At 36.4% G+C, this 121896-nt stretch overlaps 9 protein-coding genes and 1 long non-coding RNA gene across 23 annotated transcripts in view; 5 read left to right on the top strand and 5 right to left on the bottom strand.

Annotated features, from left to right (window-relative positions):
* Window positions 1-237: 237 nt before the first annotated feature.
* Window positions 238-4606, top strand: cmtr2 (cap methyltransferase 2). 3 transcript variants are annotated; one of them, XM_051900405.1, is made up of 3 exons: window positions 238-516; window positions 1788-1806; window positions 1941-4606. In XM_051900405.1, exon 3 carries the CDS (start codon window positions 1981-1983, stop codon window positions 4216-4218), a length of 2238 nt encoding a protein of 745 aa, XP_051756365.1. In that variant the 5' UTR covers window positions 238-516; window positions 1788-1806; window positions 1941-1980; the 3' UTR covers window positions 4219-4606. The 3 variants fall into 3 exon arrangements, with proteins under 3 accessions (XP_051756365.1, XP_051756364.1, XP_051756363.1); XM_051900404.1 differs by lacking the exon at window positions 1788-1806 and having other exon boundaries at window positions 239-520; XM_051900403.1 differs by lacking the exon at window positions 1788-1806 and having other exon boundaries at window positions 241-516.
* An 11294-nt stretch (window positions 4607-15900) lies between these two features.
* On the top strand, window positions 15901-27356 carry calb2b (calbindin 2b). The gene is made up of 11 exons (XM_051900430.1): window positions 15901-16136; window positions 18045-18121; window positions 18438-18527; window positions 22436-22516; window positions 23269-23325; window positions 23405-23482; window positions 23558-23613; window positions 23696-23735; window positions 25666-25719; window positions 26041-26112; window positions 26763-27356. The coding sequence occupies exons 1-11, from the start codon at window positions 16043-16045 to the stop codon at window positions 26877-26879; spliced, it is 816 nt and encodes a 271-aa protein (XP_051756390.1). The 5' UTR covers window positions 15901-16042; the 3' UTR covers window positions 26880-27356.
* Window positions 27357-30238: 2882 nt separating this feature from the next.
* On the bottom strand, window positions 30239-48682 carry gba2 (glucosidase, beta (bile acid) 2). Of its 3 annotated transcripts, none has more exons than XM_051900401.1 (18): window positions 48428-48682; window positions 48168-48340; window positions 46550-46800; window positions 44204-44295; window positions 44014-44129; window positions 43112-43330; window positions 42353-42592; window positions 41551-41807; window positions 37425-37550; window positions 36607-36791; window positions 35695-35799; window positions 35434-35541; window positions 35060-35211; window positions 34834-34940; window positions 34523-34665; window positions 34165-34280; window positions 31066-31257; window positions 30239-30978 (listed from the first exon to the last, which is right to left on the bottom strand). In XM_051900401.1, the coding sequence occupies exons 3-18, from the start codon at window positions 46738-46740 to the stop codon at window positions 30760-30762; spliced, it is 2568 nt and encodes an 855-aa protein (XP_051756361.1). In that variant the 5' UTR covers window positions 46741-46800; window positions 48168-48340; window positions 48428-48682; the 3' UTR covers window positions 30239-30759. The 3 variants fall into 3 exon arrangements, with proteins under 3 accessions (XP_051756361.1, XP_051756362.1, XP_051756359.1); XM_051900402.1 differs by having other exon boundaries at window positions 48168-48302; XM_051900399.1 differs by having other exon boundaries at window positions 48168-48682.
* A 341-nt stretch (window positions 48683-49023) lies between these two features.
* On the top strand, window positions 49024-54595 carry rgp1 (GP1 homolog, RAB6A GEF complex partner 1). 2 transcript variants are annotated; one of them, XM_051900421.1, is made up of 9 exons: window positions 49024-49577; window positions 49892-50007; window positions 50168-50301; window positions 50736-50819; window positions 51122-51271; window positions 51768-51914; window positions 52058-52185; window positions 53600-53777; window positions 54033-54595. In XM_051900421.1, the coding sequence occupies exons 2-9, from the start codon at window positions 49892-49894 to the stop codon at window positions 54254-54256; spliced, it is 1161 nt and encodes a 386-aa protein (XP_051756381.1). In that variant the 5' UTR covers window positions 49024-49577; the 3' UTR covers window positions 54257-54595. The 2 variants fall into 2 exon arrangements, with proteins under 2 accessions (XP_051756381.1, XP_051756380.1); XM_051900420.1 differs by having other exon boundaries at window positions 49034-49385.
* Window positions 54596-55350: 755 nt separating this feature from the next.
* On the bottom strand, window positions 55351-61229 carry LOC127516102 (uncharacterized). Its single transcript, XR_007930933.1, has 4 exons — window positions 59462-61229; window positions 55953-56338; window positions 55716-55824; window positions 55351-55431 (listed from the first exon to the last, which is right to left on the bottom strand). It is a non-coding gene; the product is annotated as an uncharacterized LOC127516102 (long non-coding RNA).
* A 1284-nt stretch (window positions 61230-62513) lies between these two features.
* Window positions 62514-81683, top strand: pik3c3 (phosphatidylinositol 3-kinase, catalytic subunit type 3). 2 transcript variants are annotated; one of them, XM_051900397.1, is made up of 25 exons: window positions 62514-62942; window positions 66509-66697; window positions 66948-67091; window positions 68009-68138; window positions 70073-70159; window positions 70296-70391; window positions 70995-71066; window positions 71234-71338; window positions 71419-71511; window positions 71952-72137; window positions 74441-74583; window positions 76004-76082; window positions 76191-76258; window positions 76388-76493; window positions 77072-77188; window positions 77285-77416; window positions 77493-77621; window positions 77800-77869; window positions 77959-78023; window positions 79622-79706; window positions 79813-79887; window positions 79974-80142; window positions 80233-80323; window positions 80423-80548; window positions 81432-81683. In XM_051900397.1, the coding sequence occupies exons 1-25, from the start codon at window positions 62878-62880 to the stop codon at window positions 81444-81446; spliced, it is 2637 nt and encodes an 878-aa protein (XP_051756357.1). In that variant the 5' UTR covers window positions 62514-62877; the 3' UTR covers window positions 81447-81683. The 2 variants fall into 2 exon arrangements, with proteins under 2 accessions (XP_051756357.1, XP_051756358.1); XM_051900398.1 differs by lacking the exon at window positions 62514-62942 and adding an exon at window positions 66165-66183.
* A 280-nt stretch (window positions 81684-81963) lies between these two features.
* Window positions 81964-90848, bottom strand: si:dkeyp-75h12.7 (uncharacterized). Of its 5 annotated transcripts, none has more exons than XM_051900416.1 (8): window positions 90722-90848; window positions 90517-90589; window positions 90275-90395; window positions 89650-89810; window positions 87912-88117; window positions 87662-87824; window positions 85980-86089; window positions 81964-84250 (listed from the first exon to the last, which is right to left on the bottom strand). In XM_051900416.1, exons 2-8 carry the CDS (start codon window positions 90572-90574, stop codon window positions 83747-83749), a joined length of 1323 nt encoding a protein of 440 aa, XP_051756376.1. In that variant the 5' UTR covers window positions 90575-90589; window positions 90722-90848; the 3' UTR covers window positions 81964-83746. The 5 variants fall into 5 exon arrangements, with proteins under 5 accessions (XP_051756376.1, XP_051756375.1, XP_051756377.1 ...); XM_051900415.1 differs by having other exon boundaries at window positions 90736-90848; XM_051900417.1 differs by having other exon boundaries at window positions 87912-89810; window positions 90736-90848.
* Window positions 90849-91935: 1087 nt separating this feature from the next.
* On the bottom strand, window positions 91936-108792 carry tesk1b (testis associated actin remodelling kinase 1b). Its single transcript, XM_051900698.1, has 11 exons — window positions 108604-108792; window positions 107837-108279; window positions 101720-101841; window positions 100416-100464; window positions 99012-99158; window positions 98730-98812; window positions 96038-96128; window positions 95382-95465; window positions 94724-94810; window positions 93870-93972; window positions 91936-93310 (listed from the first exon to the last, which is right to left on the bottom strand). Exons 2-11 carry the CDS (start codon window positions 108035-108037, stop codon window positions 92259-92261), a joined length of 2019 nt encoding a protein of 672 aa, XP_051756658.1. The 5' UTR covers window positions 108038-108279; window positions 108604-108792; the 3' UTR covers window positions 91936-92258.
* Window positions 108793-110615: 1823 nt separating this feature from the next.
* On the bottom strand, window positions 110616-117165 carry btr09 (bloodthirsty-related gene family, member 9). The gene is given in 10 exon segments (XM_051900934.1): window positions 110616-111461; window positions 111463-111787; window positions 111942-111968; window positions 112169-112298; window positions 112376-112609; window positions 113106-113201; window positions 113464-113486; window positions 113489-114004; window positions 114156-114217; window positions 117005-117165. Coding segments are annotated over 10 exon segments (1674 nt in total). The 5' UTR covers window positions 117061-117165; the 3' UTR covers window positions 110616-111256.
* A 912-nt stretch (window positions 117166-118077) lies between these two features.
* The window catches only part of faah2b (fatty acid amide hydrolase 2b), a 7678-nt gene continuing 3859 nt past the window's right edge, over window positions 118078-121896 (top strand). For 2 of the 4 annotated variants that reach the window (XM_051900682.1, XM_051900683.1), the window contains exons 1-8: window positions 118078-118293; window positions 119335-119417; window positions 119508-119644; window positions 120340-120549; window positions 120774-120893; window positions 121265-121400; window positions 121496-121613; window positions 121776-121895. In XM_051900682.1, the coding sequence (XP_051756642.1) occupies window positions 118090-118293; window positions 119335-119417; window positions 119508-119644; window positions 120340-120549; window positions 120774-120893; window positions 121265-121400; window positions 121496-121613; window positions 121776-121895 (1128 nt within the window). In that variant the 5' untranslated portion in view covers window positions 118078-118089. The other 2 variants (XR_007930955.1, XM_051900684.1) reach the window with 2 other exon arrangements.

Here is a 121896-nt window from a genome sequence, read left to right as displayed (position 1 = left end):
AGGGTTGTGTTTAGGGTTTGGGGATAGAATATAAGGTTTGTATAGTATTAAAATCAGTATATCTATGGAAAGTCCCCATAAAACTTAAAACCCAATGTGTGTGTGTGTGTGTGTGTGTGTGTGTGTGTGTGTGTGTGTGTGTGTGTGTGTGTGTGTGTGTGTGTGTGTGTGTGTGTGTGTGAAATGCAGTAATAGAGCAGATCAGTAGCCAGCTTATTAGACAGCGACAGCTAGATGAGAACAGTCAATGTTAGTTATGTCATTTCTCACTATAGTCGCTGTACAGAGAGAGAGAGAGAGAGAGAGAGAGAGTATAAATGTAAGAACATATCAGAACAGGCAAGCAAAACAATAACAATTCAATTTCAACATCTCAATTTAGCCTTAACAATTAATTGAAATACAAAGTGTCTCTTGCTAAGAGTCACTCCCCCTCCTGTCACAACCGAGCTTGTAAGCGAGTGTTACACTGCATAATACTGAGCCATGCACGAGGAAGCGAGAAACCGTACTGAGGTCGGTAAGCACAAGCAGATCTCTCATTCTGTTAGTTTCTTGACATCGAATTCTGGTAAACGTTAATGAAAAAAAGCAAAATCATAGTATCAATTTCGTTTCCAGTTCAATTTAGCAGGCCGTAATCGACACATCGGATTTTCCTGCCAATCTTCCCTAAACTAGCCACAACAACAGTCCCATATCAGTGATTGCGTTCATCTGTCAGCTCTGTTAGAGATTCGGTTGATATTAAGCAGCGGTTAATAAAGTAACATGGTAACCCACTATGATTAAACTATAATTTTTGAACGAAGCTTTTATTTACATTTCTAAGATACTGTAGCCTCGTTAGCTTGTTTGCTAGCTAGCCAGACAGTGAGATACAATCCACGATCCTTAGAAATATATGAAAACACGGGGGTTTTAGGCAGTTTTTTCCCTAATGTGTCATGGACATATGTTTGGTGGTCTATAAAAACACAGAGCAAATCATAAGCTTTTCTTAATGCAAGGAAATTGCATCACTGGAAATAAATGGGTAGTTGACATTCAATACTTTTGGGAAGTTGTGAGACAGGATATACTCCACCTTAAAAAAAGAGTATGCGATATATGTGCAATTTTTTACTAATGTTAAAATACATTTGTCACAATGCAGGATCATTAAAATGAACCAGTGAAGGCAGAAGGATGTTTTAAAACGGTGACAAACTTATAAGAATGGTTGACCAGTCACAGGACCTAACTTTACATTTTCAGATAATTCAGTATAAACCCTAAAAAAGTACCCAAATATCAATTTAATAAAGGACTGTAATAAAACGTTATTCTAGATATAACATGGTAAAACAACATAATTATTCAGTGAATCTCAAGTAATTTTGAAGGAGCATATTCTAGAGATATGTTGTTTGACCCTTTGCCTGTGGGGTTTGCATTGACACGTGCACTTTATAAATAAATAAATGTGAGCATGCATGCAGAATAGCAATTGTGAGTCTCACTGTTGTATAAGGCTTAGGATTGCTAGTAGGAACTCACTAGAAACATTTCAGAAGTTTAATACCTACTAGTGTTACAATTAAAGGGATATTTAACCCAAAAATAAAAATTCTGTCATTTTACTCATGTCATTCCAACCGTGTACAGTTTTTTTTTTCTTCTGTGGAACATAAAAGAAATGTTTCAGTGTTTTTTTTTTTTTTTTTTGTCCATGTAATTGTAACCAAACTATTTTACCATTGACTTCAAAGATTTTTCAAAATATGTTCTTTTTTTGTGTACCACAGAAGAAAGACAATCAAACAGGTTTGAAACAACATGAAGATGAGTAAATAAATGATGACATTTTTGATTGAGCTATCCCTTTAAAGTATTCATTTTCTGCCATATTATACTGCTAATGTAGAAAAATCTTGATTAATTGTTTTTGTCTTTTCCAGTTTTGTGAGTGATTGATGTCACCGAACATAGGTTTGAAAGATGAACCGGGGCCGGGGAGTGAGAAAAAGAACGGCACCAGAAAAATCAAATGCCTTTGAAACTTGTGACGAGGAGATATGTGCGGAGGTTCACCATCTCTTCAACAAGGTCAGAGGTTATGTTCCCCCTGCTGGAGGAGAATGGAAATTGCCTGACCCAAGTGTGGTGCTCTGTGATCCTCATGCAAGTCACCCACGTTTGCAGGCTCTGAAACGATCACTAAATGAAGTGAAGAATCAACTCAGCGATAAAGACCTGTCAGTATGGCACCAGCATACTTGTTTCACCAACCGAGCAGGCACCGTAACAGCCCACCTTCGCTCCACAACCAACGCAGAGCTGTGCACGCAGGCTTGGGCCAAGTTCTATGAGATCCTTGGCACTTTTAAACTTCTTCCTGACAATGCCTTGAAGAGTGGCGAATTGAACTCCATACATTTGTGTGAAGCCCCTGGTGCCTTCATATCAGCTCTGAATCACTTCCTTAAGACGAGTGGCCTGCACTGCGACTGGAGCTGGATTGCGAACACACTAAATCCATACTACGAAGCCAACGGGCGTGGTTGCACTATTACAGATGACAGACTTATCTCACACACTCTGCCTTGGTGGTTCTTTGGATCTGACAACACAGGCGACATAATGCTTCAGAAGCATTTGCTGGAACTGCCCAGATTTGTGAGCAACATGCGCTGTGTTGATTTGGTTACAGCAGATGGAAGCTTTGACTGTCAGGGAGACCCAGGAGAGCAGGAGAGATTAGTTGCTCCGCTACAATATTGCGAAGTTGTTTGTGCGCTGCTGCTGTTAGGAACCGGAGGCTCATTTGTTCTGAAGATGTTCACACTATTTGAACACTCATCTGTCTGTCTTCTGTATCTCCTTGCATGCTGCTTCCGTTCCGTAAACGTCTTCAAGCCAGGCACAAGCAAGTCTGGAAATTCAGAACTGTATATAGTGTGCTTGGACTATCAGGCCAAAGAACAAATTCGACCATTGCTCTCAAAGTTAATCCGTAATTACGGGCCAGACTTGTCATCCACAGTTGCGCTCTTTCCCCGCCGCTGCATTCCAGACTCATTTCTAAGTCAGCATGAAGAGATATGTACTTTTTTCCATGCATTGCAAGTTAACACAATCCAGGAGAACCTCAAGCTTTCTGTAGACATGAGCGTAGAACAGCGCAGGCGATTGGAGCAGCTCAGGGAATATGCAGCAGAGTTTTATACAAAACGTTTCAACGTTCACTACCTTCCTCGGAAAAGCTGGGTTTGCCGTGGTGGTGTGGCCAGATGGGTAAAACACTGTGAGAGGAAGCAAATGGGCTCTTTCAATCAGCGCAAAGAGATGGAACTTCAGGGATGGAAGCAGCGCCTTGCTCAAGGAAATTATGGGGCATTAATAGAGAAGCATCTTGCGGGAACAGAAGGATGTGAGATTGTACTTAGTGGCCCATTGGATGAGTGCAATTTGGGAACCTGGTTTGCCCTTGAGGGAGCTGCCCTGCCCAAAGTCTGCAGTTCCACCTTCTGTGATCAAGAAATGCTAGACTTCCTGAATGAAGCTCTGGAAGAGAACCTGAGGGTCAAGGCGGTGAATCATTCAGACAGAGCTGTGCCAATATGCAACTCCTGCAGGACTGACTCCCCTGTAAGCATCTTATCTGAGATTTGCAGCCATCCTGATGTGACATCTTGTTTAGTGCTGAGAAGCCAGTCTTGGTGTGATGGCACACTTGTAGGTGTTAAATTCCAGCCAGAGTTTCTGCAAGGACCCTCCTGTTGTGAGGTACAGGATTCCACGTTACACGACGGGCAACCAGACTATCAACTTGAGCTTCTGAATGCTGTGCTTTATGCTCTGCAGAACCAGCGTCTTGGGTCAGCCCTTGTGATTCCCTTATGTTCAGCCTTAACCCGCTTCACCTCTGGCCTAGTTTTTACACTCCACCTGTGCTTTCGTTACATCACATTCCGTTGCTTGTCTGGTTGGCCTCATGCTGCTCTTGTGTGTATGGGTTTCTCTCCACCTTCAGCCCTACCCCAGCTGCTGGACTTTCTCCGGGACGTGATGAAGAACATGAAGAAAGTTAAACTTGAGCTGGGGAGGCAGGTTCTGCAGTTTGTACCTTTAGAGGAACTTCTCAGAGGGGAATTGCCTCGTTTCCTGTCTTCCTTCAATACTGCTGTCATCCGACAGCAGCTGCATGTGCTCATGCAGGTTGAATACAGCACATAATGCTAGCCCTATGTGGCTATATCCTCTGGGAGAACTTTTCGGTTAGACTATTTTTGAGTATAATCATGCCTCAGTTTACTTCAATTGAAGCCATAGCTTCAGTTTGTACCAGTGCCACAGTGCACATTTAGGATATATTGGGTATATTGGAGCACAGAATATATTGTTTTGTATATTTATAGTGGGGAAAATCTTTCTTTAAACTCTAATGTGCTGCATATGACTAAGAATTTTTCTTGGATATATTTATATAACAGCATATTTCAACGTGTTTATTTTAATATTTATGTTTCATTGCCTATTTTTTTTTTAAATGGTTGAAATTATATGAGTTGCCTTGATCAATTTCTCTGTCCTGGCTGATTTATTAAAACATTTCTTTAATGGACATATATGGAGTGTTTTTATGAAATTATCTAGTTGTTGAGCAACAAACAGACCCCCAGTTTCACAGACAAGGCTTAAGCCTAGACTAAAATGCATTATTGAGCTGTTTCAACTAGGCCCGTCACGATGACTACTTTTTGTTGTGTGATATATTGTTCCAGAAATAATTGCGATAAACAATATTATTGTCATTTTAAGACCATTTTATACCACTGAATATATAATCATAATATAACAGCATAATAATGCAAGTAGGCCTACACACTTTCAAATGACAACAGCCATTTACTTCTTTAGATCATGGAAATGAAGGATCAAAAAATGTAATGTCCTAAATAAAAAACTTGAATAAATGGTAAATATTTCATAAAAAAGTGCAAAGTAACAAGTAAAAGGCACTATGGAGATTTTCCATTTACAGATTTTTCCCTGACCTTCTTTTCTCAGTAAAGTAAGGGTGCACTATTGCTGGAAACAGAAACCCTACTTAGCAGTCAGATGTCCGTATGAACAAAGACATTTATATTTGCACCGGAACAGTGGATTGCCGCTTTGAAATTGAGAGCATTCACACATGTTCTTCCAAACTGTCTGTAGTTGTCAGGAAAACACTAAAACGCCTCAAATAACGCCTTTTTTCACCTGTCGATGACTGCTCTGTGTAGGAACTGCAGATGACAGCATGATTGGCAAAATGTTGGTGACATTCATCATCATGTAAACATAATGGGCTATATATTGTGTCACCAAAAATTATTGAGGTCATGTACATATATTGCGCTATAAGTCGATATATTGATTATTGCGACAGGCCTAGTTTTAACTGAAAGTTTTCTTAAAATATGTCAGCGCCAGTAATGTTTTTTTCTAAGCCATGTTTATAAAAGCTACTTAAATGTCCTAATTGAACTAAAGTCTAATCCTGGCTTAATCCAAGCCCTGTCTGTGGAACCAGGCCAGAAACTGTTATCAAAATGTAAGGTCAAATGGCACTGTATGCACATATTGTGTCACGTATATACACTCCTGGGCAAAAGGAAAAAAAGGCCAAGCCCAGAATGGCTAAACACTATTCATTTTCTTAACCACAAATTATTGGTCAGGAATTTTGCAAAATTTAAGCAAATGCACTACTTAAAAAGCCATTGCTGTCTCAGAAATGCATCAAAGACAGAATTAAGTTTTTTGGAGGAATATGGGAAGTTGTCTGGAGTGATAAATCACAATGAAACACAAGATGTATGGTGATGCTCCAGAGCGGTGTCTTTGAAAATCTGCTGAGAAGTATAATAATAAATGCATCTCTACCACAGTGAAACATGGAGGAAGAGGTGACTGCAGAATGGCTTGCTTCCCACAGTTGAAAAGCTGTTATCTAAAGAGGAATGATCAGATATTATTTTCCAACAAGACAATCCTCCTGCCCAAACTGCAAAGACAACCAAGAAGTGGCTTGAGAACAAGCCCATCAGGCTAATGTTTTGGCCGAGTCAGAGTCCAGATTTGAACTTTATAGTGAATATTTGGTCTCACATTGAACTTAAACTAACTGGGAGACATTTTTCAACTGCTCATGAACTGTTTGAAGGCACCAACATTGAGTGGAACAACACTGACTTTTCTTCCTGTAAAAAGCTGTCTGTAAGTTTACCTGAACGGCTTGAATGTTTAAAGAAATCAAAGGGGAAGGCTATTCCATGCTAAGTTACTTCATTCACAGTATTTATGCAATTCTTGCTAATTTCCTGACCAGTAATTTGTAATTAAAATGGTTAAAAGACCGCTAAATATTTTACCATTTTTGGCTTAGCCCATGAGTGTATGGTTGAGTACATCATATACATTTGGCACTTGTGTGTAATTGTATTCATTAACACTATGCTGAAACTGTAAACTAGTCTTTAATCTTTTGCATTGAACAGCATTGTTTTCAAACAAAAGTGTGTTTAGGAATTAATTAAGTTACATTATAGCTGTAGTAACTGTAATAACATTATAGCTGTTATAATAATGCAACTCAATTTCCTTATTTTGCCTTGCATTTTCTTCTATTGCATATATTATTTTTTAAAGAAACAAATTAACAAAAGAAATTGTAAAGAAAACATTTGATGAAAAATATACTGTAGATATTTCTAGCAATTGCTAAACTTAAAAAAATGACATTAAAAAATAGTAATTGGGGGTGCCGGTGAAAATGTTGGAAGGTAAAAAAAAAAAAAATATATATATATATATATATATATTGGCCCAAATAAGCCAGCAAGAAAAAAATGACCACAATGGGACAAAATTGGAAGAAGTAAATGACCTGATACATACAAAGAAGACTGGTGCTTACAAATACAGTACAGTACGTAAGTAGAAATAATTTAACTGCAGGGTCATATTGTTACAGTGTTCATTGCTTTATTGAGAACATTAATTTTTAAGAGTATAGTGGGGTCCAAAAATTTGTATCCTCTCCTAGTTTCCCAGTGTTGAATGTTGTTCTTTATACGTATAATATCAAAAAATAAGTATTGCTCTGGCCAACCCAATTTTTGGTATGCATTTGCTCCTTTTCCTTAATAAATATTGTGACTATTTCAGTGTTCACCACTTAAGTCTAAGTAAACAGGTTTTGACATAATAGTCAAGTGTGACCCAGTGGCTATGTTATCTGAGTTATACATTTTTTATGTTGATGTGGTTCCAGCTGAGTGACCCAACAAAAGACAGTGAACAACCTATGGCCATTTTTCTGTCCAGAAATGTGTTTATGGAAATGTCTACAAATATGTGGAGAAGTGCCATCTTATGTCTTGTGAAGGTAAATGTTTCTACACATATCTGACAAGTTCTCTTATCACGCCCACATATTGTTTTCTCATTTCTTGGATGTGAAGAACTCCTTTCTATCCACTGTGATTATTTTTAGCATGGATGGATTTCTGCACAGCAAGAGTGAGAGTTCTGTACTCGCATCTGCATCTGATCTGCAGCTTTCTGCTAATCTCCAAACACTATCCTCATCCAACCATTTCATTCAGTTTCTATCAAAACCAATACACACGCAAAACAAATAGTGAAAAACAGCAGGTTGAAATGCAGAAGCTTAAAAAAGTCTTCCTTTCTTTTTTTTTTTTTTTGGTCAGAAGCTCATCTTAACAGTTCAACAACCATTTTCCCAGGGGCAACCATTTTTTTCTTAAAATCTATAAAATATTAATTAAAAAAATTATTTAATAAATAAATAAATAAATAAATAAACCAGTCTAAATAGTTTGTGCAAAATAAAAATTAAAAAATGCCCAAAACTCTAAAACCAGAAAAAACAGAAAAAAACAGATCACCACTAAATAAAGCTAAATAAACTAAACACCACTAAATAAAGTCCCCATGAAATCGAAATTAAAGTTTTTTTAGCTTTTAGTATGAATATGTTAGCCTTAAGGTTATAAATAAGCTGGTGTGTTCCAAAACAATGACAAAATTCTCATTTAGGAGATATAAGCATTCAAAACTTAGTCTCTCACTTCCGCTAAAATGGATCACGGATTTTCATGATATCACCGCAGACTTCAGCTTCTCATCAAATCTTCTGTCCAATCAAATGCTCTCTAGAATCTAAAGGCCCCGCCCCTCCTACACTATTAACAGAAGCTGAAGCTGCGCTTGAAAATTTGTTCACACATTTAATAGTTTCTATATAGTGCACTAGAGGATAAGGAACGATTCAGACAGTGTAAATATGCTTTCCATTGACGCGAATGAAGTCCATTTTCGCGTTAGTGTCACGTGAACCGCTGCAGCATGAGCACAGTCTGCTCCGGTCCAGAGACACGGTAGCACAAAGCAGATCATAAGCACAGACTACAAAACGTTCGGACACATTTGAATTTTACAAACAATATATTTTAAAGCAATATGAAGGAGATTTGGGGGAGAAACAGTTAGAAATTATTAGGAAAATTGGGCTTTACGAGCTCAACAGCTCTGGTCGAGCTGTGATCTAGGCGAAACGCTATTGGCTATTTTGAAAAAAGGCTTCTAGATATAACCCGCCCTGTCTTCCAGTTTCATTGGAAATTACGTCAACACAGTGAATAAAGCTTCAGTTGGCCTTTAAGCTTGTTTTGTCAGCCTGTACATGGCTACTGTTAAAGCCCTGATCACACTCATTAACATGTATAGGATGGGCCGCATGAGCATTCTGATGTAGTAAGAGTTACATTGATGAATACAAACACACATACTAGAGTAAATTTTGCACACTTTGCAGAACTGCAGCGGCCACCTGCTGTGAAGGCCTTTAATGGTTTATAAACCATCAGGACTATGAACAGATTCATAGTTGGAGTGGGATTTCCATGGATGTTCCTTCAGCCTCATTACAGTCTGCTGGCAACTATCAGCTTAACTTTTTCTATGAATGCACATTTTCCTGAAAGAATTCGGTAATATAGGAATATACTGCTTAAAGTGAAGTGACACACATTTGCACATGCGTAAACATTATGTCGCTAATAGCTGCACTGCATATGAGATTATTCACAATAATATCTCTCACTGAAATCTTGACATATGCATACATTCAGTAATCCAGTGCTTTTGAAGCCTCTTTTTTAATGTCACTCTCTTCTAATCTCTAGAGGAATGAAATGCATTATGAGTAAAACATTAAACTGATCTGTCAGGGGAAACCTCCATAACTCTGTGGTCTCAGCACTGAGTTAGCAATGCATGCCAAGACGTGATATATTAAAGAAAGTGCTTTATTTTGTGGAGTGTTTCAATAATTAATGCAAAATTTCTTATAGGATGCTGGTTCTGTTTGCAGAGCTGCTTCTGTTGAATGGTGAGATCAAAGTCAGTCATGTTTAACTTTTCTCTTCCATCATTCCTACAGTATATTTGTTATCACACACACATTTTCCAGACAGTATAAATATATTCACCATCTCTACCACTGTCTCTGTGTGCGCATGTTCTGTTCCTGAGAAAAACTGGCCAGTGTGAGTGAGGACGCATCCATTACTATTAGTACTTCAGCCTGAGCACTCTTGAATGGCAGATACACAGAATTTTTGTTTAGTCAGCCCACATGACCCATTCAGATAAATTACTAAATTGAACCTTTTCTTTTTAAGCTTTGTTATTTAAAAAAGGACTAAATCTTTTACTTAAGAACTGTTTTCTATCTCTCTTTTCTGTCTCTATCTTATCAATCAAACATGTATCGCCTATTACACTATTAAAAAAAGGTTCTAGGTTCTCTGCTTTTACTGTGGGTGCTGTGGAGGATGAACGCAACATTCACTCTGTACCTACCACGCCAGAGTCTCCAGCCATCATTGCCGCCACACCATTGTTCCCTGTTGTCATGAATGTCACATTTGAAGACATCCAGGCATTTCAAGGCTATCAGAGGCTGATCTCCAATTTGGCGGACCCACAGCTGATCTCAGCAAGAGCAGCTGGCATTCTAAGGCCTGTGTCCTTAAATCTATCTACTGCAGCGCTGCCTGTTTCTGAGACTGCCGTTATCCTCAGTGCTGCCTGTTATAGCCGTGGCCATTTGGCCACATTGCTCTCCAGTCCATGAGTCTGCTTCAGAACCAGCTTCAGCCAAGGAGTCCCCTCCAGAGCCCCCTTTAGCCTATGAGTCCACTTCAGAGCCCACTCCTGCCCCATTTACAGGAAAAAGGGATGCTCTTTGAAAAAAAGGTTCAATGCTCATTTGACCAAGATGGAGGAGGTCTCCCTCATGATATTTTTTCTGTGTGAGGGGTGGGGGGCTATCTGAGCCGTTCAGCTCGATCATGCCACTATGGGACCCTAGTTGGACTCTAGGATTTTATATCAACCTGGCATTGCAGCTGAGCAGGTCTGTTTTTACTGTGGGTGCTGTGGAGGATGAACGCGACATTCACGCTGTACCTACCATGCCAGAGTCTCCAGCCGTCATGGCCGCCACACCAGAGTCTCCTGCCAACATGGACGCCATACTAGTGTTTCCTGTTGTTATGAATGTGGCATTTGAAGACATCCAGGCGTTTCAAGGCTGATCTCCAACTTGGCGGACCCACAGCTGATCTCAGCAACTGCATTCTAAGCAGCTGGCATTCTAAGGCCTGTGCCCTTAAATCTGTCTACTGCAGTGCTGCCTGTTTCTGAGACTGCCGTTATCCTCAGTGCTGCCTGTTATAGCCGTGGCCATTTTGTGTGTTTGGGCCGCACATTGCTCTCCAGTCCATGAGTCTGTTCCAGAACCAGCTTCAAATATATTGTATAGCACTATGTGAAGCGACCTTGAGCTATGCAAAGGCGCTATATAAATAAAACTTCTTCTTCTTCTTCTTTTTCAGGAGTCCCCTCCAGAGCCCCCTTTAGCCCATGAGTCCACTTCAGAGCCCACCCCTGCGCCAGAGCTCAGCCATGTGTCGGTTCCAGCCTGTGAACTTCCTGTCTGTCTTGATATGACCACAGAGGTTGTCCCTGAGTTTCTTGTCTGCCCTGTTGCGACCTCGGAGGTCGTCCCCGAGTTTCCTGTCTACACTGACACAACTCAGAGGTCTTTTTGGAACTGCCTGTCTGCATCAACATGACCACAGAGGTCATTTCTGAACTGCCTGTCTGCACTGATGTGACCACGAAGGTCACCCCTGAACATCCTGTTCTCCTGGACAGGACCATGGAGATCACTCTTGAACTTCCTGACAGCCCTGCTTTGGCCAAGGCAGATTTTGAATGCCCCACTGTCTCTGTTTGGCCTCTGGGGCCATCACTAATCTGTCTGAGCTCTCTGTTGTAGTTCTGCCACCCTTGCCAGATCCACAGTGGTGGTCTCTAGCCCTGTCTGCACAGATGTGGTGGTCTTCTGTTCCACCATGGAGGTCTTCAGTCCAGTCTACGCCACTGTGGTTTTCTTCTGGTCTGCTGCGGGGGTCTTTAGTTCCATTTACGCTGCTGTAGTGGTCTTTGTCCGTCGTGGAAGTCTTCAGACTAGTCTGTGCTGCTGTGGTGGTCTTCTGCTTCGCCATGGGGATCTTCGTCCCGTCAGCGCCACCCTGGCTGCCTGTCCAGCCTGTGCCACTCCGGCCACCTGCTCAGCCTGCTTCGACCTGGCTTCCCAATCTGCCTCAGTCTCCAGTCCTGCTCCCACCTCATGGGCCAGGCCCTCCGTCCCTCCCCCTGTTCCGCCTCCTCTCCACTTCCCTCCTGGCTCCTTAAAGGGGGGGGGCTCTGTCATGATCCCAGCCTGTGTTCTCCAGGTCTTATGTGGACTTATTTCCTGTTCTGTGCCATGTTTTGTAGTCCTTTGTAGTTTTTCTTGTTGATTAGTTTCTGATTGTTCCCAGGTGTTTCTTGTTTGCCAATCACCCCTTGTGTACAGTTGTGGTCAGAATTATTGGCACCCTTGGTAAATATGATCAAAGATGACTGCAAAAATAAATCTGGATTGTTTATCCTTTTGATCTTTAATTCATAAAATTAGCAAAAATCTAACCTTTCATTGAATGAAAAGAATTGAAAGTGGGGGGGAAATCACATTATGAAATAAATGTTTTTCTTCAAGTCAAGTCAAGTCACCTTTATTTATATAGCGCTTTTTACAATGTAGATTGTGTCAAAGCAGCTTTACATTGATAACTGGTACATTATTTGGCTGCACAGCAGCTCTTAAAAGAATAGTGTCAATGCAGGCAGATCAAAGCACTGTTGAATATCAAATTCAAAACACATTGGCCACAATTATTGGCACCCTTTTATTCAATACTTTTTGCAACCTCCCTTTGCCAAGATAACAGCTCTGAGTCTTTACCTATAATGCCTGATGAGTTTGGAGAACACCTGACAAGAGATCAGAGACCATTCCTTCATGCAGAATCTCTCCAGATCCTTCAGATTCCCAGCTCCATGTTGGTGCTTCTTCTCTTCAGTTCACTCCACTCATTTTCTATAGTGTTCAGGTCAGGGGACTGGGATGGACATGGCAGAATCTTCATTTTGTGCTCAGTGACACATTTTTGTGTTGGTTTTGATGTTTGATTTGGATCATTGTCCTGATGGAAGATCCAACCACGGCCCGTTATTGGATTTCTAGCAGAAGCGGTCAGGTTTTGATTTTTTATCTGTTGGTATTTGATAGAATCCATGATACCATGTATATGAACAAGATGTCCAGGACCTCCAGTGGAAAAATAGGCCCACAACATTAAAGATCCAGCAGTATATTTAACCGTGGGCATGGGGTACTTTTTATCCATGTGTGCACCAAACCCATCTGGTGGGTTTGCTGCCAAAAAGCTATTTTTTTAGTTTCATCTGACCATAGAAGCCGGTCCCGTTTGAAGTTCCAGTCATGTCTGACAACAGAATATGCTGGAGATTGTTTCTGGATGAGAGCAGAGGATTTTTCTTGAAACCCTCCCGAACAACTTGTGGGGATGTAGGTGCTGTTTGATAATTTTTTTTAGGCTTTCTGAAACTCAAGACTCAACTAATCTCTGCAGTTCTCCAGCTGTGATCCCTGGAGAGTCTTTGGCCACTCAAACTTTCCTCCTCACCGTGCATTAGGACGATTTAGACACACATCCCCTTCCAGGCAGATTTACAACATCTTTAGTTGATTGGAACTTCTTAATTATTGCCCTGATAGTGGAAATGGGGATTTTCAATGCTTTAGCTGTTTTCTTACAGCCACTTTCTATTTTGTGAAGCTCAACAATCTTTTGCTGCACATCAGAACTATATTCTTTGGTTTTACTGATTGTGATGAATGATTAAGGGAATTTGGCCTTTGTGATTCCTCATGTTTATACTCCTGTGGAACAGGAAGTCATGGCTGGACAATTTCATGTTCATGATCACCCTGGTGTGCTAAAAAAATGTAAATATGAATGGGAATATACTTCAGAGATATTTTTATCATAAAAAATTCTAGGGGTGCCAATAGTTGTCCTTCCATGGATGTTATGTGTGTGCTTGTTGTCAGTTTTGTTTTGCCTTCCTTGCCTGTGTCTGGATTTATCCGTTTTGTCTGGATTTACTTTTATTATGTTTGTTTGAATAAATGTTTGCTGCTCTTAGATCCTATCTCATTCTTCTGAAACAGCCACCGTTATAGAACCATTTAAGGTTCTATACACAACCTTTTCTTCTAAGAGTGGAGGTCATCCTGGGGTCTTTGAAGCACCATTATATAGGTGTTTTCTAAAAAGCATCAGGCTGTAGAAGACTTTTTGGAACCTTTATTTTTAAGAGTATATGAGTGACTGGATCCATGCATGCACAGTAGGTGACTTTCCCTGTGTGTCTTAGCTCTGCTGAGTGTGAAAATTATGATGGTATTGCAGCAGGGGGTGCTTTAATGTTGGTGACATCATGCTCATCACAGACCACATGAATATGGCACGGCTTATTCTTGACTTTGGAGAGGATCAAGCACATATGTGTATGCTGCATGTGTTCTAGCCAAAATACTGCATAGCCATAAAAATGTATTATCCTTTACATCAGATGAACAACATTCTACATATGTGGGTACATTTTGCAGATGGCATTGTATGTCTGATTATAGGGAAATTCCCTTTGCTGAGCTCTAACACTGGATATGTGCCAATCTGTTCCATCAGATCATGTTTTGTGGTGGCAGAAGGACAGTCATCACTGTCACTTAGTTAGATTATGGGAAATCTGGTTGTGTACAGCACTGTTTTTATGTTTTTTTTTTTTGGCTAAAGTAAGAACTGCACCTGATCATCATTTGTATGCAGAAAATGTTATTTATGTTAGATAGGCCTATTTATTTTTGGCTTTTTTTACGCGAATCCACCTAACATTGTGTAGTATGCTATTCTGAGAATGTTGAACTGTTAATTTTATTCACTAAAGATATATGCACTACAGTCCAAAAATTTTGGGTTATTAAGATTTTTTTTTTTTAAGAAAGTACTTTTCTTTTCTTTTTTTAGCAAGGATGGAATAAAATACGAATCTTGAAGAAAATGTATCACCATTTCACACAAAAATATTAAAGCAGCACAACTGTTTTCAACATTGACAGTAATACATTTATTTTCAAGTTTTTTGAGCACTTAATCAGTGTAATGATTATTGAAGGATCATGTGACACTGAAGACTGGAGTAATGATGACTGCTGAAAATTCAGCTTTGTCATCACAGAAATGAATAACATATTAAAATGTATTTAAATAGAATATTTTGGATCAAATAAATGCAGCTTTGGGGAGCATTCCAAAACATAAAAAAATCATACCACCCCCTAACATCTTAATGATACATAGTATCAGAACACGTTAACATCTTTTTCTTTTACTTAATCTCTGCCAACCTTCTTACTGCCCTTTTTTAATCTCTTAAATGCTTCTTCTCTCATTCTCTCTCTTGCAGTAAGTGCAGTTTCAAGGGGCTTGCCAGCATATCCTTCTATAAGTGTCTCCCATCACCAGTCATGTCATACAGGATTACAACTGACTTTTTTAAAGGTAATAATGAAAAGGTGCTGGAGAACATTCACCAACTTAGCCAGGACCTGCAGAGATATTTAAGCATCCATCAGTCCAAACTGCTGAGACAAGCTTGTGATTGGTGAGTAAATGATGCCAATTTATTTAGTTTATGCAATCTCTGACAGATTACTGTCCACGTTTTTACAGTTTCTCCCATATGTCTCCCTATCATTTTGTAATCCCAGTGCTCCCCCCAAACTAATTCTGTTTCTGTCTCATTTTCTCTCTTTTTTATAAATAGACGGATGCGTTCAGTGGTTAAAATGTTGGAAAAGGGGGGAGGCAAGGAATGAAAATCCCACAGCTGTTGTGTATAGATTTGTATAGATTCTAACATCATTGTAATGCTGCTAAACGTATCTATCTATCTATCTATCTATCTATCAAGATGTGATTTGGACAAGCATAAAAATGAACAATGTCTTTTCAAGTTCTGTTAAATAGTAGGCTACATTTATATAGACACGTGTGAATATTAGCCTTTACATTAACTGACTGACTGTAAATTTTATAAATAAAGCCTTCCATATCTTTCTAAGCGACTCCAGGCAATGTTGGTCACTGTCAATATACTTTATAAAAACTTTGATGCTATTTTCTGCTCGTGGAAGCGTACGAGCGCGTAGGTTTTTAATTAATTTCCATAATCCTGCTGTGATGCTTCTCAGAGTAACGTTATATATCTGAATGAAATCTGCTGAAGCTGTTTTTAAACGCGCTATATACTGCCGCCCTTTGGTGAGTGTGTGAACTGCACGCTTCAACAGTGGCGGTGGGGGTTTAAAAAGGCTGTCTCTGTCGGGTTACTTTCAGTGACTCGCATAGGGGTAGAGGAGTGTTTCAAAGACAGGACATTTGTTTCTTTGAAGAAGAAGAAGAAAAAAATATAACCTAAGGGAGAGAAAAACTATAGCCAGGATATGGCGAATAAAGCACCAGAGCCCCTTTCTCTGCACCTGGCGGAACTCACTGCCACCCAGTTTCTCGACATCTGGAATAAATTCGATGCTGACGGTGAGTATAACGTCCCGGGACGAAAAGCTTTATTAATTTAGTCGTACATCGGAAGCTATTACTTATCTACCTTGAATTATGTAGGCTATGTGCATTTTACTTAGCTGTCTAAAATTAATTAAAATTATATATTAAACTTACAAACTTATATATATACTGTAGATTTTATGTTAAAATACAAAAGCAAATAATAATGATAATTAAAAAATAATAATCTAATCTAATAGTAAACTTCGGGCTATGATTTTGAGAGTCCCTGAGTGTACGCAGTTTTTTTAAGTGATGGAGAAATAAAAATACTATCTGATGTATTCTTGTCAAACAAAGTATTAAACCTTTTTAAAAAATATTGGTTTGATTAAAACACTAGCGTTTTCGACATATTTCTTTGTGCTACCGCACATATATGTAGACTACGTTTTTATTTTTATTTTAGTTTCCAAGACTTATAAGAAAGTAATTCGAGTTACACGTTTAAAAATGAAAAAGTTAAAGTAGCCTATTTGAGCAGCGAGAGCAGTGTTGCCACTTCCGCTTATTACGCTCAGCTTATTGAGTCGCTTTTGAATATTAATAGACAGTCGCAGTCTGAGATTTTCTAGGGGGATTCTTATTTCTAGAATATAATTTCATGTTTTGCTTTCCCCACACAAAGTAATGTTTTAGGATACTTTTGGTCAGAACCGGTCGGGATCTGGCAACACGGGTCTAGCGGAACGAACGCTAACTCAAGTTGAATCCTCATGCAATGTGCAATGCAGTTTTACGCACAGGCGTATTCTTGAATAATTCAGGGAAATTGAAAAGCGCCAGTGGGATGATTGCCTGCTATCGCCCTGTTAACTTCTTTCAGCGCTAGGCACGCGCTTTCGCAGCTCAGTAAATTATGCCCCACAGGCATTGTTGGCATTATTGATTTCGCTCTGGAATGGAATCTTTCCTTCCAATTGATTTGTGTGTCAGCGTTTGAGAGAATTCGAAGATGGAAAGTGATGGGGGGTGGGGGGTGGGGGGGGGGGCAGCCTAAGATGCTTTGCTCTTTTTAGCTAGTTTAAGTCTGCTCTTCATCTGGTCAACATGACAAAGATGGCACTCAGTTGGATTAGCTGGTCAGCCAGTTGGTTTTCAAGTATGACCTGCTGAAATGTACAACAGATCAGCATAACCAGTCTGGGAGGCCAGCTAAGACCAGCAAACCATCTTTGACTGTTTTAGGCTTGGCAGGGATATATCCATCTATATACATATATCCATCTTGTTACAGACTTTCACTAGATGTTTCTACTATTCTACTATCAACCCTGCTGAAAAGAACAGCTTAACCAACCAAAGCTAGTTTCGTCTTAGCTGTTTTAAGATGGTCTATCTGCCAGACCATCTAAAAAAAAAAAGAAGTGTCTAGACCAGAACTCTCTAAAAGCAGCAAACAGATCCACCTGGCCAGGGTGGAAGGCCCACCAAGACCAGCAAATGATCTTAGGCTGTTTTTAGAGAAGTCAAGTAGCTGAAATCTACACATTGGAAATAGCTATTCTTTAGCATCCATTATCATTAAATTGTTAATGATAAAATAAGTTAAATCAAACTAGATAAATAAAAAAAATGACTAGACTGAGAAACGGCAAACTGTGTATAAGATACAAGAAATTTCCCTGTAAAAAGCAGACATTGGTTTCTAAGGAAAATATGGACAAAATCCCTTTGTAGCTCAATGAATTTATCTATAATCTGTCCTTCAGCAGTTTAAATCAACTAGACAAGAACTGATTATAAGACCCTCATTTCATTTATAAAGAGAAACGGATTGTTAGACAATCAGACAATGTGAGTCGAACCGCATCTGTGTGTCTTAGATGTTCAGTTTAAAATCATAATTAAATAAATGAACTTAAGTTCATTTTCTTCTAGGGAATGGCTGCATTGAAGGGAAGGAACTGGAACATTTCATTCGTGAGCTCGAGATAGCGCGGAAAAGTGCAAGTGCGGTGAGTCACGTGTTATGTGTGTGTTCGTTAATTATGGTAAAAACATCAGATGCAGTTGTACTTGATAAGTGGTGATCTGAATGTCACATACAGTTATTAAGAACTACAGAATGAGATGCCTAGATTAATCTAGCCTAATGCACATGCCATCTGGCTGATATTTTCTAATGTCAATACACTTTCTGCATGGCATGTTTTAAAGATTTTTCTGCTATAGTTCTCTTGGAACATTTGAAAACAAACTGGGCTTCATTGAAAAAGAAACGGTACTGTTTTACATGTCAGACATGTTTGGTTTGGTTTGGTTTGTTTTCAGGATCCTTCAAATGCTTCGTTCAAAGACAGGATGAAAGAGTTTATGCTGAAATTCGATGAGAACGGTGATGGGAAGATTGAGATGTCAGAGGTAAATTCCCACCCTTTTTCACTACTAAAGTAGACCACAGCAATGGTTTGAAGCTCTGAAGTGAGACCGTTCCGCAGAACCACCGTCTGAGATTAATGGAACACCAGGAGGAAATATAAAGAGGACAATGAGGGCAGATTAGGGGCTTGAAGGAGGGCAGAAGGTGGCATCTATCGAGGGGATGATGGAATGATTAAGGGAGGGGCAGTGAGATGAACGAGTGGAGGGAGAGATGGATGAGGGGGAGGGAGAGGATGGGGGGCGACGTCCATCATGATGTCGGCACAAGTGAATGGATAAAATGATTTATGTTGGAAGAAAAACCTCACTAATCCAGTCACAGAGACCACCATATGAACTCCTTCTTTTCTCCAATTAATGTCAGCTTGCTTCCGTTATGAAGCTATTAAGTTTGTTTGGCTTGTTGCTTTTGAATGTTTTTAGTGGTTACATTTCTTTCTCTTGACCTATTTCTTGGTCCTATATAGCTTAGTGGAGGTAAATGGTTTTGAAAGGATGAGAAGAGAATCTCCATGCACCAGATTAAAGCTGAGTTAGTAGAGACCATGCAGTTAATGCAGAAGGGATGTGGTTACAGTACTGTATATTCAAATGATCTGCATCATGTAAATCTCACTGTATTAGAAATTGCAAATGACTATGAACAAAATCCTTCTAGTGTGGTCCATATACATGGTAGGATAGCTCACCAAGGTTTGGATGTTTGTTCTCTGTTTTTCCACTCACACATCGGACAGTTTTTCGGTTTTCAATCTGGTACACAATCTCAAACATACCACTTTATCTTGAAAGCTGGCAGTATTTCAGCAGCTCATTCAGACCCTTTTTCAAAGCTTGTATGAGTCAATGATCTGTTCTTCTGTGTGCAGCGTGTGAGTCTAAGCTGGAACCTCAGATTAGCCATGTTGGGATCGTTGTATCTGTCATCTTCTGATTTCCTGCTTTTTGGGTTTTTCTGCTTGACTTTGTCAGTGAGATATAAGTATTTTGAAGTTATCTTTTGAAGTTAGTAGCTGTTTTTTCATTCTTGCTGGTATGAACAATAATACTTTATGGTAGTATCTTTTAGCAGAGAAACGTAAATCAACAGAAATAGAGATGTTAACTTTTTACAATAAGCTAATTTATTATACTGAATAGCAGAAAACAGAATAGGTAAGTAAAAACATTTGTAATGTTACAAAAGATTACTATTTAAAAAAAATGCTGTTATTTTAAACTTTCTATTCATCAAAGAATTCTGAAAAGAAAGCAGCACGGTTTTTCAAAATATTAAGCAGCACAACTGTTTACAACATTGATAATAATAAGAAATGTTTCTTGAGCACCAAATCAAAATATTAGAACGACACTGAAAACTGGAATAATGGCTGCTGAAAATTCAGCTTTGATTCATCTTACCAGCGCGCACACACACACACACACACACACACACACACACACACACACACACACAATCTATATATGTTTCACATATAGAATAACCATTAGATGATCATAAAACTATATTTGTCCTATATGCAGTAATACTATCCACATCCTTCAGTCAAACAAATCATTACTTGGATTGTAAGGCTTAAAAAGTACTTTTCGCTTTTTATAGACAAAGGGCGATCCTCTAGGCCCAGGTTTGTGTGTCAGAGCACTCAGAGGTGGAACTTGTCATAGACTGATGCTTTTAGAGCTTTACTTACTGTTCGGTTCGGTATGGTTTTGTGTCCCTTCAGTAATTCAGGATTGATGAGCTCCTCTGTTGAGGCTGGAAAAGATAACCAAGAGCATGAAATGGTCTCTCATCCCTGTCCAGCTCTTGCAGGCACTCTCTTCCTAAGTCAGGGAGAGAGGCTTTATACACAGGCATCAACTCAAACAGCAGCACTTGGTTGATCGTGTAGCAAAAAGGCTGCTTTGGATAAGAGCTTTGTGCTCCACTGTGCGGCTGTCCATGGTGCTGAAATCCCTTTCAATGGAATTATAGACTGGAGTCTAAATGTATTGGTTAAGAAAAGAAAACATTTAATTTTAAAGGGTTAGTTCACCCAAAAATGAAAATTCTGTTATTAATTACTCACCCTCATGTCGTTCCACACCTGTAAGACCTTCAGTCATCTTTGGAACACAAATTAAGATATTTTTGATGAAATCCGAGAGGTATATGACTCATCCATAGACAGCAATCTAACCACCACTTTCAAGGTCCAGAAAGGTACTAAAGACATTAAAAAAGTCGACGTGACTGCAGTGGTTCAACCTTAATGTTATGAAGTGACGAGAATACTTTTTGTGCGCAAAAACAAAACAAAAATAACGACTTCAGTTGGCGCAGTGAACGCACTGCAGAGCTTCCGTGTTTACGTCCGAACGCTGACTCAAGCTCTGCAATGCGTTCACTGCGCCAACTGTGAAACAGATTGACAGGGAAGAGGAAAAATTGTGACTGTGGTCATTAAACGATGCTCAAATGGTACTAAGGACCCCAAAGTGTGCCAAGAAAACATCCCCCACCACCACCAGTCTGAACCGTCGATACAATGCAGGATGGATCCATACTTTCATGTTGTTTATGCCAAATTCTGAGCCTACCATCTGACTGTCGCAGGCTCGCAGCAGACTCTTCAGACTAGGCAACATATTTCTAATCTTCTTTCGTCCAATTTTGGTGAGCCTGTGCAAATTGTAGCCTTAGTTTCTTGTTCTCAGCTGACAGGAGTGGCACCCGGTGTGGTCTTCTGCTGTAATGGTTGTAACGAGTGGTTATTTGAGGTACTGTTGCCTTTATATCAGCCTGAACCAGTCTGGCCATTCTCCTCTAATCTCTGGCACCAACAAGGCATTTTCAGCAACAGAACTGCCGCTCACTGGATATTTTCTTTTTTTCTGACAATTCTCTGTATACCTAGAGATGGTTGTGCATGAAAATCCCAGTCGTCTGGCACCAACAATCCTGCCACGTTCAAAGTCACTTAAATCAACTTTCTTCTCCATTCCGATGCACAGTTTGAACTTTAGCAGATCGTCTTGACCATGTCTACATGCCTAAATGCATTGAGTTGCTGCCCTGCTATGTGATTGGCTGATTAGATATTTGTGTTAATGAGCAGTTGAACAGGTGTACCTAATAAAGTGGCCAGTGAGTGTGTGTGTATATATATATATGTATATATATATATATATATATACAGTACTGTGCAAAATCTTAGGCTACCACCAGCTTTGTTGTTTTAATGACCATCCATATTTTTCAGTCTCTTTATTATGATACAAACAGAAAATACAGCAAATATGTACACAAAATGTAAAAAAAAAAAAAAAAAAATCTGAACAAAATGGCTTCCTTAAGCAAAAATCTGTATTTAGTGTGACTTCCTGGACTTTCAGTTTCTCAAAGAAGAAATTCTGAGAAACTTCTCATCATATTTTGAAAGTTTTCTTGGCCTTCCAGCCCTTTTCTATTCCATTTAGGTTTAAGAGAGCCAGGTTCCTGCTATTGCTCAAGTGTAAGGGGGAGGTCACTAAATACTCCCCACTTTAGCCTATAAAAGCTGTTTTTTTTCCTGATTTTTTTTTATACTGCATTCAAATTTACTGTATTTTCTAGTTATATTCTAATAAAGAGACTGAGAAATAATTACAGATGGCCATTATATCATTGCTAAAACAACATCTAATGGTGGCCTAAGACTTTTGCACAGTACTGTATATATATATATATATATATATATTTTTTTATTTTTTTTTTTATTATTAAATGTCGGTATCTTTTCAAGTGAACACTATTTTACTTTTTCTTTTGATAATTAAAAGTGATTAGATGTTTTTTTAAAACCAGTGATGATATTATGATGAATAATGATTTGATGACATCTTTCTCGCTTTATCTTTTACAGCTGGCCCAGATCCTGCCAACAGAGGAAAATTTTCTATTGTGCTTCAGACAGTTTGTGGGATCCAGTGCAGAGTTTATGGCAGTATGTAACACACAAAAACACACAATGATTATTTTGTTGCCATAACTTATAGATATCGTGATCTGTTGAGATTTAAAGTGAAATTAATCTCTACTCACTGTGCATATAAGTAATCTAACCAACATCATTATCAACTTCTACATTAGTTTTGAGATTCATTATTTTCAAAAAAATATTGTTTTATTGTAAACATGTCATATCTTTGAATAGCTAAGGCGCTTTTGTGGTGCTCTCTGTGTGAAACAGAGAGAGAGACAGAAAACTATTTGCTGTAGGTTATCCATTATGAATGGACTGCAATACATAAAAGAACAGAGTGTGTATGTGTGAGTAACTGGGTTAATGGAGGTTCATTTGTACAACATGGTGATTTTGTAAATAATACAAAACATGTTCGTTCTGAAGAACATCTGAGTTGTAGAAGAGTAAAGATGAGTTCAGAAGTGTGGACACAATGAAGGCATTTTGCTAGCATTACAAAGGAATACATACATGTGCAATAATGCACACATGCTGGTAAATCAGGGCAGGTGGGCATTCTTCCACATTAGATCAGCTCGCCAGTAATCCCAGTGTAATTCCCAAATACCAAATTCACTGGTTTAATCAAGACAAGAATGACATAATCACGTACAAATCTGAACATTTTTGATTGAAACCCTGTCCGTTTCACCTTTGCAGGGCAAAGAATCTGTACATATGTGTGGGAAGTGTGGAGGTATCTGATTTAATGCTATTGCTTCATTTTTCAGGCTTGGAGAAAATATGATACTGACCGTAGCGGATACATCGAATCCAATGAACTGAAGGTATAACTCAATAGGTCACACAGAACTTCCTATTGCTATGATAGATCCATTACTAAATAAAATCATTTCTTTGCCCTAGGGCTTTCTCTCAGATCTGTTGAAGAAAGCAAACAGACATTACGATGACAAGAAACTGAATGAGTATACACAGACCATAGTGAGTAGACACACACAATTCACACTTATACACAACACACACAACTGCTCTTTAATTTATGCTTTTTTCCTGAAGCTTAAAATGTTTGACCTGAATGGTGATGGGAAACTGGGATTGTCCGAGATGGCTAGGTGAGAAGGCCTCAGAGTGAGTTGCATATTAATGCAATATTGTTTAAATGATATAATATTGTATGTTATATTTTGTCTTCAGACTGCTTCCTGTGCAAGAGAATTTTCTGCTCAAGTTTCAGGTAAGATCAAGCAGTCTTCATAATGTCAGATTAGACGGCAGAGTACAAATATAGTGTTTCTGCAGCTCAAACAGAAGAGCATGGTATTAGCAACACCAACATCATGGGTTTGCTTCCCAGGGAATGTATAATGTAAACCTTAAATGCAATGTATTTTTTTTTCTTTTGATTAAGTGTCTGCCAAATGATTAAACCTTATTTAAATATAAGTATGAGCAGGGGTGTCCAACCATAGGCGTAATTTACGGGTGGGACGTGTCCCCAACACTTTTTGCCAGGGTCGATATTGTCCTACCACTTTTTGAAATTTCACGGCACGGATATATACTAATACAAAAGAAACATCTCTAGTTGATTAGCAGTTCGTTCGTTTATGTTAAATAAGAGGCGATCTGGCGCTGGGATGTGTTGTTTTTGAAATCATGTTGAGTGCTCGTTGCCACTATTATCAGTGGCACAACAGTGTTCTCTTGACGCTCGTGCACACTGCGCAGTGTTCACACAACAGATGAGCGCTTTAAACTATCACTCAACGCTGTTGCGGAGACTCTCTATTCGTTCTTGTGAAATCACAAAACCAAATGCACATAAATGTGTCCCTCCCTGCTTTTGATATACAATCACTGATGAACATCTTTGGTTTTAACAAGAAAGAAGAAAAAGGCTATACGAGGGCGGATTAAAACCCAGATCTTCTGGCACGCATAAAAAAAATTCTACTATTAGCCCATTAGGACTAACGAATACTTAACGCGGATCTATATATTTATTCACTAAAGTAAATACTCTTGAGACTAACAATATATTGTATTATTGTAGATGTACAGATGAAACTGTCACATTAAACATGAATTCATTGTGCATTTATTAGGCAGGTTAGAATAAACCACACACACACACACACACACACACACACAAACACAAACTGGCAGTTGTAAGCAGTTACAGTAGAATGGCAGTAGCATACGGTTAGAGCTGAAAAAGCTTAGATTTGCAATATGGCAAGAGTTTTTTTTTTAGATCAATGCTGAAATCACGTAGAAAACATGCATGATTACAGGCGAATGTATTGGGTACATACTTTTGTGTGTGTGTGTGTGTGTGTTCCTACTGTATGTGTATTTATAGGTTTTGTCTGTCTGTGTGTGCGTGTGTGTGTGTGAACCTGACGGCAGATTGGTAACTGATTTCTGCCACACAGATCATGGTTTGATAGGGATTACTTCAATCCTACTGTAGTTACGATAATCTCCATAGATTATTCTTGAACCTGGAGATGTACTGATCTGGCCCAGTCCCCCCACATTCACTGGACGCTCTCTCTCTCTCTTTATTTTTCCCTCTCTCTTGTTTTCCTCAACAACACTGAAAATATGTTAAGGCAGGAATAACTGGTCCATGTTTAGCCTCATTGCATTATCAGGGTCAAAATATGGTGACAAACATGTCCTCTGCCTTTTCAGTCATGAGAAAGATTTTAAATATTCATGAAGGGTATCATTCTATAGACAAACTGTAAGTTGAAGACTGATTTAATACATAGAATAAACAGCGATGCAATTCAGATATGAATTGAATATTAGTGGAATACCATCGAGATAAACAATTCTGTATTACACAAAGCCATTTTCTAAATGACTTTTGTGTGCTATATCTGGCCTGATTGCATCACATTATTATTTTATATTGGCACGTTTATGAATGGTATGCATTCATTTTTTTTGTTTAAGTAGGAATGATGCTAAGTGTTGCTGCACTGTTCTGTTATAATCCAAAGGATTTGGAGGATTATTTTCTAGTTATGAGAATTCAGGACTTCAAAATCAAATATAAAGGCAAATTGATATTACACTACAGTAAAAAACCTCCATTTTACACACACATACATTGAGGATAAACTAATGTCTGTTTTTTTCCTCTTCATCACCAGAACTTCAAACTATCTGCTGAAGAATTTGAAGTAATCTTCACCTTTTATGACAAGGTCAGATAATGTGTATATGTATATTTCTCATGTTTATGTCTATGTTAATTTGTCTTGTGTTGTGGGTTACTAATCCACACATGACCATATACACAAAAAATGAGACTTTAGCACAACTATTTCGACAACAAAGCATAATTACCTCATCCCCCCCCCTAAATAGCACATATACACAGTGGAGACGTTTATTTGATGTGTATGTTTTCATCTGGAAGATGTAGTTTTTTGAGCATTTGCTCTATCTGCAATACATCTAGAACATGTTCCATCAGATATTGAATGGGCTATAAACAGTTTCTCTCCTTTTTTTTTCTTTAACAGGATGGAAATGGTTACATTGATGAACATGAACTGGATGCACTGCTGAGAGACCTTTATCAAAAACATAAAATGGTAACTTAGTGTTGGATGGGAATTTAGCACTCTATTACACCTTTTAATTGAAATTTTGGCACAAAAGCTGCATCTGAAGTGGCATATATACCACAAAAAAAGTGCATTTACACAGAATTTAATGCTGCAGAATGGAAAAATGGTCATCAAAGCTATATGAAATTGATGTTTTAAAATATCAAATTACGAATATAGATGGATAGAAATGTACTGTATACACTACTGGTCAAAAGTTTTTGGTTGATTGGTTGTAAAAGAATTTAATAATATTTCACAAGGACGCATTAAATTGATCAAAAGTGACAGTTAAGACATTTATAATGTTCCAAAAGATTTCAAATAAAGGCTGCTCTTTTGAACTTTCTGTTTATCAAAGAATCCTGAAAAAAGTATTATGGTTTCCATAAAAATATTAAGTAGCACAACTGTTTTTTATTGATAATAAATAAGAAATGTTTCTTGAGCACCCAATCAATTCAGTTCAATTCACATTTATTTGTATAGCGCTTTTCACAATACATATCATCAAAGCAGCTTTACAGAGAATGCATGTCAGCATTACAACAAAATTAGGGCTGCACTGGTGCTGCATTTCAGCAACAATATGACTGGTCTGAATACTTATGATGTCTATGTGTGTCCTCATTTAGGTTGTTGACCCTCAAAGTCTGGCTAGCTCAAAGAGGAGCATCATGGCATTGTCTGACGGAGGAAAGCTGTTCCGCACAGAGCTGGAGATTGTGTTATGCAAGGATCCGTCAGTGTGAACTCTGAGCTCTTAACTCTCACTTCTTCCTCTGTATCTTCACCCACCCCAATCTAGCCAAAACAGGTGCATGTGGTGGCTCTGTTCCACCTCTTATCCTGTCAAAGTTAATCAGCATCCACAACGTACCCCTCTCTCCGTGGCATGCCTTTCCCAAAGATATGGCTTCTCGATGTGTGCATCTCTTGCTTGTCTTTTTTATGTCAAAACATAATTCTGACATTCTTGTGGTAATAATGGATATTTGGTCTTTGGTCTTATTCTCCTGCTTGTACCAAATCTTTAATTCGGTTTGTTACTTCATATGTGCAGTCTGCTCTTTGTCTCTGTTTCCTCTATTCCTCCCTCTTTTTTTCTCTTTCCAATCTCCCCCATATCTCCTTTTTTTTGTTCCTAGCAGACTGTAGACTGTTCTGTTTTGCCAACACTGCTAAAAGAATTATTGAAATAAAGATCAGATAAGACATTTTACCTTCAATACTGTCCCTCTTTCTCTGCTCTAAAGCATCTGTCCTGCTCTTTCTTTACATATAGGACCATTTTCCATATTTGCAGGCTATATTTCCACCATTAATGCCTCAAATTTAATTACAGCTTAAGTTTCTGTTATGGAAGCAGATAATGGTAATAATGGGCACCTATTAACGTAGTTTGGATGTGCCAGCTACTCAGGCGCACTGTGATCTCATTTTTCATTTAGATAAATCCAAAAGCAGCTAACTTATCTTTGTGGGCCTGCAAGTAAAGGCACACATCCGCATCTTCAAGCCAAAGCGAGCGCAGGAGCACAATGAAGTGTTTAGAGCTTATCTTTTTCATTTTCATGGTACGAATGTTCTTTGTGCTTCATTAATCTCTGATACAGGATAGAATAGGAAAAGGACTGTGGTGATGCAGACAGTTTTCTTGGCTTCAGTTTCACCCTGAATATTCTCCATTTTTATGCTTGTCTTTTTGGGATGACATATATTTTATTAAGGACTATTTTTGTATTATATTACTATTTATTTTCTAACCTTCGTTTTCTCAGAGTTACGAACAAACATAATTCCAGTAACGATAACAGAGCTTTCATTCAAAATTACCTTAACTTCTGTTCTTAAAACGTTAAAGGTTTAGTCCACTTTCAAATAAATATTTCCTGATAATTTACTCACCCCCATGTCATCCAAGATGTCCATGTCCTTCTTTCTTTACTCGAAAAGAAATTAAGGTTTTTGATGAAAACATTCCAAGATTATAATCCTTATAGTGGACTTCAACTGGCCCCAAACGGTTGAAGGTCAAAATTACAGTTTCAGTGCAGCTTCAAAGGGCTTTAAATGATACTAGACGAGGAATATGGGTCTTATCTAGTGAAACGATCTGTCATTTTCTAAAAAAAAAAAAAAAAAAAAAAAAAAAATTCACATTTTAACCATAGACGCTCGTCTTGAACTAGCCCTCTTCTTCTTCTTTATTAGAATTCCGGCAGTGTAGACGCTGCTAAGTGTATTACTGCCCCCCACAGGTCAAGATTTGAACTAATTGTAATACACGTGATTGTCATCTACAATATGCTAGTGCAGGTATATTACAATTAGTTCAAACTTTGACCTGTCGGGGGCAGTAATACACGAAGAAGAAGAAGAGAGCTAGTTCAAGACGAGCGTCTATGGTTAAAACGTATATATATATATATATATATATATATTTTTTTTTTTTTTTTTTTTTTTTTTTGAAAATGACGATCGTTTCGCTAGATAAGACCCTTGTTCCTCGTCTGGTATCATTTAAAGCCCTTTGAAGCTGCACTGAAACTGTAATTTTGACCTTCAACAGTTTGGGGCCATTTGAAGTCCACTATAAGGAGAATAATCCTGGAATGTTTTCATCAAAAACCTTAATTTCTTTTCGACTGAAGAAAGAAGGACATGACATCTTGGATGACACTGGGGTGAGTAAATTATCAGGAAATTTTTATTTGAAAGTGGACTAATCCTTTAACACAACATTAACGTCAACATCGTTTTTCTGAAACGTTTTAGTTGGTTCATCTAATTTTTTAAAAATGTTATTCCTTGTTTCGGAATGTTTAGAAATAAATCAAAAGTAGCTAACATTCCCATTATGTTTGAAAAATTATAAAATGGAATGTTCCTTTAACGTTCGCATAACAACAACAAAAAAAAACGTTTAAAAAACTGTTTTGAACGTTCAGTTAACAATCAAAAATAACGTTTTCACATCAAAACATAATGTTAGATATTTTTGTTAACTGGGAATCTATCTATTAAATAGATGTAGATGCTAAAAGACGGCGTTTTCAAACCGCCAGTGTGATAATATTGTTTCGTGTTTACTGTTTTGTGAAATTTGTGATAGTTGCTCTACCTCTGACTAGCCGTGTGGTACAGTAGCTTGCGCAGTCTGGGAGGGCCATCAATTAATTATCAGCACTCTCATATATTTTTTAACAAGAGTGTTTAAAATAAGACCTAGCTCTGTGTGCCACATCTCACACACACACAGAACAGCGAGTGCACTTTAGACGCCTCTCTAGCACTCCAGAGCGATAGAGCACTCAAAACTGAAGGAGTGCACCAGAGATCTCCGTCTGTACAAACTGATGGAAACAGATTGGAAGGCTCAAGATAGACCTCTAGCGGTGGCTGATACCTAAACACTAGCATTGGCGCTTTTTACACTGGTGTAATGAAGGCAATTATATTATGTCATGATCGTGATCGTTTTCATGCTGTTTTACACGCTGTATTATAATCCTAAATTTATTTCTATGCTGTTTACTACATATATTGTTGTTAGATACACGCTACAGGAATCATTAAATGGATTGTACTCTAAGAATTATGGCCTGGGTTCCCAATCTAGACATTACATTTGTGATAACTCAAGGAATCATAATTTAAAAAGGCATACTGTATGACCAGACCTACAGCTCGATTCCTTTGACCAATATTACAAGCTTTCACAACAAGCTAGGAGTCTGAATTGTTTTTTATTTTAAAACACAGAACAGAAAAGTTATTTTACATTGTAATAATATTGCCGTTTTAAATATTTTTGATCAAATAAATGCAGCCTTGAAAATCATTAAAAGAATCTTACCGACCCCAAACTTTTGAATAGTAATGTGCATTGCTGTGGCTTCCCTAAAAGGTCACAAAGGTCAAATTCACTTCCATTTAGTGATTTAAATCACACACTAAAGCCAGGCTTGCCTCTTGTGATTCTCAGGGTTTTGAGTTTGATTTTTAACATTGGCCAGGTCAATTTCCTTATCACCAGAACTTTGAAATACTGCAGAGAAAATAAATGCCTAATGATGCATGTGAGGAAAAAATGAATCTGATGGCAGTAAACATTCATTCCAATTTACTCAATTATATATCTCTTACAATTATGTAGAATAATGTACAGTACTGACTCGGATAGATGATTTATGACACGTACAATGACAGCTATTTAAAAAAAAACAGCAGTCCTTTTTTCAAGCATTCCTATAACAGAAATTAAAACAAAGTGAAAATAATATAGAATCATACTCTAACTACTTGATTCAATGACCCTACACACTATATCATAATGAACAGCATGTCAGTTCACTGAGACTAGGCCTTTACACTTCCATTTGTAAAACTATAATTTGCAGCTGCTAATGGAAGGACTGTGGTAAAGCTTATACACATTTTCTGTGGAAAAGTCAGTTTTACAAAAAAATGGAAATTATGTTCTGTGTGAATCAACAACACGATTACGTTACATCCAAAACTCTTTTACAGTCTTTTAAAGTTCAAAATGCAAGGATTAAGAGGACACTACTGTATATTATGGAGGCTCGACAGTGCAAGTTCCCTTCAACAGATTTTTAAGGCTCCAGCTCAGTCCTGTCCCACATCTTCATCAGTGGTTTTGTTGTGGTTTGGTCGATTGTTCAGTGCAAGCTGCATTGCCCAGATGCTCAGAGGTCTCATATAAGCGAGAGAGCGGTAGATGCCTTTCTCACAATACGCTTCGGGAGTCTGGAAGGCCATTCCCATTCGCTCCCATACAGCACGATAACAGCCTTCTGCAGTGCGCAGTCCCTCTTCCACCAGGCCCTGGGAGATACCGAGAGATTTATTAGGAGATAACTGAAAGTTTTGCTTAATCTGAAACCTGATGATATGACTTGAGGTTTGACCTACCTCATGTATCATTGTAGCTGCCAATCCGTACACTACTCCCACCCACACCTCATCCGATTGGACACTGGAACGATCAGGCACACCCTCTGGCCTCATCCCATTCACTGCACCCATCTGTCCGTCTGCAAAGCTCATGACATTGAGGTCAAACACAGACTTCAATGCACTACAGATTTTCTCCTTGGGAAAAACCTGCACAGAGAAATGGATGTAAAACACAATCCATGTTACGTATTTTCCATCCAGGACAATCAATCTTCCTCTACAACACATGTGAGTGACCCATGCTAAACTGATCAGTGTTTTGGTAACAATTTACAATTAGGTTTAATTCATTACTGTTAGGTATCAATAAGAATGAACAATTTTTCTACAGCAATTATTAATCTTTTTATTTCTTTACATAGATTTTTAAACATTTCAAGTTGTATAAATTAACATTAAAGGATTAGTTTACTTCACTTTCAAATGAAAATTAGCCCAAGATTTACTCACCCTCAAGCCATCCTAGGTGTATATGACTTTCTTCTTTCTGATGAACATAATCAGAGAAATATTAATAAATATCCTGACGCATCCAAGCTTTATACTGGCAGTGAGCGGTATCAGTGAGTATGAGCTGAAGAAAGTGCTTCCATCCACATCCATCCATCATAAACGTGTACTCCACATGGGGGGTTAATAAAGGCCTTCTGAAGTGAAGCGATGCATTTGTGTAAAACAAATATCCATATTTAACAAATTATGAAGTAAAATATCTAGCTTCCGCCAGACCGCCTTCCGTATTCTACTTACGAAGAGAGTATAAAACTCTTGCAGTTCAAAAAGCTTATGCTACGTCAGTTCCGTTTTTTCCGTAATTTGAATACGGAAGGCGGTCTGGTGGAAGCTAGATGTTTTACTTCATAACTTGTTAAATATGGATTTTTTTTTTACACAAACGCATCGCTTGGATTCAGAACATCAGAACCCCCCGGGAGCCATGTGGAGTATGTTTATGATGGATGGATGTGGATGGAAGCACATTCTTCAGCTCATACTCGTTGATCCCGTTCACTGCCATTATAAAGCTCGGCTGCGTCAGGATATTTATTAATATATCTCCGATTGTGTTCATCAGAAAGAAGAAAGCCATATACACCTAGGATGGCTTGAGGGTGAGTAAAGCTTGGGGTAATTTTCATTTGAAAGTGAACTAATCCTTTAATGTATTATGAACGACTATGAATTAACAACGAACAATAGTATAATTTGTATAATATAAATAAATTTACACATAAATATACACATAGCTGCATCCCAATTCAGAGGCTACATCATTCGAAGGCTGAATGTGTCACAGCAGCGCGACAAAGGCTGTTCCATTTCGAAGGTTCCTACAAATGCAGTAGAACGAGTGGATCCTTCACAGCCTAGCTTATCCCAAGATTCATTGCACGCCGGTGACGACAGGATTTTTTTTTTTAAAGAAAATGCGAGATTACACTTTTAAAATGTAAGTATTGGGTTTTAACTTACTCAAATATCTAACTAAACAAAGGTAAAATAATAATAAAAAAAAAACTTTAAAGCTTCAAATTAAAGGTTCAAATGTTGACATATTTTACTAAGATGCAATTTTTATACAGTTTATACTCTTTATTATGTACATAAATGGACCAAGGAGAACATAAGCCTTTTAAGTCAGAGTCCTTTGAAGGATGAAGCATTTGAATTGGGACACAGCTCTTCTGTTCATCAGAGAATCCTGAAAAATAACTGTATCTCTGTTTTCACAGTTCAGTAAACAGCACAACTATTTTCAACTGTGATGATCATAGCATTAATGTATGTTTTTTGAGCACCAAATCAGCATATTAATAATTTAATGATTTCTGAAGGATCATAATGGCTGCTGAAAATTCATCTTTGTCATCACAGGAATAAATTACATTTTAAAATATATTAAAATAAATACTTCTTTAAATTGTAATAATATTTTACAATATTACTGTTTTACTCAATTTTTGATCAAATAAATGCAGCCTTGGTGAGCATAACAGACTTCTTATGTGTAAACTGTTGTTTATATTTAAAGTTGCAGTCCGTTTTTTTTTTGGTTAAAAATTATCCAAAATCAATTTTTGAGCAAGTACAAAACCAGCCAGTTTTCAAAACTATCTCCTTATCTTAGCCCAATTCACAATGGTAAGCTTGTAATAATGTTTTCTAATTCAGGTGGTACTGGTGGGTTTCCGCGGGAAATTCAAGCATGCAGTTGTTCGACTTTGCGTCATTAAATCACGCCTGTTTACATAAAGAACGAGTCCCAGCTAGTAGGCTATGTTGCATGTGAGGATGCTGCAGGTGGCGGATCAATTATAGCCTTTTCTCACAGCAGCTGGAATAATTAAACTTATCATTTTGATAGCAGATTGTATGGTATGACAAATTGAAAATCAGAGAATTGACTGTACAGAAACTAAAATCTACAGGTAACGCTAATACACACTAAATACACGTATTCACGCAATGCTGATGTTGTTAACATTAACAATTTGAACAAAGTATAACAATAATAATAATTTGCAAGGTTTGATGTAATATGAGCTAAGCGATCGTTAGATTTAATCACCATTTGTAGCGCGATTTATTGTAATGCTTTTTATCTCAGTTTGTCAGAACAAGTGGCAGATTTGTTCCTTGTTCAGACTTTGTCATACTTCCAAGACTACAATCTGTGATTCTGAAGTACCTGTACAGTATCCACCGGTGCGGTGCCAGCCACACACTCTCCTCAAAACATTAGATTTATTCGCTCTGAGGAGCCGTGCCGATTTACACCCCACGTATAATGATAATTCTGCAAATAACTGCAATTGCAGGTTCCGAACAGAGATGGCGACAAAGAGGCAAAACTTATGGACTGCAGCTTTAAATATAAATCAAAATTGTTGTTTATTGTTAGCACATGGCACCTAATGCATTTAAGTTAAGTCATTGAACCGTATTTTAAAGATTATTATTTCTTATGGTAATGAAATCATACAAAATTATTTTTAAATGAAAATGAAGTGGTAAAAATACAAACAAATGTTTGCAAATCTTTCTCAGGCTGACCTGGTAGTCATCGTCCCCAAGTCCAGATGCCCTGAGGAACCATTGGCCTGCACACTGGTCTGACATTACACTGTTGGACAGATTCTGTCCACTGCTGTCATAATTGTAGTATTTGCCTATTAGAGAAAGAAAAAAAAAAAAACATTCCACAAGGGGGGGAAATGAAATAAATGTTGTTGGAAGACTACATTTTTTACTCCAAGTCGTCTTCTCTTCCCAAATGATACCTCAGTATAGAAACAAATCTAATGGAAGACTGAACATCCACCCAAGAGTATATAAAAAGCATGAGCATAGTTTTTAATACAAATGGAAAATTATAGTTAGTTTAAATAGCACTGTGTATGTTTACACTCACCATTCCACAGGAGTTTGTCAAAGGCTGCACTTCCTCTCTCCAAAATATCTCTGTAGCGCTGATAAACAGACTCGCAATTCAGCACACGTGCCATTTTACACATCATGCACACTGACGCCAGCCACAAACCGCCACAGTATGCACTGGAAAAGCAGAAACACGGGTTACTTGAGCTGCTACACAGGATATTACAAAACTTATGTCATGATACAGTTTTTTTAAAAATATAATTTAAAAATAAAAATCATATAGTTTAAATATTCTGAGAAATTTCATTTTTATAAAATCAAATAAACATCCTGAGCACCAACCTGGGTCCTGTCACCTTCCATCCATCATATGTCTGGTCTGCATAGCCAGAATTTTCTATCAGCCCATCACCATCCTTATCAAACTTCAACTCTGTTTCCATGACTGTCTGAATAAGCCAGAATATCAGATGTTAAAACACTTAGCGCTTGATAAGTGCCTCTACATTCACATATACAGAAAATATGATGCTATACTAACTACTAAAATATAACACAAACAACTCACCTGGCATATAGGCCACATGTCCTTCAGATACTGCTCATCCTGGGTCAGGTGATAGTCTCGGAACACCTGAAGCACAAACTTCAAGTTCAGATCCTTCCAGTCGGCTGTATCGTAGATTAAGTAAGCATTGACACGAACCCATGGCTCATCATCTGTTTAAAATCAAAGAGTAGGTTTTAATTAAGATACAATAGCTACAATGAGACACTCAAATGTTTCTCATAATTAAACATGAAGCTAAATACCTAATTTTTTCCCACAAAGAAAAAATGAGGTTCAAGATGATGACAATTTTAATTTTAGGTGAATTATTTTTCTGTTTTTGCCACATGCAGCATGTGTGAATTCATGGTATCCTATTATGCACAACTCACCAGGTTCTCCAATGTCGTGAGGTACAACGCCCCGGGTCTTGACTGGGGAGTATCGGCCGTCCATTAGATTTAACCTCTCTGTAGGGTCATGCTGAACGACACTACCAGCTGAATAAAAGAGAGAGAGATTTAAACAAACAGAAAATGCAAAACAGAATGGGAGAGTATCAACAAATTAATTTAAAACTCAAAAAGTAGGTTATTACTAATGAATTTGAATACTGTCATCAATGTTGTCAGAAAAATCGAAGCTTATCTCACCAATATCATACTGCAGACTCAGAGCCAGCTTGGGCCAAAGCATGATGAGAGCGAATGAAGCATAGAAGTGCACATCATACGTGTTATACATCCTGTACTCCTGACCTGGGACCAGACAGTGAGAAACACACAAATGATTACACTGATTTAAACTTAGTGTACAATGAACTGATATCTAAAGTATGAAAATTCATCTGATTAGAACCAGTGTTGTAATAATTATCTATGACTAAAACTAAACATTATTCGGTATTTGAAATAAAGCTGAAATTAAATTAAAAAAAAGTATAAATATTAGACGGAAAAACTAATGAAAATTAGAAATATCGTCTTGGCAACTAACAAATAAGTTTAAGTTCAAGCATTAAATTACTAAAACTAAAACTGAAATAAAAATATATTAAAGCTATATAGAAATATAAAAAAATTATAAATAAAAAACTAATAAAAATGACAAAAGCACATAACAAAATGACTAAGACTAAAACTAAAATATATTAAAGCTATGTAGGAATATAATACTATTGAAAACTAATAAAAATGACAAATGCACAACAAAATGACTGACTAAAACTGAAATAATAAATTAAAGCTATATAGAAATATAAAAATACTTATAAAAAAATTAATAAAAATGACAAAAGCACATAACAAAATGACTAAGACTAAAAAAAATTAAATTGAAAATATCAAATTCAAAACATGAATAAATAATACAATAGTATATAAAATAAAACTAAAATAACACTAATTAGAACCTAGCAGCCAACAGATTTACTCTCATTAATGCTAGTAATCAATTTCATGACGATTTTTGGTTTCTAAAATAATGTCATAAACCTGTTCTCAACAAATCTTGAGCTTAGTTTGCATATTAAGGTAATGTTAAATGTTACAGCCCTACTGTCGTACCCTCTAGGTAAGCGAATCGGCCGTACTCCTTGACAACTTCAGGTTGGGCTGAAAGCCCCCCGTCCTCAGGACGAAGCCCACCGCTGATATCAGCGTCCTCTGGAAGCTCGACCCACACAGTTCCACCATCCACAACAAAGTAGAGCTCATTAAACAGAGCAGATTTATACCAAGACGGAACAGACCTAGAAGAACACAGTGTTTAAGTCTACCGGTGACTGATAGATTTTAATAATATGAAACACAAATTAATCCTGAAATAAATTTCACACAATATTTAGTAAATATAGAAAATGTGCTTTGTCCAATGACAAGTCTGTCAGTAAATTTTAAAACTGCCACGACAAAGAGTTATGCCAAGCTGGCATGGAGTTCGCTGATAGCGCTAATCTCAAAATGGCCAAATATCAAAAATTAATCAGCCTTGCAACTGAAAAGAATAGCTGCCTTATGTTGAAACAAAGGTGGACACTCAGAATTAGTATGCTGCATGTGACTGGGGCAATACCACTCATTAAAAAAAAAAAAAAAAAAAAACACAATTCATTCTATATGAAGTGCACTCAACAGTGTGAAGGGGACCGGTGAAACAAAAGAGTAATATGCATAAAATGGCATATAAGAGTTGCTCTTGTCTATGCACATAACGGACAAATAGTAGTGAATTCAATTTACAAGAAAGATGACTGCTTGCTTACACAGTCCTTTGTAAATAATAAGAGTCACACAAACCAGCCGTGAACTTGATTAACTGACAGGGCACACTGTTACGCCATCAAGCTTAAAATTTTTCATGGGGAAATGACATTTCTTTTTACCCATCCTGTAGAATCGGCCTCTGCCACTCATCAATGCTCTCCTCCCATTTACAGTAGTGTGTGAGCGCGTAGTGAGACAGAGATGAGGCAGCGTCTCCTTTAGTGCCATAATAACGCGTGTATCTCCTGAAACGAACACCATACACACCCTGTTATTATTTCATAGCATCAAAGGGTATGATTTCATCATCTCAAAATTATATATTGCATAAACAAAATGAAGCATAATTCTAGGACCATTAAGATCTTCATATAACATTTAAGCACATTATTCCCAATTCCCATTATTTTTGTAATGCAATGAAGTCTCATTCTCATTAACTTAATGCAAACAAAAGTAATGACATATTTTTTAATTTGTAGTATTTATGCATCATTTTTTCGTAGTTCTCCAAGATTAAACAAATCATCAGTGCTGCTATTATATGAATTTGTATGGAGCACAAACTGTGACCCTTCAGAAGTTTCCTGATGTTTTTTGAGCTCAATTTATTCTGAGCCTCTTCCGTTCACAAAGCGCATAATATTACAGCCACACCACTTCCTTTTTAAAAATCTCTTGAAATCGCTTGACAAGTGCTGTTTCCTTTTAAAACATGAAGCATGGACGAGACATATCAAAGTGTTTGTGCCTTGATTTAAGACATTAGTTCTTTTTAAGCCCTTGGTTATTTCATCAATATTTTTTCTCAGTTAAGAGAACAACTGTAAATCATTAATGCACTCGGTCTACATTAAGGGTTATACTGGGACATACAGACATTTATTTGAAATAGAATGTTTTTGTAACAATGTAGAAGTCTTTACTGTCACTTTTGATCAATTTAATGCATCCTTGATGAATAAAAGTATAAAAAAAAAAAAAAAAAAAAAAAAAAAAAACTTACCTACCCCAAATTATTGACTTTTGAATAGTAGTGTACATGGTTTTTTTAATCATATCATAGGGTCTTTAAATGCAATATTAAAAAAAAGCTTTGAGCTGATAGTCCATATTTCTGTTGTTAAACATTCTTGTGCTTAATAAAAATCAAATACCATTTCTGTGACACCCAATTTACACACACACTAAAAAACAGAAACACATCAAGTCTGTCCAAGGTAACCTGATCTAAAATGTATACAAAGAGAATGAAAGAAAGATTAGAGAGCAGATAAAAGAACAAACAAAAGCAAGTTTTGTGTCACCATATTTTTGAAACGCGAAAAACAGAAGTTTGAATATAATGCACTTTTTTTTTAATCATTAAAATATTTATACATCATGGTCTAATTCATCTGGATTCTCTGAACTGAAATAATTTCCCCCTGCACAACTTAATGCTGTTTGCATTAAAAATTTACAGTTGTTCACTTCTCGGAAAACAGGCTAAAAATTTTGATGACTAATGGTGCTCTACACAATTTTTTGTCCAATCAAATGCTCTCTAGAATGAGAATCTCCCTCCCACTGATAATCAACCAGCAAGTAGCAAATCATGGATCATGACAGTGATGTATACATGGGTGATTCTCACGAAAACTTGGTTTTAAAACTTTCAAACATGAAAATTAAAAAATGCTTTAATTAGCTATTTTTTTCCGGACATTAGAAACAAAGTCTGGAGTATTTGTGAACATTAATGTAAAAACATTTACTTACAATTTAAGACCTTTTTGAACACAATTTCCAAAACAAGTCCTAAAAAATCTGATTACCGCAACAGTCTGAAAACATTAACACTGTTAGAAAAGCAAATACATTTTCACATTTTTAAAAATGGATTATCAACAGTCATGGGCAGTTACTTGAAATTCTGAAATAATATTTATTTTTAAACAGTTTTCTTTATTTTGATTGATTTCTCTCATTACCACAACACATTCCACAATTTACCACCTATTTTTTTATTTTTCAATGAAACCTGACATATTTTCAAAATGATGTGGCAAACCTGAAAGAACATATTGTATATATTCTGCACATGCATTTAAAAGCAAATTACTATTTTTCCATTTATTAAACAAATATTAAATAAACACCTGTTGCGGTAATGATACATAGGTTACGGAAATGAGGTTGCTGATTTCGGTAATAAGTATACTAAAAATGAGGTATCGTTTAAAAATATAAACATTAATGTAGAAAAGAAATTAGATAATATTGGCACGATTATGGATTTAAGTTCAATCAGTTTGATTTTGCAGTGCTTCAAAAATATAGGCTTGCATAGGCTAAAAACTGAGAACACATGCATTTAGCAATACAACATGCACCACCCATTTACCAGATTAGTAATAAGAAGTCTTTGACAATTACAAAAACAATATATATATTTTTTTTTATAGTTATATTGATTGGGTCAAAAACAATGGCAATGTGGTCTGGGATAGCTAAAGTGTGTGTGTTTTTTATGGCTACTGAAAAAGTTGGTTCTTGTAAAGGTTATGTCTAAGCATGAACATCTAATTTTTCAAGTTTTTCCCCGGATAGTTTAGCCCTAAAAGGATGGTTCACACCAAGAAAAGGTCTATAAAGTAATAAGTCATGTTTTTTGTTTTTTTAGCATTTTTAAATTTATATATTTCTTTATAAATGAACTCCTTCCAAATAACCCTAACCATTCTATAATGATTCATTTTTCCTAATTAGAACTTAAAATTTGTATATTCATTATATTGCACATTATTCTATTAGAGACTTAATGGCGTACTGACTCTGTGTGTGTGTGTGTGTGTGTGTGTGTGTGTGTGTGTGCGCGCGCATTTTTGTGATTTATGAGGACAAAAATTTGTATAATGACATGGGTATTACACTGGAATTGCGATGTTAACATGAAATATGAGGACATTTAAATTTAAATAGCTTTAAAAACATACTAAACAATGTTTTATTAAAAATGCAGAATGTTTTCTGTGTCTCTACCACTACATTATGAGCTGTCTTCATAAATCAAATGGCAAAATAAACATATAATGTCTTATTAAAAATGTAAAATGGCCAAAAGTATTCTGTGAGAGTTGTTTTTAGAGGTTAGGGGATAGAAAATGTGAGCTTAGTATACAAAATATTACGCCTGTGGAAAGTGTTCATAATGACAGATGTGCCAACATGTGTGTGAACATCCACATTTGTGTAGACTTCCCGACACTGTAGATTTCTTATTTTTTTGTAAACCTTTTCTCTGAAATTTGTCACCCTAGCCTTTGCTAAAGTTTTCCAACAGCTAGTAAATATTATTTAACTTAACTCATAATATATATTTAAAAATAGCCTGTATAATAAAATTCTCATTACCGAAACAGAAGTTCTCTCTACCGCAACTGGCCTTAAATTGTTGCGGTAAGTGAGAATGGTGTTGCGGAGGATGAGGTACATTGGCATATTTTGCAAATCCAGAGAAGCCATGATGATTGAGCCTACTTTTTATTCAATGTACATAATTAGACATGAAGTACATTTTTCAGAGAAAATTGTTAATTTATAGTTTTTCTAAATGAGGAAAATTTCCTGTTACGGTAATGATAATCAAAATGTCGTGTACATGGTCTGACAAGAGTTTTTTTTAACTTTTAACTGGATTAATATAAAGAGATCTGACTACCTGGTAGCTATCTTTAAGGTTCTGGCACATATGTTGCTTAATTCAAAATCAAGGTTTATTTAAAATTATGTCTGTGTGTGTAAATAGTTCTTTAAAAATGTTGCGGAGGATGAGAACATCAGTGATGGACACTTCATTTTTCCGCTATTTTTTCATTATTATTATAAAATAATATTTTTTTCTGTCATTTGAAAACATCTATTAAAACATTTATATATAATTGTTTTTAGAATATTTTCATTTTTTTTTATGTTTCAATTACAATGTTACATACATTCAGATCTACCTGGATGCATTTCGGTAATGAGAATTTCAACAGAAAATGCAGTAAAATACAAAAATACTTCATTCCTATGTTGAAATTACTCTTTGTTCAGTGTAGAGAATGATATTGTCTTTATTATGATGTTTTTATATATTACTAAAATGCATGTTTAATATATTTAAAATCATTAGTGCCGTGGTGTTTTAATGGTTTCGTGAGAATGACCCATAATAGCTCCAAGAAAGGAAGAGATTATCATTTGTTCATATATATATACCTGACATATATTCTCTCTCTGGAGCCAAATGTGATTTTAGGCATATCCCAGGCCAAACTGAACTCCACACTGTTGCGATTGTTAGCAGGCACCGAGCAGCTAACAGCCAGGGCTGCCGCCACTTCCTCCCCTTTCTGTGTGGGTGTGCTGGAGTCCTTAGGCGAGTCGAGCCGTCCATCGGTCATGAGGTCACTCCACAGAGCACTACAGGTTCCCTTTGGGCTAAACGCTGTCTGGTGACTGATCTCTCGGTCAGACTAAAATAAAGTGAAACTTTAAATAATGAGGGGAAGCACAACAACAGTCTCAAAACCTAGTGAGCTACCTAGCTAGATTTTAAAGGAGAACTCACCCAAAAATTTTAATTCTGTCATAATTTAAAGTTATTACAAACCTGTATGTCTTCAGTGGAACATAAAATATAGTTTGAAGAATGTTTAATATATAAAATGACAGTCAATGGGGTCCAAAACAACAGTGGACTCCACTGACTTTCAAAAACAGATATATTAATCAGAAAAAAAAGAGATATTTTTCAAAATATATATTTTTTGTGTGTTTCACAGCAGAATGAAATGCAATCAACAGTAATCAACAGTTTAAGCTGTCTTTAAGATGTCTTTCACATTTATAATACTCTTATTTACACAGGAAAACAGGAGCTCACACAGTACAGCGAGCTGATGGTGGAACCTGTTTGACATACTTCTTTTGTCTGTGCACTCCTCATAACAGAGGAGTTGTTTTCCTGCATTTACTACAAGCAAAACCTGGTGCTTCTAGATTTACACTGATGCATTACCTTTTCTCTTGCAGCTATACACAGAGTGTAAGGGTTGACAGGCGTCTGGTGATGTAGTAAAACCCCAGACACAGATTCTCCCTCTTTTTCAAGGTGAAATGGTTCATTCCAGTGGCCCCCACTCTTATCGTCTTCAAGGCCTGACCCATTAACCATCGTGAACATGATGGAAACATCAAGAGCGTAGTCATTCTTATTCTCAATGTCCCACACAAACACAGCCACAGGAAGACTGGAGTCCTGAGAAAGACAAAAAGAGATTAGTTTTGAAGCAGCAAATTTGGTAGATTAAAATTTGAAAACAAAACACACACAAACACAATTTTTATGTATGTATTTCACATTATTACTGAAAAAGAAATTCGTTTTGAAACAGAAAATTTCAGTTACTACGATATATATAAAAAATATGATTTAATATATTTTAAAATTAAACTTATTCCTGTGATGGCAAAGCTGAATTTTCAGCAGACATTACTCCAATCTTTAGTGTCACATGACCTTTCAGAAATATTTTCTAATATGCTGATTTGGTGCTCAAGATTTTTTTTTATTACTATCAATGTTGAAAACAGTTGTGCTGCTTAATATTTTGTGGAAAGTGTGATACATTTGTTTCAGGATTCTTTGATGAACAGAAAAGAACAGCATTTATTTAAAACAGAAATTTTTTGTAGCATAATAAATGTTTTTATTGTCAGTTTTAATAAGCCGTTGTTGAATAAGTGTGTGTGTGTGTGTGTACAATGTGCTTGTCACCTTGTAGTCATGAGGGATGACAGGTGACACCTGCCTGCAAGTGAGAGTGACGTTCTGGCCAGGCAGGTGGTAGACGGTCCAGGCTCGTGGGTACAGGGCATGGTAAAAGGCGTATTCACCACAATAACCCCAGTTCCAACCATGAAGAGTCGAGGGTCGCTCTGTAGACAACACTTGCTGGTATACTGTCTGACCCCCCCTGCGCAGACATACTGTAAACTAGGAGATAAAGACAGTTAAAACAGACTTAAAATGTGCAAAGGAGAGATCTGAACACCTGCATATATAAACCACACACACTTGCCCATAATTATGTTTTACATTCCAACAGACTAATTGAGTTACTCATTTTTCAGAGTCATAATGAATACTAAATACTAGTTAATACACCTATATTTACACATACATGGGGTCGGTAAGATTTTTTAAATGTTTTTGAAAAAAAGTCTCTTATGCTCAGCAAGGCTGCATTTATTTGATCAAAAATACAGTAAAAAAAACTAACAAAAAAAACTAAAAAACTTAATATTGTGAAATATTATAAATACTGTGTAATTTATTCCTGTCATGGTCAGCTTATTTTTCAGCTGCCATTGCTCCAGTCTTCAATGTCACGTGATTCTTCAGAAATCATTCTTATAAGGTTATTTGATGATCAAGAAACATTTATTATTATCAATGCTGAAAACAGTTGAGCAGCTCAATATTGATGTGGAAACCACCATGGCACATTTTTTCATGATTCTTTGATGAATAGAAAGTACAAAACAGAACAGCATTTATTTGAAATAAACTAATTTATTATAAAAATAAAAATAAAATAAAAATCTTACTGACCTTAAACATTTGAATGGTAGTATGGCTTTAGTAGGTATTTAACTGGACCACAAACAGCCCTTTACCTGGTTAGCAATAACGGTTTTGTAGTGGTACATTCCGGGATTTAGTTGCCACCGGCAGAAATCCCCCTTCCATCCACGTGTGATACTGCCTCCCCCAATGCCACCAAGAGGAGCACCTGCACAAAACACATCCTCCATTACATTGGGTCATTTTAAGAGCTCTGTTATTGCTTTGATACTTTGCACTTACCATAAATTTGTTTCAGTGGTAAAGCCCTAAACATATCAATAAAAGGAGTCTTCTTCTCAACCTGGGTCTTTCTGTACCACCATCTCAGATACCTGCTCAGACAAACATAAAGCAATAAGGAATTTACAAAACTGACCTTTCTCTCTGTCATACACACAAACAGTCTTGAAGTGACATTGATGAACAGTGAAGATGGGTAACTGAGAGTTTTGTTGAATATAGTGACGTATCTATGTGCATAAATCACACGTCAACTTCTTAAAGGTGAAGTAAGCGATTTCTGAAAAACTCTGTTGAAAGTGTCCAACCAGCAATAGTAGGCATATACACTCATGATGGTGGAGGAGAGAGACTTGATTTGAAAAAAGACTGTAGAAAGAGACATGGCTGAGAGACATTACAAACAAGAAAAGGTCAGAAGAATATCACTGAAAAAAGAAGGATTATGATCAGGCAAGAGCTTTAGGACCCACGTTAATATTGGAAAAGCTTTCCAGCGCTGGAGAGACTTAAGCAGGAAGGCCTGAAAATGGACACTGAGGTTGTGTTGTTTCTGCTCTGTTTTGAGTGTGTGCTGCTGCAAACTCTTGATTGTATATACTAGTGTATGTTCATTTTTTGTACTTCCTTGTCGTTCGTTCGTCATTATCGCTTTATTTTTCATGAAGTTTTATTTTGCTTTGCTTCTGCTATGATAAAGATTCATCTTGCAATGAAGGGAGGGGTGTGTTTGTTTGGGTTGATTTCCAAGATCAACAGTGTTCAACAATGATTTTCATAAATAGCTTTAATCGCTGCACCATTAAATTGGACTTTATCGCACCACAACAAAGTCAGTCCTAATAATTAACCTCTCTCACATATACAACATTTCAGTTTAGTCACTCTCAAACCACTCCATCCAACTCATTCCTTTCTGTCTCGCTCATTCTCCCGCTATAATGCACACACAGCTGTTTTCAGTCATCGCACTCAGCACAACAGCGCTTAGAAACAGAGACTGATTCACACAAACATAACAGGACAGATGGCATTATGGGAAAGACTGAAAAAGCTGTCAACTGTCTCTGCCCTGGATAAAAAGTCACATTTTGCTACTCTACCGACTTGCTGATTGATTGATTGATTGACGGATTTATTTAAGTTTGCTAAGTGAGTCGGAATTTTTTTTATTGTTTTGTTTTTTTCTTTCCATTGTCTGTTCGTTGCTGGCGTTATTTTATATTTTTTCACATTAAAAACGTGCAACCTTCACCTAGTATGAAGGGTTAGCTGTGGCTTTATGCTAGTATGGACTGTGATTACTCAATCAAGTGTGGTGAAGGTTAAGCAACACGAATACAGTATTTACAATAAAGATTTATAAAGCTGATGACAGTTTTTGTGTCAGTCATTAAAGTGGAATAAAACACCACACAGGGACAATATTGACTGAAACAAACAATGATTAACCAGCTTCAGTGGAAAATTCCATGCAGCAATAGCTTGATGTTGGAGAAAAATTAATAGTGTCAAATAATTACAACAACAAAATCCAGTATCTAAACCCAAGCCAAAAGTGATCCAGCTGTTTATTGCAGGAACTCCATAGAAATGTATTAGTTACTGTGTAACAGTCTAACTAGTCAGAGAGGAATAACAGCTGACACAGGTAAATAGTGGTCGATCCTCAAGATTTCATTACTCATGTCAATCACAGTGCTGATCGCCTGCATAATGCCAAAACAGATACTAACCCCTAAACCTAAACTACACCCTAACCTTCAACTGGTTTTGGGACAAAAATGCGTCCACTACGTATTGGATTTAATGCAGTACATTACTGCACTGCAGGTTGCAGCGAGGACATCTTGAATTTAAAGAGTTAGTTCATCAAAAAAAAAAAAAAGTCATTAATTACGTGTGTGGAACAACATGAGGGTGAGTAATAAATGACAGAATTTTCATTTTTGGGTAAACTAAACTTTTAACTAGTATGTGAGATGCAATAAACAAAATGAGTTGTCCTCTTTTTATGAAGATGTTATCAGTTACCTTAAAACACTGGAAGATTAAAGCTGGCTGATAAGAACCAAGTGGAGAAGGGTTTAGCAGAAGGGAATGAAAAAATGTCATTCTATGGTCAAAACAGAACCACTTAACAACATTTCCTGTTCCTATTTCAACTATATATTGTTAGAGGCCTTTGAGAGTTTTATAGAATGGTCTATTTTAGCAGCCTATAATGTGAAGAAAATAGTCCATTCTTTAGTAAATTGCGTTTACTATAGGTGAAGTGAGACAAAACAAATGAATGAACAAGTAAATCTGGGGATCCTCTATTGAAATATGTCTTGTTAAACATACCTGACACCTAAAGAAAGATGATTAATAACGGTGGATATCGAAACGTCTTTGGCTTGAAATGGTTTCCGCTTCTCTTTGAACTCATGTGCCAGACATATCCGCCAGCCATCCTTGGGGACACCAAATCCTGTTTCTGTAGAAACGTACCGGCTCATCAGCTCAGTTAGAGATGTGCTGTCATTTAAATCCATAGTCCAAAGCTCTCAGATCACCAGTCCAAACCAGAAGTGCAAAAATCAGCTCCCTAAATGCTTTAAAAAATGCAAAATAGATAGAAGTGTTAATCCATACAGGTTATTCCCTTTATTTAAAGGCTAAAGCAATAAACAACCTTGATTTGACACATGATTTGATGACATGATTTGAGATCACACGTTTGATCTGCATGCACAGGCAATCTACATACGAACACAAAGTTCACCTGTCACCAGGGTGATGGAACGACAGAGTTCAGCTGCCAGCAACAACCATGTTCTTGGGGATGTAATCTGATCCTTTACTGTTCAATTAACTAACAAACCTTGCCCTTTCCTTCATTTCACCCCTACTCCAGGCAAATGTAACCTTTTCTGTGTGGTACAATTCACCTGGCCAAATTAATAACATGTCTGCACACCCTAAGCCTGTCTTGAGATTCTCGACTGCACTTAACACTTAAAACCATACAACGTCATGACATAACCTACTGCACTAAAATCCACTGCAATAATACTACAATAATAATATTTAAAAAATAATAATAAAATAGAACTATAATAATAATAACTAAAATGTCAATTAAAATTAGTTATTATTATTATAGTTCTATTTTATTATTATTTTTTAAATATTATTATTGTAGTATTATTGCAGTGGATTTTAGTGCAGGTTAGTGTTTCAGTAGGTTATGTCATGACGTTGTATGGTTTTAAGTGTTAAGTGCAGTCGATATATATATATATATATATATATATATATATATATATATATATATATATATAAGCTCTGTCCCATATTTTATCCATGATTTCTCACCTTTACAAAAAAATGGAACATTCCTTATACCTCTGACATTTCTTCTTTTTTTGTAACCATGATTCTTTTCTGCTGTAGTTTCCATTAATATTTTACTTATTTTTTAACACAATTACACTTTTGTCAATGTTGTAGTTTTCCATCTTTTTTTATTTATTTATTTTTTACTGTATTTAAACATGTCCCAAACTCTGGTCAGTGTTGTAAAAATTGCAAACTCGTATAGGCTACAGCTCATATAAAAATTTGATCAATTGATATTATTAGGCCTACCTTCTTAGACAGACGATCATCCTGTTCTAATGGTCAAGCACGTTTGTTTACCGTCCTTTCATGGTCTTTTTACTTTTAAAAACAGTAAAAACTTCATTTTCGGCCTATTTAGGAAAACGGAGCACCTTTACAGAATCATGCTTCGGGCAAGTCACATTCAATGAAAGATCTATTGCAATAATGTCCAATATGCTTTTGCACCTCATCGCCTCATTCTAAACTTCTGGTTACTTGTCACATTTGCTTTTTAGGTTTCCCAATGCATAATTAATGTATTTCCCATTGTTACCTAACCCACAATGTTTAGCGGAGGAGTGTAAATATCTCTTACCTTTGCCTCCAACACCATCCAGCGATCTGCGTGTCAGTGGCGAGATGCACTTGTTTTGACGCTCGCCAGCATAACCATGTCAGTAGAGCCACCCGGTGTCCCTGTGGCTGCTATTCCACCTTTTTGCGGCTGGATCTTAGGAAAATGTTTCAAAGTGAAGAGTAAAAGCTAAGCTGTACAGACGAAAGCATATATTTAGCATTTATAAGACGGTAAAGAACACATATTCTTATGCAGAACAGCGAATCGGCATCTCTTACTAATGAACTGGTCAAAGTCCGAGATCAATTCCCAGTGATAATACAGTACAGTAGGGCCTTCTGTTAGCTTAAACCAATGAGCACACACTCGGGGGAGCAACTTCCAGCAGTGTTGTCATCTCAGTATTTGACAAAGAAACATACACCTAGTTCTGTATATATATTTTGTCTCATAAGCCATCACTTGACTATTAAAACAATTAAACGTTACATTTTCCTTATCAGTTTTGTTTTGATGAAAACCTACCAACCCTTTTTATTTTTGGTTTGGGACTTTTACGTCACATTTGCCACGGAGCCAATGCGAGTGGCTGATCGCGGGTACTCGTTTCTTCGAATCGGTTCTTTTGAACAGTTTGCTTCAAAGATCCTTTTCAAAACGTCATGACATAATTGCGAAAAGCCGACTGATATGCTTTATTCTAAAACGTTTCAGTAAAGCCACAGTACAGCAATATGTAAAACACATTTTGATTAACTTTTTAAAAAAAAGAATGTTATATTCACTCAGAAAGCTCTCGGGGTACCGAGAGAACAAATCGTTCAGACAGTGAACCTGTTCAACTGAATCATTCAAAGTAATCGACTCATAAGAATGATTTGTTCACGAATTGGACATCGCTATACCGGAGTTGATACAAACGATGATATCTTATAATTTCCCATGTTATGTTGTAATGACTAATACAAAATAACATGCATAACGAACATTTTTCTCTAGTCTATTTCCGTGTTATGGGAACGTTTAATTTTCCAATTATAAATGTAGCCTGAATGACGTTTGGAAAAACTCAGGGAAACCTCATAATGGCCCAGAGAAAACCGTCTCTTGTTGTTTTGTTTTTAAGTTGCTGGAGTGTCGCCGGAAACTCTGTCTTTTAACTTCTGTTTTCAGGGATAAGACGTAGAAAGTATCGACGGGAAGAAATAGTGGTCCTTTGTTTTAAGCAGCTTCGAGGTATTGTAAAGGGAACTAATGAAATCATGTTAAGACTACCTGCTAACAACATAGTAAACATTCGCTGCACCAAGCTGCACGACTTTAGCTCTTTATGTTAGCTGCTCTGTATCTACAGTCTAGTTTTGCACATATGTTCATGTCAGTGTCCGATTAATTAGAAGATTCTTGTTCTTTTAATCAGTGCCACAGGTATTAAGACAATACGTTCAAATGTAAATTCATTAAGACTACGCTATACTTTACAATGTTTATCTGTTGCATGATTTACTTTCTACCCTGCTAAAACATAAACCGGTTTACTCTGGTTTGCTGGTCTTAGCTGGTCGCCTAGTTTAGAAAAAAACAAACCAACAAAAAAACATTACAACCAGCCAACAAACCAATATATATATATATATATATATATATATATATATATATATATATATATATATAAATATCAACATCTGTTAAGTGCCTTGCATGTAACATTTTTCTCCCTCTCTGATTTTTTTTTTCCTTAGATGATTGAAGTGGTGGCATCTATGGCACGAGGGCCTGTGTTTTTGGCTGGGGAGGTTTTGGAGTGTCTCATAACCTTCACAAACCCCATATCACATCTGTCTACATCTGCCAGCAGGTAAAGAACACCGTAATCATCAGCATGAATGTAACGTGCAAGGTTGCTTTTTGGCCACTGCCTCATTAACAAGTTAAACGCTGCCGTGCTTTGGCGTGTATCCACATTTTAGTCAATATATGTGCCGTCAGTCCTGAATGAGTATGTTCATCTTCCACAGTGAGATGTTGGCTTGGGCCAGTGCTCAGATTCACTGCCAGTTCCATGCCAGCGAGAGTCGCGTGGCTCTGCCCTCTCAGGGCACCAAGCAGGACGTGCAAGCTGAGAGTGACACTGTGCTGATACCAAGCAGAGGTGAAAAATAAGAAGCTGATCTCACATTTATTTTTACTCAATATTTAATATTGAATCAAAGATAAAGCAACCAGAATCATGATCATTTTTTTATAACAGCCATATCTAAAAGGTTGTAGTATGTCAGAAGTAACAATTAGTAAATTTGGAACAGAAAGTATTCCAAATATTTTTCTGACTTTGGCAGTTTGAGAAAATGCAGTACAAATGTTCAGGTTGTGGAAACTGCAAATAGTTCTATTGATGAGTATGATGTTCTTGCCATATGCAGAATACACAATTACACAGTATTAATAAGAATTTATATGTTAAATTTAAATATCTTAAAATGGAGCAAAGGTTATCTTATCAAGAATTACATGAACAGAATCATGAATTTAGATCATGATCATGAGGAGAGATTTTACAATTTCCCTGTTTCTTCATTGATCCAGGTGAACGAGGGCAGTGTGTTCTGGACACACCGCCTAAGATCTTGTTCTGTGACCTTCGTTTGGACCCTGGAGAGAGCAAGACCTGTAAGAAACTGCATTTGAAACAGACACTTTTAGATGACGCATTACATTTTCTTTTTTGTACAGAGGTTGTGTTGTTTACATTCTCGCAACTTCAGTAATAAGAAGTGATCCCCCACAATCAGGGGTTGATATTTCACTGAAAACTGGCTCATGACACAGGACCAACAGTCAGCTTGGCCAAAGTTCAGCTATATGTAATTGCATATTATGCCTGGCATCCTGAACTACAAGAGACACCACACATTTGCAGTTTTTTTTTTCTTTCTTTTTTTACCACCAAATAATGTTTTCCCCTCATTCAGATACCTATAGTGAGGTTGTGCCCACTGATGGTCCACCCAGTTTCCGGGGTCAGGCAGTGAAATATGTGTACAAGCTCACGATTGGCTGTCAGCGAGTCAACTCACCCATCAAGTTACTGCGAGTCCCTTTCAGAGTTCTAGTGTTACATGGTAGGTTGCACACATGTTTTTTTAGCTCTCTTTGTGTATGGTTTTCCTTTCAGCCTCGTCCATGCATACAGAGATTCATTTTCACCAGGCTGCATTTGAGATGCATTAATATTTTCCCCCCAATTATTTTATTTTTACACCCAAAGAAACTATTAATCTTTTAAGAAATAAGTGTAAAATGACGTATACTCACATAAAATGAGGATTTGATTAATATCAACTTAGAAAAAGCAGTTTTCCCCTTCATGTTGGCCACCATGTTGAGATCACAAGATCAGACCAACTGGCTTTATCTCGGTAAACCACCTAAGTTAAAGTTCTGTAAACTACAGATACTTTGTGTTGCTGAATAAATTAACCATTAGTGACAAATATGCCACAATGAATAAATAGAGTGTATCTACATTTGTAACTAGGAACTTTAGCTTGTTTTGGATGATGCTAATAGGTGTAAATATAATGTCCCACACCATAGTAAGAAGATGTTCTTTTCCAGGCATGCCAGAGCCTCCGTTCCCTCAAGATGAGGAAGTGGCTCCCTCAAACCCCTTCCTGGAAGAGGAGGAAGGAAGCCGAAGAGATACAAGACCGCTAGAAAGAGCTCTGGATATGCTAATGATCACCACCTCACGTCGATGCCCATGTGCGTGAGTGAATGTGGTTGGTAGTGATTGTGGGAAGACTCGTGTGTTTGTCATTCATATATCTATGTTTTAGTCCTCTGCTCAGTTTTGAATTGTGTGTCAGCTGTTAATATGGTAATGAGCACATGCATTTCTTTCACAGATATGTTCAACATCACAAATGTGCGGGGAAAGGTGGCTAAGTTCTGCATCTTTAAGACTGTGTACAGGCTCGGAGAAGATGTCATTGGCACCTTCACATTCTCAGAAGGGGATATTCCATGTTTACAGGTATAGTATACACTACGGTTCAAAAGTTTGGGGCAGTAAGATTTTTTAGGGGTTCAAGCGTGTAGTGCTGAAAACACACGTCTACAACGTCACAGAGACTCGCCCTGATCGCTCATAACTCCTAAACTGTTAGGCGTAGGCTCAAGTGTCTTATATTGTTGGAATCCTTGGCTCAAGGTGGACAACATGCATGGATTTGATCGTCGCTCTGTGAAATTTTCAGGTATTTTGGATTTTTTGAAAAACCTACTTTTGCGAACTAGTCCTAGGTTTTTGGCCCGATCGGAACCAAACCAGTGCAGCAAGATTCTCTGGAGTCAATAATTATCAAAAAAAAGTTGAAATTTCGATTCATGGTCTCTAAGGGCCGCCAAAACGTTTGAAGTGGGCATTTTACTAAAATGGCTATAACTCGTGAACGGAATGGGATATTTTCACCAAACTCTGCACACATATGAGCTCATTCTGTGGTTGCATGAAGGATGCAGGGACTGGCCACTATAACATGGAAAAAAATAAAAATGGCTGTAACTACGCAAGTCTGATTGATTTGAAAATTGGCATGCAGTATCTTTGTCCAGGGTGCCAAAATTGCCTGTGAAGACATTCACGTATCTCAAAAAATGCCAATGAAGCTATCAGAAAGGGTTAACGGAAACGAAACTAGCTGGGCTAGTTCCTAACGAAACTAGCTGGGCCTGCCCACTCATACTACATGGTAGAACTCCTCATTCTGAGCAACTTTGCCACTAAGACTGCCGCTGTCCATCGAATAACTGTTAAAAAGCTTTATAAACCATACATTTCCTATGGTAAATTGCCTGTATTGGCTGTAAATGGTCTTTTCCATCTATGATCAAGATGGTTACAGGCTTGCTAATTAAAACATTATACCTTTTTACGCATGTGCTTAAAGCCCTTAAAGCGCTTGATCTCCGATAATTGCTGCTCGCAGCTATATTTTTAAATGTTTTTGAAAGAAGTCTCTGATGCTCACCAAAGCTGCATTTATTTGATCAAAAATACAGTAAAAGAGTAATATTGTTAAATATTATTACAATTTACAATATCCATGTAATTTATTCATGTAATGTAAAGCTGAGTTTTTTATAGTGTCACATGATCCAATAGAAATCATTCCAATATGCTGATTTGGTGCTCAAGAAACATTTCTTATTATTATCAATGTTGAAAACAGTTGTGCTCCTGAATACTCAAACATTATTTTAAATTTTTTTTTTTTTTTATAACAATGTAAAAGTCTTTACAGTCACTTTTGATCAATTTAATGCATCCTTGCTGAATAAAACTAAATCATTTCTTTCAAAACATCTTATTGACCCTCAGACTTTTGATAATGTAAATGCTTCATGAAGTGCTACTGGAATGTTCACGTGTATTTATGTCTGCTCAGTATTCTGTAAGTCTGCAAAGTGAAGAGGAGGTCCAAGAGCAGTACCAGAGACGACCCGGCCAGGCTGTCAGTGTCACTAATCATGGCCGACACCTGGAGTCCTGCTTGCACACAGCCTCCAGCCATTTCTCTCTCCCTGTACCCCTCAACGTTACACCAGGATTCACCACAGATATAGGTTGGAAAACCTTTGCTTATAAAAAGGTTTATATAATGATGCTCTGGTTGAATTATTGTTTTTTTTTTCTTGTTTTGCTTAAACCTGGATTTTTAAATCTGTTATCAAAAATATGTAAAGGAAATATCTGTTCAGGCCATGTTCAGTGAAAGTCTCCTTGTTTTTATAATTTCGAGACTTAATTTAGTTCATTTTCCATTTTTAAATCAACAATAAGGAAATATTTCCCTTCTATATTTTAATTCTAATCCCCAGTGACGTTAAGATGGCGACTGCATTTTGAGTTTGTCACAGCACGGGAACCAGTGGAGGCACCAGTGGTTCTGCAGAATCAGTCAGAAGTCACATTATGGACTGGGGCGGAGCATGTGGATGTGGACACCTTCAGTTGGGACCTGCCAATCAAAGTGCTTCCCACCAATCCCACGCTAGCTTCATATGTTTCACAGTTCACAGGGACAAACAGCATCAACATTTGAGTATTGTTGGAAGATCAAAAAAACTAACGAGTTGTTGTTGTGAGATGTGTTGTTAGCAGTCCAAATTCTAAAGTAGCTTATTTTTGGATTTGTTTTATTGGTTCATATCTTTTGCCGTGCAATGAGATGATAATACTTTATTTAAGCTACTTTAACATTTCAGCCTTGACCAACAGACTGCTTAACCTTATGTTAAAATATCTGTATTTATTGTCTATATTTCAGTGTATGCAAATTATAATGACAAACGGTTTGTGTGGTATTTCAATTCCTCTATTACAAGGTATTTTGTACATTTCTCTATATGCAAATCATAACTGAATAAAATCTTTTGAGTTATTTGTAGCTGATGATTTGTTGAACCTTGTAAAACTTAAAAGACAATAGAAAGAGAAATGAGATTTTTAATATACATATTTATTAGTGAACAGTTACATATATTACTAAGCTTGTCAGCTGATATTTACAGTAGTGCATACATGATTAAGAAGAAGCTTTGGTTATGCTGTTTAAAATTAGCAACAAACAAAATCTATTATCGAATCACAATATTGCTTGTCTCATGAAGAGTTTTATTGCAATGATTTAATCAGCAATACACTTAATTTTGCTCTCAGAGCTTGAAAACATCTTGGCTATGGAGAGAAGAAACTGTAAAAGAGAATGACAGGCCATACAATTGCTACTGTTCTAGTGATGTGATAATAACATGGCAGAAAAGGCACAAATACACATAATGCACACCATTCCATACAAATAAAAAGAACTGATCTATCTCTCACTCAATACAGGATTAAAAAAACATGCTTTCTCTATTCTCCCCTACATGCTGTACATGTCAAAACACTTCCTTGCTTCCTTTAAATTGAGAATGCTTCCTTAAATGGTAATGGTTATGTTTTGAGAATACAGTTGCTATAGGAGTAATATCCCATCTCACATAACAGTGAGACAGATGTTAGCTGACAGGCAGGTGATTTACGATTTGAAGGCTTCCTCCTCCATGCTAACCTTCTAGTTTCATGTTGAGTGCTCCATGTCTTGGGTCAACATTGTTGTCTTCTCCAGGAATGCAGGGCAGACGAGGATCAGAGGTCAACACCAGCATGACCTGGCAGGTCAGAGATTCAACTCGAACTTCACACCAGGGAGGAAAGTCCACAGGCCGATGCACACTGTAATTGAACACATTAGAAATACAATTCAAAATGGACTAGTTCCATGTAGCAACAAGTACAAAACAGCTAAATAGTACTCTCTTAAACTTAAAGGTCTCAAAAGGTGGTTTTCACAGTGATGCCATAGAACAAGAGTTCTCAAGATCTCAAGGGTCAGAGTTGGGAACCCCTGCCATAGAAGAACCATTTTGGGTTCTGCGAAACAACATTCAGTGAATATTTCTTAAAGAAATCATTTTTTCCAATAGAGAAATAGATGCAATGTGTGTTATGGTTCTTACGTTTCGCAGCATCCCACTCCCACAGGGTGCAGACAGGTGCACTGCACACAGCCCTGCTCCATCCAGCTTTCTCCCATAGAGTACTGCTTTCCATCATGTTCACACAGAGCTGTGAAGAGAGACGTCAAACACAAGGAATATCAATCTCCTCAAGCCTTGAGAGTGCCTGATTCTCAAGTGCACTCTAAATAAAACTGATTTAAAGTGAATATCATGAAACAGGACATTTGCTCTCACCTTGAGAGTTGAAGTGACACTGCATTGGTGCTGCTGAACATGTTGTCCACACCAAACAGGCCATGAAGAACATCAATGTGATATGTCTCGCCATTGGATCTATCTCGGTTGTACGATCGTCCTCTGAATCGCTCTCTCCTCTTTCGCACCTCCATTTATACCCCCTTGTGTTCAAGGGGACGGGTGTGGGGAGTGGTTTACCCCCTACCTGAGGTGTGTCTCTGGGGTGGGGGCAGGTTAGTTGGGCTGTTTGAGGGGGGGGGGGGGTGTTCAGGAAAAAGCTGTGGTTTGGCACCACTTGCTCTTTCTCTCCGGTGATTGCCATTCTCCGCTCCACTGGGCATGACCTTGAAAAACTATAGAAATTCTGACACATCCTGGGATGACTAAGAGAGGTGGAGAGAGAGCAAGAGAGAGCAAAAAGTTGACGTGAGACAGGACGCAGAACAATTATGGGTAACATGGAGTGTCAGTTAAAGATAATCAGGTGTTCATCTGGGATTTGGTGGATGCACACTAATAATAAAGTTTTTTAAAATGTTTTTATGCTCACCATGGCTGCTTTTATTTGATAAAAAAGCAGTAAAAAAAACAGTAATATTGTGAAATATTATTATAATCTAAAATAACTGTTTTCTATTTTAATATATTTCAGAATGTAATTTATTCTCTTTATGGCAATGCAGAATTTTCAGTGTCACATGATCCTTCAGAAATCAATCTGAAGGAGGATATTATTTTTTATTGTAATAATATTTCACAATATTACTGTTTTTTACTGTATTTTGGTCAAATAAATGCACCCTTGGTGAACATAAGAGACTTTCAAAAAATCGTAATTATTCCAAACTTTTGACCGGTAGTGTAAATGATAAGGTAACAATACATTTTTTTGTCAGTTTACACATCCTTGAATAAAACTGAGGATGGCCAACTGGTGGTTCTCAACATTACCAAGTGGTTACTAGGTAATCTTCAAACACACAAACACAAGCATCCGTCACAACTGTGGTCCTCAGGTTGCCGTGACCCTCGTCTGCTTCTTTGGACCAAGCTCATGGTGATGATGTCATGGTTGTGATGACCTCACATGGGCCTGGTCCAGCTGAAGATGTTCATGAGCAGGAGGAAGCTCATAAAGGCAGAATTGGACTTTTATTGCGTAACTGCTGCAGGTGTGTGTGTTTATGACTAGAGAAGATGAAGATGTAATATTCCTGTAATGCTTTTTTTGTTGTTGAGGAAGGATTCTAGGTAGGTGTCGAACACCAGGGATTAGGCTTTGAGAGGATGCCGAGAAGGTAACGCTCTTTGAGCCAGAACCAAACATTACATACTAGTTCGCACATTAGCTCATCTCTCGTCATCTCTGCTATCAAGATGGAAAAACTTGCGATAGAAGAAACAGGCGTTTTCCAAGGAGGCCCTAGGGTACCACAAAGTCTGTTTGTAGCATTCACGCCTGTGTCACCCCACAGTAGTCTGAAAGGTGTTGAAAGCTCCTCCCTGTGTACTGCATGTTGTACTACTGCTCTATGGCTGTGACTAGCGCCTCAGTTTGGACAAAGTGACTCACAGTCTCTCCTCTGCTCTGATTTCCCTCTGGTTGAACGTTAGAACTGGTGTCATATTTAAACATTTTTTGCCAGATTTGTGTCAAATAAGAGCTGAAAATTTGCCAGAAGGCCACTGGACAGAAGTTCTTATTTTTTGTGGTTGCCAATTAATCTGGTTATTGTTGTTAAATGGAAAAAGTAACTAAAAGTGCTGTTATGAATACAGTAAGTCTATTCAACAGATACACTTCAACAGGTGCACTTTGGTGGCACATTTTCTGATTTAAATGTTAAATCAGTTAAATCAAACCTTAGGTAACCTATCCCACTGTTTCCCAACTTACAGTGTATGTCTTACGTAGCCAGTAATGCAATTCTAGGAAAATTTTATTATTTGCCCCGAGCAGATTTCTAAGAAATATGTAAAAGAGTGTATTGCTGTAAAAAAGACAGAAGTATGAATAAGATGAGTTACATGTGTCATCCTCAAACTCTTTTTTAAAAAGGAACTGAATGCATTAACATGTTCGATCACAGTTATTTCTATAGCACATTTAAAAATAACACCTGTTGTTGAAGTGCAATGCAAAACAAAAAGTTACAACACATTTGTCATTACATATTTAAAAATACAATACAAAGACATTTAAAACATATCCAATATTATGCATAATCAACACTTACAATGAGTCTAAGGCCACAGAGCAACAGAGCAGAGATGAGTCTTTAATCTATCTATCTACACTGTAAACCCGAATAAGTTGGCAAAACTTAAAAAAAAAAATGAGATAATCAGTTACATCAATTTTAGAAATTCAAAGTTAAAGCAAGCATTTAAACTGGCAGATTTTAATTTTATACTCATGCATTTTAATTGCTCTTAACTTGAAATTTTTAAGTAAGTTAATCGATACATTTAACTTAAAGGTGCTGTGTGTAAATTTTAGCGGCATCTAGTGGTGAGGTTGTGAATTGCAATATAAAGAAGCTGCGGTGGCCAACACAGGGCAAATATGTCGTCGTCTGAGACAGCAGAGAGTAGCTAGTCAAACGCGCTCTGTAGGGCTCCGTTTAGGGCTACTGTAGAAACATGCCGGCACAAAATGGTGACTTAACATGTAAGGGGACCCGCTGTGTATTTAGATAGAAATGGCTCATTCTAAGGTAATAAAAACATAACGGTTCATTATGTAAAGTCTTTATAGGCTACACCACTGAAAACACAGTTATGTATATTATATTTCATTTCTGTCAATAGATCCTCCTAAAATTTACACATTGCACCTTTAAAATTATCATGTAATCTCAACTTATATTTTTAGTAGTGGACACTTAGCTAGCTATAACTAGCTAATTCAGCAAATGCTAACTAGTAACACAATGGCTGCATCCGAAAACCTAGGCAGCTGACTTGTTGCCTTGCTGCCTTATCAGGCAATGACTAAGGCAGCGTTTGTGCATGAAGGCACCTCACAAAACTGATTTCGGACAGACTTCTGAGGCTGTGTAACAGTTTAATGATCTACTACAGTAGATCTACTACTAATACCATGAGCTTTGGTAAGAACTAAACAAATATTTAATTACTACAATAGTAATTTCTCGCTAGAAATGACATCAAAAGTGGAAAATGTTGGTCAAAAACATACATTTACATACAAACCGACCAGGAAATGCACCTTTTTTTCTAGCTCAACTGTCACAGAATGGAACACACAGGATTGTGGGATATCAAAGGCAGCAAAGGATACATCTATGTTGCCTTCAAAAATTGATCAGATGAAGGTATCTCAGGAGACAGGAAGTGAAGCTAACATTGGATTTGGATGTGCCTTGATGCCTTCCCACCTTGAAATGTGCGCCATTTTCTAGTTTTCGGATGCAGCCATTGCTTTGATAACATTAGCATAGCATGCTGAAAGAGTACGGCAATATAGAAGATTTATCATTTACCTTTTCTCAAACTAAGCTCATGTTCCACTTGTCACCATGATGGTAAACCCCCCCAAAAAACCCACATAACAGAAACTTCTAAATTGGGACAGCAAAGCATTAAACACCGCTAACACTTCTCCTTTTTGAGTGTCATGGCAAAGCATGCTGGGAAATACAAATCCCAGCCAAGTTTCAGGTAAATTTAAGTTTGTCTAAATTTAAAGAAACAAGTTCATAAAACTAAAAACAATGAAACAATTCAGATTACTTAAAAAGTGTCAGTTTTGTGAACTCAAAAGAAGAAAAAAGTTCTAAATACTCATAAAAGTTCATTTGATTGAATTAATTTGTTTAATTTGAGTTTGCCCTACTCAAACCAATTAATTATACCCCTTTTGAAATAGTTATAATAGTATAGACTTATACAGCCTAAAATCAAAACCCATTCCAAAAAAACCTTACAAATTTTGTAAAAAATAAAAGAAAAAGGCAATAGTTTGGCGAAAAGCAAACACAGCACACCACCCAAAACACACCATACCTACTGTGAAGCATAGTGGTGGCAGCATTACTCTTCAGCATGGACTGGGCTATTGGTCAGGATTGAAGGGAAAATGGCTGCTGCCAAGTACATCCACATTGTTCAGGAAAACCTGTCCCTCTGCTACACAGCTGAAGATGGGCATGTCATTCACCTTCCAACATGACACTGATAAACATAAAAGAACAATGCAATGGCTTAAGGATAGGAAGGTGAATGTCCTGAGCTCTGACTTAAATCTGATAGAAAATCTGTGGATGGACTTGAAGAGAGCAGTACATTGCCACTCACCATGGAATTTGACTGAAGTTGAGCAATTCTGCAAGGAAGAATGGGCAAATATTCCCGAATCAAGGTGTGCAAAGCTAGTAAAGACATATCCAAAAAGATTAATGGCTGTAATTAAAGCAAAAGGTATTAAATCAGGGGACTGATGACTTTTCCAACCCTGTTTTTTTTTTATTATTAATTTTCAGAACTGTTGCCTTTTTCTTTTTCTTTTCTTTTCTTTTTTTAAGGCAAAATTTGCTAATAAGGCTAGAAAAGGGGTTTTTTTGGAATGGGTTTTGATTTCAGGCTGTACAACAACAAAAAAAAATTATCAAAGCGGTATGATGATTTTCTCTAGGCACTGTAATTTCAGTGACACCACTGATATATTTAATTGATAAAGTCATAGTTTAACAAAGCAAAATTTTCAAAGTAGGCCTACCCCTTTTTAGGAATCACTGATCTATACAGTTTAAACCTAAATTAAAAGCATTGTTTAACAGAGCCTCAAATAAATCAGTCTTTAATTTGAATCAGTTTTTTTTTTTTATTCTACAGAAGCATTTTATTTTAGTTTACAATAAATTAAATCTGCCCTACCCATTTTATTAAAAATAAAAATAAATGCAAAGATGCACTGCACAAAATTCAGATTGATCAGACCTACAAATACTCAATCCAACATATGAGCAATTACTGATTGGTCATAAGCAATTCCTGAATATAAAACTTCAGACTTGTTAGACAGTGGAAACCTTCATCATCCCAAGAGTGCATCTGCCCTTTGGCTTCAGCTCAAAGGAATGTGGCCTTAAACTTGGGAGCAAGAAAGCAGAGCCCCCTCTGTGAGTGTTCGGAACACATGAGGGGTGGCAATGAGCCTTATCCTCTTTAACAGCTCTTGAGTCCCGAGCGGAGGATGTAATGGACTGCGGTCCTGTTCTGGTCTGACTCATCACCATTTATTACATAACCACACACTAATGTGCAGGGGGGACCCAAGGTTGCACTGAGATTTAGATGCAAATGATCGGATGCCAAGCTGAAACGAATGTAAATTAAAAGCAAGGACAGCTTGTTTTTCATTCATTTTATTGGCTTGGTTCTTTTTCTGCCTTCACAAATGATGGCAAGAAAAACTTCATGTGATGAGAGATGAGGTTTTTAGGAAGTACAACCTATTTTGGTGCCTATATACACAAACACACTAATAAAATTTTCATTGGAGAACATTATGTTCATGCACCCAAAAGACAGATAGCAACTGCAAATGACTTGTCCACCTGCTGTGCAGAATGGCTGACAAAGGCCATAACCTACTGGTTTCACAGCAGATCAAATTTTGTTAAACAATCACACAATGGATTGAGTGTTATATAAACAATTGTTATTCATTTTTTGAATTGGCAATATATATATTAATATATATTGAAAGATATTGTAAAAAAAATCATTATTTAATATCTTTCCACAAACTTTGCTCTGTTGTTCCATCTGTGCTGCTTCAGATCCTTTTCATACGGGCCCATGTGGGAAGAATGAGACATAGAACAAAGACTTTCATATTTGATTGTATAAACAAATTAACAGATTACTCCTAGTCCTACTTGCCTTTACCATAAATCAACACTTCTGGTTCATCTTCGTCCACCTTGATCTTCCTCAGTATCCCAAAATATGATTACTTTATGTACGTAAATAATTTTTAATTGGAAACATTTTATTACACTCCCTATAGACTCTCCCAAGGCCTACTGACCTTGACTACAAAAAGAAGCATTATTCACTAGTTCTTTCTTACAGCATTTGTCTACAGAAAGCAGTCTTCTACAAAAAGCATGATGGGAGGGGGAACTTGTTTCCAGTTATCTGAGACCCTTATTATCCTTACAGATATGGACCACAATGGTTTGCAATTTAAATAGATTCCAAACAGCACCTACAAAATCACATGACATAATGAATGCATCCTCTTAAACGAAATGCATTACATAATTAAATTAATTAAACATATTTAAACAAACGAAACTAAATCAAATTAGCTTTATCAAAAAGAGAGATTTCTATGATCTTCAGTTACTTGCTTTAATTCACTTTAAACTCAGAATTATCGACGCAAATAAATATTCTCATTGTACAACTAATATGCAATTCAAGAGGACTTTTAAACGCCTTACAAAATTTGTCCTCTCTTACTATCCGTACTTAAACCAAACAGGAAGATTCACCAGACCAACTAAGCCATTTCTGATCCGCTCAGTCCAAACAAGCTGCTGCGGCGATCGAACAACTTGAGATCGATTATTAACGCCTGATTACAATGTTTCTTTTCTAAGCGGACGCGATGAAGCGCTGTCAGATGTACATTATAACTTTATTATTGTCTTAAATTAAGACTGCTAGTGTTTTTGACTGGCCATATTGGTTGTCATTAATCAGGCGAAGTTATATCAACATTATAAACTGTTGCGAAAAGCAAAAACTCCAGCAGATCCAGTGCAGGGTCTTTTGCTTATAGGCCCTGCAGTTGATCTCCCACCGCCTGACAAATCTGCATTTTTCTTTTATATGCGTTTCGTTTTATTCACTACGGTTTTGCATAACACTTCGTCGATTACTGAAGATGGACACAGACAAGTTTAACTATGTGTATAGTTGCGACTTGGACATAAACGTCCAACTGAAAATGTGAGTATGTTTCTGGACCTTAGTCATTGTTTTGATTGCAGAACTGTCAAACCAGCAGAATGTCAACAGAGATCGAGCTCATTGCCCGTATTATTGGAAGATGTGTTATGCGTTATATCTATCTATATCTACTCGATGTATTTATTAATATGGTTTAAAATATAGTGTCTACTTAGGCAAAGTCACCAAATATTCCTATGTAGTGTACATAATGTAGTGCAATTTAATTTTTTAAAATTAAATTAATTAATTATATTAATTGTAAAAAGGAAGAATCTTCCTTCCATTATATCAAATAGTTGTTTCTGTGTTGTTTACCAAAGGGAGCATGGCAACACTATGAGTCAGAAGAATAAAGTGTTAACACGAGTCCAGCGAGAGCTTTTGTGTTTTAGGGCTGTCATCTGTCTATTGACATCATTCGCCTTTTTCACTCGATCTTAACGAGTCTCTGTCCGCGTGTGGATCATAAATAAAGATCATAAATGATTCTTATGACCGCTAGTTTTTGTCCGGCTGCACACGCGCGCACAATGGAATCAGTTTCATTTCATTGTGCGTGTTGCATTACGTTAGAAATACAGAAAAAAAACTCCCAGGGTGCCAGCGAGCAAACTTACGCAAGACCTCATCATAAGAAAGAAAGCAGAGGCGTAGCCATCGTTTCAGAAGTGAAGGGGACAGAAATGTCGGTTTTATCTGACTTTTGTCTAATTGACAGATTTTTTTTTTTTTTATTACTTTTCATTCAACATCAATTTGCTTTTAATAAGAAATCAAATACACTGCTGAACAATAACCAATATCTATAATATTTTCTTCCTATATTTTATGACAATTTTATGATTGGTTTATATACTACAAACACTTGTGCATTAAGTCCTTGTGGATTTTATACAATGTAAAAAAAAAAAAAAGATCACAGAATAAGGCAGAGAATATACAGTACCTATCAAAAGTTTGGAAACATTACAATTATTTAATGTTTTTGAAAGAAGTCTCTTCTGCTCACCAAGGCTGGATTTATTTAATCAAAAATACAATAAAAATAATAATATTGTAAAATAGTATTACAGTTTAAAATAGCTGTTTTCTATTTGAATATATTGTAAAATTAACAATATATACTGTAAATTCAGCTTTGACCACATCATTACTCCAGTCTTCAGTGTCACATGATCCTTCAGAAATCATTCTAATATGCTGATTTGCTGCTCAAGAAACATTTATGATTATTATCAGTGTTGAAAACAGTTGTGATCTTTCATATATTTGTGAACCCTGATACCATTCATTGTGGCAAGATTAAAAAAGAGAAATTAATACTTTTTATTCATCAAGGATGCATTAAATTTATCAAAAGTGACAGAAGACATTTATAATGTTACAACATATTTCTATTTAATAAATGTTAATGAATTAATGTAATACATTCAAATAAATGCTGTTCATTGAACTTTCTATTAATAAAAGAATCCAGAAAAAATAAATGTATCGTGTTTTCCACAACAATCTTAAGCAACAGTTTTCAACACTGATAATAATCAGAAATGTTTCTTGAGCTGCAAATCATCATATTAATGATTTCTGAAGGATCATGTGACATGTGATGAGTAATGATGCTGAAAATTCCGCTTTACCATCACAGAAAAAAAATACACTTTACTATACATTCACATAGAAAACAGCTATTGTAATACTATTTCGCAATATTACTGTTTTTACTGTATTTTTGATTAAATAAATGCAGCCTTGGCAAGCATAAGAGACTTCATTTCAAAAACATTAAAAAGCCTGTCAATTAGCACTGCATTATTCATATACTTTTTTGTCAATAAATACCTTGAGATGGCTTGAAAAGCGTACACAATCCATATCTTGTCGCAATCGTGTATTTATTGTCTACACGTTTCATCAGTCAAGACGTTTCTGCTTTTTATTCAGCTGCTGTTACTTGAATTATTTCTACGAATCCGTTTTGGATATTCTGCAAGAGAGCGCCCTCCGGCTTCCAGTATGAATGAAACATATATTACACGAGAGTGAGCGCTCCATAATGTTTAGATCGCCTCACTTTGGTTAAGAATAAAACAACAGGTCATGTATAGGCTAATGTCTTGTCTCTTTGACTTTAAATCTAGATTTATTCTCACTGGCCTCTATGTGAACACACTTGCCTGAAAAAAGTACGTTTTATTAAAAGTGCGGGGGACACGTCCCACGCGTATTTTAACGTTACGCCCCTGAAAGAAAGTGAAAATTGCCCCCATGTGAAGCACTTGAAATAACAGGATGGTTTGACAGGGCTGATCTTCATAATTTAATGCGTGAGGTCGGGGGTGGGGTCTTAAACAGGAAGCAAAAAAGGAACGTTGTATGAAGCGCTGTATAAAAAACGCAAACATTTCCCTTGTGGGAGATATGAGGAGGGGGTGCATTTCCTGGCAGACTGGCTTGCCATGAAAAGCACCCACCTCCAAAAATTGTCTCTGTTGGTCCCAGTCAAAATTATTTAGAGAGTATAGTTATAGGACTGATGCGGTTAAGTGGGGTAAAGTTTCATGGATGTGACATTTCCCTAGTGGGAGATATGAGGGGGTGCATTTCTTTGCAGACTGGCTTGCAGTGAAAAGCACCTGCACACTTTACGTATAATATACTACTACATCTAATGCAAAACGTAGTATTAATGTCCTTTCAACCAGAATTTGCAGGTTATAGGATTGAGTAGTTGGTTCCATTACATTGGTTCCATTTAAGTGTGTGAGTTCTGACAAAGCCTATTCAAAAGCCAGCCTATTTTTGAAATAGCTTCCTTACATTGACCTAAACAATACTTAATGCATTTTATTTTACATTTAAATACACGCTACAAATGTGTTATATTATGCTTATACATTGTTACAATATATCAACATTTCACTTTACAAGCATCTTTTGTAGGATGAATTAATCAAGACAAACGGTAATATTTAATACACTGAGAACATCTATTGCAGGCGTTCTCAACCATGGTCCTCAAGGGCCACTGTCCTGCAGAGTTTAGCTCCAACCCAAATCAAACACACCTGAACCAGATAATTAAGCTCTTCTGGATTACTAGAAAGCTACAGGCAAGTGAGTTGAAGGTTGAAGCTAAATTCTGCAGGAAAGTGGCCCTAGAGGACCAGGGTTGTGGATTTAAACAGCACTGTATTTGGAAGAATTTCACAAGCTTGTTCAACTAGCTGCTAAACAATTGGTAAACAGTATTCCAAAACGCTTGCTAATTATATCTTATGGAAGCTTGTTTGTCACTAAATAAAAAATAAAAAAGGTAATTGCGACTTTTTATCTCACAATTCTGATTTTTTTCTTTCACAATTGCGAGTTTACATCTCGCAATTCTGACTTCTCAGAATGTCAAGCTATAATGTCAGAATTGCGAGATATAAAAACACCACACTTTTTGTGGAAAAGTCATGGAAATCAATGGTCAAATAACCCTGCTGACATTTAGACCCAAATATCTTGACATTGTGTTGCAGAATGCAGAAATAGCGTTTTATTTGTGTTTGCTTTTGCAGAGGCAGTCTGGAGGGCAAGAGAGAGCAGAAGAGCTACAAAGCTCTGCTCGAGGACCCCATGCTGCGATTCTCAGGACTCTATCAGGAGAGTTGCTCCGACCTGTACGTCACCTGTCAGGTCTTTGCTGAGGGAAAGCCACTTGCTCTGCCAGTACGAACATCTTACAAGGCCTTCAGCACACGCTGGAAGTGAGTACTTTTAACAACGGTTAAATTCTATCACACTGTGGCTTTCTTAACGCATGTGTGACCCAATGATGAGTCAAAGCAGGAAACCAAACAAAATATGCCATGGTACTCTATCATCCTTTCACATATTTACATAGATAAATGACAAGTATAATTAATTTTCTTAATTTGGGAAAAAAAAAAAAAAAAGCCATTAATATCTTCAGATTTAATTTGTTGATTGATTATTCTTGTCTTTTCTTCATCATAGCTGGAACGAGTGGCTTAGGCTGCCAGTGAAGTACCCTGACCTGCCTCAGAGTGCCCAGGTGACTCTAACTGTTTGGGATGTGTATGGACCCGGCCGTGCCACACCTGTTGGGGGCACTACAGTCACCCTGTTTGGGAAATATGGGTAAAGGTCTATTGTTCCATCAGAAATTACTTGGGTTTTGTACCTCATTAGCCTTCATGTAAACAACTGGAAAATGTCATGTGATTGAGCTCTATTTGAATGAAATGTATCCTTGGTTAAAAGAGGAGGTGCAAATCTTAAATAGTCTTTTGAATATAAGAATAATTGTTTTGAAAACCTTTAAATCTGTCTATTTTCACAATCAGTTTCAAATATTTCTCACATATACAACTATTCAAAAGTTTGGGGTCAATATGACTTTTTTTTTTTTTTTTATTCAGCAAGGCTGCATTAAATTAATCAAAAGTGACAGTAAAGACGATTATAATGTTAAAAAATAATTCTATATCAAATAAATGCTGTTCTTTTGAACTTTCTATTCGTCAAAGAATCCATAAAAACTGCATCACGGTTTCCACAAATTCCACATGGATGCTGAAAATTCAACATTTTAAAATATATAAAAATAGAAAACAGCTATTTTAAATTGTAATTATATTTTAAACTATTACTGTTTTACTTTATTTTTGAGCAAATAATTCTAGCCTTGGTGGGCATAAGAGACTTCTTTCAAAACGTAAAAAACACTTTTGAACGGTTCTGGCCCACCAATCTCTGCTACATACTCTCTTCTAGAGGTGTCTAGTTTTTGGAGGACAGTTGGACATGATATATTTGTGCAAAATTAAAATGGGGATCCTGCTTCTAGTTCTTGAAAAGAAGGCTTTCTTTTTATGCACTAGGATGCCATGCTGAGTTGGCTAAAATGTTTAGTTAGCTGACTATCACTTTTGACATGACTTTTGCTATTATGGGAACACTGACACCAAATTTTTTTTTTTTTTTTTTTTGCACACCCTTTTTTACATCTATCATTCCCCCTTATCTTTCTTCATTTCTCTCCTTCTGTCTACCAGAATGTTCCGGCAGGGCATGCATGATCTGAAGGTGTGGCCGGGCGTGGAAGGTGATGGCAGTGAGCCCACTAGTACACCAGGAAGGACCAGCAGCACTCTGGCAGAGGACCAGATGGGCCGCCTAGCCAAGGTAGTTGAGAGACTGGGGAGTGGAGAAGACCAATTGAGACAGAAAGGCGAGAAATATGCCTGTGTACAGTTACTGCACATGAGGGATATGTTAAATAAAAAGTGGGTGGCAGGTTGGGATAGATGGATATGATGTTTGTGTTTATAGATTACCTAATTTGTGGAAAGAATGAGAATTGAGAATGTTTGGGGAGTTTGAGTGTGTGTGTGTGTGTGTGTGTGTGTGTGTTCTGTAATAGGACATGTTTTAACTGCCCTCTGTTCCAGGGCCCAGACTTGGAGATACTTAGTGACGTGAGTATGAGAAAACAGGACAGGAATGCTGTATGTATGTGTGTGTATGTGTGTGTATGAGTGTGTCCTTGTCTCATATATTTGGGCAAGATATAGGATATCTAAATATCTATTATATTTAGCTTGTTTAATTTGACCCACATTTTCACAAGTAGGATAAGTATATTATATTCTGTGTGTTTTGGACTTTTAAGCACTGACATTTTGGACATTGCTTGCTCTCACCAATTTTTTTATTTAACATTTTATATTAATTTTTTGAGAATTTATGTCTTTTAACGATTAATCGTGCAGCTATAATTTATAGTGTCATAAACAGTGTTTCTGATGCCTCAATTCCCCAATAGTGATTAGCGATAGCGATTCAAACATCCACGTAATCTTACTCCTAAATGACAAAAATTCGTCTAAACCTTTGACTAGTACAATCACAGCGAACATCCAAATCTGCATTGGTGGCGCTGCCGCTGACCCAGAGAGAGCAGTTATCATGTAAATGTATGAAACCGCTTTACAAACTGTCTTTTCAACCACACAGTATCATTATTTCTATGTTACAATTAATTAAAATGATTCAAATTAAGATATTAACGCTGATGTTTACAGTAGCGATCAAAATAGAGTAAATCACCTCTTGAAAGTAACTTGACGCTTCAAATAAAGATTGCATCAGTTACATCATTACACCAGTAGGTGGCGACAAGTGACTGTTAAATAATGTATTTCTTTGTAACGTTTGAAAGATTTGTTCAAAAATGCTGAATCTTTATGAGTGAGTCATTGAATCAATAATTCATAGAGATTTTTTAAAAATAAATAGACAGAACCTCTAGTAAATTGCATGTTATTTTGTTTAGTTGTCTATTCAGAATTGTGGGAGAATTGTGATCTCTTATTTTAAACAAAAAAAAATGTTATTTTCAATTTATTCAGAATCATGCAGCTCTACTATAAATTAATTTAAAAAAAATATAGCAGGTCAAATACAACTTGACAACTTTTAACAATGTCTTTCAACTAAATCTTTCAACTCATGTTATGACCATGTAAAAGTTGGTAAATTTGCCAAAACCTCTGTTCACAGCAATCGTGTCTGTACTGTATAACCAGACGTTCATCCACTTAGAGATACAGTCCTACATCAAATGGACAATTTATAAAAATCTACAGATTAAACAAAAAGATGGTTGTGCTGAATGATTCATTTAAGTCAGAATGATTCGTTGTGGATGCTGTTGATAAAGCCTAACTTGTTTTGAACTGGGAACATTCCTTGAAATGTTATGGACATTATGTTTAGCCACTAAGACACAAGTATGGCTGGTTAAACAAAGTCCTCTTAGACTCTTGGTGGCCTTTAGATGAGATGTGTTATTGTACTAACTATTACTAACTGTTTGTTTAGAAAGGGCTGAGTCATCTTAGTGTGCTACTACTTTGTACTGGCACCCACTGAGTTTCCTTTGCTAATGGGCCTTTTTGTGTGTGAGGCTCTTGCTGGCTGACTCGCTGCAGTCATATGATTGGCTAAAGGATTGTACGCACAAGGTCTTAGTGTTACTGGTCTTCAAAACATGTCTTTTTCTTTAAGTTAACCTCTCTCTTTCTTTGCCTTTCTCTCTCTCTCTCTGTCTCTCCCAGCTAACTAAAGCTCATCGTCAGGGTCACATGGTTAAAGTAGACTGGCTGGATCGCTTGACCTTCAGAGAGATTGAGATGATCAATGAGGTGAGTGGGTTTGGGGTAAAAAGTGTCACAATATGGCATCACTGTAATTTGTATCCTCTTTGTAGAGCCCAAACTAAAAAACACAATTATGTCAAATTAAGATGATTCATAATGTTTGTGTTTTTTTTCTCTACAGAGTGAGAAACGCAGCTCTAATTTTATGTACCTAATGGTGGAATTCCCCCGTGTCAAAAGTGGCGAACGAGAATACAGCATTGTGTATTACGAAAAGGTATATCCTTTTTTCACAACTTTTTTTTTTTTTTTTTTTTGCTACAAAGTCAATATTGAATCAAAACAACCATGTTTCCTTTCCCTGTCTCCCAAAATGTAACAGTCTTGTTTCATTTCTAAATTTTTAGTTGACTAGGCTGTGATATTAATGTTAACTAATAGCCAAATAACTATTTTAGCATATGCTTGTTGTTGGGAAAGCAGCTTTTCAAAATCTTGCTAATTGCTAACAGAGTAGTTTAATGCAGTTAATGTGTAATAACATTTAGTTAGAAAAAAAGCATTAACTTTAGGATATGTTGAGTAGCTTGTGAGGCTGAACTTGACTGTTATCCTAGTAAAAAAACACTTTTAGGAGGGAAGCAGTCCCACACAATTAACTGCAAATGAGCAGTCGGAAATTACTTAAACCAATTATTTTTAGATGATTAAACAATTTTTTTTTCTTTTACAACTTGCATTTTTGAATGTCTTGTTTCGTTACAGAAGTAAAATGGGTTGTAAATGCCATTTTATGTTGACTTTAAATCAGTAATCAATCAAAATTTTGAAAAGGAGTGTTGTTAAAAGGCAAGGTAAATTTCAGCGACTCTCTTTTCAGGATGCAGATGAATCCTCCCCTTTGCCGACCAGTTCAGATATTGTGAAAGTCCCTGACCCTCAGATGTGCATGGTGAGTAGAAATAAAAACAAAAAAGTTAACTTGGGTTGGACAATCTGTTATAAATGTCTGTCTTGCACACAAATGGTGGTGTACATTTTGGCACTTGATAATGTAAAAAATACATTTGGTGTAAAATAACTAAGTCGGTACTTAATGGTGCTGCTTTTCTGTTGCAGGAGAACCTTGTGGAGAGTAAGCATCATAAACTGGCCCGTAGTTTGCGCAGCGGACCATCTGACCACGATCTCAAACCCAACGCAGCCACACGTGATCAACTCAATGTTAGTGATGCAGAGAAAAAGAAGTCCACAAGAAATCTTTGCAGATGTGTTTTTAATATGTATATCTTTAACTGTCATAGATCATAGTGAGCTACCCACCCACTAAACAACTAAGCTCTGAGGAACAGGACCTAGTGTGGAAGTTTAGATACTACCTCACCACACAAGAAAAGGTGAGTGAGCACATGTACACTAACCATTCAAAAGTTTTGGGTCAGTAAGAAAGAAATGAATGATTTTATTCAGCAAAGATGCATTAAATTGATCAAAGTGACAGTAAAGACATTCATAATGTTACAAATGATTTCTATTTCAAATATATGCTTTTCTTTTGAACTTTCTATTTATCAAAGAATCCAGAATGTTTTTTTGTTTTTTTTTGCCATCACAGGAATAAATTACATTTTAAAATATATTAAAATAGAAAACAGTTGTTTCATGATATTACTGTTATTTATCAAATAAATGCAGCCTTAATGAGCATAAGAGACCAAAAAAAAACTTACCGACCCCAAACTTTTGAAATTATGTTTATGTTTACCATGGGTAACAGGGTGGTGTCTCAGTCTTAATCTGTGTCCAAGGCAGGATCTCATTGTGGCTCTGTTTTTAGGCTTTGACTAAGTTCCTGAAGTGTGTGAACTGGGATCTGCCCCAGGAGGCCAAACAAGCCCTGGAGCTGCTGGGAAAGTGGCGGCCGATGGATGTGGAGGATTCCCTGGAACTGCTGTCCTCTCAGTTCACCAACCCCACAGTCAGACGCTACGCTGTCGCGAGGCTGCAGCAGGCTGACGATGAAGTAAAGTCTATGTGTTTGTGTGCACGTTAGTCACATTGTCAGTGGTGTAGATCAGTGGTTCCCAACCTTTTTTACGCCAAGGCTGCACAACCCTCCCCGACCCCCCTTTTTTTAATTCACAAAAACATTTGTATTGTAGTGTTATTACTTTTCAACCCCATGTTATTATTTCTCAAGATAGATTTAAACCTTCTTTTTTGCAAACATACTTTACAGACATTCTTTACAACTTAAAAGTACTTACTCTGCTCAGTAATACAGTAACTTAAACAAATAAGCACAAGTCAACCTGCCATACCAAACAAGACCACAGGAAGATACCAAAGGACTGAAATTTAAATACTATGCGGATTAAAATTATTAAACACATATAACATCACTGATCCTCTCAAACTTCTCCAAAACACGCTTGTTCGGCGAGCATCCATTATAAAACACTCACAGTACATTAATTTTGACAACTACGTGAATTTCTGCATGAACTGTGTTCATGCAGAAATACGATGTTATAGCGAGTCGAGAATGCACGTGCGGTTTGTTTGTGCATAATAACGGACTCGCGCATGCCTTATGTATGACTCCTGTATGTCACTGTAATCGTCTTTACCTTAATTACAATTGTCATCCATCAAAACCTTTTTAGCGACACTGGTTTTCTTTTTCCAACTGAGAGAGTTAGTTTGCGTTTTGAGCCACCGTTCAGTCTGTATTTCACAGCAGCACGATGAGAAACGGCCTGGGCTGATCCGAAACAATCACAGAATACGTACGAGAGAGGTGGTGCCTTGTTTTACATGTATTTTTTAATTAATTTAATTGATCTTTTTTTAATGTAACGTATTAATAATTAAATTAATGAATTATATTAATATATTTAAATTAATTTTAAGTTATCTCACAGCCCCCCTAGAGGATCACTGAGGACTCCTAGTGAGCTGCGGCCCACAGGTTGAAAACCACTGGTGTAGATATTTGTAACAAATCTTTGTCAAATGATTTGGTTGCACTTTATTTTACAATATGTGTACTCACAGTGTACTTACCTAAGAAAATACGGGGTAATATGAGGTAGCTACAGGGGTTAAGGTTATGTTTAGGCGTAGGTTAAAGGGTTCACCCAAAAATGAAATTTCTGTCATTAAGTACTCACCCTCATGTTATTCCAAACACGCAAGACCTTTGTTCATCATCGGAACACAAATTAAGATATTTTTGATGAAATGCAAGAGTTTATTTTTTTTTAATCTCCCTTAGAAAGCAATGAAATTACCACATTCAAGGACCAGAAAAGTAGTAAAGACGTCGTTAAAATAGTCAGCGTGACTACAGTGGTTCAACCTTAATTTTATGAAGTGACGAGAATACTTTTTGTGTGCAGAAACAAAACAAAAATAATGACTTTATTCAACAATTTCTTCTCTACCCTGTCAGTCTTCTATGCAGTTGACGCAGTGCAGCGCTTCCGTGTTTACGTCTGAACACCGGCTTAGTATTTGCCGACGCTATTCACGTGAGCACCACGACGCATGCTTGTGATGCTGACGTATGAGCCGGCCAATACGGAGTCGGCATTCTGATGTAGAACACGGAAGCGCTGAACTGCACTCACTGCATCAACTGTGTAGAAGACTGACAGGAAGAGAAGAAATTGTTGAATAAATTGTTTTGTTTTGGCGCACAAAGTATTCTTGTCGCTTCATAACATTAAGGTTAAACCACTGCACTCACATTGACAATTTTAACGATGTCTTTACTACTTTTCTGGTCCTTGAATGTGGTAATTTCGTTGCTTTCCATGGGAGATTAAAAAACTCTCAGATTTCATCAAAAATATCTTAATTTGTGTTCCGAAGATGAACGAAGGTCTTACAACATTTGACTTACGAATTTGGAACGACATGAGGGTGAGTACTTTTTTTAATTTTTTTTTTTTTTGAGGGTGACTACTTAATGACAGAAATTTCATTTTGGGTGAACTAACCCTTTAAGGGTTAGTATCTAGTTATTACCCATTGTAATTACTGTAATATTCTATGTACATGGGGTACAGGACTGTAAATTAAAGTGCTACCAATGATTTTATACTTTCTAGTGCAGTATTGACTATACTTAATTACGCACACCAGTACCAATGGGAATCTTTTGGGTCAACTAAAAGATTCATGCATTAGAGGAACCTAATTCCTGCAGAAAAACATTTAATTTAGATTTTTTTTTTTTTATCTGACTCTTTAGAGAATGAATTGTGATGCATACCATAACCATACCATATACACCTCATCTTTCTTTGTAATTTCTTGTAGGATCTGCTAATGTACTTGCTCCAGCTGGTACAAGCATTGAAATACGAGAACTTCAACGATATCCAGGGTGGTTTGGAGCCTGCCAGTAAGAGAGACAGTCAGGGGGTTCTGGTAGAGAGCTCAACAATAGGAGATCTAGACAGGTCAGCTGCAATCTCACCGAACATGTGTCTATGTGAAATGTTAAAATTTTTTCCCCCAAAACATTTATAATATTTATTTTCCTAAAATCACAACATACTCAATATACAGTTGAGCTCAAAAGTTTACATACCCCTTGCAGAATCTAGAAAAATGTGAATCATTTTAACAAAATAAGAAGGATCATGAAAATTGCATGTTATTTTTTATTTAGTACTGTCCTGAATAAACTATTTAGCATAACAGTTGTTTACATAATGTCCACAAGACAAAAAAATTGCTGAATTTATAAAAATGACCCTGTTCAAAAGTTTACATACCTTTGATTCTGTGTGGTTACCTGGATAATCCACGGCTGTTTTTTTGTTGTATGATGGTTGTTCATGAGTCCCTTGTTTGTTCTGAGCAGTTAAACTGAGCTCTGTTCTTCAGAAAAATCCTCCAGGTCCTGCAGATTCTTTGGTTTTCCAGCATCTTTTGCATATTTGAACCCTTTTCAGCAGTGACTGTATGATTCTGAGATCCGTCTTTTCACACTGAGGACAACTGAGGGACTCAAACACAAGTATTGAACAAGGTTCAAACATTCACTGATGCTCCAGAAGGAAACACGACGCATTAAGAGTCAGATGTAAACTTTTTGAATTGGATGAACAGAATGAATTGTACCTTTTTTGTCTTCTGGGAAACATGTAAGTATCTTTTGTAGCTTCCAAAGGGCAGAACTAAATAAAAAAAATATGTTCTTTAAACAAGATAAAAAAAAAAAAAACTTGCACATCAACTTCTTGTTCAAAAGTTTTCACCCCTGACTCTTAATGCATCGTGTTTCCTTCTGGAGCATCAGTGAATGTTTGCAGCTTTTGTAATAGTTTTGTCTGAGTCCCTCAGTTGTCCTCAGTGTGAAAAGACGGATCTCAAAATCATTCAGTCACTGCTGGAAAGGGTTCAAAAATGCAAAAGATGCTGGAAAACTGAAGAATCTGCAGGACCTGAAGGATTTTTCTGAAGAACAGAGCTCAGTTTAACTGCTCAGAACAAACAAGGGACTCATGAGCAACCATCACACAACAAACAGTTTTGGATCATCCAGGTAACCACACACAGTATTAAGAATCAAGGGTATGTAAACTTTTGAATGGGGTCATTTTTATAAATTTTGCTTTCTTTTTTTTTTTGTCTTGTGGACTTTATGTAAACAACTGTTATGTGAAATAGTTTATTATGGACAGTACTAAATAAAAAATAACATGTAATTTTCATGATCCTTCTTATTTTGTTAAAATGATTAACATTTTTGCAGATTCTGCAAGGGGTATGTAAACTTTTGAGCTCAACTGTATGTACAGTTAGATTTCTAAACATTTAAACATTGAAAAAACAAAAACCGTGAGGGTTCCACTTACTGATTTATTTTTTCAGTTCCCAGATGACATCGACCATCACCGTGATGCCCAGTGGACAGAAAGGCAAAGAGGGAACAGATGGTGAAAATCTAGAGGTAAGTGTAAAATAAAAAGTTAATAGAATGGATGAAAAAAACCCAGTTAATTTTAGATAAAGTGAATGTGGAGAATATGTAACGGTGTGTATTTCCTGTGTTCCACAGCAAGACCTGTGCACCTTCCTTATATCACGTGCCTGCAAAAACTCCACACTGGCAAACTATTTATACTGGTGAGTAATGGAACAAGGTGTTCTGCAGTTTTGTTCTTGCATGACTAACAACAATTTGCCAGTTCCACCAACTCCATATGCAAGATTTAAAACTAAAAGAAAATGTTTGGATATTGTCTTCTACTGCAGGTATGTAATTGTGGAGTGTGAGGATCAGGACACCCAGCAGAGAGACCCAAAAACCCATGACATGTACCTCAATGTGATGAGGCGGTTTAGTCAGGCTCTGCTCAAGGTACCTTCACAATCTGAACCCACATGACTGACAACAAACTAATTTGATGATATACACTACTGTTCACAAAGTGACTCTGTAAGACTTTGTAATGTTTCTAAAAGACATCTCTTATAATCACCAAGGTAGCATTTATTTGATCGAAATACAGTAAATATTTGAAAATACATGAAATATTATTACAATTTAAAATAACTTTTTATTTTCTTTTAGTATGTTTAAAAATGTAACTTATTCCTGTGATGGCAAAGCTGAATTTTCAGCATCATTACTCTAGTCTCTAGTCAGTGTCACATGATCCTTCAGAAATCATTCTAATATGCTGAATTGGTGCTCAAGAAACATTTATTAGTAATATCAATGTTGAATTTTTTTTTTCAGGATTCTTTGATGAACAGAACACCCTTTATTTGAAATATCTTTAATAACATTATAAATGGCATACAAAAAGTGATTTTGTCTGATTATATTACAAATTAATGCCTCATACATATGATTGGTTGATGAAAGTAAATAGATGTAAAGCGTTTAAATAAAAGATATTTCCAATAATATGTGACGTTTATGTCTATTTCCAGGGTGATAAGAGTGTAAGAGTGATGCGCTCCCTTCTGGCCTCCCAGCAAACGTTTGTAGACAGACTAGTGCAACTCATGAAGGCCGTTCAGAGAGAAAGCGGAAACCGCAAGAAAAAGGTGTGGAACATCATACAGATTAACTGCTGTATATCATGAGGAATCAGTTCATTTGTAAAGTTAGTTGTGACATTTCTTTTTTTCTGTCTCTGACAGACGGAGCGGTTACAGAGCCTGTTGGCTGATAATGAGAAGGTGAATCTGTCAGAGATCGAGCCCATCCCTCTCCCTCTGGAACCCCAAATCCGCATCAAAGGCATCATACCTGAGACTGCAACACTCTTTAAGGTACTGTGCATCATTTATATCCATTACGTCTCGCATGAATCCATCCACCCCTAACTGCAGCTTTTCTCTTTTTCAGAGTGCTCTGATGCCAGCAAAGCTCATCTTTAAGACAGAGGATGGGGAGCAATATCCAGTCATCTTTAAACATGGAGATGACCTGAGACAGGACCAGCTCATCCTGCAGATCATTTCACTCATGGATAAGGTCTGAAGATCTCATTACATCTCCTCACAGTGTACCAACAAGACACATAGTTCGTCCATATCATGCATTTTCTTTGTAGCCTCTTTTGTTTTATATAATGCTACCGCTAAAATAAAAATGAGTTGTAACAGAATTTTTAGTTGATTGTTAGCTTTCTCAACATTCTTATCTTCAACAGTTGCTGAGGAAAGAGAATTTGGACCTAAAGTTGACTCCATACAAAGTTCTGGCGACCAGCACCAAACATGGTCAGTACTGCTTCACCTATTGTGTGAAGAGCAAAACCATGAGCCAGTCAATGTACGTTTCACACTGGATGCATATGATTTGTCTGCAGGTTTTATGCAGTTTGTGCAGTCAGTGCCTGTGGCTGAGGTATTGGCGACTGAAGGCAACATTCAGGTAATGAAATACAATACAGTTGTGCAGTGCTGCTTCTGGAGGGCCACCTTCCTGCAAAGTTTAGTTCTAACCTCAATAAAAAACACTTCTAAACCAGCTAATCAAGGTCTTCAGTATTGCTAGAAACTTCCAGGCAGGTGTGTTGGAGCTAAGATCTGTAGGAACGTGGCCCACAAGGAGCAGGATTGGACACTCCTGCATTACTTGATCATAATAAGGCTGATTAATTACTCAAAGTAAAATTGAAAACGTGATATGGCCTAGCGCAGATAGTAAATAGGACAAGCCTGTCATTTATTTAAGTTCTACGGTGATGCATTGCTGCCACATACATAATATTTTTCCACTCAATTATGTCGTAATGAGATGTTATGTTGTTAAAACGACATCTTTTCTCGCAAAAATGAGATGTTATGTCGTTAAAATGACATCTTTTCTTGTAATAACAATACAATCGCTTTAAATAAGTTTAGGCTTTAAAATAAATATAGTTTGTAGCTAATGAATTCCACTATAATTTGTTTATTTTATACTTATATTTTTCATTCTTTTTTTGTATTGAATACCATTACATTTTAAGGATTTGTTGTGGAAATAGCCTAAAATACAGGTTTATAGCCTAATTTTTGTAAAATTTTAATTTTTACCGGTATTTTAGCTACATTATTTTTGAATGTATAATAAAATACGACTGATACACCAACAGGATTTATCTAGGTTTTGTTTTGTTTTGTTTTTTTCTCCTCTCAAAAACTTAAGTCTGACCCGATGCATGTGACATCAGGTGCGACTTATTTTTTCCAGAAAATAAGGAATGCTAAATGATAAAATTGTACTTTATTATTAGAAACTGCATATTTACAAATGGGTATATACACCAATAAAACAATAATATTGTGTTCATTACTCTATGGGCACAGCCATTGATACAGGCATTGAAAGGTATTTTACACTATATTTGCTTGCTTTTCAAGCGTGGAAGTGTGATAAAGGCACTGATTTAGGCTATATAAATTCTCTATTATAGATCAGATAAAGGTAAATGTACACATCATGTACAAAATATGTTGTTTTAACGGCATTTTCTTGTAATAACGAGATATGTCGTTTTAACGAGAAAAAGATGTCGTTTTAACGACATAACATCTCGTTTTTACCAGAAAAGATGTCGTTTTAACGATATATCTCATTATTACGACATAATTGAGTGGAAAAAATATTATGTATGTGGCAGCAATGCGCCACCTTAAAATTTATCATTAAATCAATTGACAATTATTTTATTTTTTATTTTTTTTATAATGTTGCAGTGCTTGATGTAAATTATTTATCCATGCACATCATTATTTTTTTTTAATTCATATGCCCTCGTAATCTTTAATCAAAAACATTAACCTAACTACCTTAAAACGACATATCTTTATATCGCAGCTTCTATTTCATGCTGACTTTAAATAAAAATATTACTTTTTATTTTAATATTTTAGAATAAAATTTTAAAGTAATATTTTATTATTTGTATTATAATAGACTTGTAGGTGCAAGTTGCTTTAGCACATAGTAAATGATTTCTCTTGGTTAATTATGTCTCCATGCAGAGTTTCTTTCGAAAGCACGCTCCGAATGATAAGGGCCCATATGGCATCAGCTCTGAAGTCATGGACACATATGTTAAAAGCTGTGGTGAGCTTCAGTTTGTGATTCCAGTAGTACTTTATTTAGCTTTATTAATTATTTGCTTCTTTATAAATCATTATTTACATGTACTAAATCATGATGTACTTTTCAGCGGGTTATTGTGTCATCACCTACATCCTAGGTGTTGGAGACAGACATCTAGACAATTTACTTCTCACAAAGACTGGTACACTCAAATGCACCACAGCTTTCAATGACTTTATGCACTAAAAAAACAGATCGGATGTGCTGATATGTCTCTCTGGCTTGCAGGGAAGCTGTTTCATATCGATTTTGGGTATATTTTGGGTCGGGACCCTAAACCCCTGCCACCCCCTATGAAGCTGAGCAAGGAAATGGTGGAAGGGATGGGGGGCATGCAGAGCGAACAATACCAGGAATTCAGGAAACAGTGCTACACTGCCTTCCTGCACCTACGCAGGTGAATTTAAGACCTACTTCTTATCTTGTATGTAGTATGTCTAACTTGAAATCATAACTTTTTTGTTGTTGTTTTGGTTCTCATATGCAGATACTCCAATCTCATTCTGAATTTGTTCTCTCTGATGGTGGATGCAAATATTCCGGACATTGCGCTGGAGCCCGACAAAACTGTAAAAAAGGTTTGTGCTGTCCTGATGTTTGGCATCCAAATTTCAGAGCGAGGAAAAAAAATGAGCAATAAGATTTTAACCTGTTTATTCTTTGCCTGCCCACTGCAGGTTCAGGACAAGTTTCGACTGGACCTCTCAGATGAGGAAGCAGTGCATTATATGCAGAGTCTGATTGATGAGAGTGTAGGGGCTTTGTTTGCTGCAGTGGTTGAGCAGATACACAAATTTGCACAGGTGTGTATGTTCCTTAGTTTTTAGCTTGTTCTGTTACTCTTCTCATTTCTATGGATGGTAGCCTATGCTGCTAAATGCTAGAAAACACTACACAACTTTGCACAGATTTTCCCCCCGATTTGCAGTCTGGATGAATTAACGCTAGTTGCCAAAGTTCAGGGCCAGTCAGGGTTGACAGATTTCACACAAAATCACAGTGTATGACAGCCGATTCCATCCAGATGATATCAAACATGTTTGATATTTTGAGCTAATTTTGGAACATATATTGTTTTCATTTGTCATGCGTCTCCTAGCAATGAAGTGCACATTCCTGCATTTTGAGTATGTTGTGTTCGAAACAATTGGTACCGCTTTATTTCAATAGTGTACCAAAGACATTCTACTTACTATAAGTAACTTTGCAACCACATGTCAACTAGAAGTCATTAGAGTATTAGTATTCTGTCTGCTTAATATCTGCTAACACCTTATTTTGATGCTTCCCCAACAGACATTCAACTAACTACAGGTAACTTTGCAAGTAATTGTCAACTAATTCTACGAAAGTTAGTTGACATTTAGTTGCAAATTAATGAGTTAGTTGATATGTAGTTTCAAAGTTACTTATAGTTAGTAGAATGTCTAAAGTGGACAATCAAAATAAAGAGTAACCAAACTTGAAAGTGCATGATGCCCAGTTTTTCTATTTCAATTATGATACCTAGTGTTTAAAAATCTTTGCATTTTAGCATTCATATTCCAGCCTTAATAGAGTTCCCACTTCTGTAAATCAGCCATGATTATTGACATATACTACTGATAAATGGCCAAATAGCGATCCCATTTAATTGGCATAGCTGACATATTACTTTTACTAATGTTTTATATTTAAAATCCACAGTATTGGCGCAGATGAGGTGATGTCATGGAGCCTGGTTCTTACATAATCAGTGAGCAACAGACAGATGGACGGCAACAAAAACCGAATGATAGTCAAAAGAAAAGGACACGTGCCAAGGCCACACTAATGACATGATGTTTTCACCGTGATCCATTCATGCACTAGGTCTTGACTCTACTGGGTATATTTGTATATATATAATATAAAATGAACTGTATATGTAAAAAAAGCCAAATAAAAAGTCCAACTTTAGCATTTGTGTTTGGTCAGTTTTCATTTTACAGTATATTCACTAACACTCATAAAACATTTATAGTCTGTATTAGTAGCAGATGTCTGTTTTTTTTTTTTACAATAGAACGGTTAAAAAAAGTCCGTTCAGTATGTATATGAAACCCTTGGTTAGGGTTAGGTATTTTTTTTAGGCATCCTTTTATGACAATGAGTGGTTCTGATTCTTATGGTGTTTCAAAGGTTTCTCTGGATGGAGATCTGTGTGTGTGAGTCAGCTAGTGAGTCACATTTCCTATGAGTTTTCTCATTCAACTTTATTGCAAAGCCTATGTATAATAATTTGCCAATGCTTTAGAAAGAGATTATACTACAAACTTCAAACATCAATATAAATTTTTTGTACTACATTGTTTCTATAGATTAAACCTAGCACAGCATTAGTCTGCTGAGCAACTTTAATGCAAGTCTCCAATCTTTTTGTTTTTGCATTTAAAAGACTGAAACTTATAGTCACAACATTCATTCAATTAATGAACAATACCACTGTTGAAGAAAGACTACATGCACACAAACAAAACTACTACAAAATGATGATATTTGGTAAGAAAGGCAGTACAGGTTTGTGCATTTCTTCATATTTTTGTTAGGCTAAGATGGATACTGTATGCATGTTGTTTTTCAGGCTTGTGGGCTGTGGTTTATTAAAACTGAACTTAACCAATACAGACTTTTTTCCACTCTGCTACGTTTGGTCAACAAGAAACTTGACATTTAAAACTCGAGTCATCTGCTGAGTGAAATGGCAGTAAATATCTGTGCTTTTAGAAATCAGTTTGGAGGTGGTATATTAGCCACACATGATTATGGCTTTACGAAAAGACCAGTTAAACAACAAATTTCCCTCTTTCTAACTTACAGTATTTATTAACTAATTTCTCTTCACTGTTACAGTTCCAAAATTAATTTGAACCAATAAGACCTCACAGAATTCTACATGTCGACTTTCTCAAAAAGGAGAAAATAAAAAACATGCATAATTCTATACATTGCAACATACAAGCTACATTTTCCAGAACCAGAAGTCACACTCGGTTTCTGGGAGCGTTTCCATAAATGTTCCAGAGAACCAGCGACATCAGCAGAAATTATGCACCTTAGCGTGGTTAGCTGTGAGACATGGTCCACAGAAAATGAGAGTCAAAATGGGGCAACTCTGAGTCAGAAGTGAAAAATATGGAGCAAAAAACAAAAATGAAAACAATGAATCAAGCCATACAGAAATCATACCTTACTCACAGTTACCCGAAAATAACTGCTGCTTATAGGGACAGAATAAGGATTTATAGCGCTCTGCTGATTTGAGTGAGTCACTGGATTGTGTGTTGGCAATAATAATGACTGCTAGATTCAGGTCAATGGCGTTTGACCATGAGAAACATGCAAGAAGTGACACATTTCACCCTACAGTAAAGGGAGTACGTGCTTAACTCCATTTGAACTTTTGAAGCCATCTAGACTAAAATGGAGGATATGATACTATTAAAGTCAACATGAAATTACAATTCAAACTATATTATAACTATATAAATGCATATTATAGATCTTTTTGTGAATGATTCATCCATGTATGTTTACTAAAATTTAGTCAAACATTTTTAATCAAAATGTCATAACTGGTCCATCAAGCAAAAACAGCACCCTTCTCTGGTGATGTATGGCAGACTTCTCCTAACATCTAGTCTGTTTAAACCTTGTCCCTGCAAGCTTACGTTCATCTGCCTCCATTTTTGAGTGCAATGTCCACATCCCAAAATCCAATCAGCAACCGATGCATAGAACCAAGTTCCTGCCCTACACTTTTTCTTTTCCAATAATCCATTACAGTCAGATGTATGTAGAAAACAATACAGAAGAAAATATCTGTTGCTACTTCTGTTTCATCGCAACTATGACAATAATGGCAACAGTGAAGCTCAAGATGACACTTCTCTGGACTAATAGCACTAAAAGAGCAGGTATTAAAAATTAGACACAAAGCAAATCCATAGCTCAGAGTCTGACTTAAAAAAGCTGTATTCAAACTAAATGTATTCAACCTTTTGGGAAGAAACATCAGTAGTTTGCATTTGCTCGGGCCCGTTTTCATTGGTCTCATATTCAGTTTTAAACATTTCAACATCTCCATACCACTCTGGGTCTTCAGTTGACATCTCGTCCTGTTGAGTGCATTTCACTTGCACAGAGCTCAGAGGAATGTTCAGAATCTCCTCACACTGATTCTGATAACATCCCACCTTTGTTTCTAGAGCCGTATGTGATGGAAACAGAAGTCCAAAACAACGAGTTCCATCTATGTCCAACTCTCCAGACTCCACAGATTCCTCGATGCAGTCTGGATCATGCAGGATGGGGCTTGTGTAATACCCACTGCCCATGATTTGGGAGTTGTAGTAAGAATGCTGGTTGTCCGTGAGTGTGATGTCACAGATGGATACAACAGAAACATGGTCACCCTCAGAGCTCTCGTTGTGTGGTGCAGCCTCAATGAAAGTGTCTTTCTGAAGTTCCAGATCTTGAAGTAAAGCCTGGAAACACAATAATGGTTTGTACTTTAATTGTAAAACACCTGAGATGACCATTAAAAATATTACACTTAGTTCATAAATGCATTGAATGCTGGATTGTGACAGATTAAACAAGCAGTTAATACAATGCAGTGATACTGCATTAGAAGGTATTGGAGAGCTCCTTCGAGTAACTGGTTTTATTGGTATCTGGAATGACTTAAATGCTTTGGAACAAACAGCTAATGAAGTATTCTTTTACTGTATATCGTACAAAAGTATATCAAGTGAAGTCTATTTTGATTGGATGGTTGGGGTTCCAAGAGGGCTGATATAGACCTTTATTACAGACTGACACATTTCTGCAATATATAACATTGTAAATCTGTTAAAAAAATATTAATAATAATACACTTTTATAACACTTTTCTTTGTGTTCTATTATGCTGACATTAAATTACAAGAAAACCACTAAACACTTCTAATAAAACAAACAAAAAAACATATTTAAAACAGTTCACGTGACTACAGTGGTTCTACCTTAATATTATAAAGCAACGAGAATACTTTTTGTGTGCCAAAAAAACAAAATAATGACTTTTCAACAATATCTAGTGATGGCCGATTTCAAAACACTGCTTCTGAGGTTTACAAATCTTTTGTTTCAAATCAGTGGTTCAGATCTCCTATCAAACTACTGAAATCACGTGACCTTGGCGCTCCAAACCACTGATTCGAAGCAAAAGATTCAAATAAAAAGTACAAAAAGTATTCTCGCCGCTTTATAATATTAAGGTTGAACCACTGTACTCACATGAACTGTTTTAAATATGTCTTTGGTACCTTTATGGATTTTGAGAGGTGACGGTGACATTGCTGGCAGTAGAGCCCTCACTGGGTCATCGGATTTCATTAAAAAATATCTTAATTGTGTTCCAAAGATGAACGAAGGTCTTACGGGTGTAGAATGACATAATGGTGAGTAATAAATTACATTATTTTCATTTTTGGGTGAACCAACCCTTTAAGGTACACTATGTAACTTTTTTTTTGTTCAAAATCAACAAAATTGAAATAATGAGTTAATACATCATCAATCCTTCTTCCAAAACGTGATTTTGTCCTGCTCTGATTCACTATGGTAAGCCTATTCTAAGTGTTTATATTTTAGACTTGTCGGGATGCTTTTCACTGGTAATTGCATACATACGTTACTTGCCCGTGTGTGTCTCGTCATATAGAGAAAAGGTTCTCCAGCTACTTTCATGAGTGTGTGGTGTGGGAGTGGGATAGGTTAGCTATCACAATGAGCAAGAAAGGTTTACATGGAGCACGCTAAATCTTGAACCTCCAGGGAATCACCCATTTTAAAATGGAGAGTCTGCTGGCAAAAAAAGAAAGCGATAGAGCTCGTAATAAAACGAGACTCAACATTGGCTTGGCTTTTCAGAGGGATTTGAAATGTTGTAAAATCAACGCGGAATGCCATTTTTATTAATTAGAGATAACAGATAAACTGCCATATGTAGCTTCACTATAAAGCATCATAATTGTGAAGGGTCATATTCATCCACACAGTCAAGCAGAGCCCAAACACAACCAAAACAATGTTCTTCTGCAAAATGCATACGTGCGTTTTTTTGTTTGTTTGTTTTTTTGTTTTTTTTTTACATAGTGTGCCTTTAACTTAAAGCAATAACACACTTGCAATCATGCTCATGTAATATTGGTAAAATATAAAATACAGTACCAAAGATCTGGGCAAGGGACGTTCAGAAGTTGCACAGTTTCTCCAGAGCAGAAATATCACTAGGCCAAGAGCAATGAGAACAGCACACATAATCACGATGATGGGGATTTCTGAAGAACACACACACACACACACACACTCACATTAGTGCTGACAAACACTGAACAAACATATGCAGACAAATCTGGATTATGTAATCAGATTCCAAAAATTAAGTACATACTTTTTTAAATACTCGTAATCAGATTAGTTACTTTTTTATTGATTACAGGATTATATGTTATTCTTACAATAGCAATAAAATGTTTATAATTTATTGATTCTCCCTACTGCTACTTTTTATCTTTTAAATTTTCCTTTCTAAAAAAAGTTTACTGCTTATATACATTCAGAAGGTCTTCCAGGTTTGTGGAATTGCGCACACAGACCAGCCACCAGCCATATGCCTATTACTGAAAACTGAGATCCACACAGTATTTGACCACTGGATTTACAGAAATCATTTCACTTTTAAGAAGTGTTTTCTCAACATTGCATATTTAATCAGCTCCTGACAAACACATTCATTATTTGAATTATCACTCACTGATCATTTAACCATATGTATTACTGTCTTTGGAAGGCTTTTGTCTTTCAAACGCATTAAACTACAAATTCATGTCATTTCTTATTTACATGCAACTTTTTTGTCAGCTGAACTTCTTTGATCTAATTTGCATTCAAACCAAATTTTATTCAGACACCTTGAACATTTCATTCATTATTACAGTTTATTCACTATAGTTTAAAAAATGGTAATAAAATATGACAAGATCTCAGAGTTAAACTGTGTCAGAAAAAAATAATCTTAATTATGTCAGATAACACTTAAGCAAAACATGGTCAGGTCAAAGTGTCAAAGAATAATTTTTGGTTCCAAATTTTTATAAATTTTACAGGTAGTCCACTGTATGAAGAATTTTTGAGTATAATATGTCACAGTTTACTTTATTTTGCTATCCTTACTTACATAAATGGACTATAGTGTCCTGCACCCACTAGTAAAAATACCAAAAATATCAAAAATGTCTGAATAATATTTGGTTTGACTGTATTTACTTGAAGTACTCACTGAGATTTTAAGTTAGTAAGTTAGGTCAATAGTAAAATGAAGCCAATAATAATAATATTAATAATTAATAATAATAAATAAAATTAAGTTCACGGTTCTCTGATGTTGGTTAATGGTCACATGACAAGCAGGTTAAATTTTTTTAATCTTTTTTAGTAAGCGTTTTATTATGATTGTTTTTATTTTTAAATTATTTATATAATTTTTATGATTTCATTATTATTCATTATTTTCATTAAACAATGGCGTAATGTAATATATAATGCACTTCATGTTGTTGATAAAGAATGGAATATATTTTCTTCCTCTTTGTATTTTATATCAATATGGTACAAGATTATCCTATTCAAATTAATGTGATAAACAAGTTAGGTCAAAAGTAATCTAAAAGTAGTCAGATTACATTACCTTAAATGTGTAATGTAATGGATTATGTTACTAACTACATTTTTATCATGTAATTTTTAATCAGTATCTAATTACTATTTGTAAGTAATCTACCCAGCACAGACTGCATCATTACACCACATAAGTAATAAGAATAAATACTTTGTGTAGAAATTATGCACACCGATCTTTGCTGGTATGTGTACACACTGTGGGAGGCTCATGGGAGAAGAGTTTAGTACACCTTCAGCTGTGAAGCTGGCCACAGCACAGTACACTTGCCCTGGTATAAGAAAACCAAATTCCACCTTGAGTTGGTTTCCCTCCATCACTGTAGCATTGCATGTCTGAAAGAAAAATAAATCAACTGAACACTCCATTTAAACAAAATAATAAAATGGGGTTAAAGTGATGTAAAGATGAGAGTTGTGCACCTGTCTTTCTGAGAGGTTCTGTTTATTGTATAGAGTGACTGTGGCCAAGAGGAGTTTAAAGTCACTAATGGGGCAGAAGCAAGCCGTCTCATTCTCTTCCTCATAATCGCAGTAAAGGGATGGAGCACAAGGAAAATTTACTGTCACCCAGAGACTTCCATGGTCCATGGAGATGGTTATGTTGGGGGGGCTGAATGTGGCAGCCGCTGGCAAAAAAGAAAGAAAGAGAGAACGTATTAAAGGTACAGTCTTCCTCTTAACACTTTTAGAGGAATTGCAATATAATGTGATGAATAATAATCATAATAAATAATTATTGTCTAATTATGTGAATTAATTATGGACAGACAGACACCAACAGATGTTTCAACTAGTGCTGTCAAAATTAGCGCATTGCGATTAACGCATGAGATTGATTTTTTCAGTTTGATCGCGTTAAAAATGTTTAATGCAATTAACGCATCATCCATTTTTTCCGTCTTAATTTGGCTAGTGTTACATTATATGATCATGCTCTTATTCACGCAAATGCTTTTAAATCATCCAAGCGCCAAAAGACAAACGAGAACGCGCTCTGTGAATGTAGTGTGCACGTCTGAACGACTCGTGTGCACAGAAAGACGCGGGCCAGGATGGAGTTCTCTTTCACGCTTGAACAAACAATAACACACAGAATTATGCCAAAATGCCCGTTTTGTCGAGTATCCTCATAAGAGCAGTCTTAAATTAGTTACATACCGTCTTAAATTAATTTTAATGCGCGTCAGATCCGCGTCATGTTCGGCAGTGGCAGGTCTTAAAGTCACAGCAGCCTAAAACAAAAATTCTTAAATACATCCCCAATATTTAAGGTATTTTTAGTGGAATTTGATTGTTTTATGTCTTCTCTGAAAAAAAAAAAGTAATTAACAACAAAATATTATATTATTTTCGGATCCCCTGTTACCAATTACTGTCACACATTGCACTATTTTATGCTCTGCTGTACCTAGACTATTTGTTATATGTTCTATTTTCAATAGAAAAGTCACAGCAGCCTAATAAACCAGTTGCTGTGATGTCTGTCATTAATGTTAATCAAAAAACAAAAAATTGTAGCTTTAATAAGGATTAATCAAAAAATTTTTGAGAAGACTGTAAAGTGTTTGAAAACTTTAATTAATTTCTGTATATTTTCTACCTGTTAGACATGTAGGATGGCCAAAGGTAAATATGACATTTATTATAATGGTTTAACCTTTTTTTAAAGACTGATAATTGTTGAAATCGATAGCTTCTAGTTATACTGTAATGTTGAATGTATATAATTAGTTTTAGTTCAAAAATCAAAAAAATCAATTTCAGAGACATCAGTACCAGTATTAGTACCAGTGATACTGGCCTTCATTCATAAAAAGTTGCCATTAAACAAATATTTAAAATATTAAAATAAATTAAAATATTTTTAAGTTGTTTCTACATTAATTTGGAGAGTAACTGTGAAATTATTACAATATAAAAATATTAAAAACTCCAACGTTTTGAATCACGATTAATTACAGAAAAAAGTGTGCGATTATTATTATTATTATTTTAGCGTTTCAACACATTGTTATCAATTATTAGTGAATGCATTCCTGAAGCTCTTTTTTGTAAACAATGCTTGTTACATACAAATTTTCAAGCTTTGCGCAATATTCCTCATTTTTGGCCCTTATTTAGCAAGCATCTGGAACATGGTTTGAGGTTTAATACTGACAGTCATTCACAGGTTCACAGATCAGAGTTTTATTCAGCCAAGGAAGCTCTTCTGATCCCAGTCTAATCAAGTTGTATTCGTTTATGTTTGGAAAGACACGTGTCAGATCACAGCTTTGCCGTGAAGTCTTGATGCAGTCTGAAACATTTTCCCATGATGTACTGCAACACAAACACACAATATCAAGAACACTTTATGAAAAATCTTTATGGTGTTTATCTGGCCATTCATCTCCTGCAAAACTGTATGAAACAGATATTTCTGACTTCCATTTTCTTAAAAACGTGACTTACACTGGGCATGATTCAAATGAGGAGAAAAAAAAGCGAGTAAAGAGCAAATTGAGCTTGAACGCTTGTGAGTCATTTTCTTTTTCAATTCTGATTCAGAGGAAACCAACAGTGTGCCTGAGGCGATAACAATAGCCTGTCTGCTTTGGGGCAATAAGCCTGGATTGTGTTTGACTGTGGTTTTCTGCTAAACCACACAAAGTTTCACCTCTCAGCCCAGCGCTCTACTGCTCTCTGCTTCTCACTCTCATTTCTCCTATAAACAACATCTTCCACGTCATTCATAGTTACTCGTGTGTTTCTAAACCTCTTCTTTATGTGTAGATGAGACTCACCTATGTTTCTTGGTCTGGACAGTGTAAGTGGTCTTAGGGTTGGCATCAGGGCAATCCCACTCAAGATGGCATCCCAAATTGATTGTACGGACTTTGACATCACAGACAGAGAGCACAGTCTCTAAAAGAAACATATAAAACAAGAAAATGTTGCACCTGTGTGTATCACAGACGTGGCCTGAAAACATACAGTACACAGAATGCAAGAGAGATAAAAATATAAAATAAAAATATACACTCACCTACATTAAATATTAAAAGAAAGAAATATTCCAACAAGTTTGGGGCAGTGACAGGCATCCCCACAGCTGCACGCTATTTTAAGAAGAAAAAAAAAAACTGTATTTATCAAAAGCGGTATCTGTACAAAGCTGACTGACAACATATTTATATTATGATATTAAAAAATATTATATATTTATAACGAGGTTAAAAAAAAACACTCACATAAAAAGCTTTACCTTAAACAAAAGAATGGAGAGATTTCATTAGCTCTTGCTTTCATAGGGTGAGCAGAAAAAGTGAGAAGAGGACAGATGTCACAGCTTCACTGATGCCACAAAACCACACAGGGACTAAACCTGCTCGTAGAGAGGAAACAAGAGGAAGAGAACAAAAGCACTCTCTGGTGGAAATGCTAGCACAAATGACATTAAAAACATTTTCTGTTAATAGATATTAATAATAATGAATTATAACAATTTACAGATGTTATAATTTGGAATTATTTTATAATTACAGATAATTACATAGAAACAAAAGTAATGTTTTTGAAAAATCTTTTATGATCAGCAAGGCTGAATGTATTTGATTAATTTACAATATAAAGAAGCTGTTTTGTATTTTAAAATATTTAATTGGGTAACACTTTACAATAAGGTTCATTAGTTAACATGAACTAATAACAAACTGCACTTATTAGGCATTTATTAATCTTTGTTAATTTCAACATTTACTAATACATTATTAAAATCTTGTTAATATTAGTTAGTGCATTGTGAACATGAACAATGAACAACTGTATTTTCATTAACAAACGTTAACAAAGATTAGTAAATACAGTATCAAATGTATTGCTCATGGTGAGTTCATGTTAGTTAATACATTAACTAATGTTTAATTAATGAACCTTATTGTAAAGTGTTACCATTTAATTTATTCCTGTGATAGCTACTCCAGTCTTCAGCGTCACATGATCCTTCAGAAATCATTCTGATATGCTGATTTGGTTCTCAAGAAACACTTATTATTATTAAAAATGATGAAGACAGTTGTGCGTCTTAATATTTTTGTGGAAACAGTGATGCATTTTTTCAGGATTCTATGATGAATTGAAAGTTCAAAAGGACAGCATTTATTTAAAAAAAAAAAAAAAAAAAAATCCTCCATAATAAAGTCCTTACTGATCAATTTTTTGATCAATTTAATGCATCATTATTAATTTCTTTAAAAAAAAAAAAAAATCTTACCTACCATAAAACTTTACTGATATACGGCATATTACATATTTAACACACCCTGTAATTCATGGTAGGTTAAACTATACATGTCTACATACCTTGCACAGATTTATCACACACTGCATAGAATAAGCATATAACTTAAAGTAACTATATTGCAAATAATGTGACTCACATCCTCCAAAGAAACAACACAGCCTGTTAGCTCATGTCATTTAATGTCATTGATAAAATAATACATAATTTTTTCTCCACTCAAAATATTCTCATAAACTTTCAAATAATAGTAAAAATAACAAAAATATTAACAACGTGTCATTAGAAAGGCATTAAAACCTATGGGAGTGTTCAAGTTTAGAGGACTAGGACATGAGATCAGAATACTAAATGATCCACCTAGTCAAAACAATAATACATAAGAGTTTTTTTTCCCTCCAGAAAGACATTTTTGAGCTCAATCTCAGTTCAAGTGCATTAAGCAGTAGCAGTAGCTTTTTAAATGTAGCACTTCATGCAGGTATAAATTATGTCCGTGTGCCAGGCAAAGCAATGTTTGGCTCTGTGGGCGAGGGCGGCAATGCTTTGCACAGAAGCCTTTTCCCAGCCGCATCGCCATTCAAGTTCTTGTAGGGGTTTTGCCGTGGTCCACGTGCGCAAATGGAGGGGAAACTCATCCCTGCTAGGCAGCAACCCGGACAGGATATGACCTCATCCTGTTCTGGAGATGTAAGAGGCGTAGTGGCACCGTTGGAGTTGTTATCCGCCCATCCCAGAGATCGATTTATAGGGATAGTGCTGTTGTTGTTGTCCGTGTCTAGTAACGGAGGTAAAGAGGGCGGTCCGTTGGAGATCGGGGAGCTCCAGCCATTGGAGAAGGGTTTGGTTGAAGTAGCGCCGGCGCCATCTTGTGTATCAGGAGAGCTGGTGCAGTCCATAGGCTCCACAACATTCTCCTCTAACATTGATTTGTTTGGAGACATCAACTCTAGATCTAACAGGAGACCAGAGTCATCAGCTACAGTTTCTTGACTTCTCATTTCAAGATTCTCCTTCTTGTCATTCTCAACAGGTGCATCAACAAACTCACTAATATTAGGCAGATCAGCAATACTCTCGTTGCTCATGGTCAACACACTGTCCCTCCCCATGTCCAACATATTTCCATTGACTGGATTTACATCTGTGTCCATAACACTTTGATTATTCTCGCATTTCTCCTTGTCACCAGTGCCACGTAAAGACTGGATGTCTTCTGGCGTGCAGGGCAGTGACTGGCAGCGTCTGTGAAAATGGGGCGGGCCCTTGTCACCAGAGACAGGGCTGCTGGGGTCAGGAAGTGGAGGGAGAGCAAAGGTGAGGGAAATAACAGACTTGCTGGGGGTGTCGAAGAGCTTGATGCGGCCGCCGTTGAGGTCTTGGCGCTGGGAGAAGGGGTTGACACGTATCGGTGTGGTCTGAGTCAGGAGAGGGGACGGAGGGAGAAGCACGTCTGAATTGCTACGGCAGAGACGCTGGTAGGCAGGAATGTCTAGAGAATGCTTTTGACTCAAAGGCGATGTTTTTGTTGACAACCGGTCTGAAAGGGAAGAGAAAAACCAATTTAAGGCTCAGTTTTTACCACTACTATACTTGAGTTATTAAATTAATGTAAATTAATGATTTTCGTAATGTGAAAAATGCAGATGGAATTGTTAATAATACTAAAGAAATATTAAATTGAAAAGTTTTATTAATTCAATTGATTAGACACTCTTTTTTATTTGATTATTAAAATTTAATAAAGCCATTAAGACGGAAAACATGGAATGCGGGGAAAATAAAACAATTTGGGAAAAAAAAAAAAAAAAAGATTTCATATGGCTCTAAAACTAAAAATTTAAGAATTTTATCTCCTAAAAATTCAAAACTAAATTGATTAACTTGTTTAAAAACTTTTTCAAGTGTATCAACAACTTTAAGCTCAAAGCAAACATAAATGTGATTTAAATTATGTCTGTTATATGATTTCACTGACATGAATTTGCATTACAGTATATATGTGAAGTAATTACATAAATGTGAATAGAAGAAAAGAAAAAAGAAGCCTTCTGGCAACACATTCCCTCTGCAGTGTTTCTTTGTTTATGCTGACTCACCCTCTACATCAGGCTCTATAAATTCACTCTGCTCTCGATCACTCACTCTCTTCTCCAGCTCTGCCACCACCTCTGTGAATGAGGGTCGACTGTCTGGGTTCATCTGGGATAAAAATTCAGAATTTTTAAAATGTCATGTAAACACTTTTTCTTTCTGATTAAAATTGGTCAGACTAACAGACTTGAATATTTCTTTTGTAGCTTGGCTTCAACCAGCATTTATGCATGTGAATTAGACCAGAGCCTTATAAGGTGAGCCCCCAAGGAAAGCAAAAAAGAAAAAAAAAGAAAAGAAAACTGTAGCGGTACACTGGCAAAGGGACAATGGGCAGTTGTTTATTACCTTTCTAGTAATCTTCAATGTGTTTGCTATTAAATATTTATTTATTTTGGGGTGAGCTATATTGGGAGTTTACAACTCTTATTTTGCGACATGGACTATTCCGTTTACGGCACTACACATTCATTTTTATGGTATTCTCAAACAGTGATTGACAGTTGTAAAACTCAAAGTGATTCAATGCCATTAAAGCTATAACGTGATTGTTTTACGAGGAACACCTGATCCAAGTTGACAGTTACGCTTTTCCAATGGCAACGGATGTTGATATCTCATGTAATATGGTTAGACTACAATTTGCTCCAACTTGCTCCAGAATTTAATCTTTGAAATGTTCGATTACACAATATGTCATGGACAGGCAAAATAAAAGTTAAGAAAAATGTTACTCGACTACGCACAAACCCGCTGTAGCCTTGAACATAACAGCGCATGTAAACATACGTGTCAGCATCTGCAGAGGAGGATGAATATTAATGTGTGATCTGTCATGACAGTAGATAAGAGGTCTTACACTGCAGCAGACGACTGCGAGGTTAAAGAAATGAGGTGGACAGTCTTCCACCATCTGCCGAAAGGCCTCCACATCCAGACCGAAGTCCTGAAACAGAGAATCACCACCTAATTTCAGTGTTAAGAAAAAGCTGATACACAGCTGTATATTACCACCGCATGGAAAACAAGCTGTACTGTGGAAATAAAACACCCTGACAATAATTGGTTTAGTGTTTGGTTTTAAAAAGTAATCAAACAATGATTTCTATGAAATAACATGACTAAAAAACTATTATTAAATTACTAGCAAAGAATGATTAAACTTATCAGCATGATTAGACACCCTTGTATGCTCAGCATAATGCACTGCTTTATTGCCAGAGCTGTTATCTCACATAAACTATGATCCACATTCATAAATTGAGTGAGTACATGAGATGGTGACAGGAGTTGGCTTGACATTTGTAGACTAGGTGGAAGGGTGAACCAAACCGATATAGACCAATAAAATACTTTATCAGAAATTTCAGAATAATAGCATTCAGCAGAAAACATACTTGCCTTAACATTAAAATACATTAAATTAAATACAAAAAAAAGTTCTAAAATAGTTAATCTTCTCAATTGTGAAAGCATTTGATATGAGCTTATAAGATGCTGTATGTTCAGTTTTTCACCTCTGTCCGTGGGAGGAAGTCAGGATCCGCCTGTATCCGACCAATAATCTCACAGAGAATGATTCCGTAGGCAAATACATCCACCTGTACAAAACAAAGTGTTTTAAATGGTTAGTTCACCCAAAAATTAAAATTATGTCATTAATTACTCACTCTCATGTTATCCCAAACCCATAAGACTTTTGTTCATCTTTGGAACACAAATTAAGATATTTTTGATCTGAAAGCTTTCTGTCCCTCCATAGACAGCTATGCAACTACCACTTTGATGCTTCAAAAAGTTCATAAAGAGATTGTAAGCATTAAAGTGCGTAGCTGTCTATGGAGGGACAGAAAGTTCTCTCATATTTCATCAAAAAGATCTTCATTTGTGTTCTGAATTTGAATGAAAGTCTTACAGGTTTGGAACAACATGAGGGTGAGTAATTAATGACAGAATTTTTGTTTATTTTTGGATGAACTGCCCCTTTAAGTCTCTAAAAACCTTTACATTACAATAAACTTAATAAAACATTATTCTCAACCAAAGAGGATAATGGCACTAACTTTGCATTTGATATTGTGAAATAACAGTAATCTGATAAGTAATGTGGGTGAAACAGTCATTTAAAAGGACTCTGGCCTGTATCTGGGTAATCAATCATATGGTGTTCGACCTTTTCGTTGTAGCATTCTCCTCTGAGCACCTCCGGAGCCATCCAGTAGGGGGAGCCGACGACAGCCAAGCTCTCTTTCCCTGCCTCATCACTGAAAACAGCCAAAGGGAAAACAGGAAAATTATTTTCTTAAAGTGAACCTACAAGTTCTGTTAATCTTTTTATAATTACTCAACATTTCAACATTTAACACCCATAAACCCCTAGTCCATTAACCCACAGCATGATTATGTGTGCATGCGTGTATAAAAATAAAACAAAACAAGGTCTTGTGAGATCTTAATTATAGCTGGCACACTCATACACTGCTGAGAGACACTTCCTTAGTTTTATTTTGGTCTGGGGCTGTGTACTGGCATAAATAGACTGAGAGGGGAAGAGTGGAGACAAGAGAAGAGAGAGATAAATTAAGTAATGTACCGCAGTGTAAACACCATTTGGGGAAGTGGGTTAGCCAGAGTGAGGGAATCTACTGCAGCAAACTGCTGAAATACTTTGTCCTTTTTAGGAGAGCTTTCCAAAAAGCCTTCATTTAGCAATCTGCTCAGTCTTCTTCACATGTACAAACACCCGTGGTTTTACATGTAAACATGAAGCATTTGCAAGCAAGCAAAAATATGCATTACATAACGTTTAAACAAATACCAACGTTAAGAAAAATAGCATTAAGCTCAACTGTAACTCTTCTCGCTCTCTCGCTCTCTCTCTCTCACACACACACTTACAATGTCACCATGAAATAAGCATAAATACAGGGGCAGAAACAAGTCCCTGATGACTTTGACATCACATGTACACACACTGGATATGTTCAGAATGGAACACTAGCCTTACTAACTTTATATACTTTATACTCATTTCAAATTGGTAAGCAAAACTGAAGGCATTATTCCATGATAAACATTTAATCTCAAACACTCATCTTGCTGCATGTTTAATTCAGCAAGTGGCATCTAATTAACATCTGGTTAGTACAACTTGTTTGAATTTTTAAATTAATTTTTTTGTAAATAAATATCTAAACATTTGATTTTTAATAAAATGGTCAGTCAAGAAAGCATATTTCTAGTTCATTCATAATATTGGAAAGAGACGGTCAAGTCAAGCCCATTGTATTGTGGGATACAGTACTACAGTAAACTCTACACACAACCATTAAAGTGTGGAGTCAGTAAGGTTTTTTTAGGGAGAAATTAATACATTTATTCAGCAAGAAGACATTAATTTGATCAAATGTGACAGTAAAGACATTTATAATGTTACAAAAGATTTCTATTTCAAATAAATGCTGTCGTTGAACTTTCTATTCATCAAATAAACCTGAAAAAAATATACATCATAATTTCCACAAAAATATTAAGCAGCACAACTGTTTTCATAACTGATATCAATAATAACAATAACAGAAATATGTCTTGAGCACCAAATCTGCATATTAGAATGATTTCTGAAGGATCATGCGACACTGAAGACTGGAGTAATGATGCTGAAAATTCAGCTGTACCATCATAGGAATAAATTACATTTTAAAGTATATTGAAATAGAAAACAGTTATTTTAAACTGTAGTAATATTTCACAGTATTACTGTTTTTACTGTGTTTTTGAACAAATAAATGCAGCCTTGGTGAGCACAAGAGACTTTTCAAAAACCTTTTCTTTTTTTTCTTTTTTTAAATCTAACCGACCTCAAACTTTTGAACAGTAGTGTAATTGCACACCATGCACAGTAAATATACACACTATATAGACACTGTAAAATAAGAGTAGTATGCTATTCTGAACATTGTCATTCTCTTACAAAAGACACTGTGGTGGTCAAGGCAGAAAAGAAATGGCTCTCTGGTTTTACACATTAGCTAGCCCATTAGATAATATGAGACATCATATTAAAAGGAAAGTTGAACAGAGACTTAAAGTACAAAGCTCTGCTCTCAAATATAAGTTATTGTTACGTTTATGGTCACTTTTAATCAATTTAATATGTCCTTGCTGAATAAAAGAACTGTAGTGCATTTGGTATTTGATAATCATTTGTTCTTTAGGAATTTAAATACTATAATATGCATTACTGATGTGTAAATATTTTTTAATATGTAGAAATTATATATTATTTTAATATATAGAAGTTATTTGTACTTTAGTGTCTGTCATGAGTTTAACACCTTATGTGTCATGTCATGTGATACCTCAGTTGGGTTTAATGGGTGTGTTTCATTTGCCTTTAATCTTATGAACATCATTTAACTTGAAACTGCATATGCAGTGAAACAAAAACTAAAGTATTTTTTGGGAGTAACAGTGTGATTCTACATGAAATGTATGTGTGTATGCCTGCATTAACTTTGCATCATGTGTGAACAGATACTTGGGCCATTAAGGGTAAAAGTCAACATCATAACTCAAGCATATCTTAGGTATTTAACATCTATTTCATTTACACGTGTAGCACTGTGTACACATCTACTGAAACAACAACAGGCCATGACTGGGCTGGATGTGCAGAGGCGGCACTATCCTGAAGATGTGCTGACTACATCACATGCTCTTAATCATTTACTCTCCATCTACACATACAAGTGCTTCATGGGAAAATGGAAGCTCATCAATCAGTCCTTGGCTGCCTCCATCTCCCTTTCTGGAAGAGTATATCTAATCTTATCTCTTGAGTTATGACGATGCAATTTACTGACCTGTGATCAGGAATTTTCTCTGCCAGGCCAAAGTCCCCCACCACGGCACTGCACTGCCCGTTCTCCCAGCGTACCAGACAGTTCTATAAAACAAAAAACACATTCAGAGAGAAAGATGGACATTTGTATGTCCTTATCGTGTATTTGTGTTTATTATCTCACAGAAAAATTTGCTTAACATGGCTGTGTTGTGTACAGTATGAATCTCCGGAATATACACTTGTGAGCATGTGTACCTTTGACACAAAGTCTCTGTAATAAACGGCTTTCCAGTGTGTGTACCTTTGACGTAAGGTCTCTGTGAAATATGCCCTTGCTGTGAAGGTACTGCAGTCCTCTGGCAATGTCCAGACTGAGGTTTATTCTCACAGACCAGGACAGGAACACGTCACTGTTCAGCAGCTGCTCCAGGTTACCGCCATTAATGTACTACAATAGACAGAGGTCAAACATTTCTTTAGGGAGGGATCTTATATAGAATTACCTGATGTTAAATTTGAAATATGTAATTTCTGAGTCATAAGAGTCTAAAATGAACTTGAACTGAATAATAGATTTTAAACTATCCCCAAACACTCCAACACCTCTGCACAACTTCCACTATATGTCAATCTAGTCATTATGTAATGAAACTATACGTGGGATATTGCTACTTCAATAAGAAAAATGACAATGCTATCAACTGATTAGCAGGTGCTTCAAACTGAATGTTTAATATTAACCATGCACATCACCCTGCGTGTCGTCATGTTCAAGTTACATCACCTGCATTTCAGCTAAAATGGTTTTGAAAACTGTTTACAAGTTATACAGTAGTGGCCAAAAGTGATGTCCATCCAAGAAAAATGGACATTTTCACCCTTTATTCAAATATTATTAAAAATGCAAGATTTTGTAAGCATATTTTGTAGTTGTGCTTGGAGTCAACTGTTTTATTTGTGTTTACACAATGAAACATGCTTAATTGTGTGGACATAACTTTTGACCAGGCTGTCATATAAACATAAAAACATTTTTTCATACAAAATTCAAACAAACATTTTATATAGTAAAATAAAACTGGTAGCTGTAGTTTTTGCCAAATAATTGTGTCAGATAAATTTATGTTTGAAAAATATAAAATATTTTCCTCATATTTTGATGGTTTGATCAAACTTGTAGGGTCATTAAAAATAAATATCCCCTCCGGACATCACTTTTGGATACTACTGTACTTCAAAAGTCAACCAATGAATGTCTTGCTTATTAGTTGTCTCTGCATATTACACTGGTATAAAAGGAAGTAATTCCTAAGAAAAAAAATTATTTAGGCTATTTAGGGAGTATTCAGGGGTTCCATCCCAAAAATCAAGGCTGTTCCAAAATGTCTCCTAAGATATCTTGCTTCAAACAAATTCTAAAGCAGCATCACACATAACCTTTGCAGTATATGAAGCAAGAGAGATGCTAACTATATCACAGGAATAAATTACATTTTTATGTATTGATACAGAAAACAGTCATTTTAAATTAAAAAAAAAAAAAAAAATACTACTGATTTTACTGTTTTTTTTTTGTTTTGTTTTTTATAAAATAACACTTTTTGAATGGTATTGTAAATCAATTATTAAAAGATGTTTTTTCCCTCAGCAATAGATTATCGCTACATTAGTGTATCTGTGTGTATTACAACTCTCACTACCTTACCTCTGTCAGGGCATGAAGGTGTCCCTCATGTACACAAACTCCCACAAACCTGATGGGACACACACACACACACAGAGAAACAGGGTAAGGGTGTTGGAAAAACAAAAAAGAAGGCACCAACAAGTTCCTTCAGGAGTGACCCATCTCAAGAATGTGAGCTGGAACACCTGCATTTTGAAGGCAATCTTAAGCATGCATGTAAACACACTCTCTCTCACAAGACCACACAAGCTGGTGCAGGTTAAGCAGACAAAAAACCTAGACTTTTTGCCCTGGCACATATAAACAAAGACACCATTGATGTGGGGATTTGTTTAAGATAAATATACAAACAAACATCTACTCATCAGCTTCCAATTAAATATTTTACTCTATATAAACAGTGGCTCAAGTTATGGAGGCATGACCAAGACAAAAGCCGCCATCCTGTGACATCAATATTCATGTTCTCATACAATGCAGTGTTTGTTACCCAACAGCACTTTGTCCTCTAGGTAAGCTGGATTTAAAACAAAACATTTTTTCCATTCTAGAGGCAAGAATGGATAAAACTTCTAAATGAGAATTCGGAAATAAATTAATGAATTATTCAACTGAACACTAATTCAAAATGAACTAACATCTAGTTGGAAACTCTCTTTCCACCCTGACTTTAGGCTGTGTTAGTAAACATGAGAGTGAAGAGCCATTAGACCAGAGACTGGTGATTTTATTTACCAATTAACTCTCACAACACATGTACTGAGGTGGTACCATGGTACAGAGGGTATCAGATGGTAATAATGTTATAATGATTGTGCTTGAAGCAATGGGGTTTAATCAAACTCAGTGGCCAAGCTTTACAAAACTTGGCTAAAAATGGCTAAAATTGATTACAGCACTTTTAATTATTATATACTTAATGTTTGGCATAAATAATTATGCAATTTAATTTTGAATTATCACAACTAAAAGAACTAAAGTATTAAGATATATGCATAAGGGTTTATGTTTCGATATTTGTTCGATATACATTTAAAATATACATTACCATTCAAAAGTTTGGGGCCGGTAAGATTTTTTTAATGTTTCTGAATTAAGTCTCATGCTCAACAAGGCTGCATTTATTTGACCAAAAATACAGATAATGTGAAATATTACAATTTTAAACAACCAAATATTACAATTTTAACAGTATTGGTGATTACCAAAATCATTTTTTATGTTTCTGTAATGGTTAATCCACACCAGTATGTGGTGTTGTCAGAGAATGTAGTCAGAGAATGTAGATGTTGTCAGAGAATGTAGATGTAGGTGTTGCAGACCTGAGTATGTTGGGATGTCTGAGGCGGTTCATCAGCTGTACCTCCTTCAGCATGTTGGCTCTGTTACTGGCCATGGTGTTCATCTTCAGAGCCATCACCTGCCCGGTGATACGATGCTGCACCTTCAGAGAAAGAGAGAAAGAAAGAGAAAGAGAAAGAGAAAGAGAAAGAGAGAGAGAGAGAGAGAGAGAGAGAGAGAGAGAGAGAGAGAGAGAGAGAAAAAAAAAAACACTTGTGTCACAGACAGACTTTGGAGGTCTATTCATGTCTGGGGCAGCTGGACAGAGATCTCTGGCCCTTTTCTATCTCTTCCTCACACACACACACACACACACACACACACACACACACACACACACACACACACACACACACACACACACACACACACACACACACACACACACACACACACACACACACACACACACACACACACACACAGCTTTCTGATTCATCCCAGACTTCAAAGTCCCTGGCTGCAGGAGACATTATCTGCACTCAGGAGAATATATCGTTGAGTCGAAAATGTTACATTTAAAATTTAGAAATAAAATTTCAGTTAAAATTTTCAAAACAAATTAAGTTACATGAAACTTTTTCAATAAAGATTTAAAATTGTGTACTGTTTGTACATCTCTAATCAAATATAGCCACATTTGTGATGCTGACTGTGTAAACTCCTTTGTACAAAAGGTCAAAAAAGACTAACATCAAGTAACATAACAGTACAAATCAAGATCCTTTGGACCTTTTTTTTTTTTTTTTTTTTTTTTAACATAAGAAAAACCAATCATATTAGAGAAACTAATGTAATGAATCATTTCCCCTTTGCCATACACTTATTCTATAAAAACTTTGTACTCTTTTGGTCAGGGGGGATTTCTCTGAAATTGGTCTGAGATCCTCATGGCCATGATTAAAGCATATTCAAAGGCATTGTCTGGACTCTGGGGTTCGTCTGGTTACTGCTGCGCAGCAGGTTAGTAAAGCACTTATTCCCAAATGATAGTGTTTATAAGGGGCGAGACATTGTCCGACTCAGCAGGTTCTCAATTAGGAGACTTGCGCTAGAGGATAAATTCGTAAGTGTCCATTAGCAGAAAAACATGCGTCTAGTTTCATCACTATAAATTAAAATAGTATGCTATTGACTAACTCTAATGTTGTCAAAACATGTCCCCTCAATGACCAAGATATTTCCACAAAAAGAAAAAGAAAAGATATTAAATAACCCAGAGCAAGAATTTCCCCTCAAGGACTGAAACTCTCCGCATCCAAACTTCAAGTGTGTTCTTCATCTTTGAATGTCTATACAAAAGCAATATGATAATCTAATCAAGCAAAGGCAGAAACCCATCCCTGATTGATGACACCCAAACCTGTGCTGTGCCATCTGGCTGGCTGAACTTGCCTGCAGCACCAAAGCATGCGAGCCAAGATATCATAATAACAATGAGCCCCATTATCTGCTTTTGCAAGTCTCAAAAAGATCAATAGCTGGAAACTTTAAAATCCATAAATTATCTGATATAGCTCAGCCCTGCAGCTAGAATGATGGAGAGTGTACGATTGCTCACACATCTGAGGGTGTGTGTACACTGCATTTATCAAAAGTAAACAGTGCATTCTCAGGGATGGATACAGAAGACGCCCTAAACACAAACAATATGCATTTCAGCATCCTGTGATAAAAAATATCTGTGCAGTGAGAATTGATCTGAGAGAAAGTCTTGTTTTCCCCAAGTAACAAAAGTATGGAATCTGTGCACTTTCACCTTTTACAATGTTAATTTAGGCTGCAAGATCATACAAAATCATAACTGCTGATCATTTTGAATGCAAACCTTTGACACAACAAGAGTAGAGCTCGATGGAAAGCTGCAGTTAACCGCAGCAGCAGAAATTATAACTTCTCTATTTATTTCAAGTGATTATGCAGCTCCATATGGAATGGATTAATATGGTAAAACATGTAAAATGAAGCTAATGCTACTGTAAACCTGGTAGCTGAAAGCAGTATCCAATTGACCAAATTCTTTAAACAAGCAGGGGTGGGGGTTGGGAAGAGCTTTGTGGATGACAGCTGTTGAAATTCTGTGGAGCTTTCCGTGGAATTCTATGAGGACAGAATCCATGCATATAAAATTAGCTGTAGAGCATTTGTTTTTGATAGGGAGAAGAGGTGTGAGTGGGATTGGGAAAAAAAAAAAAAAAAGTCACAATTTAAACTGGGGTTGTCTACATAATTGTCACTACGTAATGTATCAGAGCATGTGCAATACCTGCCATGGACCCAAATACACAAACGCTCGTGCACTATACCTGACAGTTTGAGTTTGGATGAGTGCGTATGTGATGAATTTAATTTCTAATTTAGTTTCTATCAGCATACTTCTCATATTGCAGTTTAGACAGCACTTAACAGAGCATCATTACCACCCACTCTCACACTACATGCACACTGCCAGAAAGACAGTTAAAAGTGCCCCATAGAGCACTTAACAGGCCCTAAAACATTATCAGACACATAAAACATTTTCCCTCTTCACAGCTTACATCTTTTATAAAATGATCCTTACCATGAGTCTGCACTTTATGTTGTACATTCAAATAACATTCATACGGAGACAAACACTGGCATTGACAACCAGTTTAGCTCTGTTAGCTATGTGGCATTTAGCATACACTTTTTATTAAGGATGCACTGATATTAAAGTTCTGGCAATACCTAGAAGCCAATATTTTTTAATGCTATGGCAGATAATCAATAAATAGCAGACATTACAAAAACACTAAAAACTAAGATCAACAGTTTTAAATGCGTGAATTTAGGCATCTTAATATTATAATGTTCTGTAAGAAAAACGGATATTCATTTTAAGATTACATTTATGTATGCATGCATGTATAATATCTATATCTGACATTTCATCGTGCATACTCATTTCGTATTTTGATATATAGATTAGCTGAGTGTTGGATAAGTCAATCAAAAGAAAAAAAAAAAAAAAAAGGTAAAATAGTTAATCTTTAACACTTATTACTGTATTACACACAATATTATTTATTAGAGATAATTATAGATAACAAATAGCATAGATATGGTACAGATATATATATCGTGTACCCCTTCATTTGATTTAAAGTGAAAACATTTAATGTAAGGACATTTAAAGTTACAATACAATGTCAATACAGAAGATAAGCTTCTACCTAGAGCTTTAGGGTTACGAGCAGAAATCTTTAACCACCCTATAACCTAAGTTTAATAATCACAAGCACACACCTGCAAAATGCATGAAAATGCATTCACAAGTAGACTTCAAATTGTTCAGACTGCACTGATGTTTAAACTGATATTTAAAACATACGCAAACTCAAACAAACGTGCAAGAGCTCTGAGGCAGCAATGGAGCTTGACATTCATGCATGCTCTGACTAGTAAGAGACACTGAGAAACAAGAATAGAAAGAGAAAAAAGGAGAGCGAGAATGCAAAAGAGAAGCACCAAAGGGGGACTTTGTGTTGTAAATTCAAGCTTTCGAAATCATGTCAAAACTAGCTTGCAAATTGTTTACAACCTCAAACCATCCAGCCAATCAGAACATGTCTTTAACCATCAGTTCACAAATCCTCTTCCACTCAAACTCCACTGCCAGTGTGTACTTTTAACCACACTCCTCATATCTATATTTAATGGAAGTGAGCCCATTTTTAAAACGCGTGACACCAAGAGGGAACCAGATGCCATCGATGAGCGTCTTTTCTAATTACGGAACCCAAGACGCGTTACCGTGACATCACCCTTTTGTCAAACAGTGTGCAGTCTCCAGACTTATTACTGTATTTCAGGAACACACTAACACTTAATGAGCACACTCGATACAGGGACCTCAACACGAAGCTCAAATGTAAAGGTATCAAAAATAGAACCCAAATCTCCACTGAGAACTCTGCGTTGTTATTAGTCTAATAAGAAAGCTATATCACTGAGTGGCCCCAAAGTGTTTGGGCACTTAACACCACACCATGTGTCATCTAAAAACAAGTGATGCTATACCTTTCCTTCCCTTTTCTTATTGCATATCCTGAGTTTATCCAGTAGAACATGGTGCTAGCAACAACAGTTTCATAGGTTTGCTTCTCAGTGAATGCATATGCTGACACAATATATACTGTACATTGGAGTTGCTTTGGATATAAGCGTATGTCAGCTGCAAATGTAAATGTAACGTGAATGTTTTATCATTTGCAACTTAAGCTTTCCAAAATGTTTTGCAATTTATAAACAAATGGTACTTGGTTTGATATATTTTAATCTAATGCATTGACAATTATGTATTTTTAAGTGTCCAAATACTGTTTGGAGCCTTTTTATATTTTCCATACAGGGGTTTTAAAACAAATAAACCATGCTGAATGATTCTTTTTGCAAGTTATAAAGGCAGACATGAAAAAACTCTGAAAAAACATGAAAAAAAACTTAATTCTTGCTCTCCACCGCCATCAGATTCATGTAGAGGAATCTCACATAAATAGCTACTTTGTCTTGGCACAGCTTGAAAGGAGAAAGCCTACTGTGCTGATCCCACAATGAGGTGAGTATCAAACCAAGAGAAACACAAAATTCTCTCGTCTTCCATCACTTGTTTTGATTTTATCAAGGTAGGCAGAAAAAGGCAGAGAACTGCAGTAGTTAGGAGAGGAATGTAATGAGTGAGCAATGATTTTTCCCCTGCAGAACTGATGAAATATCAACCAAGCAATTATCTGAACCGATGCAAGAAAGGATTTTCTGACAAGCTAATTAGGAGAGAATGAAAGAAACATTTTTCACTTAAGTGCAAGTCCTTACTGTTGACAGTCTGCAAAGTCTTTGGAAAAAAAAAAAAAAAACAGCAACTGAAGGATCTGTCACGACAAGTATAGACACTGCAAGGTTGCTCAATAGTATTGTTGAAGGCCATTATGTAATGAATCTATTAAAAACAAACAAATTATTTTTATAACTGTGGACTATTAGCCGAGGTTGTACATAATTATAAATGTCGCATTTACATCGTTCATAACCCTTGCACTACAAACTGAAATAAATAGCACCCACCACATATTTGCATATATATTGACCTAATCAGCAGTGACATTCTTCCAGGCAATAACCGGCAGGAAGTTATTGCCATATTTGGTGTCTGGTCAGTAAATTGGCTGACAGGGTGAACTATGAGGGATGCTAATTAGGTCTCTTCTCTCTCTGTCAGTCTCTGTCTCACATGCACGCACACAAACACAGGAGTTGAGTTTCCAGCACACCTGCGCACCTTGTCAACGGGTATCCACTTTCACACCAACACAGACCTACTGTCCTTACACAGGTCAGGACCCCTTTTCTCTAGCAGGAAGAGAACAGCCAGAATGACTGTTATCATCTGAATTTCGCAAAGACGTTCATAAATTGGTTGTCTGTCTTATCAGTCATTTTGAGAGTGTAAAATGGACTATAAATTAACAGGGCTACAAAACCTGGACGCATACAGCACTTGAAGTGAAAAGATGGTTAGTTGCCAAATGTCACTTGATAACAGGATAATTTCTGTTATGTATACCTTTTGTTATGTACCTAACTACATTTACAAAACTGAAAAAAAAAAAAAATGAATATGATTGAAAGTAACAGAATGGAAATAAAAAAGTAGAATTTGTCATTGCAAAGGGTTAGCCTAAGGTTATTAATAAAGCAGATTTCAGTAATTTTATCAAACATAATATTACTGTAGACAAGCCAACTAATACTACAACACATGAATAAATGCATTTAATTTAAATCTTGGCGTTTGATATTACATTAAATATTACAGATATTAATATTTATATTAGTACTATATAAGACTGAGAGGGTGGAAAGAGAAAAGGCAAAAATGACATCCTTTCAATATATTAAGTCTAAAAATAAGATATATACTGTATGATAAACAAACATGCTTCATAACAAAAATGATCCAACAACAAACATTTGTTTACGTGTAGTGTTCATTTATATAAACATTGTGCTGGAGATGCAGCACGTGAAATGTGCAAAAAGCATCATCAATCAAATGGCATGATATAAATATTTACCTTGAAAACCTCTGAGAAGAAACCTGAGCCGATCTTCTCGCAGATAAAGTCATCTATTCGCGCCAGGCTGGACACGGCGCTGCGCAGAGCCCGGTAAGAGGACGGCCTGGCCCGGTGCGCTCCGTGAATCCCGTGGATAAGAGAATCCGAAGCCTCCGGGTCCAAGTCATCTTGGTCCATAACGATGGTCCCGGATGACATTGTCTCGCGCACTCTAAATTCCACCACGAGCGTTTACATATCTCTGACGCTCACGCGACACTGCAGTTTCGAGGTCACTAATTGTTTGACAATAAAAAAAATAGTGTCCCGCCTTTCGATCAAGTTGAGACGAGCTACACGCAATCCCCGTTGCGCGTCCGGCGCGTGACCGATCTTCAGGTCTCGTGCGTCGCTTCCTCCATACTGATATCTGGCCTCATTTTCAGTAATGTATCACATTCCTGTTTCAGACAAGAAATGAGAATCTATGTCAGCGACAGTTCTGTTTATTCTGATCATTATCTGCTTAAAGTGAGTTCGCAAGAGCAAGTCTTGCAGTCAGCATGTTTTGGTGAAGTTGGACTAGTGTAAATGATAGTGTACAGCGGCATCTTCCGCTACAGTCAGACTGCGGATAATAAATGATACATAAAAAAGTGAGCCCATACGCGCTGTCGCGACTAATAAAACACAGTTTTATACCATTATTTTTTATTTTAAAGTAACACTGTTGCAATTAATATCTTACATTTACCACCATGTCGTTTATCGTATACCCAGCTTACCTGCGCTACTCTACAGGTATAAACTTATCGTCTTCGCTTCACCACCAGTTTTCAGTCTCTTGTAAATATCCTAAAATTCTTGTATGCGTCTTCTTAACTCCCCTCGTGTTTCATTTTGAAAGCGACTAAACAGGGAAGCCCTAGCCCCTACTGGCATCTGTGTATGTAAGTCGCAGGAAATGTGTGCAGACTGAGTTTGAGCTCTTATTGGAAGCGACTCACCTGGGCGGGTCCAGCAGCAGCAACGGCAGCTCACCTGCAGGGGCGCGCGCACTGCCACTTTTAGCTCACATGCTCGTTTTGTATAGATGCACCTCTGTTGGCTCGCAAAAAAAAAGCACTTTTTTTTATTTAGGCTGTAATTCGCAAGTTTTAGAACTTAATATTATTTCAAACAAGTGTGCGAATTATACTATATTAGATTTTAATCATTTCAAAGAAGAAATAGGCTTTTTAAAAAATAAACTTATTATTAAATGCATCGAGCTCAATCTGTCGAGAATCGTCTTTTGGTAATGGCAATTTTGGCGCCACTAACATAATTAGCTATAAACGTCAATAACACTAAGATCTTTTGTGATATTTTTGATATGCAAATTAACTTGATACATAAGTAGGCTACCTGTCATGTTTTATTGTACCGCCCAGTGATCAACTGTTCGTTAGAGTCTTTGCCAATAGTCCCCCCCCAAAAAAAGAAAAAGAAAGAAAAAAAAGAAAGTCGATGCACTATTTACAAGTACAATTGTTTAATTTTTTTTATATATATGTATTGTTTTTGATCATTTCTTGATGTTAGATGTGCACCGCCAGTGCCAACTCATTAATATTCATGAGCTCAGTCATACAGACAGTGATGCAACAAATAGCCCATCGTCTGTCCCCTATCTTTTACCCTAACTCGGCACTATTGGTCATTGATCTGATGATGGACATTTTAGCAATATTCTTATTCGTATGAAGACGACTCCCTAGGCCAGACGGGAATTCATTTTAATTTTAAATAGGGCGACTTTTTTTTTTTTTTTTTCAACTTTTAACATAAAACTACATACCGGGGATTATAACATTTCAGTGCAACATGTAGACCGCCCAGTAGCTACTGTCTTGTGTTATTTCACGACAAACTCGCCTACAGAGCTTTCAGAAACTTTATACGAAGACAACACCATGCTATCAAATCTATGATGTATGAATTATTGAGCAAGATAATGTTGAGTTATTTATGAGCTTTAAAAATGCTTTTAGTTTTGGCGACAGTATTGGACACCCTTCAGTTCTTTTAAGTTTATTGCACGTCGGACACACCAATTTAAAAAATAATATAATTCACAAAATATATAATAAAATCAATTTGAAAACGTTTACGTCGATGTTTTTAGTCACACTTTGGCTTCGTAATGTATATGACCTTTTGACTTATTCTGATGAATGTCATAGTGCAAGAACATATCTCACGGTAAATAAAGCACACATCTGGCCTCTTGAATAAATTAGTAATGCTTGAGCGCACAGAGCTTATTAAATTGCTCCTCTTGCTGTTAATGGGTGTAGAATTGCATGCAGAAGAACATAAAGTACAAATTGTGTATAGTGTGTGTGCACGCGTATTGTATGCCAAAACTCATACCACTCTGTACTGCCATCTAGTGGCAGGAGACTAATCAGCAAAATGTAACTGTTAAGATTAACCTGATCTAATTTGAGGGCTATAGAAGAGGGGTCCACACTTTTTTAATCATGCATTCATCCTTAAAATATGAAAACACATGTTTTACACTATAGAAATTATTGTTGCAGTTAGCTATCACAACTTAATAACACACATATCCAAGTTGTCACTTAATACAACACATTTCAAGTTGACTAAACTAAGGTATGTAAATGTTAAAAACAATGCAATAATTGGGCAATGTACATTTCAATGTGAATATTTATCTAGGGGAAATATAGGTAAACTGATTGTAACGATGTTAAAAGTTCAGGGAAGAAGAAGGAGGCAGGAACCAGCAAACGTTAAACATAACTTTTAATGACAGAATAAACAAACATCAAAACGAAAGTGAAGTGGCAGCCCCTCACGGGCGACTGCCCCAACTAAAACAAAACAACAAAGTCCAGGCCTTTCTCATCCTTCACTGTCGTCGCTCCTCCTTTTATCCTTCTGGAGTTCCTCCGTGGGAGTCAAGACTGGTGTGCTTTTTGCCGATGTGGAGCACAGGTGATGCTCATTAGCACTGGCACCACCGGCCTCGCTCCGTTCCCACAGCTCTGGGCTGCGGCCTGCTTGCCACACTGACTCACTATTTACAGTGATATGTGTTCTAGACATTGTATGTAAACCTGTTTAAATAAATGAAAGATATGTAATGGATAAAGTTCCAATTTATTGTTATGCCAGGCAATAAGTGAAAAAGGAAAAAGTGTGCATTACAGGAATGATTCTTTACAGGTCAGCATCGCATCATTTCACTACGACATGCATAAAATAATTTTCTACAAAAATGCTGAAAAAAAAAAAAAAAAAATTAAGAATGTACATCCTTTAATTCTTTAAGCAAAAGCACATACATATTTCTTGATTCAGGTTCATGATTATATACTATTAAAAAAAAAATTCATTTTCATCCAGGACCTCTTACTTGGGTGTAATTTATTCATTGTAACTGACAGGTGAGATGATAAGTGGTGCTAAATTTTTACCTTTATCACTAGTCCAAGGGCTTAAAATTGGATAGAGTTTCTCAGTGAAAGAGTAGATATGAGACCTGGACTTCACATCATAAAAGGAGACTAGTCCCTCCTCATAATCCACAAACACACCCACTTTCTGGGGCTTCACATTCAGGGAGAGAGAGACGGGAAGACTCACAAGCTTGATACATGTTTCCACTACTTTGCCACAAAGTCCAGTTTCCATCCTTAGGACACAGGTGCAGCTCCCCCTTCCTGTTAATGGATTCCCTTGCCACACCTAAATTCCACTGTGCCTTTCCCTTTACCTGCACCTCAAAATAAAACCTCCCTGAGGAAAAGCCCTCCTTTCCCAGGACAATGATATATTTATCAAACCTCTTGTCATTGTGTGGGTGGTCATGCTTTACGTTTCCATGTCGCACTTGTTTTCCATCTTTAGATAGGATCAGTTCAGGGTGTGCCGTGTCATGATCCAGAGTCACATCCACTGAGAGAGAGAGAGAGAGAGAGAGAGAGAGAGAGAGAGAGAGAGAGAATTTGAATCACAACTCCATAACAGTAAGATTGTAGAATAACAAGTTCAGTCAAACTGGAATGCTGTACTGTGAATATATATGAGTGAGTATTATCATACACTGTACCTGCACACTGCTGGATCCTCTTCATCACTGTGACATACATGATAACAAAATATTTATTTAAATATATACATTAATTGAATACATGTTTAAAGAGAATTCATTTTTGTTTAGCTTGCCTTTTTGAAGTGACTTTTTGTGAAATGTGATTGTGAAATTTTTATCATTCTGTAAGTGCTGATGAACAGAGATAAGACAATTATTGTGAAATAAGAATATGCAAAACCCACCATTTTGATTGAGTTTCTTGTCTAGAGTGTCCTGCAGCTCAGCCAGAGTGCAGAGCTCAGTCACACAAGTGTTAATACTGATCCCAGTCCAGATCTTGGTGTCTAACGGGCTGCACAGGGATGGATAATTCTACAGCAGGAGAGAAGGGAAATCCCTCAGGATGTTGAGTGTTGTGCTGTGATGTGAGCAGAGAGACGGACACTGACCTGTAGGAGCTGCAGGTGATCCTCAGTGTGTAAGAGCTGCTCTAGCTCAGTGTCTCTCCTCTTCAGTTCAGTGATCTCCTGCTCTAACTCTTTAATGAGCTCTTCAGCCTTCTTCTCTGCTGCTTTCTGCTTCTGCTCCATCACTTCCAGCAGCTCAGACAGACATCTCTCAATGGAGCGGATCAGATCCGTGAACAGCTCAACACAGTCTGCTTTCTCTTTTTCAGTGTTTTTCTGATTAGTCAGAATCATGAAAAAAATCCTTTAAGTTTCAGAACTTTTTAAAAATGCATCTAACAAATATTTCATTTTATATAAATTGTGTGTGTTTGTGTATATATATATATATATATATATAACCAAAATTTATTCAGACACCTTGATCATTTCATTCATTAATACAGTTTATTCACTATAGTTTTAAAAAAAAAATGGTAAAAAAATATGACAAGATATCAGAGTTAAACTGTGTCAGAAAAAAATAATCTTAATTATGTCAGATTACACTTAAGCAAAACATGGTCAGGTCAAAGTGTCTGAATAATTTTTGGTTCAAAATTTTTTTATTTAATTATACTGGTAGTCCACTGTATGAAGAATTTTTGGGTATAATATGTCACAGTTTACTTTATTTTGCTATCCTCACTTAAATAAATACACAGTGTCCTGCACCCACTAGTAAAAACGTCTGAATAATTTTATATATATGTATATATGAACATAAACTTGCTTTTCTCAGCTTTACTGAGTGTTGGATTTCTTCAGTCTTCTTCATTCTGTCCTGAATCATTTGCTGCACATCTGTCTGTGTCTTCTTCACCTGAATCTATAGACAGAACAACAACAACAACAACAACAACAATGATGATGATGATGACGATAATAACATAATAGTGCCTTAAAAGCAAGGTTCTCAAGGCAGAAAACAAGAATATAAATACAGTATATAAACGTACATAAAATAAAGTAAAATCAATTAAAAGCTGTACTGAAAAAAATGTCTTGAGAAAATATTTTAAAAAACAAAGTCTGTTCTTATCTTTTTGAGTATTAAAAAAAAGAAACATTTTCATGTTGCAATTTCCTACCTTCTTCTCTTTACTCTCCTCTTGTTGTGAGTCTTGTGATCGGTCACAGTGCAGATCACACACACACATGTCTGATCATCTCTACAGAACAGGTCAAGAGGTCTGTCGTGTTTCTGACATAAATGATCCTGGAGATTTTTTACAGGGTTGATCAGTTTGTGTTGTTTTAAACCTGGAACTTTGAAATGACACTCCAGGTGAGTCTTACAGTAAGAGCTCTGACACGCAGGGCACGACTTCAGGGCTTTCAGTTTTGTCACCGTACAGATGTCACACAACACTTAAGGTATTTTCAGATGATTTCTCTTTTTGTAGTGATCTACAATGTCTCTGAGTGTTATATTGACCTTTAGCTCAGGTTTTTGGTTGAATGTCTTTTTACATATTGGGCAGCTGTAGTCCTGACGGTTGTCCCAGCATTCTTTTAGGCAGATCTCGCAGAAGTTGTGTCCACATAGAGTGGTGACTGGATTGGTGAACACATCCAGACAGATGGAACACTGGAGCTCCTCAGTCAGGGGATCAATGGAGAATGTCAGGGCTGAAAAGAAAAGATATAATAGATATATAATTATATATTTAAAAAAGTATGAAGTATAACTTCATTTCTGATATTTACCTAACATATGAGTAAAATTATTAAGTCCTTCATGCACTAAACCATTATATTTGTGGGGTTACTGCTGACTTACATGTAGATAAATCCAGACTCCTGGTCTCTCTTGGTTTTGGAGATTCTGCCATTGCTTTTGCCCTTTTTAAGATTTTAATACATAAATAAACCCATTAGATCTTATTTCACGGAGATCATGCATTTATCTGATCAAAACTACAGTAAAAACTGTAATATTGTAAAATATTATGACAATTTAAAATAACTTTTTCTATTTTAATATATTTTAAATTGCTGACTGACTGACTGCGTTTACGTGAATGCTCTCCAAAACCAGCATTTTGACATTTTTTGGTGTGTATTTGACTGTTTAAGTGCAATAAGCAGTGAACTCAATTTAGTACTGAACTCAAAAAGAACTCAATTTAGTACTGAGACAGAGGATTAATGTGTAAGCACTTTGGGTGTGAGCGCAAAATCTGCGCGAATGAGTAAAATTATGAAAATTATTAAAAGTGTTTTAAAAATCTAATATTTTTCAAACATGTAGTCAGTTTGTGGCACATCTGTATTTGAGTGGCATGTGCCACTGAATTGACAGTCCCATCTGTTACTGAAAACCTTTATTTCTAAAGGGATAGTTCACCCAAAAATGAATATTATCCCATGATTTACTCACCCTCAAGCCATCCTAGCTGTATATGACTATCTTCTTTCAGACGAACACAACTTAAAAATATCCTTAGTCCTCCAAGGTTTATAATGATTGTGAATGGTAACCCAAATTCTGAAAAAAAAAAAAAAAAAATGCATCCATCCATAAAATTAAAAAAATAAAGAATCCATACGGTTTAATAAAGGCCTTCTGAAGCGAATTGATGCGTTTGTGTAAGACAAGTATCCTTATATAAAACTTCATAAAGTAAAATCTGCTTTCGATGCTTTCGACATACGCTTTCGATGTATGTCCAAAAAGCGTTTTTTCTGAGTGAAAGAAAGTGTTTGTTCTGAGCAGTTAAATTACCCAATGTTCTTCAGAAAAATCCACCAGGTCCTGCAGATTCTTCAGATTTAAAGCATTTTTTGCATATTTGAACCCTTTCCAGCAGTGACTGAATGATTTTGAGATCCGTCTTTTCACACTGAGGACAACTGAGGGACTCAAACACAACTATTAAAAAAGGTTCAAACATTCACTGATGCTCCAGAAGAAAACACGATGCATTAAGAGCCGGGGGGTGAAAACTTTTTGAATTTGAAGATCAAGGTAAATTGCACTTAATTTGTCTCCGGGAAACATGTAGGTATCTTCTGTTGCTTCCAAAGGGCAGTACTAAATGAAGAAAACTGATATTTAAACAAAATAAGAAAAATTTGGACCTCTTCATCCTGTTCAAAAGTTTTCATCCCCGACTCTTAATGCATCGTGTTTCCTTCTGGAGCATCAGTGAACGTTTTAACCTTTTTTAATAGTTCTGTTTGAGTCCCTCAGTTGTACTCCATGTGAAAAGATGGGATCTCAAAATCATTCAGTCACTGTTGTAAAGGGTTCAAATATGCAAAAGATGCTGGAAATCTGAAGAATCTGCAGGGCCTGGAGGATTTTTCTGAAGAACAGAGCTCAGTTTAACTACTCAGAGCAAACAAGGGACTCATGAACAACCATCACAAAAAAAAAAAAAAAAAAACAGTCGTAGATCATCCAGGTAACCACACACAGTATTAAGAATCAAGGGTTCACAAACTTTTGAATGGGGTCATTTTAATAAATTCAGCTATTTTTTTGTTTTTTTGTGTATATGTAAACATCTTTTATGTAAAATATCTTAATCAGGACAGTACTAAATAAAAAATAACATGCATTTTGTATTATTTCTTTTATTTTGTTAAAATGTTTCACATTTTCACAGATTCTGCAAACTTTCAAGTGGCACTGTACACCTAGGATGGCTTGAGGGTGAGTAAATCATGGAATAATTTTCTAGGCTACTGGAGGTGCCACAACATATGACGCTTTCATGTGGAGTTTTGTGTGTTTGTGTGTGTTTGTCTTTTTTATGCAATCAAACAAATTGTGTTTGAGAGCAAAAATAACTATACTGCAATTAAAAATAAAAGATTAAAATTAAAGTCGATATAAAAAGTCGACTTAAAACTGTTTTAACTGCAAAAATAAAGTTATTGTTAGCAAAACTCTGAGATAGCAAAACTCTCTGCTCCTGTCATTGTTTTACGAACTCCTTTGCTTGCGAGTTTTGAATTCAAGGCAAGTGAAGCTGCACTTCAGTGGCGGTCTCTAAGCACCAGAATGAAAGACCTGTTTCTATTGGTCGCTCTCCCTTGGCGCAATGATTTGGCCACGCCTATTTTCCCCAAATGTGCACACTTTTGGACTTAAAAGCCCTAATGGACGTTGTTCAATGCGATCACAAATAAAATGGAGCAGACGTGATCGAGTATGTCTCGTTATTTTTGTAATTAAAATAGTTTTAAGAAGACTTTTTATTTGTAATCTTTTATTTTTTATTTACAATATATAATTATTTTTGCTTTCAAACATAGTATATTTGATTGAATAAAAAAGACAAAAGTAACTGTGGCACATGCCACCATCCACTGGCGGATGTGCTAAAAGATGTGCCACTAAGCATAGCGGCATATGCCAATGGCTTCTGTGCGTTAAGATGCCATGGCGCTTCACGTTAATACCGCCTGTGTACTTCATGTCATACGCGTGACATGAATGTTGAAACAGGTTTTGCTGCTTAATTTTTATTTTATTTATTTATTTATTTATTTTTTATTTTTTTGTAGAAACAGTGATACTTTTGTCAGGATTCTTTGATAGAAAGTTCAATGAACAGAATTTATTTTAAATAGAAATATTGTGTAATATTATAAATGTCTTTACTGAATTCTGTCACGTACCTGTGAGTGTCAGCGGCGCTCTCATACATCTTACGTACGAATGGATGAACAAACATACTGTTGTCTAAAGTAAAAACCGTTTATAAAAGGTTTTCATTTTGTTGTTTTTCAGTTTAGTTTCATTTCACTGAAAGCTCCCGCCCAGGTACCCACCTACATTAATCCCATAGCTCCTCCCATATTTTCTTACTGATATGGAACAAATTAAGTTTTACCGCTTTATTGGCTGTTTGATACACGTGTTCATTTGTATAAGCGTAAGAGGGTTTTATATTAGGTCATGAAGAAGAGGTTAGCAAAAAGTTGATACAATATTTGTTGTTGGAAACATCTGTTAAGGCCTTTGTCTTATAAAGTCTTTGATAATTGTGATAATACTTTTTCTTTCACATTAATAAAAATTCTTGTTTTTTATATAACACACACACACACACACACACACACACACACACACACACACATATATATATATATACATATATACACACACACATACAGTCAATTACATATTCAGACGTTTTTTATATTCTTGGTATATTTTTACTAGTGGGTGCAGGACACTATAGTTTATTTATGTAAGTGAGGATAGCAAAATAAAGTAAACTGTGACATATTATACCCAAAAATTATTCATACAGTGGACTACCAGTAAAACTGATAAAAATATGGAACCAAAATTTATTCAGACACTTTTACCTGACCATGTTTTGCTTAAGTGTTATCTGACATAATTAAGATTATTTTTTTCTGACACAGTTTAACTGATATCTTGTCATATTTTATTACCATTTTTTAAACTTATATCATGGACTTCAAAATCAGGAGCGCCATTCATTATAAAGCTTGGAAGAGCAAATGTATTTTATAATATAACTCTGATTGTGTTCGTCTGAAAGAAGATTGAGGATGAGTAAATCATGGGATAATTTTCATTTTTGGGTGAACTATCCCTTTAAGTGTATTGATTCCATAAGTATTGTGCTGTATTGGTATACTAGAGATAAATAAGGTCAAAGTTCAGTGTCTGCAGGGATAAAATGCTAGGGGTGTGGCATGTGTACGCTGCACTTTTCATCTGTTGCTGCATGATCTCTGTTCTCAACACAATGGCTCTGACAATCGGAGAGCGAGTGCAGCACTGCCTCCTGGTCCTCGTGCCTAGGCTGTTCTTGGCACTCTTTAGGCTGGTCTCACCCGGCTCAAAGCAACCAAAACATCTCCCTCCAATCAGAAATCCACTGCTTACTCTCTCTGCAGTGCAACTGGCTGAGAAGATTCGCAGAAGAGAGGTTTGGGCTTTCATTTGCATTAGTTCTGTCATGGCTGAGCATGATTGAAAAGAAGGCTATAATAAATAACTTCACTGTGTCTTATAGCTAAAAAAAAAAGAAGTATTTTATCTTTAGTTTTCTTTCTGTTTTTTAAAGCTCTGGCTCTATTATGCCAGGCAACAATGGCTGTAGTGTGCACTAAAATAATGACAGGTCAACATCAATAACTTGTTGCTGTAACAGTGCCTCTGTTCTAAAGGCTTGAATGAAGCAGGATTTATTGCATATATGTATAGACTACTAGACTTAAGTAACATCTTGAGTTATCTTGTCAACTTTATCCTAGATAAAAGTTACAAAGGGCTCTGAAGCCAAAATGTTCTGGCACAATAATCTAGATTGTGGCTCACTGCCCTGACCCTTATGGCCTAATGCTCCTACATGTGGAGAAAATATATATTGCACTGTGCTTTATCTAATCCTTTGCTTACTAAATAACAAGAGACATGGCTTTAAAAAAAGTCTTAAAATTGTCCTCCTTAAAGGATTAGTTCACTTTCAAATGAAAATTACCCTAAGCTTTACTCACCCTCAAGCCATCCTAGGTGTATATGACTTTCTTCTTTCTGATGAACACAATTGAAGATATTTTAATAAATATCCTGACGTATCTGAGCTTTATAATGGCAGTGAATAGGAGTCTTTCTTCGTACACTGAATATGGAAGGCGATCTGGCGGAAGCTAGATATTTTACTTCATAACTTTCTTTATTCTGTGCTTCAACTGTTTTTGTCCATCCAATGAATGTCACTGGGGTCCAAAAAAACATTAAATCCCATTGACTTAAAAAATAAACCCACTAAGAATTAAAAAAATATATATACATATTTGTGTTCCATAGAAGAAAGTCATATCAATTGAGAACATATTTAGTAAACTTACTAAAAATGATATTTAGTATCTATAGCCACTGAAAAAAAAAAAAAAAAAAAAATTTTGGACTTCACATTTTACTTTTTGTAATACTGAACATTAACCTCTTTGATTTGTAAATTCAGGTTACTAGTGTGGAGGTTGTGCAGGCCTACATTGACAGGATACAGGAAGTAAACCCACTGCTCAATGCTTTGGTCAAAGACAGGTAAGCACTTGGTTCATTGAAGTAGTAACAACGTTTATGCATGACTGAACAGGACATTTCACTATAAATGTCTACTGTCCTCTCTTTCAGGTTCTCATCAGCCCTTCAAGAGGCCGCTCATGCAGATAAACTAATAGAGGAGGAGAATGGAGGAGAGGAAGTTCTGAGGAACCGATTTCCTCTGCTGGGTGTTCCACTGTCTGTCAAAGAGTCATTCGCACTACAGGGTACACTTCCCATAATGCTCTCTGCCATGCATCCATGCACACAGTATCACCCTGACAAGGTTTATTTTGAGATAAAGTCTACAATAAAGTCTAATTTACAACTACATATCAACTAACTCTCATTAGGGTTAGGGTTAGTATAGGTTGACATGTACATGCAGTATAGAATGTCTGTTGGGGGACCATCAAAATAAAATTACTTATAGTTAGAAGAATGTCTAAAGTGGACTATCGAAAAAAGGTGTTACCAAATTGATTTGAATTGTTACAAACCTATCTGTATATTCTCTTAAAGCATCTGCTAAGAAAATGAACAAACAATGGACCAGCGATGAGTACTTTAGTATGTAGCCACAATGTAGCCTACTGTTTTGAACTAGTATGTACTATTTGTTTTCTTAGCGCAAGCTTCAAGATTGGTAAAATAAAACAATGTCAACTAAAAACAATATTTCATGTCCATATATTTATTTATTTAAATATATATATTTTTGTGGATAGCTTTGAATAATGTCAAATCAGCCAGCCACTGTCACAAGAATCTGGACTGCAACTAATTTTAGTGGGCTGTAACTAGCAAACATTGCCTGTAGATACAGTAGAGATCTGACGCTCCTGTGTTGTTCAAGCCTTATCATTATATAAATTAAAAGGATACTAGAGATTATTAATTTTTATGTTATCTGCTCCCACAGGTATGCCCAATTCTGGCGGGTTGAAATCCCGGGCTAGAGTACTTGCCAGTATGGATGCTCCTCTTGTGGCTCTGTTGAAGAGAGCTGGTGCAATTCCTCTAGGTGTCACCAACACCAGTGAGCTTTGCATGTGGATGGAGTCCAGCAACCACCTCTATGGGATCACCAGTAACCCCTATGACCTCGAGAGGATGTGTGGAGGAAGCTCAGGTTCTGGGGGGGAAAAAAAGAAAAAGAAAATCAGAATTTTTTATAAACCTTATATATAAATATATACTTATATTAAGGGTATACAAAAATGATACTTCATTGGTCACGGTTTCATTTCCATGATTTTGCACAGATGTTCAGCTTAACATATCAAAAAGCTGATAATTATCCATAAACTACATTATTATTACAATATTATATTAAACAGATTCTTTCATGGGTAGGTGGAGAGGGAAGTATCATCGGTGGTGGTGCAGCTGTGATAGGTATCGGCTCTGACATTGGTGGAAGTATCCGCATGCCGTGTTTTTTCAATGGGATTTTTGGCCACAAACCTTCAAAAGGTATGTATTTTGCTGTAAGAACCATCAGAAAAGCATTGCTTATGCATGCTATAGTCTTGGAAAAAAAACAGATTTTCTCAGCTTTTTGTTAAAAATGCTTACCCATATTCAAGTGTTGATAAAAAAAAAGAATGCATGAAACTAGAATGTTGTTGTTTAAAAGAGGCTCTGTTCTTTCTTTTGATATATTGCATGTTCAGAGATATTCATACAAAATATTCTGGGGGCCATGAAATTTTTGTGAAAATTATAAAAAATGCTGGCGGTGACTGGCAACTTTATAAATAAAAAAAAATTGCTGGCGAAGAAAGAGTTAATAGGAAAAATAGATTTATATTATCATAAAAGGAGAGGGTTTTATTTCATTTCAGATGTGGTTTCAAATGACGGTCAGTTTCCCGCATGTTCTGGTCTCCAAAATGACTACCTGGGTTCTGGTCCAATGTGTCGCTACGCTGAAGACCTGCTCCCTCTCCTGAAGATAATGACCGGGCCCACTGCAGACAAGTACATCTCACATAGATATAAACCAGATTAAACCAGACAGTTTTTTTCTTCTTTTTTTTTACAAGTTAGTACTGACATCAAGAATTATTTTCCAGGCTCTTCCTCTCAAAAGAGGTGGATCTGAAAAAGTTACGTTTTTTCACTGTAGTAGATGATGGTGGATCTCCACTGACATCTCCAGTAGACAAACAGCTCATTGAAGCTCAAAAGAGGGTGAGGAGCAAAACAAAACAACTACTACAGGGATTTGCATTCAACATATACATACATAATATAAATACTTCTGTAATCAGCTGTATTGCTGAATATATGCAAAATACTGTTTTTTTGCATTAAATAATTTTCAAAAATTAAAAAAGTTGTTTCTGTTCACAGGTGGCTGCACGTATAGAGGCGGATCTAGGAGTTACAGTTAAAGAAGTTAGTTTTCCTCAGCTCAAATACTCTTTTCAGATTTGGGACACATTCTTGGCTCTACCTGACAAAGATGGCAAGG

This window comes from Ctenopharyngodon idella, chromosome 7, assembly GCF_019924925.1.
Source record: "Ctenopharyngodon idella isolate HZGC_01 chromosome 7, HZGC01, whole genome shotgun sequence".
NCBI classification, from domain to species: domain Eukaryota; kingdom Metazoa; phylum Chordata; class Actinopteri; order Cypriniformes; family Xenocyprididae; genus Ctenopharyngodon; species Ctenopharyngodon idella.
The sequence above is the reverse complement of the archived record's forward strand: the minus strand, read 5'-3'. Positions and strand labels throughout refer to the sequence as shown.

Bases quoted from the DNA above. Each gene is read 5' to 3' on its own strand.
- tesk1b (XM_051900698.1), bottom strand. From the start codon at position 108,037: ATGTCATCCGGGACCATCGTTATGGACCAAGATGACTTGGACCCGGAG. The intron at 96,129-98,729 runs GTCAGTAAATTG...GGCTGTTTTCAG, and splicing joins GAGAAAATTCCTGATCACAG to TGATGAGGCAGGGAAAGAGA. The intron at 93,973-94,723 runs GTAAGACCTCTT...TTTTTATCCCAG, and splicing joins TCGCAGTCGTCTGCTGCAGT to ATGAACCCAGACAGTCGACC.
- si:dkeyp-75h12.7 (XM_051900416.1), bottom strand. From the start codon at position 90,574: ATGCCTGTCACTGCCCCAAACTTGTTGGAATATTTCTTTCTTTTAATA. The intron at 90,396-90,516 runs GTGAGTGTATAT...TGTTTCTTTTAG, and splicing joins TCTTTTAATATTTAATGTAG to AGACTGTGCTCTCTGTCTGT. The intron at 86,090-87,661 runs GTGTGCATAATT...TGTGTTCTTCAG, and splicing joins ACACATACCAGCAAAGATCG to AAATCCCCATCATCGTGATT.
- rgp1 (XM_051900421.1), top strand. From the start codon at position 49,892: ATGATTGAAGTGGTGGCATCTATGGCACGAGGGCCTGTGTTTTTGGCT. The intron at 50,302-50,735 runs GTGAAAAATAAG...TCATTGATCCAG, and splicing joins TGTGCTGATACCAAGCAGAG to GTGAACGAGGGCAGTGTGTT. The intron at 52,186-53,599 runs GTATAGTATACA...ATGTCTGCTCAG, and splicing joins GGGATATTCCATGTTTACAG to TATTCTGTAAGTCTGCAAAG.
- cmtr2 (XM_051900405.1), top strand. From the start codon at position 1,981: ATGAACCGGGGCCGGGGAGTGAGAAAAAGAACGGCACCAGAAAAATCA.
- gba2 (XM_051900399.1), bottom strand. From the start codon at position 46,740: ATGGATTTAAATGACAGCACATCTCTAACTGAGCTGATGAGCCGGTAC. The intron at 41,808-42,352 runs GTAATGCATCAG...ACTTTATTTTAG, and splicing joins GTATAGCTGCAAGAGAAAAG to TCTGACCGAGAGATCAGTCA. The intron at 31,258-34,164 runs GTCAGCCTGAGA...TTCTCTGTGCAG, and splicing joins TTGGGGACGATGACTACCAG to GTTTTTCCCAAGGAGAAAAT.
- pik3c3 (XM_051900397.1), top strand. From the start codon at position 62,878: ATGGACACAGACAAGTTTAACTATGTGTATAGTTGCGACTTGGACATA. The intron at 68,139-70,072 runs GTAGTTGAGAGA...TGTCTCTCCCAG, and splicing joins AGATGGGCCGCCTAGCCAAG to CTAACTAAAGCTCATCGTCA. The intron at 77,417-77,492 runs GTACTGTGCATC...TCTCTTTTTCAG, and splicing joins AGACTGCAACACTCTTTAAG to AGTGCTCTGATGCCAGCAAA.
- calb2b (XM_051900430.1), top strand. From the start codon at position 16,043: ATGGCGAATAAAGCACCAGAGCCCCTTTCTCTGCACCTGGCGGAACTC. The intron at 23,736-25,665 runs GTAAGATCAAGC...CTTCATCACCAG, and splicing joins ATTTTCTGCTCAAGTTTCAG to AACTTCAAACTATCTGCTGA. The intron at 26,113-26,762 runs GTAACTTAGTGT...GTCCTCATTTAG, and splicing joins TTTATCAAAAACATAAAATG to GTTGTTGACCCTCAAAGTCT.